This window comes from Acinonyx jubatus, chromosome A2 (genome assembly GCF_027475565.1).
Source record: "Acinonyx jubatus isolate Ajub_Pintada_27869175 chromosome A2, VMU_Ajub_asm_v1.0, whole genome shotgun sequence".
In the NCBI taxonomy this organism is placed as follows: Eukaryota; Metazoa; Chordata; class Mammalia; order Carnivora; family Felidae; genus Acinonyx; species Acinonyx jubatus.
In genome coordinates this window covers 126,544,680-126,649,127 of record NC_069383.1, presented here as the reverse complement: position 1 = coordinate 126,649,127, position 104,448 = coordinate 126,544,680, and the positions used below count along the sequence as shown (strand labels likewise).

Genomic DNA, 104,448 nt, shown 5'->3' with positions numbered 1-104,448 from the left:
CTCCCTGGAAAGAACTTACAAGACAAGGGCATACCACTGCCATCCCTTAAAATCCCGGAGACACAGCCTCCAGCACGCGGGCCTAGCTGGACAGAGGAGGCTTGCACAGTAAAATCGCTGCCTGCAGCGCCCCTGGAGAAAAGCAGAGTACCACCGAGTACAGCCTTGTGGCAAGACTTCCCAGAGGTGAATCCTTTCTGTTCGTTTTTCCCCAAGGGCTTAGGCATCCAGCTCCACATTCATCCTTTTCCTCTAGCTTATCTTTTCATGACTTTGGAGAGCAGTCTTCCTTATCTAGGAAACAAATGGCCTCCACGGAGAGCTCAAAACAGCGAAGTCATTTATCTGTCTGACATGTGTTTCCCTGTTTGTTTTCTCCAGCCTTGACACAAGAGTTGTGTCAACTGTGGATGGCTGTGCCCCAGTCACTTGAGAGGCATGAATCAATTTCCAGCTGCATTTATCACTTGCTGCCTTAAATCAAGTCTAATCAATGCTTCCTTCATTTGGTATGGATTGAAACTATATATAACACGCTCAGAAAACGGCCGGGAAAGGGAACAGATCACAAACAAAAACTCCGTCGGGGATTTAGATGGAATGATGTTAAGGAAACATTTGTAGAGTTTGATTCACTTTAATGGAGATGCCTGACCAAACAGATACAGAGATTTGTTTATGAAGTTTAACTTCAATGTACCTGACATGCAATGTCATTTCATGACGGATCAGTCTATACGAGGAGACTTTTGCATCTTCAAATATTTTATATACATTATGAAGATTAAGTATACATCTGAGTAAGGTTTTACCCCTCTATGGTCTTTAACTCCTATTTTTTTTTTTTTTTTGTCATCATTGACTACATGGGTCAATTTTTAGTTACAAGATGTAAAATAATAAAAATCTTTGTATTAAAATACATATCCAAGGGGCGCCTGGGTAGCCCAGTCAGTTAAGCTTCCCACTTCAGCTCAGGTCACGATCTCGTGATTTGTGGGTTCGAGCCCCGCATCAGGGTCTGTGCTGACAGCTCAGAGCCTGGAGCCTGGTTCAGATTCAGTGTCTCCCTCTCTCTTCGCCCCTCCCTCGCTCATGCTCTGTGTCTCTCTCTCAAAAATTAAACATTACAAAAATTTCAATAAAAAATAGATATCTAGGAGCCCCTCTGATATAAAAAGTTTTTTTATGAAGTCTCACAACAAAGAATACTTAACCCTCTCTCTCCTTCCCCCAGTTCTTCGTAATAGAATTTGATCCATACAACCAAAGTGGATTTTCCACTAGCAGGTGTGAAAACCGCCCCACAGCTGTTCAGCTAACTCAGAAAGTGGTAGGGAGCACCCCTGTCTCATTTGTAAATTAATCCTGTGCCAGTGAAAGATGATATCAGCATAGTTACTGGCACCTAAAACCCATCATGCCCACAGCAAGCCCTCGGATTATTCTTCAAGGATAATGGCAGAGGAGAGACAGAACATAGAAAAATAGGTCAATGATAATGCGAACCCAGAAGATGAGGCAGTGCCGTGATTCATTGACATAATTAATATTTCTATCTAATCTGCTGAACTCTGTAGACTTTTACCACTGGCATGCCTCTGAAGCGATTAGCAGAGCTGACTCATTTTCACAGTGCCGGCTCCCCCAGTGACCTGTTGTCAGGTAGCTGAACAGAGAGCCCTGTTCAGCTCTGGGAAGTCCGAGAATAATAACCAACCCTGATGTTGGTTTGATACTTTCCAGTTCATAAAAGTGTTTTGAACATACAGTCTCATCACCCTTTAAGATAAGCAAGAAAAAAGTTTTATCCCCATTTTCAAAAGGAAAAAGGAGGTTCAGAGGTTGGGGTACCCCCTTGGGGGCTGGTCAACACTTGAGCTCTAGCTCTGGAACTCACTTCTTTGTCTCATCAACCCCAAAGCCTTAGTTCTTCTGCTGACCCGTGACTGTCACTGAGGTCCCCTTCTGTTCTTTCCCCAACATATTTTTTTCTCCCATCACCCAGGGTTCTTGGGAAACTCCTATGGTTACAGGAGATCCCTAGAGTTGCTTGGCAGGTTGTCTAGTTTAAAAAAATGAAATAAAGGCAGCACCTTTGGACTTGTTTTGGGTTACAGACATGGTGTAGTGTTCTTAACTCATCTTAAACAAAGACAGGGTAATGTGATATAACAAAGCTTTAACCCTCTGTGAACAAAGAGAGGGCAGGTGAAAGAAACACTACAGATTTGGAGTCGACAATTAAGGCACCCACTCATGTGGTCTTTGATACTCATGAGAGTTGTTTAATGAGCTCCTCTGTTCTGAGGATTTCTAGGATGGATCATGTTTGCTCATTCTTTTGGGGGGGTAACAGGCTTTTCCACCCATGGCGAGTCTCACACAGAAGTAGATCCTGTGCAGATTCCTAAGTTAAGGGCAGAGTTGATAGAAGGAAGAACTTCCATGGCTTTAAACTTTTTGACAAGAGTGGATCTGCTCAACTTGACATTAGTAGAAGTAAATGAGGGGAGTAACAGATAATGCATCTTCAAACTGGCTTCAGGTAATGTGCCACTGAGAAGAAATGCGTTTTCAATGGTCATAGGCATTTTGAAGCTCTCCAGGGAGCCTGAAAAAAGTCTTGAACACATTCTGACAAAGCTGTTATAGTGTTCAGGAGTTAACATGCATGTCGAATGGCAAAGTCACCCCAACTATCCTGTTAATACAAACTGAAATTTATATTGGAAATACAAATACTCACAACCTATATAAACCCAGAGTAAAAGGGAGCATACCCTTTCTTGAAATAAAAATGCTGAGATTAATACATATCAGATTTCATTTCATTTCCTCCCTAGAGCAAATTGGTTTATTTCATTTATTCATTCATCCAGCCAATATTTATGGAGCGCTGAGAATACAGGCACTGATGATTCAGTGGTAACCAGACACGGCAGAGAACCTGCTCCCTGGGAGCTTACCCTCAAGTGGGAAAATTCACATTTAAAATATGAATGGAGACTTACGCTTCCAATCAAGATGGAGTAATAAAGACCAGATTTACTCTCCCACCCAACATAACCAAAAAAGAAAAACAGGATAATACACGTAACCATGGTTTTCAAGACACTGGACGGCAGGCAATGAAAGCCTGTGATCCTGAGGGACAGGAAACGAATACAGTGAGCCGCATCATCACCTGACCTGAGACACTGTCCAGGCTGCACAGGGAGGGACAATGTAGGCAGTCCCCAGGGGACCCTGGAGTTCAGGAGACAGAGCTGAGGGTGAGGGGACACTGAGGCAGCCAGCGTTTGCAGGACAGAGTACCAGAGAGGAGAGAGCCGCAGAGAAGCCCAGATACCTGGAGAGGGGCCCCTCTGATATTCATGCGAGTACCTACTGCTAAGAGTGTGGAATCGTGGGAAGGCAGCATCTGAAAGTATTAGAGGGAACCGTGCTCAGCACGCATACAGGGGCCTATTTCCACCCGCTAGACTGGAAAATTTGTAATTCACAGGGCAATGGGAAAATCTTTCCTTAGTACCAGGAAATAGTTTGTCCTAGGCTGAACACTGTTCCAGACCTGCCTAACAAATGACATGAGCAAGACCCACAAAGATCACACTATTTCCAAGTAACTTAACTGCATCCCCAAACAAAGCCACAGAACGTAAGAATACATACATATTCAGCCAGGTAAAATTTATAACGTTTGGCACTCACTCGAAGATTACAAGGCATGCAAAGATGACTCATAATGAGGACTTGTATCCAGAATTTATAAAGAACTCTCAAAGCTCAAAAATAAGAAAACAAGCAACCCAGCTTTAAAAAGAAAAAAAAAGGCAAGAGATTTGAAAAGACACTTCACCAAGGATTTGTGGATGACAAATAAGCATATGAAAAGACGCACAGCAATAGAAGCCTTAAAAAATGCAAGCTAAAAGCACAGGGAGATACCACCTCACACCTAATAAAACAGTAAAAATGTTAAAGCCAGATCATACCCGGTGATGACAAGAATGCAAAAGACCTGGAACTGGTGGAAACGTGAACTGGGACAGCCATGTTGGGACACAGTTTGGCAGTTTCTCGAACTGTTACACATCCACCTACCATACGGCTCAGCCATCCCACTACTGGATATTTACCTAAGAGAAATGCAAGCATATGTCCGCACAAAGACTAGCACACAAATGTTCGTAACAGCTTTATTTGGAACAGCCGAAAGCTGGAAACAACCCAAACGTCCATCAGTAGGTGAATGGAAAAATCTATCCAATGAACTACTACTCTGATATGGGGAAAAAACAAAAACCAAAAAAGCCCTCTCAATACAGGCTACATTGATGAATCTGAAAATAATTACAGTGAGTGAAATGAGCCTAATTTAAAAAAGAGTACATATTACATGATTCCATTTATATTAAATCCTAGGAGATGCATACTTAATGTACAGTATCTGAGCAAGTAGAGCATGCGACACTTGATCTCAGGGTTGCGAGTTCAAGCCCCACGTTGGTTATAGAGCTTACTTAAAAATAAAATCTTTAAGAAAAATATATTCATGGGCTCTACCTTCTAGAGATTCTGCCAGAACTGTTATTTCATCTTCAATATTAATTATACTTTGGTGAAAATACTTTAAAACGTTATTTTTAAGATTGTGACAAGGAAACCAACAGGTATCAACATAAGCTCCGTGGAAAAGTGTTGCATACACTAAGAAAAAGGACCAAGTGGAAGTGGATTCTTGTTCTGTAAAGGAAACCAAACCCGCCATAATTCTCAGCAGTGAGGAAAACCACGCGGAGTCAATCACTTGGTGTCTGCCAGTCGCCTCTGCCCTGCACGCTGCTGTGGCTTGCAGCCGCGGAGTCCTCAGGTCCGGACACTTGAACTCTCGAGTTCAGTTGCTCTCCAAGCTCCTCTATCAGCGGCCCAGAGCCTCCAGGAGCCCGGGGGGAGGCGGGTGGCTTTCTCGGACTACCACCACATCTCTCGACGGCTGAGTTTCTGCACACCCCGTCGTCAATTAGCAGGTCGCCGCGTTCCTTGAGAAAGGGACCCTGCCAGGAACGCACTGTCTCAGACTCACCACCTGAGAGCTCCCCTTGTTCGGAGTCCGAGCCTTCGGTCTCACGTGAGGTGGTGCTGTCTGACTCCTCCGTGTCCCCTGCCTCAGGAGGGCAGGCAGGTGTCTGCTGCCTGGAAACAGGACGGCCTGCTCTTGATGCAGTGTCTTCCTCCTGGACAAGAAGTGCTGCGGCCTCCAGTTCTTCCAGTTCTAATCCCAGCTGGGCCTTTGTCAGGGACACTTCCTTTAAGGTTTTTGCAAGAGTTGCCAACTTACTGGACCTTGAAAGCCATTTGAAGAAGAAATATTAGGACAATTCATTAATTGGCCTGAGAACGAAACAGCTTCTTTATATAGCTTAAAGAAGTAAGAAAATAAAGATGGGTCCATACTTCACGTGACACACCAAGATAAATCCCAAAACAGGTCAAAGAAATGTAAAAGAAAATGAAGTGGTGAGGTATTACAAGGAAATGCAGGAGATTCCCTTTATAACCCTAGGATAAGGAAGCCCTTTCTATCTATGACTTAAAATCCAGAAGCCACAAAAGACTGATAAATTCAATCTGAAAAAACCTATAGGACAAAAACCAAAACATCATAAACAAAGTCAATAGGCTAATACAAAATTGAGAAAAATACTAGCAACTCATGTCACAAAGCAAGACCTAATTCCCCTAACACGGTTCTTAAAAATGGACATAACAATTCATCAGAAAAATGGACAAAAGCCATAAGCAACAATTCTCACAAAAGGAGATATAAATGCCTCTTAAACGTATGAAAAGATGTTCAACTCCAGTCAAATAAGAGACCCAAACTAAAGTCACAGTGAGATACATTTCTCATTTATCACAATGGCAAACATCCAAACACTAGAGAGGCTTGGGGGAAAGACCCCTCCCCACACCACTGGCGACAAATTAAACAGGTACGGCCCCTGTGGAAAAGGTGGCGATAACTTCCCAACTTGAAAATGTACACACCCTTGGCCGAGCAATACCACATCTGGAAATTAAACGCACATGCTACAGGACAGAGGCCCAGGGTATTCACTGACATTGTTTTCAATACTCCAAAATGGTAAATAACCAAGTGCCCACGACCGCAGGACTGGTTAACTACCTTATGGAATATCCATGCAAAGGAAGAGTCTATGGCTGCGTATGGAACAAAGCGCTCTATGGGCTAACCCAGGTTACACTGTGTAACAGCAACAACAAACGGCACACCGTTATGTGGAGGCTACCTTTTATGTTAAACAAGGGGAAAGAAATAAAAACACCCTTCTGTTTGCTTGTATACTTATCAATAAACTCTGGAAAGCTGCAGAAAACATTAGCTTATGTGGGGGGGTCTGGTGGGGACTGGAAAGGTAGAGGAGGATGATAAGAGGGAGGCTTTTCACTGCAATTGTTTACTTTTAAACTCTGCAAGCATAACACCTATTCAAAAATTTTAAGTATACAAAAGAGAAGAAAGCAATACTATAGAGAGCAGCGTGACGTGCTTTTTACTTTTTTTTTAATGTTTATTAATTAATTTTTAGAAAGCGCACATAGGCGGGGAAGGGGCAGAAAGAAGGGGGACAGAGGATCTGAAGCAGGCTCTGTGCTGACAGTGGAGAGATATGGCACTCAAACTCATGAACTGTGAGATCATGACCTGAGCCCAAGTCGATGTGCAACTGACTGAGCCACCCAGGCACCCCCTTTATATTTTTATCAGAAAATCATGCCATGTTATTTCAGAGGATAATTTTCAATTTGTAACATTACATTATACCAAACTTTTTTTTATTAAACTTAGAGGCATTCATACTTTTCCTTTGTTTTGAAAGAAGCAAAAAAAGCATACCGCAGGTGTCCAAAACTCATGGCTTTACTCCTCCCTAGAGGAAAATCTGAAGTGACAACTGAAAAGGGCGGCAGTGAGCAAGTGAAAATGATCAGCACGCTGACCTTGGCTTCTACGTTTCTCTAACTCCGAAGCTGAAATGAGTGTACAAAACATTTAGTGGCTTTGAGACAAACTGGATGACGGTGAGTTCACAAGATAAATTCACTTGTAAAAGTGTAGACCATCCCACAATATCAAGAAAATGGGGCTTTGTTTCACTGGAGCAGAAGTGACTGGTGGGGCAATGGGAACTAGTGAACAAAGGTGGTGTTTTTCACCTAAGTGCCCAGGTATATCTGAGACCCTTTGATCTCAGAATATTTAGTGTAATAATGACTTTGTGCAGGGATGCTCTGTGCCCCGGCTGCCCTCCATGAGCGCAGTCAGGTCCCAGAAGCCCCACTGCAGTGTCCCAGGGTGGGTGCTGAGGTACTGCTAGGTGAATGGCCAAGGGCAACAGCCATCACTGAGGGCAACTTCCTCTTATGTGAGGAAACCCCTGAGTTTCAGTGCTGGGATTCCCAGAGCTTAGAAAAAGAACGGCGGGTAGGGTAAAGAAGAATATTAGGATGGGATCAGCTGAAGTCAGCTTATGATTCACCAATGGTCTACAAACTCTGGATGCACTCTCATCACTTTAAGACATCTCTAAAAGCACAGTTATGGAATCACATGGTCGCGATGTAATGTACATCCATGTCCAAGACAGTTGTAGATGACATCCACAAACCATATATGCTGAAACCCTGACTGCCAGTAGTAAAGAATTTGGTCTGAATTAGTGGACCAGTTTGCAATATCTTTGCCCCAAGGCCTTGTCAGCCTAGAAGCTAGTTCATGGCCATCTTTCTCACTGAAGTGGGCCCTCTCTGGGTAGTGATGTGCACCTGTGAGAGGTAAAGAGCAAGGAATCTAGGAAAGAAGACAATGCCTCTTACTAAATTATAATATTAGAAATAAAATTTGGGGGTGCCCGGGTGGCTCAGTCGGTGAGCATCCAACTTCAGCTCAGGTCATGACCTCACGGTTCATGAGTTCAACCCCGCACTGGGCTCCATGCTGACAGCCTGGAACGTGCTTGGGATTCTCTCTCCCTACCTCTCTCTGCTTCTATCTCACTCGCTCAATCAATGAATCAATCAATCAACTTTAAAAAAATAACAGGGGCACTTGGGTGGCTCAGTCGGTTGAGTGTCTGGCTCTTGATTTCAGCTGAGGTCAGGATCTCACAGCTCATGGGTTTGATCCCCAGAGTGCAGGGCTGGCTTTGGATCCTCTTTCCCCCTCTCTGCCCTTTTCCCGCTCACACATTCTCTCTCAAGGATAGACATTAAAAAAAAAAAAAAAAAAGATTTTAAAATCAAAGCTCTTCCTTCAGTGACCATACATTTCACACTCTGATTAGCCATGACAAATACCATCTACAGTATATGAAAGACAATGTTCCACACACATCCCGACACTCGTTCCAAGTGACAACTTCATGGGTCAGTTGCATTTTTGTCCACATTATTGATGACAAAACAGAAGCCTAGAGGGTTAAGAGACCTGCTGCAGTTTCCCCAGCTGAAAGGGGCAGTCAAGACTGGAAAACCATGCTGCAGAGCTCTAGTAGGCTTCCTCCTCCACTACCGGTCCTCCCACAAATTATCCAGGCTCTGAAAAGTCTCCCGTCCTATGACCACATTCTTCCCTTCTCCCCAGGTGGAGCTCAATTCAACATCTTCCAAATGAGCAAGTTCTGACAGGCATAGGCAAAGAAGGCTGCAAACAGTGATCTCTTTAGCTTAGCAGTCTTAAACGAAGTATACATCTAACTAAGCCTTAACTACAGAGGCTTAAAATTGAAGCAAAACATCTGAATTATTTGTGAGGATATGGTGAACTCTCAGGTTGAAACCATCTGGATCTTTGTTATTGTCCACTATCTGTGTCATGTGTAACAGAACAAATTTGGAATTTCAAAGTCCCTCACCCCTAATCCTGGCCCTTTTCAGACACAGTGTAACCCCACACACTGTGAGACTATAAAGGATCTACTCTAAGAGGCAGGAAAGTGGCCCAGATGAGCCATATGACCCCCAACAGGACTTGTGCCTGTTACCAGGTGATGTGAATTTTTACCCTTCAGTTTGTTTCTCACTTTAAGTACTGCATTCATTTAAAGTGACCCATTTATATAAAATATGTAAAAAATGAATCCTATGTTCATTTTTGCTTCTTCACAGTGCTGACCCATCTCTGTTTCTTATTAATCCCACTTTTACTACCTCAAGCTGGCTACTTTCCTAAATTAATACTAAAGTTCTGAGAGAAACCTTAAGTTTATAGAGGAAGCATTCTGAATTCTCCACTTAAAGAATGCGAGAATAAAAAGGAATTAAAAATTTCAAAACATCATTGACGGAGAATGTGACCCAACAGTCCAAAGAATTAAAGTTGGGTTTGTTTCTGTTAAATTATTTTATGCAGATAACTTAGCAATCACTGTTTACAATAAAAGAAACTATCTGTTTAAAGAAAAAAAATAAGGCCGAGAAAGAGTAGCCTTTTTGTTCTTTCAACCACGGGTAAAATTAGAGTTGGTTCTAAATCTGCCACTCTTATATTCTAGAACCTGACTCTGCAACGGCGCTTTCCATTTCAGAGAGCACCTCATTAATGTAGTTAGTGGTTTTTCACCGTCACAGTCAAAACAGACCAGCTAGTTCATGTCAGAAAGCGTTGCCGAGTGACATTATTAGTTAACCAGAATGCTTACAAAAACCAGGTACATTCTGATCCAAGCAATGAATATACTGAGTTACCAGTTGTACTTACGGTACACATTTTATATTGAAATGAAGAGCGCCTACTTATTAAGAATGTATTTATTAAGGAATGAAGAGATTCATTATTTAAGAGCCATGACAACTGGATAATGGTAATGCCATATTTTAACACAACTATACTCAAAATAGGTTTTCCTTAGACAGTTTTTGGAAATGTAATCCTACCACGTAGCTTTTTAAAAAGCTTTCATTCTGTTTGTATATGTGAAATAATCTCCTATTTGGAGGATTTTTTTTTTTTTAATTAAAAATGCTCTCTGACAAGTTGTAGCAAATACAACTACGATCAGTGACTAATAGTAACAGCTGGAAGTACACGCCTTGACCATCGCTAGGCTAATACACAACTTCCTCAATTATTTTATATTTTGGTGAATGAGTTAAAAGAAGGGGGGGAGGGATCCAAGGCTTTATGAAATAGCCAAAACAAAGTCCAAAAAGGGCTCTAAAGTGAAGGGAAAATGATGTATAAATAGAAAGCATACATCCTGTTTCTTGTTGTAGAGTTTTGTTTCCAACTATCAATCAGCTTTTCACCACTTCCTGCAATAGCTGATCTACTATAAATCTCGTAGTAACTGACTAGGTTTCATTTCCTCTGCCAAAAGCCACTAACCCGTCAGGCGTGACATACTGACACTAGAACCAGCAACTGATAACGTAAGACAGGACGCCAGTGAGGCAATGCAACAAACATTTCATACGGGATGACAGGACACAATGACTTGGCCTTTTAATTTCAAAGGACACATACACACCAGGCTCTGTGTGGGAACAAATAGTACATCAACTATCTTTTTAAAGGGTACACTGATAATAATGGCATATGATCATAGCTCCTCCCTATTGAAAAGTACCAGTTCCAAACTTCAAAATCCCCTGCCCGAAACACAGTGATGTAGCCTGATAAAAAAGATAGTACATTAGCTTTAAGTAGAAGTTGCTAATGACAGTCTTTTGTCTTGACTTGAAAAACACACACCAGTTGATGCACAGATGATCACACAATTATATGCCATCATACCATACTACTGAAAACCGCCTCCAGCTCCATCATTAACAGAAATGATCTCTTTAAATAAGAAGCTACTAATTTAATACAGAAAATACTACAAGTTATTTAACCCATATTGAGTTTGGGCCAGTGAAATCAGTTTTCACCCTATTTCTGACTTCACGTACCACCACTGTGGGCTTGGGCTATGCATATTAACATATGCACCCGAATAATTTCCTGAATTATAATAATGCCATAATAATGCCACCGAATAATTTCCTGAAAACTCCCTGCACTGGCTTCCTAGCGCTGCCATACAAAACTACCACAAACTGGTGGCTAAAACAACAGAGATTCCTTCTTTTACAGTTCTAGAGGCTACAAGTCCTCAATCTAGGTGTTGACAGAGCTGGTCCCTTCTGAGGCTGAGGGAGAACCGGTCCCATGCCTCGCTCTTCACTTCTCCTGTTGCTGGTAATCCTGGGCGTTCCTTGGCCTATAGACCCATCATTCCAAATTCGGTCTCTGTCATCACACAGCACTCTCTGCATGTGTCTGTTTCTTCACAAGCTGTCTTCCCTATGGCAGTGTCTCTGGCTCTTCTCCTCTCCTTACAAGGATATCAGTCATACTGGCTTAAGGGACCACCCTACTCCAGCATGACCTCATCTTAACAATCAATTACATATGCAGGAACCCAATTTCCAGATAAAGTCACATTCTCAGGTTCTGGGAATTCTGAGGGGACACTCTCCAACATACTGTGCTCCTTAGAGCTGAAACAGACAGTGGAGATGCTCATTAATGGAAGATAAATTAAAACCAAAAAAGGTCACTCAAGGTAAAGCAACATAAAAAGCCAAAATTTAATAGTAATTTTTAAAAAGTTAAGATTTCACCTTCAAACAAAATTACAAACTACACAAACAAGTTCATAAAATGTTTAATCATTTAATATGTAGGTTAAAACTATGACTATGTACCATTTCTCTAAATGAACAAAGAATGAACCAGATATTAACTGTATTTACATCTGTTCTAACAAAACTCTATTATGGCACTATATGATATTCATCACTTTAGGTCAGTCTTCTAGGGCGAATCAGAGAACAGATAACCATCGAAGCATCATCCATTTTCTCAAGGGTCTTTCAATCATGTGACACTCAAATGATTCCTTTGGTATTTAAAGATTTGTCACTAATGCCATTATTATTGTAGAGTTTTCTTCTGCAAGTAACTATTATTATTATTTTTTAATGTTTATTTATTTTTGAGAGAGAGACAGAGCAAAGTGGTGGCGGGGCAGAGAGAGAGGGAGACACAGAATCTGAAGCAGGCTCCAGGCTCTGAGCTGTCAGCACAGAGCCCAATGCGAGGCTCGAAGTCATGAACCACGAGATCGTGACCTGAACTGAAGTTGGGACGCTTACCTGACTGAGCCACCCAGGGTCCCCCTCCTGCACTTAACTAATCCCACACTTCAAAGCATCAGTGTCCGTGGTTGTGTGGCTCAAGCACAGCTCCTTTAATCACTTTCACTGCCTTTGTGAAGTCCTTGATCTTTCACACAATGTACAATTTATTTGTACCAAACACTACCAACAATCAGCAAGAGGTCAAATGACAAAAAGCCTGGCTGGATGGGTGGGGAGGAAGCTAGAAAGGAAATGATATGCTACAGTGGGACTAAATTTATTAAGTGATTTGGTCATTAGGGAATATTTCTGTGTTTTGACTATCATCACTTCTCTTTAACTCTGGAAGTCAGAAACTCAAATAATGAATATTCAGAAATAAGGACCCCCTGCATGACATACATACGCAGCTGCATACACACACAGACACACACACACACACACACACACACATTTTTAGACTTGAGGTAAAAAAAATAAATAAATAAATTGCTATAGTAATCCCACATACTGAAGACTATGCCTCAGGTAGGGTAAATGAAGGATGAAGGTTTATCCAAATCCAGAGATCTAGAAAGGCTATCATTCGCCTCATCACTGATATCCATCTAAGAAGTGGAAGGGTGAAGGTGATAAACAGATTAAGAAAGATACAAAGTTCATAAAGAACTGTACAAAAGAAGTGGACTCAACTCCTCCTTGAAACTATTTTGCACTTATTTACGTCAGACCGAATCAGATTAGCAGAGATAGAAATGTGAGTCCCATAAATTTACCACATTTCCCTCTACTCCCCCACATCTCAGCAGAAATGCTTTTGCTGAAATGTGCTCAACTGTAATCCTCCAAAACTGGGTGTTCAGGGTCAATTTCAAAACCAGCCCCATGAAACTCTTGGAACTGTCAAACTCAGAGGGCTCCCTTTCCCTGCTGGCTGTTAGGGAAGTCAAATCTGTGACCCGCCTGGTGTAATGGAATGTACCCAGAGCTCCTCCCGCCTTCCTTTTCATTCTGTTGCTTTTGTTTTCTTACCTTTAATTAATGCCATGTTGTTTTACACACACACACACACACACACACACACACACACACACACGCTTTAAATAATTTCTGGTAGAAGGCAAAGAAAAAAAATTAGTCATTGGAGTGAAATAAAATAGCTGGTTAAGTAAAAAATACACAAAAACAAAACAAACAACAACAAAAAACCCACTTTTGTTGGACAGAAAAGGATATGGGGAAATGAGGATTATGGGTTCCAGCCTGAGACAGATATATTTTCTTCTCAAAATGATTCCACGAAGCACGACATTTTGGGTATTTCAGACTTGAACCATTTTGACAATATTTCTACATTTCATCTATGCGAAAAGGGCAGATGATGCTGTTTAATAACAGAGGCACAGTATTTTGACCTCTTCTTAAATGTTCAGATGAAATGGCTGCTTGGATTCCATTAAACCAAGTGGAGGTCAATCAAAAAGATGGAGAAGGCATTACTATGAAGGTGGTGTCAGAAGAAAGGTGTTATAGGTGGAAATGTGTCCCCCACAAAGGTATGTTGAAGTCCTAAACCCCCAGAACCTGTCAATATGACCTCAGTTGGAAACAGGATCTTTCCAGATATAATCAAGTCAAGAGGGTGTCACACTGGGTTCAGGCAGGCCCTCAACCCAATGACTCCAAAGGGATTGCTGCCCTGATAATAATACCATGTGAAGATAAAGAGATGCAGAGAAGGCCATGTGACAACAGTGACAGAGACTGGAGCGACATATGTACAAGTCAGGGTATGTCAAGGCTTGTTCACTCCCACCAGAAGGAAGAAAGAGGCATGGAACAGATTTTCCCCTCAACCCTCCAGAAGGAACCAGCCCTGTGGAGGACACCTTGGTGTTGGACTTCTGGCCTTCAGAACTTTCAGAGACTAACTTTCTGTTGTTGTAAGTCATGCAGTCCGTGGTCATCTGTTACACTGGTCCTCGGGAACTAACAAAGAGGGGTATATAAAGATCAAGATTTTTAGAGCTGAACACAAATTAGAAAGAAGCTCATACAAGTTCCTGGTTTGACAGATGACAGAGTGGAACCACCAAAAATATCAACAGCAGCAGGGCACAGAAAAGTTGCCTTCACTGATAAAATACAGAGAATGGAACGGTCTGTTTCGATTCCTGTCTGAATCTCAACACCTTGGTTCTACAATTCTGTGCTATCATCATGATGTTTCCCTGTGTAAAAACCTGCAACAGCTTCCCCAAAATAGGATAATATCCAAACTCCCCACTGAGGACAAAGTCCCAGGGATCTGGCCCCTGGGTGCTGCCTGCCTGCCTCTCAACGAGGTCACCTGCCATACGTGTCCAAGTCACTGTGCGCCATTCACCACCCTCTCTCCATCCTGAGGACACACTAATGCTGCATTGTGCCTCAAGGCCCCTGCACTTGTGCACCCCCCCATCTGGAACATTCTTCCCCTAAGTCTTCCCATGCTGGGTCTTACTCATTCAATATCAGCTAAAATACCACCTCAGTCTTATAAAAGCAGTGCTTCCAGACCTATTTTATGTCCTGGAACACAAAGAAAGTGGTATTTGCCTGGCATGGTACTGGGCCTGCACCCTACTTGCCATCCTGAAGGTGAGGGGCCAATGTTCTCATTCCCCTGACACCCATTTGTGGTGCCATGGACCACCAGCCGGTATACCCTGCCCTTCGCCCTCCAACTTCTCATATGCAGACCTCCTATTAGGAACTTGGTGGAACAGGGCAGTTTTGAGGTCTACACAAGTGGAAGTTCTGGCTGAATTTTTCAAATATGTCCTTTTTGTCTCCACCTTCCCTCTTGAAAGCAGAATGAAAATGGCTGCTTCCAAATTTCCTGGCATCCTCTGAAAAAGAGGGTTAAGTGATTTAATGTGTTTATTTCTTTGAGCGCTTGCTCCAAATGCTAAAATTTTCCTTGGTTACAAAATATAAAGTTAGTGCGCTATGTTGCTTTCACAATACTAAGACGGGAAAATACTTACGTGCTGGTATGTTTACCACATGCACAGGCTGAAGCCTGCAGCTCTCCAGATTAGGACAGGCGTCAAAAACTTTGAAAATTCGAACTATTTATCCACTCACTGGTATGATACACAGTGGAACGTCTTCTGAAACACACATTGCATTGGCACGAAGCACATAATCCTGAGCCATTCTATGGTTTCTTAATGACAATCCTCTCCTACGAAACGAATGACAGTGGTACACTGCTCACTGGTTTGGCTTTTCCAGAATTACTAATTGTCTGACATATCACATAAACTTTGCCTCTCGCCACTCACTGTGAACCACGGTTAATACGCTCTCTAAGGGAAGTTTGGAACCTTTGCTTTCCTAGTGAGAAAACAGGAACGACATGACAGGACACAGTTCTGGGACAGACAGCTCCTCACAAGGGGCAGTGACAGTGCTAAGTGGCCACTTCCGGGGCTGGCCCGCCATACCTTCCTCTGCTCTTACACAAATCACTCCGTGCCGTGCCCACCCGTACAGTTCACTAGTATAACAAGGGCAGCTGGTTGACCTGTCTCCCTCTGTGGGGAAGCCGGACCTAGAGCCGCAGCATTCGGCGCCCTCCTAAATGGAGATCCACTACGTCTGTTCCTTGTTGCACCCGGAAGACCACCCTGGAAGGGAAGGCGTCCTGCTGGCACGTCTTAGAACTGGTCAGCAAAGGTGAAGAGGAGAGTGCTCTGAAAATATGCCACATATAATTTAGTCAGCACTTGGACTCCCTGGTCTCCCTACTTCGCACTCCCCACACAGCTACGTTACTACGCTACTGGCTGTGCACCTTCTTCAGATCTAACGCTCTCGTTGTGCCAGATTTTCTTTTTTTAAGTGCCCCAAAGAAACCTTTAAGATTGGTGTTGGGTTGGAACATTCACAAAAATAACGCTGAAGGAACGAAGCCACACACACACAACAGTACGGATTGTATTATTTCACTTGTACAATGTTCGAAAATGGGCAAAACCAAGAGATGGTGAGAGAAGTCAGGACAGTGGTTACAGGGTGGGGGCTGGGGAATGACAGTGCACTAAGGGGCTTCTGGGAAACCTCTCAGGCACAATTCCTGATTTGGGTGGCACTACACCACACCAGAATTCATTCTTAGTCTACTTATCATCTGTGCGCACTTCGACAAAAATTAGCTTAAAACAACCATCACAATAAGAAACACGAGTCCTGGAAAAGAAGTCACAGGCTTTGGACAATCTGCTCTGGAAAAGGGGATGGAGTGTTGGAGAGGAGGAATGTGTCCATTTGAGGGGACAGGATCATGGAGCTGGCTCCGGTTTCCTCTGGCAAACTGGGCAGGACCTCTAATACAACACTCCTCACTGCAAACTTCTTTTTAAAAGGCATGGCATGTTCTACCAAATACAAAGAGAATCTCAAAATGTGTCTAGAGAAAGACCCATTAGTCATCTCTTTCAATGTGTGTACTAGACACAGAAAGTTGTTCTGTGCAAAGTACACAGCTCACCGCCATGGAGGTTATTCCCCTGGTGTCGGTGAAAACCTGTCTGTGGGGGCATTTCAAATGATATTTTTAAAGGTATTTGCCCCCTAGTCCCCTGGACATTTGATCTACAGACCAACCCTAGTACTTTCTGAAATATAAAATAATAATTTCTATTAATTTTCCTTCTGGTACTGCTTCTAAGCCTCTAAAACGGCATCCTATCTATCAAAAACCTAAAGATGAGCCACCAAAAGTCTTTATACCAGTTGTATGAATATTTTACTTGAAGTGAGAGATTTTATCTAATTTGTGTATTACAGAATAAAGCTTACTTTCATACAATAGTTGCTTTTTTTTTAATGGGCATCAAAGATTTAGAAGACTACGTTCTGTATAAACAATCCCAATTAAAATTTATACAGCAACAAGAAAAAAACTTCCCACCTGGGGGGGGGGCGGAAAACAACAAGACCAAGTTTTGAGATGCTTCATTTATTATGATGATGATTAGGGAACTGAACAAGGACACATTTTTTTCGCTGAGGGGTTTTTGCCTCAATGCTGACATTTATTTTTTTGCCACATGAGGATGTTCACCAACACATTTCTCTGTGAAATAATAGAATTGGATATTATAATCAGACTTTTCTTATCTTTTTTTTTTTTTTAATATTTAGTTTTGTCAGAGAAAGAGAGAGAGTGCAGGTGTGCAAGTGGGGGAGGGGCAGAGAGAAGAGGACAGATGATCCAAAGCAGGCTCTGTGCTGACAGCAGCAAGGCTTATGCAGGGCTTGAACCCACGAACTGAGAGATCATGACTTGATCTGAAGTTGGATGCTCGACTGAGCCAGCCAGGTGCACCTATGGTCAGACTTTTCAAATCAATTCCGAAATTCAAGAGATTTCTTTTTTGTTTTTAATTTTTTAATGTTTATTTTTGAGAGAGAGACAAAGACAGTGTGAGCAGGGGAGGGGCAGAGAGAGGAGGAGACACAGAATCCGAAGCAGGCTCCAGGCTATGAGCTGTCAGCTCAGAGCCCCACATGGGGTTTGAATTCATGAGCCATGAGATCATGACCTGAGCTGAAGTCGGACACTTAACTGACTGAGCCACCCAGCTGCCCGTTTTTAATTTTTTTTTATATTCATTTATTTTGGAGAGAGAGAGCACAAGATGGGGAGGGGAAGAGAGCCGGGGAGACACAGAATCTGAAGCAGGCTCCAGGCTCCAAGTTGTCAGCACAGAGCCTGACGTGGGGCTCGAACTCTCGAACCATGAGATCATGACCTGAGACGGAGTCAGTTGCTTAATCCACTAAGCCGCCCAGGTGCCCCAAGGGAGTTCGTTTTCTAATAAACTCCACTCATGTGTAGATTAACACTCAAAGTAAATATTTCTTATACTGATGATAAAGTCTCTAGAGGAATCCACTCCTTCCCTTCCCTTTCCTTATTTAAGCTACCTCTTCACAAAAAAGAACTATTTAGCACTCTTCAGACTAACCCTAGGGCTTTACTTTATATTACCTGCTGTCCCCTCAGGAGTTATGCCACAGATTACATCACTCAATTCTACTCTCATCAGCCAGAGACTAACCATTTATGCCTCTGGCTAATCTGTTTCTAAATAAATTGTCAATTTCCTCCAATAAAATTTCTATAGAAAATCTCTAAATTCTACTACAGGTCAACAGTGCCTTATCTGAAACCCTTGGACCTGTAGGAATTTCCATTTGTTTGTTTTGCATTTCCGAAAGGTAATCCTGGATATGTACTACTATACCATCTATGACCGAACACCCCCAGCAACAACCTGTAATCAAATATACTAATATTTTTCTGCAGCAAAATGTACAACTAGTCTCTCCAAGTGGAATAAGGAAAGATTATAAATAGCCTCATGTCAGGTGAGTTCAGGTCAGTCAGGTTGTGCTGCCAATTACCCTGAAGATACTTGTGCTTTCAAAATTTTCTGGGTTTCAGAATTGCACACAAGGGGTTGAGCACTAGAACCAGAAGCTAGCAGACTGAGCTGCCACTTTTCAGCTCAAGTGCCCAGGTCCAAGATCAGCCTTTTGACAAATATTCACCGAGCACCTGCTATCTGCCAGGTTTAGTGTATATAATGGTGAAGACAAAACACAGTCTCCTATTTGCAGATCAGATCATCTCAGTCTGTGGAAGGCAAGAAACAAGCCATTAGAGCATGGTGAAGTTAGTTTATGAGAATGATTAACACAAGGTACCCAGCGAATGTCTAGCTCAGGGGCTTTGAGAGTCTTGGGCACAGAGGAGACAGTCTCCTCCTACAGAGAGTTCTATGCAAAAACCATTCTGTATTTTTAAATGGAGGCAAGGAATCCACCCAAATTCTAATTCTGCCCAGGTTGACTACTTCAATGCTTTTCTTGAAATTTCAACTATGAGGGGCGCCTGGGTGGCTCAGCCAATTGAGCATCTGACTGTTGATCTCAGCTCAGGTCATGATCTCATGGTTACTGAGTGTGAACCCGACATTGGGCTCTATGCTGAAAGTATGGAGTAGGCTTGGGATTCTGTCTCCCTCTCTCTCTGCCCCTCCCCCCCACTTGCTTTCTCTCTCCCAAAATAAACTTAAATAAAATTTTTAAGAAATTTTAAATATTAAATTCTTTGAGGAAACACATATATATTCTTTTGTCTCTTGTGTGCTAATCCCTATATCAATGTTTAGTCTATAATGTATAGTAGATTCTCATTATTTTCAGATTCCATATTTGTGAATTCTCCTACTTGCTAAATTTTATTTGTAACTTCAAAGTCAACACTCCTTAGCACTTCTATGGTCATTCAGGGACATGCACAGAGGGATGAAAATTTCAGTTACAAATCAACGCATTTCCAGACTTCTTGTTTTAGCTCTCATACTGTGAAAAACATGTCATTTTCGTGGTCTAGATAGTGCCACATTGGGCTTTTTGTTGATAATTTCGCTCTTTAAAATGGCACTCACACTTAGTGTCAAATTACTTTCTAGTATTCTTAAGTGCTTGAAGGTTATAATGTGTCTTATGAAAGAAAATAGTTGTGTTAGATAAGCTTTGTCCAGGCTTGAGTTCCCAAGCTTTTGCCATGAGGTTCACTGCTAATGAATCAACAATACATATTAATACGGTGCCTTTAAACATAAACACACATAAAACAAGGATACCTATTGAGTGACTGATGAAAACGTAACCAGGGGCTCATAGGAAACTAACTCTGTATTTCCCCTAGGAGCAATGATTGAATTTGCTAAGTCAGGGTTTGCAGAAACTTAATGGAACATAACTGCTATGAATAATAAGAACTGACCGTAATTTGGTCCTGGCCGTGACAACAAAGAGGAAGGACAGCCACTTTAGGGTGGAATGGTAAAGGGAAGGGATAATAGCAGAAAAGGTCTCCTACAAAAGGGGTGGTAATCTACAATGAAACATTTTTAAGGCCTATGAGAGCAGTCCAAGTGAGAAAAGTGGGAAGGGTTCGGTGACACGGGAACCAGAGGATCACAGAACAAGAACAACAGCACCGTTAGGTCCACAGCTACATCCCTGGACCACAGGACAGACTGACAACATTCCACAAGAACTAAATACGTATGACCCTGGAACAACACGACTTTCAACTGCACAGACCCACTGACATGCAGATTCTTATCAATACATATAGTACAGTGCTGTCAGGGTATTTTCTTTTACAGTTTTCTAAGTAACACGGCCTTTTTTTTTTTTTTCTAACTTACTTTATTGTAAGAATACAGTATGTAATACATGTAACACAAAATATGTGTCAGTTGCTTATATTATCAGTAAGGCTTCTGGCCAATAGTAGGCTGTTAATAGTTAAGTTCGGGCAGAGTCAAAAGTTATATGCAGATTTTTGACTACATAGAGACAGAGACAGGGACTGGGGAAGGGGAGAGGTTTGGCAGCCCTACCCCCCAGTGTTGTTCAAAGGTCAACTGTATCTTGGAACGGGCAGGAAAGAGAGGTGCACATAAGAACATCTACTTACAAGGGACCTTGACTATCAGACCCAAAAGCTGAAATGTCCATAGTTTTGAACGCTCCTTTTGCCTCTCATTAAATCTTCCAGGACACTAATTTTTTTAAAGGTACAGTGAGCCTTCAGAGTGAGTCAGGTGCTGTCAGCTTCTCTGTACCATAAAAAACGATTTGTAACTTTGACCCAGGTCCCTAGAGGGCCATTTTGATCCATGGCTTAGCACATACACACACCCCCTCCGGGGTATAACCACCTCTCAGAGGCAGGGAATCAATGTAAAAGTCTGCTAAGGCTTGGAGTATTCAATGACTGCCTTTAGAAGGCACACATTCTGACAGGTGTGATGTGGTATCTCATTGTGGTTTTGATGTGTATTTCCCTGATGCTGAGTAACGTTGAGCAGTTTTTCATGTGTCGGTTGGCCATCTGGATGTCTTCTTTGGAGAGGTGTCTATTCATGTCTTTTGCCCATTTCTTCACTGGGTTATTTGTTTTTTGGGTGTTGAGTTTGATAAGTTCTTTATAGGTTTTGGATACTAACCCTTTATCTGCTATGGCACTTGCAAATATCTTCTCCCATTCTGTCAGTTGCCTTTTAGTTTTGCTGATGGTTTCTTTCGCCGTGCAGAAGCTTTTTATTTGGAGGAGGTCCCAAAAGTTCATTTTTGCTTTTGTTTCCCTTGCCTCCGGAGATGTGTTGAGTAAGAAGTTGCTGCGGCCGAAGTCAAAGAGGTTTTTGCCTGCTTTCTCCTCGAGGATTTTGATGGCTTCCTGTCTTACATTTAGGACTTTCATCCATTTTCAGGTTATTTTTGTGTATAGTGTAAGAAAGGGGTCCAGGTTCATTTTTCTGCATGTCGCTGTCCAGTTTTCCCAGCACCATCTCTATTCTTTTCCATTGACCTGAGTGTCTGTTTTTGTGCCAGGACCATACTGTCTTGATGATTACAGCTTTGTAATACAGCTTGAAGTCTGGGATTGTGATGCCTCCTGCTTTGGTTTTCGTTTTCAAGATTGCTTTGGCTATGTGGGGTCTTTTCTGGTTCCACACGAATTGTAGGATTGTTTGTTCTAGCTCTGTGAAGAATGCTGGTGTTATTTTGACAGGGACTGCAAAGTAGCCCTATTCTAAAGGTCCTTTTGGCTCAAGAGTCACCAACTTGGCCTCTCTTGATCTGAGGCTCATTCTCAGAAACATTCTCTCTCCGTCTGCTCTTTTCATTTATTCACTCAGCACTCAAACTCCTAACGTACCCAAGCAATGGACAAAACAGACAAGAATCATTGTGCTCATGGAGCTTCTACTTTTTCATAGGAAAAGACAGACAATAAACACAGAGCAAGTAAAATATAGAATGCGCCAGATGGTATAAGTGCTGTGGAAAAAAAAAAAAAAAACAGCTAAAAAGGTGGCCCGGGAGGGCTAAGGGTGGGGAGTGTTCAATTTTCAGGAGTGCTTCAAGAAGGGCTCACTGACTGAAAGGTGATGAAAGGGACCAATATATTTGAATAGCCTGAACTGTGGAACCTAGCTTTATTCTTGATTTTTACCTCTCTCATTTCTTCCTGGCTGACCTCTCTAGTCTATTAAGCTTACTCACACCTACCCCCTCTCCTAGCATTGACAGCCACCCGGCTACTTGTAATCTCCAGATCATGTTGCCATGCCTCTGTTACTTCTTCTAGTACCTTTTATTCACCTGGTCCTGAGACCCACCCTACAGTGTCCCAAGTTCAGGGGAAACAGCAACAGGTTACCTTGTTCCTAAAAAGGAAGACCCAGAAGCTTAGCAAAAAAAGAACAATTGTGGCCAAGTCAGAATTCTATATTACTTCGTACTACAAATATAAACTAGATAGAACTATTTGAGGGCCCCAAAATGTATCATTCTACAACGAACTTATCTCATGTAAAAAACTGGAGACGATGCCATAGGAAGGCCTCATGCTCAGCCACCAGGACAGCAAGGAGTACAGATTTCAGCCTATCCAAGCCCCTGTTACGGGTGGCAGGGATGACATTGAGGGCACAATTCTCCTTTAAGAACCAAGCATGTCACTTTGTTGAAGTCTACACCATCTCAGATCAGAAGATATCTGAGAGATAACCGAGTCCAGGGTTGTCCGGTACAGCTTTACATAATGACAGAGAAGTTCTCTATGCTGTCCAGCAAGGTGGCCATTAGTTAGATGTGGCTACTGAGAACTTGAAATGTTACCAATGTGACTGAGGAACTGAATCTTAAATCTTATTTAAATGATTACATTAAAGAGCCTCATGTGGCTCTGCATACAAAATTGGACCACACCAATCTAATTTTCTTTGACAAAGATGAGGCCTAGACATAGCTAAGGCCACAGGACTAACCACAACCTTGAGTACTAATATTCCACACCGGCATCAGACTGGAGGGTTTTCCAACGGCTTTCATATGCATGAGCCTGTCGGATCCTCTCCTTGGCCACATGAGCTAAACAGGTCTGTACACCTGTCCATGCTTCATCGGTGCTCAGAAGCAAACATGTGCCTAATGGCAAAGGGTTAATCCCAAGGACGGCCAGAGCTGCTGATGTGCAGGCCCACTAGGTCCTGGCTCACAGTGCGGTAGTAATACCATGTGGGTAATTAGAGGTCATTTACTACATGAAACAAGATTCTTGAAGAGGGCACTTGCCAGGAAAACCACTGGAGAATCTTTCCTATGTCATGGGATCCAATCCTTGACAAAACATGTATGCAGATTAAGTCTCCCGGGGTAGTTTTATCTGGACGGGAACTGTAATGTGTTCCATATTTTAAGGTGGTAACCACAATTCTCAAAAATTAGGACTCAACTAGTCTGTTGGCCAGCTCCTTACAATAATCCCCTGTTCGCTTTATCATCAAGACAAAGAAGCAAAAAGTCTTCTATAATCAGAACTGAAGAGTTGCCAAAGTGTCCCAATCAGACCCAAATTACTACCTACAAAAATTACTGATGGCTAAAAATAAGAATGAAAAAGTGGCTCAAAGATATTATTTGACTAAATATAGGGCTACACAGTACAACTTAAACCACCAGTCAGATGGTTGTTAGAACCAAACCTGTTGGCTGAACAGCATTTCATGTTCCTACACGAACTGGTTGCAGAAGCCTAATTATGGTTTGATTCAAATGATGTTATCAAACGCTTCCCGCATGGGGTGAGAGGCAGAAATGCTCTCTCCTTTCATTCCTTGTCAGGGCATCTGTGCTGGTGGTTTTTCTTGGAGCCACCTCGTTCCACAGAGACAAATCCAGCCCCTGCGATGAGCGGTTTACAAAAAAGCAGGGGCTGCTGTCGGCGGGAGCACTGTAGCTGGGCTTTGATCCCAGCTGCGGTTCCCACCTGCTCAAAAAAGGCAGCCACAGCGCTACAGCTTTTCATTCCCCTGCTCAAAAACACAAGAAATCAGCAGAGATGAGCTGACAGGGAAAACATTACACAAATCGCTGACCCTGCTGCAGGCGGCGAAGGGCTGCCTCTGCTTGGCTTTGATTTTCCAGAGCTGGAGCCCGAGGGGAGAGACAGTTTGACTTTCTTCTTTCCTAGTGCTCCCGACAGCAAGGTGCATTCAGACGGAGCCCGGAGGAATACCAAGTGCAGAAGAAAGGCGAGTAAATAAATAAACAAAACAAGAACACAGGCTGAACAGTGGAGAGGGGAAACAGCAGCAGCCAAGAAGAAAGATCATATTCCTGGTTAAAAGCAAATCGGTGTTCCAGGTTTTCGTGAAGCCACACAGAGGCCCGAGCTCTAGCTGTGATCTCCGTCATGCTACTGTCCTGCTGAGGGAGGCAATGAAGTACGTACATGCCACAAACCTTACTTACCCATTCCTATTGTTTAGTGTGTGTCTGAAGAAGAAACCGACAGAGTAGCTCTCCACCTGCGGGAGAGGTGCTGGGAACAGCAATTCCTGACCAGCTTTTGCCCTGACAAGCACACAGACCACTCTCTCCTTTATAAGGAGCCTATTTGCTGCTTACTGGTCATCCACATTTTGCCTTAAAAACAGGGTTCAACATGAACCATACAGCCCACTGGTGTGTGCGTCATCAGTCTGTTTTCTCTGTTTTCTCCTAAGCGTTCGAGAGGCCTGCTGCAGCTTCTGAGATGGATTCCACTATAACGTGGTCACTGCTGTCACACAGGTGCCACAGTTATTGAGTGCCTGGGATTTGCTGGGCATTTCACTAGCCCCAGCGGTAAAGTGGTACACAAGCAAAGCATGGCTCCTGCTTGCATGGAGCTTGCAGTCTGGCAGGAAGAAAGTACAGGAACTTCTGATCCGGTATCAGACCCCTTGTCCACTCGGCCAAGGCCACCAATTGTGCTGCTCTCACCGGCCGTGCAGATGGAGTCTAGTGGAGGGGGCGGGGGTCTGTGCCACAGCAGACAGCGCCAGTCCCGCATAATGGAGACAGCTGGCCTCAGCTCTAGCCAATTGTTACCATGTGGGGATGTGGGCCCAGCAACTGCCAGGACTTCCGGTATTTCAAGAGCAGCTGTAAATCCAGACTTTTACATAAAATCTTTCAATTTTTAAGTGCTGACAACCAATTCAAAGTTTTTAAAAACTCACTGAGAGCCAAATGTGACCCAAGGGCCCCTGGCGTGCAACTTCCACATTCTGCAGACTTCGCTCCTTCTCCCCTATGCCCTAACATATCGTGTACACCCCTTAAGGACCTGCCACTAGTGTGACCAGTTTACCTCTGTTCCCATACCCAGCACACCCTAAGTTTGGGGATCTGCCTCAGTTGTGCCCTTGCCTAGAACTTCCCCTTCCTTTCTTTCTGTCCCTGGCCAGACTCCACCCATCGCAAGTTCCCAATTCAACACTCTACTTCCCAAGCCTCCTAGACCACACCGAGTCACCCTTCCTCGAATCCCAATCTTTCTTATGACTGTACCACTGGCGATGTGGAGGGGCTCCCACTCCACAGTGCTCTAATTCTGCCATCTGTGTATCTTCTCCCCAACCAGACTAAATGCTCAATTAGGGAAACCATGCTGAAACTTTGTCTACAGCGCGTGCAGTATTAATGGGGGGCAGTCTGGTGTCAGTCACTCTGGAAGATGACAGGGAACTAACTGACGGACCATAGCAAGGGGGCTAAAAGCTCAGGCTCTGAAGAACAAATAGACCTGTATTACCTTATCTCTTTGAGCCTCAATTTCCATATTTCTAACCGGGGCTCTCAAAATGGACACAGACCCCAAATTCACATAGTACCTGTGAAATCAGGAGAGATGATGAACGTAAAGTGCACAGTACAACACCTGCCATGCAGTGAGCTATTACTATTGCAGACTCAGTGCCTAACCCAGCCAGTGTTATTGTTAAGTAAGCACTGCATGACTGGCAATTTGTTATTCACGAACCGTTTATCGACTGCTTACTCTGTGTTAACATGCTCCAATCATACCGCATGTGTTTCCTCATCTAATTCGCCGCATTTTGTGAACAGCTGAAGCAGAGAGAATTTATATGAGTTGTCCAAGGCCATACAGGCAGAGCAGAGATGTGAAGTCAGCCAGCTGGCTCCCACACTCTTAACCATGATACTCTATGGTCTCTCCACATTCCTGATGGCAAGGGACACATTCTGACCTCAACCTTCTGCAGGAGGGTTTGGCTCCTGCAAACAGGAGGATTAAAAGCAGGATTTGGCTTTGTGGGCCGTGGCTTAAGACGACAGAATGATCAGGACCTGGCTTGGGCCAGACTATATCTCTGAAGACTCATGGAGTTTGCTGCTCTGTGTGACCAAGGTCTGTCGGTCTGTTCAATAAACTGAGAATGAAGAGAAAAGAAAAAATGCCCAAATCATAACATGATAGCTGGTATTAGGGAAGGCAAAACTTGTGACACAGGTTACACTAACAGAAAAGACAGTTTGCTCATCACAGAAAAAATAACTAGGGACGGAATCAGAACCATGTTTCTAGCCTCCAACATCCAGAGAAGACAGAAAAGAGGCATCTATATCCCGCTTCACTTCAAAAAGGTAAACAAGGAAAATGATGAAATCAAAGACAGTGAACTCAAAATCCATGAATGGCAGGCAGTTAAGAGGGGAAACGGTGGCCTTCAGGAGCCTCGCGCAGAGACAGGGCCCGGGTTTTAAGCTGGCATATGACAATTTCCTGTGTCTTCTTTATGGGCAGAATACAGAAAACAGGGTGGATGATTATAAAGCTGACTGGACGCACATTTGACTTTATAGGTGAGAGCAATTTAAAAACTGAAGGAAAGTATCTAGTGAAGACCACAAAGCTGTTAACGACAGACTTCCTCATTGCACATTTCATTCACTGTCTTAGATGAAATCAGAAAATGTTCATTCTAATTCCTTAAGGGTGGAAGCCTTATCTAACTTAACGCCTCTTCAATTCCCCAGGGCCTTGCCTTATGCTTGGCATACAGTAGGTACTTCAAAAATGATCACTGAAGGGATTTCAAGAGGAAGTTTACAAACTATGTTACAGCAGATGGCAGATTCCAGTTCCGAAAATATTATTAATACAGGTGGACAGAATAAACCCAATCCAAAAAGGTGCAAACGAATAGGGACAAATACAAAGTTTTTCAACCACTTATAGAGAAGCAGAATTACAGTTAAACACCAATGTCTGAGACTAAATTGTTAAGAGTTTTGGCTAATTGTAAACTCTAAGAATAGTGTGTTGAGGTTTCCCAATAATAAGCAGATGAGCTCCCAGACTAAATGAATACGGTAATGTTCACACACACACACGCAACCCTGAAAGGTAACAGCTCAAAAGCTCCTCTCTACTTCCTGGGCAAACCTGGAATGTTTTGTTTAGCTTGAAGGATACTTAAAAAGGATGCTGGGAAGTACTGTCAGAGGAAGTACTGACAAAGTAGTTTGCCTAAAAGAAGACCAGGAATGCTGAAGATTTGGGACGCACGAACCTGTAAGAATAACTTCAAGACAAAAAAAGTAGATCGGGAGCCCTGAAAAGGGATATAGTAGCGATCCTCTAGATAGCTGAAGGCATGCTAGAAGAGAGAACAGACTTATTCTATATGGGTTCAGAATTAAAACTAATGTGGGGCACCTGGGTGGCTCAGTTAAGTGTCCAACTCTTGATCTCAGCTCAGGTCTTGGTCTTGAGGGTCGTGAGTTTGACACTTAAGTAGCATGGAGCCTACTTATAAATCAATCAGTCAATCAATCAATCTCACATGAAGAAAATAGATTTCAGTCCAACTTAAGGGAGAACTTTTTTAACCAATCTAAGATGCTTCAGAGTAGAATAGGCTCTCTCACTCATGAGAGGGTTTCTAGGCACTGGAGCCATCTGTGACAAGGCTAAGCAATCACACAGTGACAACAGCACAGGGGGAACTGATCCCCAAATGAGAAGACTGTGCAGCATTTCAATTCTATAAGTGACTGAATTAAAGATGTTCATCGCCAAGAAAAGCCGTACAATGGAGATGACTTTGCTGGGGTGACGAGAGAAAGCTTCAAACAAAATGTAGTATCCCTGACAGAGAAAACGGAATACACAAAGGCAATGAAAAGCTGAAGTTTATGGCAAACTTGGGAAGTGGTGACAGTATCTGTCTGGCAGGAGAAGGACAGGGAGCTCAGTCAGCAGGAGTGAAGGATGAAGCATAAAAGATGAGGAGGAGGAGGATACAGAGCTCGGGCCATGAGCCCAGCTGAGGCACTCAGGCTTCTGTGCTGCTGGGAAGGGGAAATCACCGAGAACTTCTGTGGACAGCCATGATCAAAACGGGCATTTCAGAATGATCAGACTGGCATTATTGCAGGAAAAACAAGAGGGGAATGAGGCTCTGGTGGCAAGAAGAACAGACAGAACGCTCTGGCATCAGTGAGAAAACAAGAGCCTGAATTAAAAGACAAGCAGTAAGACCAAAAAGAGGAATTTAAATCAAAGACATCATCTAGGAAGAATTACAAGGACTTTGTGAATGATTCAGCGTGGGGTGGAGAGTCAAAAACAGATATACCTGAATCGGGGAACCCACATATGTCAACATACCCAACAGTTAAGACCAAAATAACCCCCAAAACATCTAAAGTCACAACTGGGTCCCAAACTACTATCCCATCACAGCTTTACATCCTATGCTCAGAGTACATTTTTCACATACAAAAAATAAAAGATTTTGTAATTATCTTTGAATGTGAAACCAGTCACCAAAAGCTTATAGAATCATGTCTATAAAAATTAATTCCTCCAAGGACAGAAAGAAGATATGCCAGGTAAACACTAACCAAAAGAAAGCTGGGATCTCCATATTAATATAGGACAAAATAAACAAAGGTAAAAAAGCATTATTAGTGATAAAGAAGACCACTATATAATAAACATTGCAATTTGCCAGGGAGATGTAACAATTTTAAACTAGCAAAAATGAATAAAATATGCCTCAAAATATGAAGTAAAAATTGACTGTCTACAGGAAGATAATGACACAAGCAACACAGTACGAGATTTTCACACAACTCTTCCAAGGCAAAAACTGATGTATGAAACAGACAAAACAAACCAACAAGGATAAAAAACTTTAAACAGCTCAACTGATGAGTTTCACCCAATGGACACAGAACTCAAGCTTTAAAATCTATGAAAGTGACTGCATACGAGACATAAAATTAATCTCAACAAATTTCAAACAATGGTAAAATTCTCTGACAAATACAAGGACATTAGAAATCAGGAACAAAGACAGCCTTATAAAAACGCCATTTACATGGAAAGGAGAAACATACTTCTCCACATTTCATGAGTAAAATCAGAAAATATCTGGAGTAGAATAATAATGAAAATTCAGTATGTTTCAAACCCTGTTAGTGCACACAAAGCAGACGCCTGTGGGAAAGTGTATAGGCTTAAATAAAGGCTCCAAAGCTAATGAATTAAGCATCTAGATAAGTGGGGGAAGAGGATGCCTAAGAAACCCCCCAAAAGAGAAGGAATTAAATGATACAGATAACAGCAAAATGTAGGGGCACCTGGGTCATTGGTCGCTTAAGCATCAGACTCTTGATTTTGGCACAGGTCATGATTCCAGGGTCATGGGATCAAGCCCTGCAGAGGGGTTTTTGCTGACCATGGAGCCTGCTTAAGACTCAGTGTCTCTCTCTCTCTCAAATAAAAAAAAAAAAGCAGAAAGTAATGACACAGAAGACAAACAAAACTAGAAGATCAAAAGAGCAAATATTGGTTCTTTGATAAACTAGTCAAATATACTCTCTTGAAAGATTAATTTTTTAAAAAAGAAGGAAACATGAATATTACAGTAAGATAGGACACAATAATACAATTATTACAGTAAAACAACGCATAGATGCTATAAAGAAAGCAGTTAAGAGAAAATAAGAATAACTTAATGTCCGATACTTTTGAAAATTTAGATGAAGTGGACAAATTTCAAGAAAAACACAACCTATCAAAAACCAACTCAAGAAGAAATAGAGAACCAGAACAGTTTTATAACAATTGGAAAATGTGACTGAATCGTTAGAAATCTCAAAAAGAAGAAAGATGGTTTTGGTGAATTTTACTGAAGAATCAAGGAAGAGATTACAATTCATAGAAATTACCTCAGAGAACAAAAAAGGACAGTACAAGACTGGAAAATTATGAGCCAAATTCCTTTCTCCTTCTTCCTCCCTATTCCCTCCTTCTCTCTCCATTTCTGTTTCTTGGTGTGTATAATACACAAACACAGTCAAGCAAATCAAATCCAGAATCACATTTTAAAAATTCATCACAATCAAGATGGGTTTATCCCAGGAATGCAAGGCCTGGCTTAAGTTAGAAATTTTATAAATGCCATTCATTATATCAACATATTAAAAAAGAAAAACCTTAAGATCATCTCAAAAGATGAGGGAAAATACGCAATGAAATTCAAGGACCATTTGAGATCAAAAACTCTTCGCAAACTAAGAATAATGTGAACTTTTCTTAACTTGATAAAGGCGATCTACAAAAGCCCGCAGCAAACATCAAAAGCATTTTCTTAAAGATGAAGAACAAGATAGAGAAATACCTGACCACCATTACCTATTGGGCATTGTGCTAGAGGGTGTAAACAGTACAGTAAGATGAAGAATAAACAAAAAGAAAGAATATAAAAATTGGAAAAGAAGAAACCAAATTATCACTAGTTGCATTGCTATTGCCTATACAGAAAACTGGAGAGAACCCATACTAACAGTTAATAGTAGAGTTTAGTGAGGTAGCTGGATACAGAAATTGATATAAAAATGTGAAATTAACATTTCTAGATGCTTAAACAGTTGGAAAGTGATTTTTTAAAAAAACTATCATTTACAACAGCAACACACAAAATCTATAGCAGTCAATTCCAACCAAAGATGTACAAAGTTTTTAAGGATACTATGATAAAATTTTATTGAACGACATTAAAGACAACTTAAATACAGAGTCATACCATGTTATGGAAGGGGACTAAATGTTTTAGTCTCCCCAAATGGATTTATAGATTCAAAGCAATTCCAATCAAAATGTTTTTCATGGAACTTGACAAGCTGATTCTAAGATATAAAGCCACAGTAATTAAGAATGTATGGTATGCGCACATGACAGACAAGCAAAGCAGTGGAACTGAAAAGACAACCCCGAAACAGATCCAAGTATAGATGTAAACTTGATGTATGGCAGGGTGAGCGCTGCAGGATGCATGAGGCAAGGATGGACTATTTAATAAATGAAGCTGGGGTAAGGTGATCCATATGAGAAAAAATGAAACTGGATCCCCTCTCTCATGAAATGCACCAAATCAGTTCCAGGTGGACTAAAGACTTAGATGCTAGATGCAAAAGAATAAAAATTTCAGGAGATACTATATGAGAATATCTTTATGACATCCACATCATACAAAGTTTCTTAAATGAGAAACAAAAAGCATGCCTATAAGGGAACATATTGATAAATTCTACAACATTAAAATTAAAAACTTCTGCTTATGAAGACACTACAAGGAACCTAAAAAGATAAACTACAAACTGGGAGAAAATGTTTGCAACATGTTTAACTAATAAAGGACTAATATCCAGAATACCAGAAGGATCCTAAAAGTCAAAAAGAGAAAGAGAGCACTAATGAGCAATAGGCAATACCACAGGCAGACGTCTCAAAGAAGAGCGAACACGAAAGGCCCATAAACACATGAAAAGATGCTCAGCCTCATAACCTATCAAAAAAATGAAAATGGAAACGACAAAAGGAACTCTTTCAACACCCTCACCAATTGTCAAATCTTAAAATCTAAACAAGTGCTGGCATTACGGTTGAACTAGGGAAATTCTCGTACTTTGCCGGTGGGCGAAGCATTTGAAATAAATTGGTACCACCACTGTGGAAGACAGTTGGACATCACCCAGTAAAGTCTCACCCACAGCCATCCCCTAAATCCTAGCACTTCCCTTCCCAGGCACAGAGCTTGCTAGAGAAGCTGTACATAAGCACACCATGAAGCACGCACAAAGATGTTCAGAGCAGTGTTTGCCTAATAACCCAAACTGGAAAGAAACTATTCACCAACAAACAATCTAGAGAACAGACAAGCAAACTGCAATGTATCACACAATGACAAAGTACACCATAGGAAAAAAAATAACAAACTACACCACTGTACATCATCACGGATAAATGAAAAAGGAAAAAAGAAAAAAACATTACATCCAAAGAGGCAAGTGATAGAAAAGCACACACAGTATGAGAAGTGAGCAAAACTAAAAGTAAACTGGGGTATATCCATAGATGGTAAAACCTTAAGGGAAAGCAAGGTAATGATTAACACAAAAGTCAGGGTTGTGGTAGAGGGGGAAACATGATTGGGGCTGGTTCCACAGGAAGCCTCTGGGAAACTGGTCATCTTTTTTTTTTTTTTTTTAAGTTTATCTTATTTATTTTTTTAGTTGTCTCTACACCCAACGTGGGACTCGAACTCACGACCCTAAGATCAAGAGTCATTTGCTCCTCTGACTGAGCCAGCCAGGTGCTCCTGGTTATCTATTTCTTCAGGTTGATGGTGGGTACAGGCATATTCAATTTATTATTATTCTTTAAAATGTACACATATATTTTATGTATTCTATTATTTTGTATTTCATGAAAAAATACTTTAAGAAATATCTCTACAAACAAAAATGGTACACAAAAGGTAGCCTTCCATAAATACCTGAGTCCAACAGTTCCTTTAAATAATAAAGGGAACAATAACAAAGAAAGACAACTATCCCTTACCCAGAATTATAAACTAAAGTACAGATCACCCACAGAGAGGCAGGGCTCTGTACAGAGAAGAATTTCTCTAAGAAAAGCCAACAGCCTGAGAATTACTTTATGCTAATTAGGGCTCTTCACCTGCTCAGCTGCACAAGCCATAAACCTAGGCATCAGGTGTCACGCTCCCTATTGCCTTCCCCCACCCTCCCCAAATCCACCTTAGTTCCTAATGCTACTGCCCTGGTCAGGCTACACTCATGCCTCCCAAGGACCTTTCAAACTGGCCTAATAAGCAATTCACACTACTGTCCCTGCCACAGATCTTCTCCCACCAGATGCCCCAAAGCCTTCCCTGGCTTCCCGTTGCTCTAAGGGTAAAAGTTAAACTTCTGAACACAACTTAGAAGGTACTGTAATATCTGGGCCGTGGTTAAATCACCAGCCTCATCATGGCCCCTCAGCACCCACCTCCTCCACATGCACACATTTGTCTGTTTCAGCCACACTGAACACCCTATCTTGTTTCAGTTTCTTGAACACACACAAAAGTCCCTCCTGCCACAGGACTTCTGCACATGGTGGACCTACTACACCTTCCTGAAGTCCACCTGTCTTAACTCCTACTTGTACTTGAGTACTCAAAGCACACCTTTCCCTGACACAGCTCTCCCCACCCCTCATCCCCCCAAGTAGACTAGGTCAGCGATCATGTGCTTTCTCAGCAACAACAAACTTCTTCTGTAGCCCTTTCCAAGGTTTTGACTCCACTTTCTGTGTAACTGGTTATTTGATTAACAATTCTCTTCCCTTAGACCTTAAGTTCCTGGAGGGTGGGGGCCATGTCTGGTTCTCGCTTACCATCCTAGGCTCAGAATCTTGGCATGGAATGTCACATAGAGTAGAACCTTGTAACAATCTGTTGAATGAAAGGATGGATGGACGGATGGATGGATGGGTGGGTGGATGGATGGATGGGTGGATGGATGGATGGATGGGTGGATGGATGGATGGATGGAAGAACAGATATTCAAGCCTAAAGCAGTCACAACCCCCACTCCCAAACACCACAGTAGGGTAACAAGACCCCAACAGATATGAAACAAAACAGACGTATGGTATCACCTCTCACTCCCAGGCCTCAAAGGGAGAGCCCATCTCAGACTGGTAGGTGATCCTTGAAAAAGTAGGATCCGTGGAAAAATGTTACACAGTCCTACAAAGAAGATGGGAACATGCTTATAGCTCTTGTTTAAAATCAAAACCAAAATGTTCTCTTACAAACCTGGAGCAAGACTGGATTTTTCTGATAAAAAGGTAAGATAAACCCAGTATTTACTTTCTGAACATTTTAGATTTGCAATTTTACCTGAAATCATGGATTATAATAAAGCCTCTGAAACCTAAGTATGTGTAGTGCTGCTGTGTTGAGAATACAAGCATTGCAACTTCTTGAGTTTTTAAAGCTTGCTTTTTATAATTAATCCAGTATTTAATAGAGTGGAGAGCCTTTGCCAATCATTTTATTCACAAAGCTTTAGCCTACACCGCTCATAAGTGAAACCCTTTTAACTGCTGTGTCCATTTAAAACAAGAATATAGGACATATGCTGACAACTGTAATTTTTAACATCAAGTTCAAAATGAAGGCAATTTCTCCCAATAAGAACTAAACCCTTGTTTTCCTGAAGTATTAGGGGGCTCTAAGGACAGCAATAACATCTAACTTGGCTGGTAAGCTTACTTGGAATAGCACAAAGGTACCTAATACTACATGTGCCAAGGTGTTTTATTCTTTGCTCAAAAAACTAACTCTGGGTTCTAGTAAGGCATCAAAAAATAACATTCCCCCAAAACAACTCTGGGTATGTAGGTGACCTGAGGTTGCAGGGCAAGAATGAGTCTGGAGAAAGCAAGATGGTCAGAACAGACATCACTTTTCACTCTTGTCATTTAAAGCACACCACATTATAAATCTGTGAGGTAATATATCCACCACAACACTAACAAAAATTTAACTAAACGAAAGGCAAAAGTACTATAATAGACTATTTTCTATTGCTTGATGTGTTCTTGTAAGACTAAGAACATGCACACAGTTGACCCCTAATGGTGGTCTCTTTTCTGCTATGTGGTTTCCTAAAATTAATAAAACAGTGACTCAAATGCAAGTTAATATTTGAGAGAGCTCAAACAAGCATTGATTATCTAATTATTCCATTTATTTCATTCCACTCAGGGCATAAGGGATTCCATTTTTCATGCCTTTATATGTAGTTGAGCCTTGAGTGTAGACCACCACACTTTTAACTTTATTTACTTATGTAATATCCTGTTATACTTGATGAAAGTAAGATGTATATCTGGGGGAAAAACAAAATACATGCTCACCAAAAAGTATGAAATAGAAAAGGTGCCCATGAATCCACAAACCAAAGATGATTTTTTATGAACATGAATGAGCTTCCTTCCAGGATTTTTGCCCTGTGAATATGTGTTTAATGTGATTGCAACACTTCAGCATATACAGCTTCCTATACACTGTTTTTGCCATTTAGCTTTCCAGTTATGATTTTTCATGGCAGTACAGTACCCTTAACCCTCCCAGACAGTGGGCTCCTTGCTGCAGAAATTTTGACCTTGATCTTATCTATAGCACAGAGTTCAATGCCAGCCATAGCAGGTGCTCAATAAATTTCAGGTTCAATTACACTGTAAACTCATTTAAAACAAATGAGCCACAGAAAACAGAAATATGTATCATTATAAATAATCATATTTAACAATTAAATAATTTATAATTATAAAGAATAAGGTATTAATAATTAATAAAGACATAAATATTTCAGATAGATGTGGTGTAATCTACAAAACTTTTCACAGGTTATCTCCCGACGGGAAACAGGATTAAATCGAATGGCTATACCTGATATCCCTCAATCACACCACAGATCGCTCAGTATGTCTCCTGGGCATGTGCATAATTTGGGGATGACAGTCTGGGGAACATCCTGGAAGTGATGGCTGGAATCTCTTCTTCCTTCCCAACCACCGTACACACACTCTGTCTCCAGACTTGGGGAGGGACAGCAGGTGGGTACAGATCCTAAGATGGTCAGTTCTTGAGCCTGACTCCTTGGGAAAGGTACATGGCATTCCCAACACCACACTCTGAGCCAATTCTGCACAACAATAAATAGATGGCATGCAGGAGATCTAAACATCCATCTACCTGATAATCCAAACACCCATACACTATTCTCTGGCTCTCTCTTATATACCTCCAACTCATTCTGACTTCCTCATACGTAAGTAAACAAGCAGGAAGTTATAGGTTTCCTTTGTCATTTATCCCAATACATACCACCTCTATAAAAGCAGGCATCCTTGTTTTATGCTAGGATATAAAGAGCAGGACACATACTACAGGTCCTACAAGAGGTAGGTTCAGTATCATGTAAAAAGAAGGTAAAGCTGCTTCTTTTCATTGAAGCTTTTAACTGAATTAGAAAAGATATTTTCAGTTCAATGAGCATTTACTGAGCGTCATTAATAAGCAACATGCATTTGACTAAGGTGCTGGGATACCAAGTTGAGCAACACCTTTGACCCTGAGAACATTCACAGTCCAGGTTTCTCTGGACCCATTCTCCTTGAGTCAGTAATTAACAATAAATCACAAAATCATTCCTCACAGAATCCTACATGTCTTCAACTTAGTTCAAGCAACTGGAAGAGACCAACTTGAGTCCCTGAACCTGAACTCCAATGGCTTAGGCAAGACGACCATCCCCCGTCATCACTCAGAATAAACATATGTGATTCTCTTTGGAAATGAAGATGGTCGTTGCTCCAAACTTCTGATCAAGTATCCTATCACTAAAAATATGTTTGGTATTCACAAAACATGACATTTTGCTAGAAATCCATTAATGACCTTGATTTGTTTCTTTTAAAATAAACAGAAGGGGTGCCTGGGTGGCTCAGTCAGTTAAGTGTCCGACTTTGGCCCAGGTCATGATCTCACCATTTGTGAGTTTGAGTCTGGTGTTGGGCTCTGTGCTGGCAGCTCAGAGCATGGAGCCTACTTCGGATTCTGTGTCTTCCTCTCTCTCTCAAGAATAAATAAACATTTAAAAGTAAACAGATATGCCTATTCTAGTCTTCCTCCACTCCAAAAAGACTGTTCAATGTGCTCCATGGGGTAAATACACTTCCCTTTGGAGGCCATTGCTATAAAAAATTTGGAGAATAAATGTATAAATCAAAATCACAATTTACAACATTATAAAACTGTCCAGGCAAAGGAAGTAAGACAAACATAAAATAGAAAACATGATCTACTTTAGGAAAGTACCGCTTAATCATTTTAAGTTTAAGAAAAGCACAGAGCCTCTACAAGGAAAAGACAATACAAACGTATAACAGCTAACATTTTCTTTAGTTTAAACCTTTCAAAAAGCCGCACTAAGTGAAAACATTTAAAAATGAATCAGAAATTTGTTGATATCCACCCACTGAAAATACAATCTGTCAAATTATTTCAATGTTCCGCTAATATCTATATTTTTTAGATAAAAACTACTTTCCAGAAAGCTGTTTAAATTGAGAATAGTAAGCGAATCATCACTGATAAAATTATGTAAGATAAATAACATGTATCACTCAAAATGTGGAACTCTACTTCAAGCAGGCCCATTCCCCACATCGTTCCCCACCCCAGTCCCGACAATATGCTCTGTAGCTCTATTTATTATTTTCCCAGCTTGTATTTATTCAGAAAAGTAGACAGAGCAGGAAATGGGACAAGTCAAATGATCACAATCAATCTCATCACCTTCACAACATGCTGTGAATGTAATTAATCCTCTATTTATTTAGGGGACTTCACACCCCTTACATTAAGGCAGCAACTCCCTGCTGCCTTGGGTTGAGATAATTATGTTATAACAAGGATTGGGTTTCAATCATAATAGGCAGAAGAAAAAGAAAATTGTACTTGAAGTTGACAGTTTTTTTAAAAAGGTTTCGTGTGACTCCATTCAAAGGACGCTCTTGACAAAGCTCTCCTTAAACAGAGCACTTTCCAAGTGCGATAACCACACGTACGCCACATTAATCAACGTAAGCCTCTTCTTGGAATGAGATGTGAAGACAATCCGAGCACTGTGACAATTCTACATCAAGTAGAGAATACTGGTTTACAAAACCGGACTAAATCAAGCCCACCCCGAACTCACTTGATCCTGTGAGCATCCTCGGAGAATCCTCCAAAGACCTCTGATGGGTGAACAAGCCTCAGAACAAGGAGGTGAGGGAAAATGCCAATTTGTTCACACAGTCGCTAATTACACACTATAAAAAGCCCTGACTCCAGCAAGCCAAAACCAAGGATTTGAGAAGTCTGGCCAAGTACCCAAGACCAAAAACAAGAACAGACACAAACCTAACACAGCCACCCAGTCACAGCTCTAAAATGGGCCTGATGTACACAAGCCCCCATGTACCATAAACATGGGGGCATTTTCCAGTTCGGAAGCCACCTATTTCACCTCTGGGACTTCTCATCCACTTTTTACAAGAACTCACAGGCACACTTTCACCTCTAATCTCTACCTTAAGAAAGTTAACATGAAAATATAAAGTCTTGCCCACTATATCTTTGCAAACTTCTAATGTTTATTCATAGATCATAATAATGATGCCTGCAGCACATGTAGAAGTAAAAATAATAAACGACTTATGTAATTCCAAATATCTAAAAATTATCAAAATATGTTAATACTACTGTTTTCAAGGTCTGGAATCTTGATGGTTGGAGTATTTGTATATATCAGCTATCTTAGTATCTCAGTAACACTTTACTACCTTTCAATAGCATTTAAGCTCTTGAAGAATCAAAATGTGCAAGAAACTGAACATTACTGATTCTTGACTTCCAGTTCTTAGTAAAAGCAAAACAAAACATGGTATTCTGGGATAGGAAAAACCATTGGGTAAAAATTAGGAAAAACCTAAATAAACTATGGACTACAGTTTATAATAATGTATCAATAATGGTTCATTATTGATATAAGATGTTAATCATAGGAGAATAGAGCATAGGTTATCTGGGAACTCTATATCATGTTCACAAACTTTCTAGAAATATAAAACTGTACCAAAACAAAAAGTTTACCTTTAAGAAAAAGTAGGGTAAAAATTACAAATAAGGAGGGGCACCTGGCTGGCTCAGTCCGTTAATTAAGCATCCAACTTCAGCTCAGGTCATGATCTCGCGGTTTGTGAGCTTGAGCCCCGTGTCGGGCTCTGTGATGACAGCTAAGAGCCTGTAGCCTGCTTCGGATTCTGTGTCTCCCACTCTCTCTGCCTCCACCCCCACCCCCCACTCACTCTCTGTCTCTCTCTCCTTCAAAAAGAAATAAACATTAAAAAAAAATTTACAAGCAAGAAAAACATAATAAGCAAAACAACTACAATAAAAAAAAGCCACAAAAGTTTAACATTCAGGTACAGAATTCTTTTGCTAGTTTTCTCAATACACATAGTTGCAGAGAGCATTGGTATCTATACAAAGAGTTATTTTAGTCTGAAATATGTAGGAACATTCATAATCCTATGATTTATTGGCACATTTCTTGTAAGAGAAGTCTAATGAAGAGCTACAGTCCCCAGTGGGCACTGCTGAACTACTGGTGATAAGGTAAAGAACCATTAAGTAAATCCTTTCCATATGAAACCCCACAGAAGGCATACAAGTGAATGAATATTGGCATGCACTAATCTTTTCTTATAGAGATAAAACCCACTCCCATCCAGGATGAATTTGTGGATTTAATTAAAAATAAACACTAAAACCAAAGAGCAACTTGACATGCCAGAATAAGCACCTTACCAAGAATGATTTCAATTCAAGAGAGGTTTAACTTGCTTGAAATTATGCACAATTGTTTCTTGAAATTTCTATATGCTAATCATTAGCAGCTCACGTAACACTTAACATTTTACCATTTATCACAGAAGTAACTTCCCATACAAAAGTAAAACCACCTACAGTGTCTGATTATTATGTGGTATGCCTGAATTTAACAGACCCCTGAAATCACCTTCAGCACTGTACCTTTATTATGACTATCGGTGACATGGGTGACGGTAAAGTGTTAGGGTTCTTCCTCAGCTATGGCTCAGAACTGCATCATGGAATTACAGCAGTGTCTCTTAAGGTGTCTGCATGCCCCACATGCATCCCTCTCCAAAATGCCACTAGTGACAAAGTGGGCCCCAGTGTCATGCATGTACCGCCTTACGGAGCATCCCTACCCCATGCCCACTGTGACCAAGGCAATTAGACCAGGAAGACACTGACTCGTGGTTGGGCCCACCATTCCTCCTCCCTTGGAATTACAAGCAAGGGACTCGCAGTTTACTGAAACTAGGTACACATGAACTCAGCTGCGGAAACAGCCATTCTCGCCCATGTGCATCAAAAGAGAAGGGTGGCAGCGACCTCCATGAGGAAGCAACATGGGAGACCACATGTCACCAGAGAGTAAGCTGACTGCTGTTACTTCTTCATCACTTGAGCTCATGAAGTCCAGCTGTACTCCCTGCACCTGGGTTCCAGAAGATAACCTAGAGCCTCCTAACAAAGTTGCTATGTTTACTACAAAAGTCTGAGTGGGTTTCTCTTGTGTAACCAAATGGGAGAAATAAGGATTTCAAATGTGGTTCTATTACCAAAACACCACGACCCCAAGCTAACTGTGAACTCTCTTATTCAGTAATAAAGAGATACTACGAGGACAGATAAAACTGATCTAAATGCGAAAAAGCCTTACATCCGTTCTCACCCTTCCAACACACCATAGCTACAACCAGGAAATCTGTTCATCATGTTACTTACATGTTTTACTCATCTACTCCTCTGCATGATGTTATTTTCCCAGCTGGGAACGGATCCATTCCTGATTATTATTATATTCATATGTGTAATAGTACTATGCAACTAGATACCGTTTTTTATGTTTTGCTATTTAGATCCCTTCTTTGTCCAAACTCCCTTCCATATATATTTTCCAGCTGTGATCCAAATGTTCCTGACTACTTCCTCATAGATATTCCTTAGAGACCTCAAATCGACATGTTCCCTCCCTCTCTCTTCCTTTCCAACCTACACCCTCTCCCCACTATTATTTAATTTCAGCAAATACACTTCAAATGGCCCAGTTAACTGGCCAAGTCAAAGTCTGGATCTTCTCTTTGATGCTTCCGCTTCTCCCTCTCCCCTCACATCCCATCATTACTAAGTCCTGGCTCATCCCCTTCTCAAATATGACCACCAGTCTCCTTCCCTGCTCACTCCCCTGGCTTAGTCCACACCTTTTGCCAGCATCACCCACATCCTGATGAGGACTTCAGTCTTAAGTCTGAGCTCTGCCCCACTCAGTTCATTCCCTGGAAGGGGACCTGATGGCTCTTCCCAGAATCTGAATCTCATCACATCACTCACCCAGACACTGTATGGCTTAACCTCTTCAGTCACCCCGTACTCTCCCAGGACAAAGTCCAAGCATCTTCAAGTGGCCAAGGCTCCACATGAACTCCTTGGCCTCATTTCTTCCCTCTCATGCCTATACTGTGATCCATCCATACTGAGCTTTTGAGCTCTCTAAAAGAATCATTTTCTTCTGTCCCTACTGTCTGAAATACTTTTTGCCCCAGCTTCCCCGGCTGCATCTGACCAACTCTTACTCGTCTTTCAGCTCTCAGCTTCAACTGTTCCTTCCAGAAGCTGTTTCCTCTATTCCAAGGCTAAACATGTGGCTTCCTAAGTGCTTCCACAGCATCCATGCTTCCCCACTACAGCTGCTAACAGGCTACAGCACTGTGTTCCCCTTACATCTGTACTCCCCACTACAAGATCAGCTTTAAGATGGTGTGCCTCTCGTTCACCACAGTATCCCCATCGCCCACCTCAGGACCTAGCATATAGTAAGGCTCAACAATTAGTGGCTGCAAAAATAAGTAATTCCACTCTTAAACTCAATGTTAACGTTCTACCTTGGCATTTGAGTTACCCCCATGCCCATGACTTTTGACAGGTGAACCAAGAACAAGAGAGAGCCAAAAGGAAGAGATCTGTGCTATTTTCAGGAGCATAACCTATCCCCTACCAAAGCACATACACAGAGGAAGCAGGTGAAACAGTATAAAGCAATGATGAGGTCCTAAGTTTTCTAGAATTTTAAGATTTCAGGGCTGAAATGGCTTATGTTCATTTACAACTGAGGAAACTGAGGTCCAGGATTTATCAAATAAGATACAATGATTCAGTGGTAGAACAGTTTCCCCTCTAAAAACTTTCCATATTAGTGTCCAAAGGGCCACAAAGTAAGATCTGGTGGGCAAAGTATGCTAAAAAGAAGTGAAAAAAATAAATGCACCAAGTGTATAAAGCAGAGTAAACTATCAGTTCGATGCAAAGTGGTTCATTTCCTCAAAGACGTTTTTGTTCTTTTCTCCATAACCAACTACCTTAAAAAAACTATATTAGAAAAAGTATGATTTAAGACCTTCATGACTAGCTCAAACTGAGACTGAAAGACACCCAAGATTTTAGATTTTCAGTTTCTTAAAAAGAAGCAACCAAAATTTCTCCACGTAGCAACAACAAAATAATACCCTACTTGACCCCCTGTGTTTCAAAATACCCCACGCATTAAAACCATGCACTATCACATTTTCTTCAGTGGGCGCATACTCCTTTTACAATGAGAAACAAATTGTTTAAAAAACATACTATGCTATGGATATTATGTGGTAAAGGAAAATTACTCATAGGGTACTATTATAAAGAGAAAACAAGTTACAAAATGACATGTGCACTATTACTTCCAATGGTTTAAAAATGCACTGGAAAATAGAGGAAATACTAAAATACTAACATTGGCTGCATTAGATAAACTGACGAAAGTGACTTGCTCAAGCATTGCCGCCAATGAAAAGAAAGAACTGGCACATACACTACAGCTCATGCTTCTCTAGCCACGTTTATATAAAAGGGTGTAAACTCTCAGAAGGTCAGAACAATCCCTGCTACTGCTAAGGAAGCCCACAAGGAAAGAAATCAAGGAAGGGCAAAATCCACTGAATGTAGCTGGAAATGTCAATTAAAATAAGTAAGAGCCAATGCATAGTTTTTAGAGTGCTATGCTCATGTAACTGGCTGTACTGAGTACCATTCAATTCAACAAAAACCTACTGTGCTCCCAAGGACTTTGACAGGCCCAGAGAGATGCTCATTCACATGGACTTTAAAATTGTAGAAGGGGAAAGAGATAAGCACTACAATTACTACAAAATGAGGCAGGCGTGAAATATGCCTACATGATCTTAAACCAAAAGCTATGGGAACATCTAGGAGGAAGATGAGTGAGTCATTAACTCCTCTTCCAATAGAAAAAGCTCTCTAAATGGAGAACTTGTGTCTTCTGGCATTTTCCCCCCACATGCCACGGGTAAAGACAAACTGGTTATCTAGGAGGCATGGCTGGGAAAACATGAAATCCAGATCCAGAAACTCTGACACTATCACACACCTATCTCAGAGATGCTACATGACTTCAAGCAAATCACTTCCTCATGCTGCCACCCAGGGAGCATTTGCTGCAGTGACCACCATTCTCGAAACTTCCAATGACACTTACGGTGAAGGATGGCAGGGGGTGTTCCTTTTCAGAAAAATAATTTGCAGACTTTAACCCAGAATAAGAATATAGGACCTTCAGTTTTGAAAATCTGCAAATATGCTCTACAAGACACAGGCATCACAAGGAAAAAGAACTACACAGTATAAAGCAAGATGCAGGATAACTGTTATCCTAACTTCATTAATTGAATATAAGAATGACTTCGCAACCCAATTCCAACAAGTTTTTGCCAAAGTGAATGTCAGACTATAAAAATGAAATGCTGTTCTTTGTGTTCATTAGAATTTACCACTTGTCTGATATTGTAAATAAAATTTCAGTCTTTATAATCAAAATCATCGAATAGAAATTAAAGAAAATACAGAACTATTTTAAAACATAAAAATAGGGTGCAAGATCTCACTGATAAACCCTATGGAAAAGAAATAAACCAGAAGATGAATGGTGAGGAAGAAATTAGTTATGGAAATCATGAACATTCACTATAGTATAAATGATTTAGAGCCAAGACAGTTCAGGGTAAAGATGACCATGGAACCTCAATTATGTTACGCTTGAAAAATTAAGGATTAAATCAGAAAACTGAATAAAAATCAGGTAAATGAACAAATGTATTATTTCAAGAGAAAGAAAAAAATAACCAGATTCAACTAGAGTTAAAATATAACACACAAAGTGAAACCAATACAGCCTGTTTAGGGAAAGGAAAGTTATGGTCAAATTGGTCAAGTCCAAAAAATTTTTCTAGGGTGCCTGGGTGGCTCAGTTGGTTCAACATCAGACTTCGGCTCAGGTCACAATCTCACGATCCGTGAGTTCGAGCACTGCATTGGGCTCTGTGCTGACCACCCAGAGCCTGGAGTCTGCTTCAGATTCTGTGTCTCCCTCTGTCTTTGCCCCTCCCCCATTCACACTCTATCTCTCAAATAATAAATAAATAATAATTAAAAAATTCTTTTCCAAAGTAATCTGAAGAGGGGCACCTGGGTGGCTCAGTCAATTAGCATCAGACTCTTGATTTTGGCTCAGTTCATGATCTCAAGGTTCATGGGTTCAAGCCCCACGTCGGGCTCCGTGCTGTCAGTTCAGGGCCTGCTTGAGATTCTCTGTCTACTTGGCTGTCTCTCCCCGCCTCTCTCAAAATAAATAAACATTAAAAAAAAAAAAAAAAGTAATTTGAAGACTCCTGCTGGTATCCCTCTCCTGTCTCATTTCCCAATCCATTATCTCTTTGAAAAAATTAGTATTATCATAACAATTATTAGGAAGATACGAATTTCATTTCATTTCCTGCAACTTAAAACCAAGGGAAAAAGGATTTTTTTAAGCGCAAGGAGGTGTGGTAATCCCCACATGCACACAGGGGCACACGCCCTTCTACTTTAATGGAACACAATCTTTTCTCTAGTTAATGAGGAATGCCATAGAGAAAGGAGGCACTCCTGGAAATGGGATCCTCACAACAAACCTCAGTGCTCACTGCATGTTTATAAAATCCTCACCCTGAAGGGAACAAGAAAAATCTAAACCCACACAAATAGACTATTTCAATTTAATTTTATTATGAAAACAACAGGAAATGGCAGCAGGGTACCTGACAAGCTCAATTAGCAGGAGGATCAAACGGGAGTGATGACACGCCATGATGACCTCAGGGGTCAAAGATGCAATTCTCCATCTGGAGCCACTGAGATTTCCACCACAGACCCCACACCACCTGCTGTATGGTATTAGGCGTTATGCTGAGCAGACCGTCAGCTTTTCCCGACCACAGGTATGGCCACAAGGTTTTCTCATCTCACTCGGCATTAGGGCTGCTTCCCCGTGAACAGAGGCCAAAAGTGAATTCTATATAATGGCTCACTCAAAACAGGCATTAAAGGCATGCTAAAGCACTCATTTACCATCACAGCAACAGTACAACTATCGTGGCTGTTTTTCTTCTAAGTCACGAGTGATACTGTGCCACCATTCCCCATAACCCGTAAGAAGCGTTCTCATCAACAGCTCTGTTTGTATGCTCTCAGTTAATCGTCTCCTGCTACTGAAATGGTTAATTTGCATATGTCTGTTGAACCTCTTCACAAGAGAAAAGTTCAGTTTTTAAGTTTATTTTTATTTAAGACAGAGACAGGAAGCAAGCAGGGGAGGGGCAGTGAGAGACAGGAAACAGAGGATCCAAAGTGGGCTCTGCACTGACAGCAGTGAGCCAGATGCAGGGCTCAAACTCATGAACCGTGACATCATGACCTGAGCCGAAGTCAAGAGTTGGATGCCTAACCAAATGAGCCACCCAGGCACCCTAAAAGCTCACCTCCTTTTAAACTTAATAAACTTATTAAACTCCCTCTCTGAGGGAGGAAATGGTAAACGCTTTTTTAAAATCTTACATACCAGGTGCAAGGAGCCTATTTGTGACAGTTCAGACCCGTAGATACCTGTGTTACCAAGAATCATCACATGAAGCATTGAAGGTTGTACTTTTTATACTCTGTGTAACAGATTCTGTAAGCCAGTGGTTTGCCAATGAGTGCACAACTCTCACCAGGATGACGGCTGATTAGGCTGGTGCCTTAATGGAGTTTGCACAAGGTACCCCCACATGCATACACACACACTCACAGCCCACTGTGAGTACACCAAAGACACAAGTCTGGACACCCACGTATGAAATCTTGAGATTTCATATTGGACAGTCAATAGCATAGCCACAACCAATCAGAACTGTCTGTTCTCACATCTACTTTCTAGGCTATAACCATGTTTTCCAGTAAAATTTTTACCATCTGTACCTTTCCCAAAGCCAATTCGCCAAGCTTCCCATGTTGATCTAGTCACTTTTTAAAGCATTTGGTATCTAGATGGGGTATTCTTTTTCATTACAACTTGTCTCACAGGCTATTTCATTTTCTTCCTCCTGGGTCAGGAGGTATTCCAGAAATGGGGGCATGTAAAATTCGTAAGTAACCCAAAACTTACTTGGCTTTCTGAATCCACACACAGTAGTCTGAGATGTAGAGATCATTCAGAATGTAAGCTGGGTCATTTTCCTGAAAAATTTTGTGAACATCCAGTAGACATTTTAAAACTGCACTTTTACCTAAAGGAAATTTTTAAAAAATCAAGTCATTCATAAGAAAAAAACATGTGATTATCTTAAACTGAAAAAATCAGATACTGCAAGGTAACATACATATATCAGTTAAGAAACTTAACCATGTTTCTAGAACATTTTTAACACTCCTTTATTGCATAAAATCTTATCAGTACTATAAAGCCCAAAGCTCTTTATTTCCTTCATTAAGAATTATGAGTAGGAGCACCTGGGGGGGGCTCAGCTCAGTTGGTCGAGCATCCAACTTGGGCTCAGGTCATGATCTTACGGTTTGTGAGTTCAAGCTCCACATGGGGCTCTGTGCAGACAGTGTAGATCCTGCTTGGGATTCTCTCTCTCCCTCTCTCCTGAAAAGTAGGTGCTCTTTCAGGGTGCATGCTACAAACTGAGAAAGAGGGATTAAGAGCCCCACATCAGGCTCTGTGCTGACAGCTCAGAGCCTGGAGCCTGCTTAGGATTCTGTTTCTCCCTCTCTCTGCCCATCCTCCTCTCAATCTCTGTCTCTCCCCCCGCCCTCTCTCTCTCTGTCTTTTTCTCTCAAAAATAAACAAACATTAAAAAAAAGAATTATGAGTAATTCTTATGCTCTATTTCTATAGCAGATTAACTGTGGTTACCATAAAAACACTATGAAATACAACTAAGTACAAGGAAAGTTCTCCAAACTAAATGAATATTTAAATGCACCATAGTTTTAATTATAAAATGTTCTTCTAATTCAAGCTTTCAAAACACCATGAAAAATTATATTCTGGTTTTTAAGCCTCTTTATTTCTTATGTCAACATTTTTTGTCAAGGAGTTATCTGGTATTAGCTTAAAATTTTTTCACCTTAAAGAACTGAGGAAAATTGAGGCTGAAAACTAAAATATCACAGCACTCATTCAAAAATAAGCTGACAAAATCTGTTGGAAAAAAGCCATCAAGTACTAAAGTCTTGTTCAATCTAATTACTTCCTCCTGGTTAGTGAATGAACCTAATTTTAACGCCACCAAAAGCTTACCAAAGGAACCTTTGACAACTCAACAAGTCCCTAGGTGTCCCAACTTCATGACATTCCCTGAAATGTATAAACTATGAGGCAAATTACTAAATGTATAGTAGCCCCACCTCCTTTGATCAGTAAAATACAGCATTTTCAGTTTAACAGTTCCATTCGTATCTTTACAGTCCTGAAACATAAAAATACTGTCTATTGATTTCCTGAAGATATTGGATATGCTTAAATCGACATTTCCCAGTTGACTTTTAGACAGGATAAAAGAATCATGAGCTAGATAATGACATCTCAAGGTGCCAAAATTGCTGCCACTAAAATTTTAACACAATTAACACTAGAAAATACACTTCAAAAGAGCAGGAACTTCTGTTTTATTTAGGGATCAGTCCCCAATACCTAGAACAGAACCTTGGAGCAGCAGACTGTCAATTTCAGTATCTTAAGAATGAATGAATATATGAATGAATGAATGAATGAATGAATGAATGAATGAATGAATGACACAGTTCTCACCTGCCTTACACCCTTGCAATTCCTCTCATCCGCAGCACCACACACCAGCCCTGAGGATTCTTCCTGGATATGCCCTTGTAGCTGCCCTTTCCCCACAACTCCCTGGGCAATTATCCTCACCTGTACTCTCAACACCTCATGCCTGGATTATAATATCTTTCTCCTCCTCCCTTGCATTCCAGACTGTCCTTCTAGACTTCTGACACACTTTTTTTATGCACTGTTTTCCTCAAGTCCCCTCTCTGTACATGCTTTCAAAGTCCTGTGCTCAACTGGCTCCCACACCTGCTATGCCTTTTCTAATCCACTCCAATGAATAACATCTCAGCCTGCCTTCACGGCCTAGCATTAAGACTTCACCCTTCAGGGAGCCTCGGCTCACTTCCTAGTCTTCAGAGCTCTTTACTGAACCCTGCAAAGGAATGTGGAAAAGAAAGAGATGATTCTCCCCACAGTCCCCCTGCTCATTTCACAGAAGCAGAACCTGAGGCTCAAGGTTGATAAGGTATTTACAGGATCCAAATTCTGAACTCATCAGCTTGCAGCGAGCCACCGTGCTACACTACCCATACGTTCGTCGCCCACTCCATCTACAGCACACTTTTATTACTCAGGAGTTAAATAGTACGTTCAAAGCAGGAGCCGTCACTTATTCAAAAATTTTAACTATGTGGCTTCCTCACGTGCAGATGGGAAGAATGCCAATAAAAACCCCAATGCTCAACTGGGTAAGAGAAACAAATACTTTGAAGGCCTAAAACTATATTTGGCTAAGTCACGGCCAGAACTGTGATATATCAGAGTGGCCCAGATTAACTATATCAAATGACTCATGTGAATCCCCCCACGGCAGGCCTATTTTCATTACATGCCTATGTAATGCTGTATGCACAGTTTGATGACAGGAGGCACGAAATACAATCAAAACTCACAGAAGTGATCAAACCAAGTTAGCCACATTAACCCAAGAAGAAAAAAAAATCAAGAGAGAACTAACTAAAGTGTAAAGAATGTGTTTTAATGTTTATGTGAGAGAGAGAGAGAGAGAACGAACACGAGGGGGGAAGGGCAGAGAGAGAATCTTAAGCAGGCTCCACTCTAAGTACAGAGCTCCATGCAGGGCTTGATCCCACAAACCAGGAGATCGTGACCTAAGCTGAAATCAAGAGTCAGAGGCTAAAATGACTGAGGCACCCAGGCGCCCCTAAAGTCTAAGGATTTCTCGAACAGTTTTAATTGCCACAGAGAAGAAAATGTCAGGGTAGGCATATGCCAATTTCTTACTTTCTTTCTCTCTCTTTTATGGGGGGCAGGGGTCCAGGGAGAAGGAGTTTACTTTTATAACTACCAACTGAAAGTTTTAAAAAGTTAACCATGTATCTTTACCAAAAACAGACACACACACACCCCGAAATCAGAAACGAAAAAGTATTTACTTTAAACTTACAAAAGCCCTTCTACAGTGTGACACCCCAGAATACTGTCAAGCCGATTAATAGAAAGTGCAGGATTTGGTGGGGGGCGGGAGGTGGAGACAGCGCCTGGGTAGCTCAGTAGGTTAAGAGACCAACTCTTGATTTTGGCTCAAGTCATGATCTCATGGTTTGTGAGTTGGAGCCCCGCATCAGGCTCTGTGCTGACAGTGCAGAGCCTTCTTGAGATTCTCTCTCTACCCCCCGCTCTGTTTCTTCCCTCCTTGTGTTCTCTCTCTCTGAAAATAAGTAAACTTAAAAAAAAAAAAAAAATGCAGGATTTGGAGCAAGACCTCACAGTAAATAATTCAGCGAGTGAAGAAAAATGGGAAAAATGGGAGATGCACTGAAGAATGGTGTGAAATGGAGCAGAAAGGAGACGTAAAATGGGGTAGATTCAGGGAACAACAAGAAAAGATCATTAGACTGGAGCAGATGGGAAATGGGGAGAGTAGGCAGGCGAGTTGGGAAGAAGAGTGTAACCAGGGATGGGGAGACAGGTGTCCTAAGGATGAGGTGCACAGGCCTAAACACAGCTGTGCAAGGATAAGAGGCCTGACTCCAAGGATTTTTACTAAGAAGGGTATGGAAGTAAGGTCATGTGTTTAATGAAAATCCATAGCAACCACTCCCCTAATGAAATTCTATAGCTTCCGTTAGCAAACATGCCTAAAGTAAGGTTGCCCCCCTGCTAAGGGCCATGGGCAAATTCACATCTTCATTATCACAGAAGAATAATAATACAAGAAATGTCAAAAATAATCTTTTTTTTTTAAAGAGAAGTTACATTGTACTGGCATGTTTTAATCCCTACTTTCTTTAAAAAAAACAAAGGCAAATACACATAGAAAAAAACCCTTAAACATATATACACTTGAATAATATTACAGTTTGTCTCTACATTCACTAAACATATCTAAGTGCCTGTGTGTGCCCACCACTGTTTGACATGTGGGATTACAGTTGTTGCTGCTGCTTTAAACTTTCCCGTTTTCAAGCTTCTCCACAATAAACATTTATTTAACAAAAAGTTAGACACACTTGGCCACACAGCCAACCCTTGAAATAGTGGCAAGAATGCTAAAAAGTTTTAATTCATATTTAAATTTTCTTTAAGTTGTAGTTTTGAACCACAGAGAGGCAACATTTAGATCAGGTAATTTTAGAAAATCACATGCAAGGCAGTTTTGAAAAGAAAAGTTGTGCGTTCCCCAAAAGCCGTGTTGTCACTGTAGGTCTCATTCAAAGTATTTTCACGGTAAGCTGTGTGACAAAAAAAGGTAAAAGAGAACTCGGCTACTGGCAGTTGACAATCTAGAACAATAAGTACATTTAAATTATCCTCTCCCCAACAATGTGTATTGTTACCCCAAGGTCATACTTGATCTCTTTTGTTCCCACTAAACCACCACAGACTACAGCCACACAGCCAAGAGATTCAGGAAGCTTGCAGGTTTTTTCTGTCTCTGTTGTATTGACTGCTCTTTCTCTCAGGTTGTCAACCACTTATCTAATAGCTATCAGCAAAGAAAAAAACTGGCCTTGCTCCAAGCTGTGACAGGACCAGTGGCCAGAAGCCTTCGGGGACTCAAAGTACCTGGCTCCTGAGGGGCTTCACCCAGTTGTGGGCTCATCACAGAGCATACAGGTATAAAAAAACTTCTCAGGCCTCAGTCTGAGGACATTTTTTCTGCTGAACGGGACTGGAGAAAATTGACCATTTTCAGCTAGTTCACTGCCTGGTCCAAAGCAGGAAAAAAAAAGAAGGTGCTTTGCACAGTAACCACAGTTAACTACTGTCACTACAGCAATGCCCCAACAGGCCTCTCCAAGATGTTGTATCTCCAGAGAGTTAGGGATTCTCCAGATAGACGTGGTCTTTCCTTAAACCAACAGTAACCATGGAAGAAAGGCTTCTGGGACCAAGATCTCTTGTTCATTTGTGAAGGCAGTTTAAAATCAGTATCCTGGTATTATAAATGACAAGGGCCATGAACGTTTTACCTCAGGAAAAATGCACAATAGCAACAAAGAGAAACATAAAGAAAACAGGGATGCCAGTCAACAAGCAGGTGGGCAGTGAACAGTATTTAACACATTCTCTGGCTACTCATTCTCCAGCTTTCCTTTAAACAGTAGGTAAACTAAGAGCAGTGTTTTCCTGTTCTGACATATGTGGCATTTCAGGTTTATAGATCTTAAAAGAGAAACAAGACTAAGCTACTCTAAACTAGAAGACACTGGCTACTTGAAATCTCCCTATTAATAGATCAGGTTTGGCAATAATGTCTTACTGACAGACCAGCTCATGGTTGTAAGCACTTAAAAGACAGGGCTCCCATCACTAAGAGATTATCAGAATAGTGGATTTTTTTTTTTTCTGGCTAAAAGTCAGCAAAAGAAAAAACTATCAATTGCTAACTCTATATAGTAAGACCTAAATTTCTTTTCAACTACTGATACATTATAGCTGTTGTTTTCTGAGTATCTAGTTCTACCCTTTAGAGTTTTGAGCTACACAAGACAAGAGGCCAATCAGAGTAAAGGAAAAAGAGGTGGTTACTGGGAATACTTGAAGGGAAACACTGCTTGGTATTTATTTATAAAATCATCTCAAAATAAAAGCCAACATTGCTATCATCTTAAAATGCACAACTTAGTAGATATCAGTTAGATTGCTGGGATTTTGATGAGACTACATTATCAGGAGGGATAACTTATGAATTACTTCTAACATTAATTTTCATAGATTATTAACCATAAAAAGGGATGATAGAGTAATTGTGTCAAATTAATCAAAATTAAGAGAATCAAAGTGTGGTAATTTGCTTCAATACCAGGCCCTGTTAGGAAGTAGCTTAAAGTCAAGTCCCCAACAATTAACACAAACATACATTAAATTCAGCTTTAAGAAAGCTTTTCAATCCATTTTATCGGGTTTTTTTTTTTTTATTCTCAAATTCCGCATATAGCTATTTAGGCTCTTGCATTTGGGAGTTGTAATAAGAAACACGTATGAAGCAATAAGAGTTACTATTTTGAGCACAATTTATAATCCTGTGCCAGTTTTTTAAACATTGTTAGTTCTTAGAATTACATGTATTGTTATTATAGCCACAAACAAAATTAACACAAAGCAAACAAACACTTTGTAGATACTGCTTTTGCCTAGGGAAAACAACCCCAAGTGCGACCCCAATTCACCGTCAAGTCTCAAATCAGGCAGTACCTCTTCTAGGAATAGGATTCCAACACTCCCTCAGGTTGGTGCCAGATGGCTGGCACATCTAATATGGGAGTTAGTAGCTACCTACCTGCTCTACACCGAGTACTTTCCACACATTACATCATTTAACCCTTCCAATTAGGTACTTCCTTCCTCACTTCATAAAGAAAAGTGAGGCTCAAGGACATGGAGCTGGCCAAGATGACAGTTAGGAAGCAACTGTAGGATTTGAAAGTAAGTCAGGAGTTGAAAATAAGTACTTCTGCCTCCCAGCCACCATATGCAATAAATACCGTGTCAGTATTTATCACCTGGTGTGGTGAACTCCTGGACAGCAAAAGAAACATGGCACCTCCTCACCTTTCTTCCCTGGGCTAGCACAGTGTCTGACAAACTGTAGGAGTCTGTTCAATAAGGCTAGTTGTTAATGTGGTCTGGAGTACATAAAGCCCAAGTTTAGAAACATGTGGCCAAACTGCTCAGTTAGTGTCTAGTTGTCAAACCTGTATGTGATCTATGGATTTATGTTATTAAGTCACAACACATGTGAGATATACAGTTTATCTGTGCCTTCCCTTATTATGTCTATTCCCTGACAAGAAAGAATGCAGCTGTGCCAACTTCCTCGTATCACTGTACCATCAAAAGTTCAAGTAGTAGATTTAACCCAAGGCTGCCTTTTGCCTTTTCTGCTCTAACAATTCCTACAAGGTTTGCTGGTTTGAAAGGACAGCCTTGACATTAACTCCATTTTCCTTCAAGTCACCTGTCAAAGTAGTGATTGCTTCAGTCTAGAAATACATAGCAGGATGTCATCAAAATTGCATAATGGAGGCATGACTAATTTCTAATTTCTTCTGAAATTAAGAACTGGGCATCCAAATTTAAGATAGAACATTAAAAAAAAAACCTTTCTACAAAGGTAGAAAAGGTTAAAAAGCTGAAGATTCATGGGAAAAAGCTCTGGAAACAGTTGCTTTTAAATCTAAACCTTTAAAAAAAATAAGAATCTAAAATTTTGTAATTCTGTGGGCAAAACGTCAACTGTTGCACCTTATGAGTACAGCTTGTATCTCAATGCCTGGTAGTTCGATTTCAAATAAATTCTTGTTGTTGACTATTCACACTATGAGACTTTATTTTTCCAATAGATACTACCTAATAGTCACAGTTCTGACTCATTCTATGGATTTAATTTAGTTTAGAACTGGGAAAGCTAAAACTGTGCATAAAGTCAAAAAGAACATATAGGACGAAAGACAAGTGGATTCCACAAATGGCTGATAGGAAGAAAAAACAAACCCAGCCTGAAAAGCCTTCTGAGTCCTTTCTGGGGATATGACCTAGGGAGGAGTACCTCAAGAGAGGAATTCCCAAACCTCAGGAAGACAGCAATGTGCTACAGTGACAGCATGCTTACTGCTAAATGAGGTGCACGCTGGTAGAACTGAGTTACACTTCTTTACATTTTAATCAAGTATAACAAATATAATTTAGTAAAAATGGTTAGGTATCTGTATCTACATGTAAGTTTAATGTACATTAAAAGGTTACATAGAGTTTTGATAATGAAATTTAGATCTTAGAATTCTGGTCCCACGCTATAAAAGGCTAAAGAAAGATCACTAAAAAGCTACACAAAGGGGCACCTAGGTGGCTTAGTCGGTTAAGTGTCCCACTCTTGGTTTCAGCTGAGGTCAAGATCTCTCTCATGCACTGGCAGCTTGGAGCCTGCTTGGGATCCTCTCTATAGCTCTCTGCCCCTCCCCCAATTGCGCTGTCTCTGTCCCTCTCAAATAGAAATAAACTTAAAAAAAAAAAAAAGCTACACATAAATAATCTTTGTGCAGTCCTAGCTAATTTCCCTCTGATGTAAAAATGATGTAACAATTTCACCTGTTCCGTGTGGAACAGTTATGCAGTCCCGGTCTGCTTGCTCCTGGTGTCATTTCTTAGCTGCTTGGTACTTAATCTGAATCTGTTTCCACATGTGTCAACAGAGGGGGACATTCTTGAGAACTGCTAAGGGAAGGAAATGAGACAATGACCGTGTGAATACTTTACAGATGACAAGGGAAGGAAGACAACAGGTCATTCAGGATCATTAGGCCTGTGCGTTTGCTTCTTCCTTATCAAGCCCTCCCCTCACTTCTACTCAAAAGCACCCACCCCATGGGGGTCACAGGGAGGTGTGGTACTAGAATCCTGTGACCCATCCCCTTCATCCTAACGAGGCTCTGGCTCTCAAGAGTAACACAAAGTAAATGGAAAGAAAGGTAAGGGATCTGCCTTGTTTTTTTGTTTTTGTTTTTTAAGGTTTCTGGGCATAGATAGCTATTTAGGTAATGAAGATTATCTCCACATCCTTCTCCAATCTACTCCTGGAACCCACGGGGATGAGACTCAGCTTCAAGCTGGGACTGAAAGAGCAGAGATCTGGCACAAGCCCTCAACACAGCTGGAAACTGGCAGATGCAGGAGGGTGTGAGAAAAACAGCCTGGCACTTGGAATGCCTGGGAGTCCAAATGAAAAACCTGGGACCCACACAGGCTGACTTGGGCAATGAGACATGCTATGGCTCTTAGAGTATTATTGACAACCTCTACTTCATTGTTAATACTTAGACTTTTGAAAAATTTTATCTTAAAGATCACTGCTTTCTAATTCTTTTTTTCAAGTCCCCAAATTGGCAATGCTACCTTTCCACATGGCAACAACAGGCTACAAATGGAGCATGTATGTCCCAGGCTCACACAGGCCTCATTACTCCACACTGTCTTAAGTCCCGCCATTGTCATTCACTTACCCGTCTGGACAAGTAGGCATCTCAATTCGCTTCTCCTAGTGTTGAGGGCCTTACTCTCATGGGAACAAGCAAGATCAGCTACTTCTCACCCTCTGGGGAGGACAAGAAAAAGCTGAAATGATTCCCTTCAACACTGGCCACTGTTTAGGATGGAAGACAGCCAAAGACTTCCGCTCACTCAGAAAGGCTCTCCTCCAACTGTGTATGTATGTATATCTAGAGCAAGGGTAGGCACATTTTTTCTGTAAAGAGCCGAAGAGTAAATATTTTGGCTCAGCAGGTCACATAATATGTTTCAACTGCTCAACTCTGCCATTATATCCCAAAAGTAGCCATAAACAATATAAAGTGAATGAGCATGAATGTATTCCAATAAAGCTTTATTTATGAGCACTAAAATCTGAATTCCATATAATTTACGTGTGTCATAAAACACTATTTTGATTTTGTGTTCAACATCTAAAGATTTAAAAAGCATTTTCGGCCCCTAGGTCATATACAGTACGGATTTGGATTTGGCCTATGAGTTCATTTAAGGTATCTTCCTAATGGATTTTCTCTTTTGTAACTTGTAAATCCTTGTATTTTGTATCTTACCTTTGTCTTATCATTCCTATTACATAATAAACTCCTTAAAAGCTAAGGCCAAGTGATATATATTCCTATAACTCTTAGCTGATTCTGTTATGATGCCTTGCACAGAGAAGGGGTTTGATTTATTTAGGTTGCATAAATGTCTCCTGCTTGTTATTTTTCAGTATTAATTCCTATTTAAAGAACTCTAAATTGCAAGAATACAAATCTTCCATGTTTTCCAGACAACATGTGAAGTACTTTTCAACTAACCTCATCTAGGCCTGTTGCTATTACTGTGCAATAGGACCTTGATTCATTAGGATCAAATAAAATGTTTCTTCTTTGTTCTCCCAAATTTGTCTTTAAATATATACAATTTTCTGCCTTTGTCCTCTTAAAGAAATTAAAGTTACCTCCTTAAAAATTCAGATCAATATCTACCTTATGACCCAGCAATAGCACTGCTAAGAATTTACCCAAGGGATACAGGAGTGCTGATGCATAGGGGCACTTGTACCCCAATGTTTACAGCAGCACTTTCAACAATAGCCAAATTATGGAAAGAGCCTAAATGTCCATCAACTGATGAATGGGTAAAGAAGTTGTGGTTTATATATACAATGGAATACTACTTGGCAATGAGAAAGAATGAAATACGGCCTTCTGTAGCAACGTGGATGGAACTGGAGAGTGTTATGCTAAGTGAAATAAGTCATACAGAGAAAGACAGATGCCATATGTTTTCACTCTTATGTGGATCCTGAGAAACTTAACAGAAGATCATGGGGGAGGGGAAGGGGAAAAAGAGTTAGAGAGGGAGGGAGCCAAACCATAAGAGACTCTTAAAAACTGAGAATAAACTGAGGGTTGATGGCAGGGTGGAAGGGAGGAGAAAGTGGGTGATGGCATTGAGGAGGGCACCTGTTGGGAGGAGAACTGGGTGTTGTATGGAAACCAATTTGACAATAAAGTCATATTAAAAAAAAAAAAATTCAGATCAATAAAAAAATCTCAAAACTGACTTATTTTATTATATTTTACTTTAGAGACAGAGAGAGACCACGAGTGGGGGAGAGGCATAGTGAGGGAGAGAGAGAATCTCACCCAGTCTCCACGCTCAGCACGAAGCCCGACATAGGGCTTGATCCCATAACCCTGGTATCATGACCTGAACCAAAATCAGTACACTCAACCAAATGAGCCACCCAGGCATCCCTCAAAATTGACTTCAGATTTATTTTAAAAAGGCACTAATTACAGAAAAAAATTTTAAGCCATAATATCAAACCATATAACTAACCTAGTTTTTGACACTGTTGAGCTCTAAAGCTGCAGAAATAAACAAAACTTACCTTAAATAGTATAGGAAATATAATGCAAATTTCAATTGACTAGATATGAGTAAGAGATAGCTGATTCTGAGCTATACTTACCAGCAAACATTACTATATAAATCAAATTTCCAAAGAACCCTGACACAAAGATTTCAAGTGATTTTTTTTGTAGCAGAATCACTATAAACTCTTAATCATCTATGGCAATTAAAAGGCAAGTTATCTTTGTAAACCATACAGGAAATACTGCCCTCTACAGAGTATTTTATAAGAACAAAGAATGTTTTATATAAATGTAACCCATAAATTACCATGAGAGCAACTTTTTAAAATTCTAGTGATACCAATACTTAATGAATGACAGGATTATTAGAGGAAAAAGGAATCCGATGGAGATGACTGGAATTTTATTTTCTTCACCTTAATGTTTATGCACACATACAATATCCTTCTATACAGGAGCGTGTGTATAAACCCACAAATACTCCAAGGACAAACAGTAAGGAGAAACAGAAAGAATGTGCCAATTTAAGAGACTGGGAACACAGATTTCGGCTCTGAGGAAGAGCGGAAAAGGAATCTGCTTTGCCACATGGCAGGACAAGCCAAGGAGAGAAAGGGGACAAGGACTGGCTGAGTTGTGACCGCACAGCAGAGCCCTGTCCTCCCTCTCACACACTCGGGGTGCAGGGCCTGTGCCTAGGGCTCTGAGGCCCTCCTTCTTTGCCATGGAAGTGGTCAGCACAAACAGGCACAGATGGTACTTCAATATTTTATTCGAGTTCCATGCTATTTAAATTTCTTTGGGGCGCCTGGGTGGCGCAGTCGGTTAAGCGTCCGACTTCAGCCAGGTCACGATCTCGCGGTCCGTGAGTTCGAGCCCCACGTCGGGCTCTGGGCTGATGGCTCAGAGCCTGGAGCCTGTTTCCGATTCTGTGTCTCCCTCTCTCTCTGCCTCTCCCCCGTTCATGCTCTGTCTCTCTCTGTCCCAAAAATAAACAAACACTGAAAAAAAAAATTTTATTTTCCTTAAAGCACTAGGACTGTTCCACTCTTAGAAACATTTTAACTGCAGCGGGGAACTGCTAGAAAATGAAAAGTTCAACAACAACTCAAGAGAGAAAGAAAACAGAAAGTTAAGTTCCTCCTGGGTAGGGGGCAGGGAATTAGGTGATAACCACGAAGAACTAGAGAAATCCATTCTGGTGAGCCAGTTAACTCATCCAGGAAAGGGAACTATTTCGCAGGCTGTGGGCCAAATCTCAGATATCAACTCGGAATTGTCACTGAGGAAACGCTATTCTATACACTTGATGCTGTTCACTCACAGCATTTAGAACACTCCCCTCCATCCCCCTATGTCTAAGTACCACTCACCCTTCAAGTCCCAATTCAAATCTCATGCCTTAAGTGAATCTTTCTCTGATTCCAGTGAAACGTCACCTCTCCTTTTTTGAACTATTTCGTCTGTGCCTCACATAACATACTTACAACCATCTACTATGTATTGTGGTTGTGATGGACTTCTTAGCTCCCTGATGAGTGCATACACTCCCCAAATACAGTACACGGTTCTAATTCATCTTTCTGCAGCTCTTTATATTTACAGGTTACTCTACTCTACACATAATAAATTGCATTTTAGTGGGTACCGACAAAGTAACTGTTGAATGAATAAATTAATAGATGAACTCATCAACCAATTAACAAGTACTTTAAAATGACAGGAAAATGGAGTAAGAACTGAGAATCAGAAGTCAAATAATGTAGAGGCTCCCTTCTTTGGGAGGTTACATGTCTTAAATGACAACTTAAAGGCAAGTCTGTTTCCCCAGCTTTATTATTTTCACCGAATGTATTTCTCCTCTGAACTACTTATTATGAATGCAATTTTTTAAAAACCTGATAGTTGTATAATTCCGCGCCCGCCCCCATGAGAATCTTAAGCTCCCTGAGTTTGTGACTTGCATGTCCCCTGTTCACAAGCATACCTCCAGACTCAGCTGAGCACCCTGACACAGCGAAGGCTCAACAAATAGTTGAATAACTTGCAAACTAGTTTTACATCAGGTATTTAAGGAGTGACATTAGAAGGTCTAACAATTCTTTAAAATGTCCCTAACACAGGTGCCTGAGTGGTTCAGTTGGTTGAGTGTCCAACTCTCGATTTTGGCTCAGGCCATGATCCCAGGGTCGTGGGATCGAGCCACCTGTCAGACTCTGTGCTGAGCAGGGAGTCTGCTTAAAATTCGTTCTCTCTCTCCCCCTGCCCCTCTCTCCCACTCACACTCTCTTGCTCTCCCTTGCAAAATAAAAAAGTAATAAAATAAAATTTTCATAATACAGAACTCATAAAAATTAAATACAGATAAATATCAACATGGGAAAATCCTTGTGATTTCACCTTTTAGTTTTCAAGTTGGGGGTAACTGTTACAACTCAATAAAAAGAAGACTTTGGGCTAAAGAGAATTCAAATGCTAAAAACTCATTTATCTTCAAGGTTGCATCAGAACTTGGATTCACACAATATACTTGTCATACCCCAATTTCTTGGACAATTGCTTTCCTTAAAGAAAAAGAACAGTCCCAAGCCCCGTGCTATGGTTCTTCTTATCTTTCACATAGAATGTACTATTATATCTATTTACAGAAGGGCTATGTAAGGCAGTCATTTCTGAAAAAATGATGATTAAGTCCGACAATGACTCATACATAGGCCTATTAATTATATGAAGTAAAATCAGCTTTTGGATGGCAACAATAACTAATCTCCTGAAGGCTGTTTCTTGGGTTATAGCCTGACATGTGGCTACGAGTCCTCAGAAGTCAAACATTTATAGAAAGGTAGGTTTCTGATAGTCTTAAAAACAAAACAGAACCAGGGCACCTGGCTGGCTCAGTTGGTAGAGCATGTGACTGTTGATCTCAGGGCTGTGAGTTCAAACCCCACGCTGGGTGGAAATATTACTTAAAAATAAAAATCTTTTGGGGCATCTGGGTGGCTCAGTCAGTTAAGCATCCAACTCTTTTTTTTTTTCAACGTTTACTTATTTTTGGGACAGAGAGAGACAGAGCATGAACGGGGGAGGGGCAGAGAGAGAGGGAGACACAGAATCGGAAACAGGCTCCAGGCTCTGAGCCATCAGCCCAGAGCCTGACGCGGGGCTCGAACTCACAGACCGCGAGATCATGACCTGGCTGAAGTCGGACGCTTAACCAACTGTGCCACCCAGGTGCCCTGAGCATCCAACTCTTGATTTGGGCTCAGGTCATGATCTCACTGTCCTGAGAGAGCCCCGTGTTGGGCTCCACCCTGAGCATGGAGCCGGCTTAAGGTACTCTCTCCCTCTCTCTCTGTCCCTCCCCTGCTTGCATATGTGCACTCTTTCAAAAAAAAAAAAATTTTTTTTTAAATAAAGTCTTTAAAAAACAAAAAAACCCACAGAACCAAAAAAGATTATTTCACACATATGTTTTCATTAGCCAAAAAAAATATGTATACAACTGTCTGATCAAGAATTACAATGTTTTCCATAAAATGGTGAATAAATTTAAGCACAGTGGTTAAGAACCCACACTTAAAAAACAAAAACAAAAATCTTTTATAAAGGAAAATCACATGCAAATGGAGACTACAGGATAGTGAACTACATCACTCAACTTTAAGCAGCTACCAACTGAGGGCCAACCTTGTTTCACCTGCACCTGGCCCACTTTCCCCCAACCCCTTGTGGATTATTCTGAAGCAAATCCCAGGCTTCATACCATTTCATTTATAACTATTTCAACACATCAAAAGCCATAGACTTTGAGGCAGATAGACCTGGTGTCAAGTCTAGGCTCTACCAACTAATAGTTGTGTGACCCTGGGCAAGTCACTGAGCTTCTCTGAGCTTGTCTGCTATCTGCAAAATGGACGAAATGAGATAAGGTACCTGAGGAATGAAGCCTAGCACTGGCCCACAGAAAATAGTTAATATGGCAGCTGCGGTTTTTTATTACTATACGAGCATAGAAAGGCAAGACTCTTTCTGACTCATTTCCAATGAGCCCCACAAAGGACAAAACAAATAGCAAGTATTCCCATATTTTAAAAAGAGATACTAACCTCTCTATGCTAAAGTTACAGAGGGACGAACAAAAAACTGGTGATTTATGACCCCCCTCAGCCCAACAGTGACCTCCAGGAGTTTAAGGAAAACAAGTCCAGAAAATCTCTTTGGATAAAACTACAGTGTTATGGGGTTTCAACCACCCTCCATGGGGGAGGGGAGGAACTACCTTCTGGTCACCATAAACCAAGAGAAAGGGAATTTTAAGAGAGTCCCCTAGAGAGTGTAACCTATCACCCCTAGAAATTGTGGGGTACAAAGACTGGTGACTGACTCATACCTGATAAAAGCCCACCAGTGAGAAGCAGGAAGGAGCAGCCTGTGGTGGCTGTGTGGAAGCTTGCTCTGGAACAGCAAAGAGGACCCCCACCCCTTTCACCCCCAGTGCTGGCTTCCCAACCTGAGGCAGGCTGGGGATGGGGAAGGGAAGATTTACTTTTTTAATCAAGTTCAAAGAGGACGTTTCAGGTACTTAAAAGAGATTCTTGTAATTTAAAGTGACATAAAAATTTAAAGAATACCTATTATATAAGATAGGTGTGTATGTGATATGATATTTATAGGTTATATATTCCATCCAGAAACAATAAAAGAACAGACAGAATGAGTTCAAAGGGGGAACTGAGAGAAAAAACTAAGCTGTTTCCCATGATGTTCAGCATCTTCCATATAATAGTTACATTGTATGTTCAAAAGCCCAGCAAGAGCAGAGAAGATGATGAGCGCCATCAAAGAGATTAATGAAATGTAGATATTAGCACAACTAATAAATAGTAACAAGTATATAATCAACTTAAACCATACCACTTCTAAACAGAATAAAATTTCAAGGCATATTAGAAAAGCTGTTCTCTTTTCATCTCTTTTTTCATTTAATTCTGGTGAGTAACAGCAGCCAAGCAATGCTTCCATCAAGGATTCGACCTACTTAATCCTAAAGAATGAAACAGGGAGGAGGAAGTAAAAGTTGCTTAAAACAGGACAGAAACAAAAAGGGGGGATGATCATGTGGCCCAAAGGGTACTGATCCAGGGAAAGAAACTCCATGTGCAAGGTCCTGCGTTAAGCACTAAAACAATACTTAAAAGGACAACATAGGTTTTCTGCCCTTAAAGGAATTTGGATTAGACATACAGCAACAGCAAGAGATCAGCGTACACAGTCTTTCAGAGGTGGGGAAGGGGTGAGAGAAGGAACACAAACTTGAAAATAGCCAAAGGCCCAGTAAAGAATCCCTTGGAAGGCTACTATGAAGTCACTCAAGGCAAATTCATGATTCAGATCTCACACAAACAAAATAAAAATTCAGATTGTAGTCATTCCATTATAATGAAATTTTCTGTAGATTCTGAAGCCTTGCTACATTGGTTTTGAAAGCTCATTCCAGTTAAGATCAATATTTCTTTGGGGGAGAGTTATTTGGAGAGTTATTCATTACTTTCAAACTATGCAGGCACTCAACAGACCTTTCTAATAAAAAGTGTGATTGCATTTTGAATTATAAGTAGACACAAATTCATTTTTGGAAAACATTCAATGCCACAGAAGAGCTATCCCCATTGAAATCATGGGGTATCCAAACACACAAGACTCTTCAATGGCAATAATGGCATCCCTGTGCCATCCACCTGGATAAACACAGGTTACAACCCTCATCCGGAGCTTGTGTTCCCCATAGCTTATGGTGGGAATTCTAGACAACCCAGCTCTGTCTCAGAACTAACTAACTAACCACAACCCAAATCAGCCACAGAACATGTTGTGTACAGTTTATAGAGGCTTCCCACTCATTTTCAGCAGACAGACCTCAAGTGTGTTACCTAAGGTTTCTGTTGCTATCAAGACACAGCTGATAAGACTATTTCTTGTCAGATGGATAAAGATGTAAAGTTAAGTCTAAATTTCACTTCTCACCTACTAAAACTATTAGAGTAATCGATTACCACGTAAGTCGACACAATCGAATTTATTTCTGGTTATGCAATCACAGAACTGATTACTTTACAAATAAAAATTCAGAGAACTAGATTACTCCCCAGAATAAAGAGTAGCAACTATGTGCCTGAGTGCATGCCCACACACACGCATAGGGTTTTTTGCCAGTTTTCCATCTGGAAACCATGATGTAACAGGATAATCGCAAATTTACTCTCATTGTTTAAATCTATGAATAACGCACAGATCATCTAATACAAACAAGTAATTAATTGTGACATGTAACTCAAGTTCAAGTCACTTATAGTAGGTTGATCTTTCAAGGTAATTTTTTACAATTCAAGAAACCTCTTAAAAGTCAAGAAGAGGGGTGCCTGGGTGGCTCAGCTGGTTAAGCATCTGACTTTGGCTCAAGTCGTGTTCTCACCGTTTGTGAGTCTGAGCCCCACGTTGGGCTCTGTGCTGACAGCTCAGAGCCTGGGGCCTGCTTTGGATTCTGTGTCTCCCTCTCTTTCTACCCCTCCCCGCTCTCACCCTGTCTCTGTCTCTCAAAAAGAAATCAATAAACATCTAAAAAAAAAAAGGGGGCAAGAAGAAATAACATAAGAAAAAACAAAGCAGTTTCTTTTCTACCTATGAGTTAAGAAAGACTGATTTTTTTCAAAGGTAGTAGCTCTGCAATTTTACAAGCAACAATCCTTCGAAATAAAATACAGATGGCCTAAACCAACTGGATTAATAAAAAGGTACCTTTCATTTAACCATAATTCATTTTGATAATTATTGTCTACCTTAAAAAAATCTACTTCAAAACTGATTTTCTGCTTCCAGGATAGAAGGTGATATGTCACACAGAAGTCAAAGAAAAACCTAGGAATACCTACCTCTAGGAGCGACAAACGTTGGAGATGGGATTCTTCCTTTCAAGCCAATGACGTCAAGTGGGTGTAAAGGGAAGAGCTTCCTTACTTTCTCCTTCTTACCCTCAAGTCTGAAAACCTACACCTAGAAGTATTTTACCTAAGGACCAAGGAACAACGAGACTCCCCAGGGAAGAAGAGAAGAAATGACCATAAAGGATGGAAAGTGACTTTTAAATAAATGTGCCAGAACTAATCCATACAAACGGATGCTGCCACCTTCAAATTCATTACTTTGGAAATTATATACTTAATCCAACGATACTGTTATAGTCACTTCGGAATTTGTTTCAGAGCTCAACATTTTCCACATCCTTAAAACCAGGAAATGTTTGTCTCTTCAGGTTAGATTTGCAATAGTCAAAGGTCCTCAGAGTAGCTGCGCTGTTGTTTGGAAAGTCTTTCTTGACCTCCCAAGTCCAGGTTCTGTGCCCCCTCCCCGTGATCACTACATCCCCCAGCAGAGCACTTCTCACTCTATAATGGAATTGTTTACTTGTCATCTGTCGCCCTGGCAAAACTGTAAACTGCACAGAAACAGGGAACAGATCTTATTATTATTATACCCACAATCCTAGCATAGTGCCTAGAAAACTGCAGGCTTCCAAGAAATACTAAATGATGCACTCTACTTTAATACGAACTGGTCTGGAATCCTGTGCACCTTCTCCACTGCCCCTCCCAGCAGCTCTCAGAAAAGAGTGTATCTACAGAGACGAACCATTGCTTTTTATACTTGGCAGGGAGAAGTGATTGGATTTGATGATCTTCATTACTGATTTATGCATAGAGAAGCAAAAAATCATGACTACATCCTCACAGACTAAAAACATAACTTTTTCCCTCTCAAATCTGCAAGCACAGGAGTATCTTACCTAGTTGCAAGATCTTTATAGTGTCTCTGTAAGCTTTCATCACCAGCTTGAAGTGGCGATAAAGTGGGTAGCATAAAACTCTTCTTCCAAAAGACACCAGGATTTCATGAACATTAGTCCAAGTCTGTGAAGTATAGTTTAAATAAGTAATCATTTCCATATTACATAAATAAAAGGACACAACGAAATATGAAACTACTCTCAATTAAAAACTATAAGTTCGGATCATCACAAAGCCATGCAAGAGAGAAATATAAAACCGTGAAATGAGATTCTTTTTGTACACCTTACAATAAAATATTTAATTGCAGTCCTTGTAATTTCTCATACTTCATCAAGATATCACAAATGCTCCTTAAAAATCACATATGCAGCAGGAAAGTTTCAAAAAGTCCTTTAAGAATTACAAATATGAATCTAAAACACATGGTACTAACAAAATACAGATGCACATAAAAGACACTGTTAAATGATATATGTTTCATGTTTTTGTCCTTTAGGACCACTCAAGATGGTGTAGATGAAAGATGGAGAACTCTTTAGCGAAGTGTGTTCACAGTCTCCCTCTTCTTCTACTTTTTCTTTTTCTTCTTTTTTAGTGTTTAGGGCATGAGAAAAACATGGTATTTATTTCAGTAATTTGCTTTCACTTATCAAAGAGAAAAGTGCTTTCTTGAAAAAAGTACTTTATCTTGAATAGTATCAAACTGAAACCATCAGCAATTCAAAACTTACTGAAAACACTAGACGAAGGCAATTTTGTACAAAATTGTTTTTTAATTGGATTTTGATTAAAACTGTATGAAAAATGTAACCCATATATAAAATTTAAAATATAAAAGTAAAACTAAGGGAGCAGAAAAATTTCCATGTATATTAATCCTTAACAAATGAGAGATCTGATTAAGAATATTGAGTATCTCACAAAGAACAGTTTATACCTAAAAAGAACTATAAACTTTTTAAAAATTCTACCAAAAACTAATAAAAATTTCACATAGCTCTCAATAGCTCTGGCAATTCTAAGTTATCTCAAAATCAATAAAAATTTCAAAATGAAATCACATATAGGTGAATTTATTCATGTAGATTTTAATAAAAGAACTATGAAACTCTTCAGTTACTGACTACTTTGTTTTCAACATCAGTAATCGATGCCATTATTACCAAATCCAGTTTCTCCCTTATATGCTGATCACGGCAATAAGGAGAACTCAAATGAAGTCTAGGGAGCAGTGCTCCTCCATCTTTAACATGGATACGAATCCCTGGAGATCTTGCTACAGGTTCTGCTTCAGTGGGTCTGGACTGAGATTCTCTAACAAGCTCCCAGCTGAGATGCTGGTCAAGCCATTAGTTCATGGAACATTCTCTGGAGTAGCAAAACTCTCTAACAAAGCTGAATGTTTCAGTTCCTGTTCCCATCTTATCTATTATTTAAACAAAGTGATGCCATGAAGGGCGTCTGGGTGGCTCAGTCAGTTGAGTGTTTGGCTCAGCTCATGATCTTTTGGTTTGTGAGATTGAGCCCCGTGTCGTTGTCAGGATCTGAGCTGACAGAATGGATCCTCCTTGGGATGTTCCCTCTCTTCTCTCTGCCCGTCCCCACCACCCCACCCCATGCACCCATGCTTTTTCTGTCTCAAAACAAATAAACTGTAAAAAAAGTGATGCCATGAAACAACCTTGATTTTATAACTTACAATGTACTGTATCTAGGATTTTTTTTCTAATGTTTATTTTTGAGAGAGAGCAGGAAACAAGAGAGAAAGAAAGGGAGACAAAGAATCTCAAGTGGGCTCCACACTGTCAGGACAAAGCCCAACTTGGGGCTAGAACCCACAAACGGCGAGATCAAGACCTGAGCCAATGTTCAACTGACTGAGCCACTCAGGAGGCCTAAACTGGAAAAGCAAAAAACTAATTGACTTAATTGATGATGCAACTGTTAGTTGTGTAAAATGACACTTTTTTTTTTTTTTACATGCTAGCTTTTATTATTTTACATGCTAGCTTTTGTTCTTTTTTTTTTAAGTAGTATGTACACCCAGTGTGAGGCTCAAATTCATGACCCCAAGTTCAAGAGTCACATGCTCTACCAACTGAGCCAGACAGACACCCCTAAAAACTTTTTTAAATGTTTCTTTATTTTGAGAAAGAAAGCGTGTGTGTGAGTGAGGAGGAGCACACTGACAGCGCAGAGCCCGACGTGGGGCTCGATCTCATGAATTTTGAGATCATGACCTCAACCGAAATCAAGAGTCGGACACTCAACGGACTGAGCCATCAGGCCATCAGGTGCCCTTCTACTTTTAACTGCTGTTTTTACATTCAACAATTTGTTCAGAGCCAGTAAATTTTAAAATGGCATCCTCTGATATTTTTGATAAGATCTACAAAACGATTTACTGGGAAGTATTTATAAAAACAATGATTACTATACTAGAAGAGTTATCAGATCTGACCATACTACTTGTAGGACCTTGGACAAGTTATTTAAACTCTATGATCTAAGCTTCATCGTCTGTAACATAGTAGTAATACTTATCTCACAGACTGACTGGAATGAACAGGAGAGGTAATACATATAAAAGGCTTATTAGCACAGCTTTTGATGGTCAGGAAATGGCCCCTAGTAGAATTATCACCTAGGTTTGTTTCCCAACTTTGAGCTCTGAGCCCCAATACTCACCAACTTACAAACGCTGTTCAACTTCTCCCAAATGCTACAATACCCTATCTAGCTTCATTAGAAGAGTTACAAACGCAATCAGAATTTTATTTAAAAAGATGGGGGGAAAAAACTTGTATAATCAAGTTTCCACTTTAAAAAAGTTAAAGAATTGCTTGAATTACCCACAACAAACTAATGGAGACAGAAAAAAGAACTTTCTAAACAAACAAAATGGCAAGAACTGCAAATGAAAATCATACCTCAAACCAGCACAGTGTGGGACTCAGTTTTCTAATGTTCCATGCAGACTCAACCTTCATTTGTTTTGGAGAAAAGAGCAGTGTCATTTTCGAGGTAAAGTCATTCAAAAATAAAGTAAATATATCCATTCACTCAACCAGTGTCTCAGTAGTACTGCCATACATAAGAACTAAGAAGCGTCTGTGGCTGAGGAAAAATAATTGCTTTGCAGAAGCTATCAAAGGCAAGTTTCTGCCTACTTTCCTTGGGATTTCACAAAGTAAAGCTTTTCCACTGATAAGAGTACCAGAACATAAGAGCAAACAAGCAGGGGCTTTGAAACTAAAACTTAAAGCAAAGTGATGTTTGCTCAATTACTGTCCTTCTCAACTAACTTACCCAAACATTCTGTAAGTAATCTGCCAAAGGACTCAAAGATAATGCTGAAGGGCTGACTGTGGCACTTAAAAAGATGCTCGAAATATGGCCTTTCAGAGAAGGCTTGTGAGAGTAAGTGCATTCTAGAGAAGGTCTTGAAGTTGCAAGACTTCGCGGCATCAAACGTGCAAATAAAAGAATCAAAAATGGTCAATTTTATCAGGCATGACTGAACAGACTCACTCATTTCCTTAAGCAATAATGTGAAGTACTTTTTTCGTAAAAGAAAATATTTTCTCCAAGTAGTGTCCTTAAACGATGAACGGAAACAAAAACCATTTCCAGCTATAGTGTGCCCGTGATATACTCGTTAATATTCATTTGGGAGTCAAATGCAAATCCCAAGAGTCACCTTTGAAATTTTCAGAATCCTAACAACAGAAAATTTGGCACATATCAAATTCTAATCCTAATACTATGCTAATGCTGTGATGGTGAGAAAAGCAGATTAAATAATATACATCGTGACCCAATTTAAATACACATACACACGTACACAATGAAAGACTGGATGAAGAGATGTATCTCCTTATAACAGTAGCTATTTCTAATGGCTGAGATTATGGGAAATTTTAATTATTTTTTTCATACCTATATTTTCCTTTTATACTGATGGGAATTATCTGCATAATTTTAAAAAAAGGAGAGCATATGCTCAGCTTGAAAACAACTCTTGAGCAAGTACAATTATAAACAGCTGCAGGGGCACATGGACTGGAAAGACTTTTTTGGTTCTTCAGCCTTTTTAAAATGTATGATCACTGAAATAGGTGAGAAAGACGTTAAACTCTTCATTTATAAAATCAAATATGGATCAAGAAGAGATACAAAAAATGTTTATATTATTAAAACAAGACAATTTAAGAAATAATGTTCTTTACAAAAGGTTTTACTTTTACAAGATTTCTTTAAATAGCAAAAAAGATAGGATTCAGGTTTTTCAAAATGTAATTTACATGTAATTTTTTCAGAAGCATACATACTATATAAATTGAGGGACACCTGCAGAAAAATGCTCAGATTCCCTTTTTTGTAAAATAGATATACCTCACATCTGCTCATGGACAGCTTGGCCAGAGAATGTAAACGGGTATGGTAAAGTTCACCTCTTGCCAATGTCAAGTGTCACATGGAAACAGCCCTCTTTGAACAAGTCGTCTCCTAAAGAGATGAGAGTTCAGGATATCCTTTCTCTACCCTCAGCTTTATTGCCCCACTCCACCATGTGATAGACACTGATGTGCAGAGAGAGAAGGAAAAAAGAACAAGCCAGCAATATGTGCTCACATCGGTACCCACCACTAACACGCACGTGCAGCTCTGCCAGGAGCATCCCCCAAATAAATCATCCCAACAGGGCTTACTCTCCACAGGAGTGATGCCTTAGAGTTGATTTAGTCTGCTCACGTATGCCAACATGCACAGACACGTGTGCACTTACGTTCTTCTCTCCTTCAGTGACACGAGTTTCATAGCAATATGCCAGAAGGATATCAATCAAACTGTAGTACACTTGGCGAAGAGCTCTCTTGTCCAGTAGGTAAGATTTATTGACAAATTTTCGCAGCTGATATTTCTCTTCTTCAGAAAAAGACACTAGGAAAAAAATGCATTTAAAAATGAAACACTCCATTCAGTTTTGCAAAAAAAAAAAAAAAAAAACCCAGTGCGGAGGATTTGTCAAAATTAGAACTTCGATTATAGAAACTGAAATAAGAGTAATTTAACTCTGAATATAGAAGGAACTTTTAAACTAGGCTTCACAGTTTTATTAAGGGCTGTGCATCTGCTCAAACCCTAGTAGAGCTAAATAAAGGAGAAATGTCTAAACAGTATTTATTCCTTACTTCCGGGATGCCCCCTCTTTTTGCTACACTGTCCTGTATTCAAGGCAGCTAAATGCCAGAGCTATTGACTTAAAAATTCAGATAACACAGTTTGAGAACAGAAAACATAATGGCTAAATAAAGCACTCTGTAAATATTCATTATCCATTTTGAAAGTTCTATACAAAAGAATAAGAATATTCCCATATAATAGGCAATGTTAAGGGCAAAGTATCTATTAATATCTTCTAGACACAAAGTATTACCTACATAACACACAAATGGGACCACATCACACATATTTGACTTGTGGGAAGAAGATGGTTCTTTTCAACAGTGTGTCTTTTCTTCTCTGGCTTTCACCCTGTCTACATCTTCAACAACAGCCTCCCCCACATTAAAAATCTAGTATATATCATTTCATATTTTTCTCTATAATCATGTAATGCTATACAGACACATAAACATATACAAAGGAATTTAGATGATCCTCCCTCCCCCACCCATAGAATTCGATCCTTTTTTTCCACCTAGCCTACCTCACTGAATAACTCTGGCAAATCTCTCCAAGTCAACTGGCACTTAGCTAATTTTTGTAAAGGCGCAGAATATTCCATGGTGTGGTATGCTCTATCCAACCACTCCCCCTACTGATGGGCATCCACTATGCTTCCAGTTTTCTGCCACTGCTAGTAAGACTGCATAAATGTCCTTACCACACATCCTTGGATACTGGGAGGTTTTATTTCTATAAAAGAGATTCCCGAGACTAAATTCACTGGGTTAAAAAGTGCATCTGTTTTTTAAGAATACTTTACTTAAAGGCTACAACTCTCCTTTTTAATGGCCCTGGATACAAGTTCTCCTTCTACACCCATCCCTCCCACCCAGCGATAAATATCATAGCTTTTCCTACTCATTTCCATTTCAACAGATAGGAAGTGACTGTAGTATGAAGAATTCTAAGAGGAGACCCAGTGAATGTGGGCAGAATCTGTGACTTGCTTCTATCCAAAAGAATATGGCAATGGTGATCGGACAGTCACTGTCATGATTATGTCGCTTTAAAGAACAGACTGGAGCCAGAGACTCACCGCTGGTTTTGAAGAAATAAGATGCCATGTTATTAGAAGGCTGTTTGGCAGGAGAGTGTGGGGGGCTGTGAGATGTGAGAGTAGCCTCCAGCTGACAGCCAGTAAGGGCACTGGGACCTTAGCTCTACAGATGCAAGAACAGAATTCTGCCAACCATCAAATGAGCCTGGAAAAGAACCCTGAGGTCCAGAAAAGAACATAGCTACCAACACATATGAAAAAAGAAAAGAGAAGATGGCCATATTTATGTACACCCTGATAAGACCCTGAGCAGAGAACCCAGCTAGCAAACTCGAGTCCTGAGCCATGGAAAATGAGTCAAATTAGAACTGTTTCTAATTTGTGGTAATTGGTTACACAGCAAAAGAAACCTAATACAATGATATACCACTGTTACTGCGGTTAGTATTTTTCTAACTGCTAAACTTTAAGCATTATTTTATAGGTTTGCTGGCAACCTCTGAACGAACCATTCAATGTGTTTTGCCCACTTTTTTCTATTGGATGGCTTGTCTTATCAAATTTTTAAGAACTTGCTGTTATAGATATGAACCCTAGTCATATCTCCAAATCGACTGTATCTCTACTGACTTTGTTTATGGGATCCTTTGCCATTGATTTATCTATTTTTTTGCATGTAGCCAAATACATCCATCTTTAAAAAAAAAAAAAAAAAGATTCTGGATTGACAGTCTCCAATAAGTTTCCCCAACTCCTGAAAATGTACATGAAACCTCTCATCTTTTCTTTAAGATTTACAGTTTCCTTTCTAAAATCTTAAGTTTTTAATCCATCTGGAAGTAATTTTTTCATGTTAAAGGATTCTGGTTAATTCCAGGTAAACAGTTAATTGCACCAGCACAGTTTGGTCAGTAATCCATCTTTTCCCCACTGTACCGAACTATTAGCTTTGTCAAATAGATCTGCTGTTTTCTTACTAACAATTATTTCCAAGCATTTTCAGCTTTAGTGACTTGTAAATACAATATTCTCCCCCCCCCCCCCATTTCCAGTAATTTTTGATAGGACAGAGAAAAGCTATTTCTTTTCACAAATCACCTTACCCAGTATTTGGCTGCCTTGACTAAAAAAAAAAAGCGAAGTACTTAATAAATGCTAATAGTTAAAAAAAAAAAAAAAAAAAACCTTTATGTCTACATTGCTAAGGTAAGCAAGTATATAAGGCTGAAGTTCTTTCTAACTTTCCTCTGATGTTTACAATATAGACAAGCTATCGTCAAGGATCTATTTTCTCACATTAAAACATGAGCATTTTCTGGGGCTCCTGGGTGACTCAGTAGGTTAAGCATCCAATTTCAGCTCAGGTGATGGTCTTGTAGGCAGTAAGTTCAAGCCCCGCATTAGGCTCTGTGCTGAGAGCTCAGAGCCTGGAATCTGCTTTGGATTCTGTCTCCCTCTCTCTCTGCCCCTCCCCAGTTCACACTCCCTTCTGTCTCTCAAATATGAATAGATGTTAAAAAAAAAAATTTTTTTTAAACAATATGAGCATTATCGGTTATTATCATATATACGAAGTAAAATGCATCTTACCTTAGAGCAAGATTTACAGAAAGAGTAACAACTAACAACATAAGTGTACTCAGTTCCTAGCTAGTGTAAGTAAAACATGGCCTGCTACTTACCTTAGAGCGATTTCTCTTTTTTTTAAATATATGAAATTTATTGTCAAATTGGTTTCCATACAACACCCAGTGCTCATCCCAAAAGATGCCCTCTTCGATACCCATCACCACCCCCCCCACCCCCCATCAGCCCTCAGTTTGTTCTCAGACTTTAGAGCGATTTCTAAAGAAACTTAAGCATCTAGATATTTTAAGCTACCTCTAAAAAAAAGGTTATCAACCTTTTACCTTGCAAAGTAATCTTTAACTCTCGTTCCATGCCCTATCAGACCATTAGTTTCAAATTCACTTAAAAAGTTAGGCCCAATAAAGAGGAGCATTTTGCTTCCAGTTCCAGTGGTTCATACTAATGTAGTTCAAAACAAAGCAAAACAAAACAAAACTTTAAAAGGCTCTTTCTCCAGGTTTTAGAATTGCCTGTTACATTTAGGTAAGGACAGGCTAAACTGCTAACCAAGAGACCCCAAAATACAGTGGCTTCTCTGCAACAGAAGTTTGTCTCCCACACTACTATTCTGAGTGAATGATCCAGGACTGGTGAGGCATCAGCATCTCCATCATATGACTTCCAACTATGCATCTAAGAAAGCTGTTCCAGGTTTTTACCATTTCCTAACCAATGGGCAAGCAGCCTAAGACGGCAAGCTCCTTCAAGACCGGGGCCAGGGCACACACCACTTCCATCATTTCCCATCACCCAGGACTTAGGCACAGGACCACGCTGAGGGCGAAGAAGGAGAGCAAAGGGAGTCAACGGGGAAGTCACTAGCTGCATGCTCACGTGTCTAGCTCCAACTCAGGAAGCCCCTGAGGGGAGGAAGACTAAAACAGACACCAGGTGGCTGTGATGCTTTTAGGAGCCCAAAAATTAAGTTGCTTTTTAGTATTCCCAAATCACTCTCTTACTAGCCAGTTACCCCATCCCTTCTATCTGCTCAACAAAAACTGCCCTTTGCGGGGCACCTGGGTGGCTCAGTTGGTTGAGCGTCCCACTTTGACTCAGGTCACAACCTCGCAGTCCGTGAGTTCGAGCCCCGCGTCGAGCTCTGGGCTGATGGCTCAGAGCCTGGAGCCTGCTTTCGATTCTGTGTCTCCCTCTCTCTCTGCCCCTCCCCCGTTCATGCTCTGTCTCTCTCTGTCTCAAAAATAAATAAACGTTAAAAAAAAAAAAAAAAACTGCCCTTTTGCTCATCACAACTGGACAAGGCCAGAAGAGAGAGATTTCCTCACATGCTGAGCCCTTTTCACATAGTTTCCCAAACCCACTTCTGTCCTCTCTTAGGAGCCTTAACTTTAACATCGCTTCTTTTTGTTTAAAGGCTTCCTTCCAGCCATTTTACACTCTATCCTCTGGGGGAAAAAAATCTTAAGCGCAGTTATTGGAAATTACTAGAAGCAATACCCCTCTACTCATTAAAATTTACTTAGTGCAAAAAACCAGATCTTAAAATATATTTATGTAATCATTTTTTAATGATGTTAGAAATTCTTTGTTTAAAAAGTATGAGAAGAAACAGGAAATGTATTTGCACAAGTGCTGCTTACATAAATGACAATGATGGGAATGCATTTGCTTTAATTTGCTGGCAGCAACATAAAGATATGTGTATACTTTTAAACTTAATGCAGGTAGGTGTCAGGTGAAGCATTCTTTAAAGACTGGGATTTGGAAATAGAATTAATAAGACAGATAAACTGGGTGCAGAATGTCTCATTGAAGGGCTAATGTGAGGATCCCTTAATTTAAATAGAAGCTCTCAGTTCAATTAAAGCAATGTGATTTAAGGAAAATGTAAGAAAGCACATATTCACTGCATGAAGAACGTATACCTAACAAAGTATTTTAGTCCCCTAGTAATTCATAAGAAGGTTTGAGACAGTATTCTCATAGCTATAGTTTTGAGATGTTCATTACTTCAGCTAATAGCAAAGTGCCAGGTGTTCATGATGATATTATCTCACTTGAGAAAAGCCTTTATCCTAGTTGACTAATAAGGACTTCTGCTTCCAGATAATTCTAAATCATAAGGTAAGCATTCCCAGAACCATTTAATAATACATTTACTCATCTAAATGTTTATACCTTCATTCTCAAGTAATCACACCTGTATATACACTTAATCCTTTGTAAAGACTGACCTAGGAACTATAGGTTCTGATGTTCCATTACCCACAAGTAAGGGCCTCTGCATAACATAAGTCACTTTCCAAGACCGTGTATGTAAGAAAAGCCTACTTGAATGTACTCAAGAATTCTTGGATGCCAGGTGCCCCTAACCTTTCCTTAAAACACACCACCACCTTTTTCTGAGCGTTTTCAAGTCCATTTTGGCTTAAATAGCTCATTAATAATACACAAATGCCTTTAAATTCTGAAATTCAAGCAAAGGAACCAGAGATGATAAATAACAATATTAACAAAGTAGGAAATCACTAGAGAAACCAAAAGTCTTAGCTCCCCAAGGCCTTTTTGATTAGAGCTGTAAATCACATCACCCAAAGGGGAACTTGGGGAGGTTTGCACACAATCAGGTCTAACTAAGCTGTGGCAATGGAAATGACTACAGATGCGGTGCCAACAATACTTGGATGATTGCCACCATGAGTAACATTTGTCAAGCATTTGTATGACTAAGCTACACTACAAAGCAGCCTTGCTATACAGTTCACAACATTTCGGTTAATTATACTTCTATAAATAATCTACAGTCAAACAAAGGCAGCGGAAAGCTCAATTCATTTGGGGAAGACACTGGTGCACTAGCATGATGCAAATGGCCCGGGACCACCTCCCAATGTTAAAAAAAAACCCCAATCGGTACATGTGAAGACTGCAAAGGGGCTCCCATCAAAATGGAAAGTGACCTTCTTAACTTCACTTTGAACATTCTCTAGTTGTGTTACTTTGAAATCGTCCCTTCTCTCTAAATCCCCCTCCCAAATATCTGTCTTCTGTGGGGCAACAATTAAATAATCCCTGATCCAGCTCCTCTCGGAGGAATACAAATCTGTCTATTATTGTATACTTTCTGGAAACAGATCAAGGGAACCAGAAGAAAATGTGCTGCATTCAAACCTTTAGCCTAAATGGGTAGTCCCGCAGCGCTACAACTTTCAAAGCTGACACTGACAGTTAGCTCTACAAACACTGGAGAACTCACTGGTGCCAAACAGGATGTCCCCGCTAGGAAGTTCATTGACTAAAAATGTTATGTGGTGTCACACCATGCAACCATGTGCCAAGATTCTTGGGCTGAGATTAACCACGGAGAGACAACATGGGAAATGTGGTAAGTCCATCCTCATGAAACCAGAGCTCAGCAGGAGCATAGCATTTAACACTTCCATTTACAAGCCTTTGGGGAGGAAGACTGGGATCATTAATAAAAGTCTCCGTGTTGTAACTCAGGCCTACAATGAAAATCATAGGAATCATAAAATCAAAGGAATCATAACTGAGGCAAAAACAGGGAGCAAAGTTCACCACCTAAGTCTTATCTGGAATTCTAAACAATCTAGCTTACTATTTTATGATGAGACTGAATCAAAGGTAGAGCCCTCACCCACACTGCTGTATCTGCCTGGCAACACCCACTGCAGTGACACAGAAAGGAAGGAAGCCAGGGAGGCAAAGAACAAAGAGGAAGTGGAAGGGAAAATACAGCACGAGCATGCTCCTTGAGTAGGCTAAGGACTTGAAAGTTTATTTCTTGGTTTATTTCTTTTTGCCCATATTATCATCTGGGTGAACACACTTCAAAACATTTTCACAATTCTGGGGACCTCCAATACTTGACCAAGAAAAAAAGAAAGAAAGACAGGGGCACCTGGGTGGCTCGGTCAGTTAAACGTCTGACTCTTGGTATCGGCTCAAGTCATTATCTCATGGTTTGTGGGATGGAGCCCCCATCAGGGTCTCTATTGATAGCACAGGGCCCGCTTGGGATTCTCTCTCCCTCTGGCTCGCTCTCTGCCCCTCCCCCATTCACATGCACGTGCTCTCTCTCTCTCTCAACAATAAAAAAATAAACTTTTTTTTAAAAAAAGAAAGAAAGAAAGATCTCATTAACAAAAAACTTCCCCCTAAAGCTTCATAAATGTACAAAAATTTTAATTTCACAGAGAGGCCATTCAATTTCTGGCACTCCCACCATTGATGTTAGTCTACAATAATAATCTCTAACATTTACAACATGCTAGGGATTTCAAGTACATCATCTCATTCAGTCATCAAGACAACTCTATGTGGTAGGTATAAGATTTCCACAGCAACCCTGCCAAGTTGCAAGATCACACAACCAGCCTGTGATGGAGCAAGGTGTTAAAGCCCGAACCCCATCTTCAGCTTATATCCATCCTTAACCCTACACTTGGCACATTACGAAAAGTGCTTTCTGTACAACAACACAGAGCTCAAGTTCTTCTACCTTAGATCACAAGTCCTTGCTATTTTTAAAGGTGATTTTTAAAATGAATCACCATACTAGCTTAGCAGGCTACAATTGTTCTCTAAGCACCAGTCGGGATACATGTCACAGGTGGAATGAAGATGAAGGGACAGGAAAGGCAGTAGTTAAAGGGAAGAACTAGTCTAATCTTCTGTTACAATTACACACAGAGAACTAACTCAAAGGCTGGCTCTCACAGAAAACAGGACCTAGAGCAAGCTACAAAGGATCCAAGTGAAGCAAGTTCGAATTTAAATCAAAGAAAGGCAATGCCTTTTCTTGATTTTTAGGGCAACTAGCTCACCCTTGTGGACAGAAAACTTAACTACACAACCACCAATTTCCACCTGCACCACCTTATCAAAACACTGCACCAAATTTGGGGAAACTGATTGAGACCAGCAGATAGCCTTGATGATTTCAGAGTGAGCAGACATTTTAAGCAGACCTAGGTGGCATATACAATTACCTATCTCAACTGTCTTAGCAATCCTCTACCTGAAAATGTGTCAATATAATGTGGGAGGTCTCTGAAAGATTCTTAAACTCAAATCAAATATAAAACCAAGGATTTGTTGAAAAGAATGTAACAAGAGCCATTATTTATAAATGAGTTTCTCTACTGCAGTAGTCAATTATAAAAGATTAAAGCAGCAATTTTTCCATCTGGTAGAAATCACCTAAACTCTAACAAAACCGAACTACAAAAATACTTTGTACAGTATTTATCTCTTCCATAAATATTTACCAAGAACTTAGTATACAACAGGCACTCTGCTAGACAACAGAAATATAGCAAACAGACGACCGCGTTACTATGCAGAGAATCAAAGTACTGTTAGGCAATAGACTTGCAGCTATTTCAGACTGAGTGGCCAAAGAAGGTACTGCAAAAAAACTGTAAACAACCCAAACATCCCATCAGTAATAAATAGCCCAAATATCCATTGATCATGATAAAAATATACAACAGAATGCCAGGCAGCTATTAAAAGCTCAGGAAGAACCCTACATGCCCGACATGGAAGAGGTACAACATGTGCTACACACTGGAGAAAGTCAAGAAAGAACAGAGTGCGTGTGAGTCTGATTATAAATTTCTTACAGCTAATATTCAGATGTTGGTATATGCACTGAAAAAACCCTAAAACTGTTAAGAGTGATTACTGTTTTTAATACAGAAATAAAAGCCAAATCAGTATACCGCAAAACATGGGCCTTCTACTCTTGATCTATCTGAAACTGTTATAATTCTAACATACAGATGTAATATCATGAAAAACTTGGAGAGGACATATCCAATTCAATCAACAGACAAAGGGAATGAAAACTAGGTCTTTTCCCACCATTGCTAATACTCAAATGCCCTTACTACAGTGGAATGTTCAGATCTTTTAAGCAGATTATTCAACTATTACAGATGTCCTGTGTGTTCATGTCCCTAAATTTACTTAAAAAATAAAAATTTTTTAAAGGATCCCAATGATTCAACTATACTTCAAAAGACTGTTCCAAGACCAGTCTAATCATCGAGTAGCATTTTCCAGTCTGGGGTGAAGACTCCATTTCCAAAATTAGCAAACCAAAAGAATATCTTCCCTCCATGAGAGAATTACAACTGTGTGCTTAGTAACAGGGAAGACGGGAAACAGATGAGCCTAATTTTAAGTTGCTTACCTAATGCAGCATGATTTTCTTGCTCCTGACTCTTTCCCAAAGAGGCCATCATTTTTGAATATATGTCAGTCCACCAAGGATTATACTTCAAAATCTGTTCAACAGCCTCATCTTCAAAAAAGTCAGCTCTGGAAAGAAAACAGTCAACGAGCTTGTTACATAGAATTGAGCTGAGTTTCATTTTTCTTTTAATTTTATCTTAACTCCTTACGTTTGGTATTAGAAACAGAGATTGTTAATTCAAAGTACAGATCAAGGAAATGAGCACTGTGTTCACTTTCTGAGTGGTCACTAATCACCATAAAACGAAAGCTGGGGTCAGACTAAAGGGATATGTGACATTTCTGCTCTCCTCAGAAACAAAGTGGAGAAAGCACCAGTCCTTCCCTTGAAGGCCCACCCCCGTACTGCACTGGCATGGGATGAGGCAAATCTGAACACAAAATGGACTGAAGCACTGAACTTGGGCTAGGTTTTTAAGTACCACCTGTTCTGGTAAGGTTACAATAAAGGAAATAATCTTTTAATTCTACCAAAGGAAAAAAAAAATAATCAACAGGAAATACGAGATACTGCACACCCACCCACCCCCACACACACACCACTTATTAGCATGCACCCTCATACTTTCTACCAAGATGCAATTTCTCTTACTTAGCTCTGCTAGTCCTAATAGTCCCTTGGCTTAAAACTATTGGAAAAGAACAAAGCAACGTTTGTAAAGGAGAGAAAATTAATTTGCGTGTACTTCACTTTCTGGGTTTTAACTTGCAAAATAACCGCTACCTTCAAAATAGGTTCCTGGAGGACATTTATTCAGAAATTCTACCACCTTGCATTCAAGGCTGAAAACTGGTATTCGTGGGAACAGAACAACAAAAAAGTAGAACTCATGGTGAAAAATTCATTTATATGTCAGTTAATTAGAAACTCAAGGAATTGGTTGTTTTCACAGGTTGATTTTCTAGCTGATAGTTTTATGACCTGAAATATTTTTTCTCTCAACTGAGATAATGAAATCTTTCTAAAATTAGAAACTCAGATAACTGAGTTATTAACTGAGTTAATTTCTGATTAGAAAATCAGATAACTTACTGAATTCTTCATACATGCCAAGCACTGCACTAAATACTTTTCACCCATCACTTTCTTAAATCTTCACACCATCCCCATAGGGAGGGGGTACTACTAATACTCCCATTTTACATGGGTGGAAACTGAGGGTCAGAAAAGTTGTATATCATGGCCAAGGTCAAAGAACCAGGAAGAAGTGTGGCCAGGATCTGGACCCAATTAAGTCTTACTCCAGAATCCAAGCCATTAACCAATATAAACATTCCATTTTTATGCTTGAGGAAATAAAAGTACATATGGGACAAAACCGAATAGCAATGATCTTGAAATAGTAATTCTCAATTATCAATTTTTGTCAGGTACATGACAGATATTTCAAAAAGATTAAGTACTACAAGTAAACAGCTAAAATGCTTTAATAAAAGTCAACAGGAAGTAGTGACTCTACCCTGTGGCAACAGTAGTACTGACTCCATTTTGGGCACTGGGGTTACACGGCTGACAAGAACATGCAGTCAGGGTCCTTACGGAACTTACAGTGTCATAGGAGGGCCCAGCAGTCACAATATAAGTGCTATGTAACTACTATGACCTAACAGTACGAGCATCTATGGCAAAGTCAAACTGGGATGACAGGGAAGGTCCCTGAAGGGAAGACTATCTAAGCCAATAGCTGAACGACAATAAACAGTTAACTAGACTAAGACAGATAGGAGAGAGTATTCTGGCTACAAGAATAGGTAGCAAAGGCCAGGAAACAAGAAGGCACGTTTAAGGGGGCAAAGGGGAGTTGAGGATAGCTGAAAACAATACGCTGTAGTGACAACAACACTGTAAGCCATGTCCAAAAAATCTAGTGGATTTTTGTCACTAAAAACGACTAGACACTTAAAACCTTTTACATATGGGTCTCATATCAGTGTGCTTTGGCCCACTGCTCTCACTGGTCTGGAACATGGTCTAGGAGCAAGCCCCAGAGCACAGAAATCATGGAGGCCTGGAAGGGCGTAGTAGCAACGGACGTGGAGCAAAGTGGATCTGAGCTACAGTCAGAGGCTAGAATCCTTAGGATGTAGACATAAAGGGGGCCAGGAGTCAAGGTCTATATCCAGCATTCCAGCTGAGACAGTTCAGTGGACAACAGTGCCCTCTGACGAGACAGGAACACAGGGACACTAAACAGAATAGCTGGAGACTTCCGCTTAGAACAGGCTGAGTTTGAGACATCCTTGCAGGACATACAGAGACTGGCGCAATAGGCAGTTAGCCACACAGATCTGATGCTCAGGAGAGACACATGGAATCGTGAGCATTTAGACAGTGACGGAGGCCAAGGGAGAACACACAATCACCCAGAGAGAACTTGGGAGAATGAGAAAAAAGGACTCCACATACTGGAGGGCTGATGACACAAGTCAAGAGTTGAAGAGCCCATCTAAAATGATTCTGGGTCTCCCTAGAAGAAGTGATGGGAAAAAAAAAACAAAACAAGACCTTGTAAAATCTACCACTTCCACGCCCTCCCTCTAAAAATTTCAAAATGTTTAAATGACTCTTTTGAGTAAAATCTCACTAATATAGTCCCAATAGTTGAAAATGTGATGGCTTATCCTTTACACTGTCCATGGTTCAAGAGTTTTGTGAACAAGATCTGAAGTTGACCAATGTTCTACTTTCCAAAATGAATTTATTTTCAAGTTTCTAAATGTCATTCACTCAATGAGCATTTACCGTGTGCCCCATGAAAATGCAGCATCAGGGAGATGAGGATCAGTAAGACACTCCTGACCCTTCAGGGCTCCACAATGAAATGGGAATGGATACAAAGAGAGAATATTGTAACATCAAGATGATCTGTCACTTGAAAGCCCCGAGGAGGGCTTCCTCTGCCAGTCTGAGAGGGGGTGTGCCAAGGGGTGACAGTGGAGCCCAGTCTTAAAAGATAAAAGTTATCCAAGCTAGGTGGAGCAAGGGAGAAAACAGCTGTCACAGGAGCATCATGAATACAAAGTGTGCAAGAAGTGGCGTGGTACAGGCAGAGAAATAACTAAAATTCATTACTGCTGCAGCGTATAGGGTAGACAGGGACAGGCAAAAGAGAAGCTCCAGACGTAAGCACAGTCCAGGTCACAGAGAACTTTCTACACCGTGCTAAGGAGGTAGAAGTTTATATACTTTAATTGATGGAGAACCCAGTGAAGATTTAAAGCAGATGTTCACTTTCAGTACTTAAGACATGATACTGGTGGTTTTATGGTTGATGGATTTGCAGGAGTCCAGGCTGGAGGTGGATACACCAAATACGAAGTCATGAGACTGCTGCACTAAGCCAGACATATAGGAGGACCAGAAAGAGATTGAGTGAAGGAAACAGCAAAGAGATAAATGGTACCACTTCTGGATGGATTAGAAGTGTGGAGAAAGAAAGGAGTCGAAGATAAATCCCGGGTTTCTACCCTGAGTGACTGGAGTGAAAAATGGTACACTCCACCGAACAGAAAATGCAGGAAGACTTTCCAGGTAAAAATGATGAGTTCAATTTTGGACACTCAGCAGAGGAGGTCAGCAAATACCCAGTCGCTCTCCAAACCCTTAACAACGTGACTTTTCTCCAGAGCACTTATCACAATCCAAATCTTGTCTCCTTCCCCACTAGAAAGTAAGCCCCATGAATGCAGTGACCTTGTGGTATTCACACAAATCCTCAGTATGTGTGACTCTGCCTGGCATGCAGTTCATTCAAACTGGGATTTGTTGAACAAATTAGTGCATATGTGAAAGAAGAAATCGATGAGATTTTCCTCTAATGCTTTTTCCTAAGCTTGCCGTTTTGAATAAAGAGCCATGCTGGAAGCAAGTGATCTTCTTCCCAGCCTCATCATTAGTACTCAGAGCCTTGACATTCCTCAATTAATCCAAAAGCCAGATGAGTGTATCAAACTCTTAAACAAATTTACAGCACTGAAAAGTTACAATTTAAAATGGCACCCCAAATGCTAGGGATCATTTTTGTACCTCTTCTCATCTCACAGATATTTAGAATGCTAACTCAATTCTTCTATTTTCTCCCAAAGAAGGACATAGGCAGATTTATGAATTGGTTCAGGTAAAAGATATGCTGACAATTAAAAAAAACAATATGCCTAGGGAAGGAAAGAAAAACCACTCTCGGCAAGAGAAATATGAAAACTTGGCGATGATAGGCAAAACAGGAAGGCCTATTAAAGAATGTTTCCAGATACCTTCAACAAACTGTAGTGTAAAAATAATGCCCAAAAGGAGTTACAAACAGCAAAAAATAGACAATCAAAAACAATGCATGTTTATGGATCATCTGTTATATGCCCAGTATTCTGCTGGGCTGCAAAACACACAGCAAGGAATAACATCACAGAATGGCCTCTAGATTTTACAACACAAGACCTAAAAAATAATTATTATCCTAAGTCATTTATATGTGCCTTTGAAAGGTATGAATTCTTCTATATACTGAATTTACCTCACTGTGTTCTGCCTTAGGATAGAATTAAAATTAGTTTTCCTTAAGCCTGTAAAATATCAGACACCGTGACGAGACATCACGACCAGTAAGAAGTCACACAACTTGAAAGTCTCATATACTTCACAATGACATATATTATGTATTACACATGTACACTACATTCACGTACATAAATGTCTAACATGACACACGCAATGTATTGTCTGCATGGTAGGTAAAAATTGAAGCAAACTCCACTGTGTTAACCATTAAGAACAATTTAAAAAGCACTGAGCTAAAAAAAAATTTTTTTAATTGAAAATTTAAAAGAATTTTACTTGGACTTCTCTAGTATTAACACATCTGGGTGAGTCAGTCAGCCAATATAAATAATGGGTAAGAAGTAACACAAAAACTACAATTAGCCAAAGTCTTACTGTTACTGGAGAAGTCACAAAGAACCTTTACTGCACAGCTCCCACTCTCCGACCTGCCCATGACTAAATTTAAACCACTCGTGTAAGAACTCTTCTTTAAATAATGGAAAGAATAGCTCATGCATACTATTAAAGAAAATGAGCTTCTGGATAAAGAAACACAGAAGATGGAGAAAAATAAGGGCTGCATATAATATCACACTGCTAACTATAAATTCCAATTTCCTAATTCTCTCAGGCCATGTCGTTATTCTTCCAGTTTTAGAAGAGAAGAGATAGGCAGTTCTTCTAATTAAGCTCCCTCCCACTTGAAATTTTACTCTTGTAAAGCTCATTCTGTTTTCATGCTGGCCCGAGAAATTTGCTGACAATGAAATTTCCCACTTTAAATATTCAGCATGATTTTAAATAGGTTTCTTCAAATTACTCTTCAGTGGACCTTTAAAGCCACAATTGGAGAGATAAAGGTAATTAGAAATGGCAATATAAATGGAGCTGAATCTCTCAGATGTCCTCCAAAATATAACATACCCTGCTCTTACCCAGTTCCCCCTAGGATGTTGAACAGTTCTGACCATTTATCACTACACATCACTCAATGCATTTGCACATCACAAGATATATTTCTGCCATTCCAATTAGTCTCCCACTGTGTCACAGGAGATAGAATGTTAATCACAAGAGTAACAGCAGTTAAACTGAAATAGTGTACATGAAAAGGAAATACAAAATGACAAATGGAAAGACTCTTTTCAAGTCCTGACGGAGCCACTTAGTAGTGGTATGACCTTGGGCAAGTCCCTTAACCTTCTTTACCCAACTGTTGTGAAAACGGATTTAAATAATCACTTGAGAGCACTTGATAAGCTGAAAGCACTATACAAATATAAGGGAATATGATGATTACAGCTGCATGTATAATGGTTTAGAAATTGTTGGCCCAGAGCTTGGGAAGAATAATAATTGAGGCCTACATCAACCTAGGACTCACATCCTAAGAGAGCCAGAAGCCAGGTGACAATCCCTTACTTGGAAGAAGTACTGCTTTTGTGGCCAATGAGAGACATCACAATGCTCAAGTGATTATTTACCTATGCATCAACTAGATAAGTTTGTTAGGCAAATACAAGCCTGCAAGTGACACATTATGGCAAAAGACACAATCAAGGCAGATGGGAAATACAACAAAACTTAAAATTAGATTTTATTTATACCCTACCGCAATGAACAATTATTTGTTAATTAGACTCAGATCTTCAATTACAGGTGCTCGGAAATGAAGTGTTGGTAAAACCCTGGATCAGCCAAGAAATGTAGTAAATGTAGATTCAAATTCTTAAAAAAAAACTGAAACATCTTTTTATTTACATAGACCATTAATTACAACAAAAAGTCTACTGAGAAGAACTATAAATATTCTCACGAATGCAGTGTTCTACTTTTAAGCTGGCAAAGAAAAACTTAAAGAAGTACATTAAGAGTTCTCCGATGCTGGAATGATATCTTAGAAAGATCACAGAGGCTTAACACTTTGTAGGTTAATTCAAAAGTCAGTTAAGGTTCTGAGCCATCACTAATTTCGAGAATCCCAAAACCACAGGCCTAGCATAGTTAAAAAGGCACTCCAAAAATTTTCAAATCAACGTCAGGTCAATTAAACGCTCAAAAAACTCAATACTCACAGATAATGATCAGGATCAAACTTGGCCAGCTCAGCATCCAGGCGTTTCTGCCTTCGTTCAGGTGCAGGAGTGAAATCTGGATCCTTAATATCAATAACATCACTCAATTCATCCTAAGAACACCCAGAAAAGAAAGAATAATTGCTATCTCCTATTTTGTCATTGAAAAATCTAATTTTGCATGAAAGGCCAAAACAAAGGAACAATCTGATCAGCAGGCCATAATACTACCTGTGACATGTAGATTCAAATCCAGCAAATGTTTGTTAAACACCTACTGCTTCCCTGTTAGAAGTTTTCACATAAGTTATCTCATTTAATTCGTACAACAAAGTGATCAATATATATCAGACATAAACGTTCATCATAATTTTTTTAATGTATATTTAATCTTGAGAGAGAGACAGAGACAGAGCACGAGCGGAGGAGAGGCAGAGAGAGAGAGACACAGAATCCAAAGGAGGCTCCAGGCTCCGAACTGTCAGCACAGAGCCCGATGTGGGGCTCAAACGCACGAACCATGAGATCACAACCTGAGCCGAAGTCGGACACTTAACTGACTGAGCCACTCAGGCACCCCTGAACATTCATCATTAAAAAAACAAAAAACAAAAAGCAAAAAACAGAATAACTCCCTGCAAGCAACAGGAACATTCAATTCTCCATCTCTTCCCCATTTACTCCTAGAGATTTTAAAGTTATTAACAGCATGTTTAAATACATTTCTAAATTTTTCTTTTAATGTTTATTTATTTTTGAGACAGAGGGAGACAGAGCGTGAGTGGGAGAGGGGCAGAGAGAGACGGAGACACAGAATCTAAAACAAGCTCCAGGCTCTGAGCTGTCAGCACAGAGCCCAAAGCGGGGCTCGAACCCATGAACCATGAGATCATGACCTGAGCTGAAGTCACACCCTTAACTGTCTGAGCCACCCAGGCGCCCCTAAATACATTTCTAGACTGGAAGATGGAGATGCTCCTGCCATGTTAGCAAACAGAACCTTAGGTAACTTTTGTGTGCCCATAAATCTCTGCTCGACCAGAAATCCACTAGACCCAGTCAGCCCATCTCCAGAAGCCAGGCCAACCCTGGGTGCTATGCTTACTTCCTGGTTCCCTCTTACCCCAAACAAGGTTGACTGTGTGGCCTTAGCCAATCAGACATTTCCTATCTTTCTTCCTTGTTATTCTTTATCCCATTAAAATTTTCTGCCTTTCGCCCATTTTTCCAAGTCTCCCAGTGAAGACTGTTCACTTCCTAAAGTGTTAAATAAAGTCTGTTTGTATCACTGAAAACTGTCTACTTTAATCACTTTTGAACATCTACATGCAGACTTTCCTTTTGTTTCTTCCTAAGGACTAACTCAGCTGGTCTCAAATAAGGATTTCCAAATAAAACTTACATATAAAACTGTGTGTGTTCTACTTTATGAGCATATTTAAGAATTTTTAAGGGCAATTTTGATGTATATGACTTTCTATCTGCAAACTTAAAAATCTAATCCTAACTGATATTCAATTTTACCGTAAAAGTCTTCACTGATGTATACACACACAGATACAGAGCATGTTTCTTAGGTCAAATCCTACAGAAAATAGGTATAGTAGGAAAACTGTCTAGGAAACCATATAATCTTTTTTTATTATTATTAGAATTATGAAGCCAAAAAACCTCATACAATGCAAAATATCCCTATAGCGACATCTTTTTTTCAACCTCCTCATTCCAATTACTGACCACAAATGAGAAGTATAGAAACTGAAAGAACCTTAACTAAAAAGAAATCCAGGGAAATTACTCGAGAGAGTCATGGAGGGAAACTGAAAACAGATTGGCAAAAGGAATGACAGGTTAGTGCCTAATAATCGAGCTTAAAGTCGAGAGCCGTGAGGCAACCTCACCACAAAGAAATGAGCTACAATAAGCTGAAGGAGCCAAGGAGACACTAAGATAAACACTCCTCACACAATCCAAATTTTTGCATTGAAAAAAAAAATTCTCTCATTCCTATCACAATCCACTTAGCTCAAGTAATATCAACAACATTTAACCTAAGCACATTCTAATACAATGAAAGGGCCCAGAAAACTTTTTGGATGTCACGTCCAGAATACGTTAATACTTCTAACTACAAACATTCCAGGCAAAAACCAGATTCTTGGCTGTCCCCAAATAAAATTTTGCATTCCAAAAGTTCCTTTACAGTTCACTTTTGGGAGATTAAGAATATATTTCCCTATAGAAATACTATTAAAACCAGTATTTATGTGCTCATGGTAACCCACAAGTTTATTCCACTTATAATAAACTTTAAATAGAGTACTCTCCATTTAAAGGGCGTACAACCCTGTGGCAATGTCTCCATGAAAAAATGCTTTCAGAGTTCCACTGCAACCCACCACAAACATCTCTTCCCCAAGCAGGACAGTCTGGACTCTTCCTCTCTTCCTCACCTGCCTGAAATGAAGTCCTCCAGGCACATAGCCAGAAAAGGTGCTGACCGTAGGCCTTGGGAGGAGAGGTCGAGTTGTACCGGGCCCACTGGACTCATGTCAGCCAGATGGCTACCATGAGAGCCGTTTCCTGCCCATGGACCCCAAGTCCTTCTTCCCAGCACCCTTAAGTCACACATTTGCTTCCCTACTAGCCCCAAGGAGTTCCTTGCACATACATACATGTACTCATTCACTCACTCACTCACTCACTTCTGAAAGCAGCCCAATGAAGCAGAAAAAAATGTGAATCTGTAGTCAGACAAACTGAAATTAAAACCCAGCTCCAGGGGCGCCTGGGTGGCTCAGTCGGTTAAGCGTCCAATTTCAGCTGAGGTCATGTCTTGCAGTTCTTCAGTTTGAGCCCTGTGTCGGGGTCAGACCCCGGAGTCTGCTTCAGATTCTGCGTCTCCCTCTTTCTCTGCCCCTCCTCCACTCACGCTCTGTCTCTCTCTCTCAAAACTAAAAATAAACATTAAAAAATTAAAAAAAAATAAACACCTCAGCTCCAGTCTAACTGTGCATCCTCCCTGAATCTTAGCCTCCCTTCTGTGAATGAGTCTAGTGACACCTCCACCGTGAGGCTGGGGACTAGTTTCCCCTTGCTGCTATAACAAATTACTACAAACTTAGCGCCTTAACACAACACAAATATATTCTCTTATAGGTGTGGAGCTCCCAAGTCCAGAGTCAGTCTCATTGGGCTAAAATGAAGGGAAGGCAAAGCTGGTTCCTTCTCAAGGTTCTAAGGGAGAATTGGTTGCTTTGCCTCTTTCATCTTGGAGGGTAGCTTCCTCATTTCTTGGCAGGTGTATTAAAAAAATGTCCCATGACAATGCCCTTCCTCCCTCGGCTTCCATCATCATGTGGCCTTCTCTCTTTTCACTTTGACTCTCTTACCTCCTTCTTATAAAGGCCCTGTGATTAGATAGGACTCACCTGGATAATGCCGGATAATCTCCCCATCGTAAGATCCTTAACTTAATTGTACGTGCAAAGTCCCTTCTGCCACATAATGCAGTATGTTCACATGTTCCAGGGACTGGCACACACAGACATGCCAGGGAATGGGGAGGGAAGGAGCATCATTCTGTCTACCACAGGCTGTTTTGAGGATTAAATGAAATAATACGAGTAAAGCATCAAGTACAAGGCTTAATACATTCAATAATTAGATTCCTTCCTCTGTGTCTCCCTATTCCATGCTATTCCCTGCACTCACTGTCCAACTTCCTACTGGGAATACCTGTCCTCCTTCCCCTTCCACGTCCTCACTTGCCAGTAGCAATAAAAAGAGAAAAATAGGGATTAAAATGTGCTGCTTCATTACTTCACCTGAACCAGATACAAGGTCACAAATGGGGTAGAATCTGGGAATTTCTGTAGGTAACTACATTTCAGAGGATAAACAGACTAAGGGAACCACAGGCATTTCAAAATACTAATTGCACTGAGAATAAACCCAGACTTTCCCCACAGCTCTGCACAATCTAACCCCTGTCCTGTACTTCACGCCTACCTCCTACCTTCCTCTTCTGGCTCAAATCCCCCAAGCCACATACCAGGCTTCCTTCCCTTTCTAAAACCCTGAGACTTTGCATTTACAATACACTTCTCACCATTCAAGACTCAGTGCAAATGTCGCTCCTCAAAGAGACCTCTGGGCATCCTCACCAAAGGAGTACCCCACAGTCTCCCACATTACCCCATCCGTTCCTTCACTTGTCACTATCTGAAATTCTCTAGTTTATTTGTTGTTTACAGGATTACAGACTAGCTTCCCACTAGAAGATTCCATGAGGACAGGAGTCTGGTCAATATTTTTCCTCACTGTATCCCTGGCACTGTTCCTGGCCTTCAGTATTAAATCATTCATTCAGCAAATACTGTATGAGGGGCTGCCTGGGGTGCTAGAGATCCAGAAATAAATATACACACCAGGTCTCTGCTCTCATGAGAGTAAGAATTAGACAGTAAGAATGCAGCTGTCCTTCATCTCTCCCTCCTCTCCCCTCTTGCTTCCAGACTCAGGGCCTCCACATGTAGCTATGCAGTCTGTACCCCCAAAGAACACGAACATCCCCAGCAGTACAAGCCCCACCAGGCTCGTCCTACACACGGTCATACACAGTGGCCCTGTTCAAACCGGACTCTCAAGAGGAACCAAAAGGAACTACAAAGCCAAGTTAGCGTGGGGGAAGAGAAATCCATCTAGGGCATCAACCAACCAAAGGTAGAAAGATAAGAAGATGGGAAATGTTCGGCCATACCAGAACAGCGGTGATTCTGCTACGGCCACTGTCAGTTGAACCATTTAAAGTGGGTATTGCCAAGAAAAGGTCATGCAGGATGAAAATCAGGCTTAGGTTAAATTTTGGCATCGCTATGGCAGAGACCCTCCAGGGAGAAAATGAACTGTGTGCACATCTGGCCAATAGGCCTCCTGGAGACAACAGCCTCGGGTCCCTGGTGCAGCTGCGGGAAGGAAAAGGGCCGGCCAGCCAGCGTCCTGTGGCTGCTGGCAGCGGTGGTGCCGGGAGCTTGCTGGGTTGGCGCCCAGAGACTCTGGGATGGTTGCTCCTGACAGCCCCCACCGCCTGATGCCGGTTGTGAGGCCCTGACTTTGAGCAGCCGGGGCAGTTTTCCAAAGGCGCCCTGGCGGCTGGCAGCGGTTTTAGAAAGGAAAGAAAAAAGGGATGGGGAGGGGAGAGATACGTTAAAAAGAATGTTTCAGCAAATACCACTTCTTTTTTCTTCTCATTATCAGTATGAAATATGGAAGTTTCTAAGCATATGCCGTGTACATGGTCGGAGGGGAAAAAAACATCGACTATAAATCCCCCCCCCATGAAGGATTAAATTATTCGATTAAGAGCAGATACCTGGGTCTTGGAATTACGAATGATGTTTCCTTTCTTTGTTATATTTTTATAATGAATATATATCGCTTTTATCATCAAAGAAAATAAACCTATTTTTCACTTAAGGGGGGAAAAAAGAGACTGTGGAAAAACTAGTAAAATACGAGCCATCAACAAAACTTCCTGGATATTTTCCATCCAAAGGCAGAATGAGAGAAAGTCTAAACTTGTGAGAAAACATTCTTTGAGAAAATGCTGACGTTTCTTAAGTCCATCACTTGAAAACAGAAGAGATGTTCTCAAAGGTATTTAGGCAGTAATCATTCCAGCTTCTTCTCATTGCTTCACTAGCAGAAAGACACCCACACCACTAACCTTAGTCAAATGATCGCTCAGTTTTTAAGCACAGGGTAGTGGTGTCATACACAGAGCAGTCATGAATGCAGAACAACTCTGCAAGGAACACCAATTATGTGAGATTTGGGGGCCACTATCGCACAAAACACACCTACGTTAATACCCCAGAGAGGGTGTCCTTTGGTTCACAGAGGATTTTTGAAAGTTTTCATTCCTTAATGGTCATGAAGAATACCACAAACTTCTAGTTTTATTCATTAGAACATATAATCTTGAGGGGAGGGTGGAGGAGAGGAGAAAATGGGTGATGGGCGTTGAGGAGAGCACTTGTTGGGATGAGCAATGGGTGTCGTACATAAGCGATGAGTCACGGGAATCTACCCCCAAAACCAAGAGCACACTTTACGCAGTGTATGTTAGCCAATTTGACAATAAATTATATTAAAAAAAAAAATCATTCAATAAAAAAATATATGTATATCATTTTGAAAAACCAGTACCTACATCTACTGGTTTGTCCACTGGTAAAAGGTGCACAAGTAACAGCAACGATGCCAGGATGGAACAGATACACACGAGAGCCCCGCACAGTGCCTAGCACAGGGACATAGTCAGTAGCTGTTGGCTGTTGATGCACAGACAGTGGTAGTCCAGTACCTGTTACTCAAGTCCCCCTAGAGAGGAGTGAACTTCAGCATTCAGACCTTTTAAAGAATTTAGAGAAGTTAACTGGTACACACCCATTACATATTTTATTTAACCCCCGCTAAATCTGGGGCAGCACCCTGTATTCAAATGCATTACTATTTCTCTGGCAAAATCTGTCAATATGCACACTAAGCGGGATTTAAGAAACTAACTAATAAAAGACTCACATCGGTGGGGTCCTGGGTGGCTCAGTGGGTTAAGGGGCCGACTTGACTTTGGCTCAGCTCATGATCTCACGACTCGTGGGTTCAAGCCCCCACATCAGACTCTGCGCTTACGGTGCAGACTCTGCTTCCAATCCTCTGTCTCCCTCTTTCTGCCCCTCCTGTTCCCCCTCTCCACTCAAAAATAAATGTTAAAAAAAATAATAAAGACATCAATTCAGATCAGGTTTTGTCACAAAACTAAACACACAAAAATGTTTACTTTGAGAACTTTCTGTTACTCCGTTACTACAGACATGGGTTATAAGCCTGCACCACTAGTTACCAGTTACATCACCCTCAGGGCTTGTTCACATCCATGGCTCTCTTTTTTTCCTCTGTCGAAGAAAATATGCATTCAAACAGCTTAGAACAGCAATGCTCATTCAGTTAAAATTTGAACATTTTAATGATTTTAGATCATCAAGCTAAAGGCTCGAGAATCATGAACATCAAATTCAGTGTTTCATTTCTGAGGGGAAACAGAATGATGTAATCAGGGGCTCTAACTATGCTGACATTTATTTTTAAAGCTGGGTGATAGGTGCCCAGAGATTTGGTGCCTTAGTTAAGACATTCAGAAAGACACAGAGAATATTTCATAACATTTTTTAAAATAAATCTAAATTACTTATTGAACATTTCCAACAGATACAAGAACTTGGGACCTAAAGGACTTGGCCTAGGCTTACGTTATGGCATTCCAGCATCTTCTCAGCAACCTGGCAGAAATCCCTTGAAAGGCTCTCCCCTCAACGGCAGCAGCAAGAAACCAAGTTCCCTCGCCTCAGAAATGATGATCCATCTGAATGTACAATCTGTACTTGGCCTGCTTGACTTGTATTAGCATTCATTTAGAGCTGCACACAGGTAAACCCCAAGTGACGGACCACAAAGTAGCTCTCAGCTAAACAGGTGAGGTCCATTCACTGTAGTTAGCGCTGTAGACAAAATGGACTCTAACTACCTCAGAGATGACCAGAAAATGTGATTGGGGAGAGAGACTATGGAGAGACCGTAATTCAGGGAAAAAAGCATATAAGGGTTTTGAAGGGAGTATCTAATCAGCATTATTTGCTCAAGTAAATCCCAATTTTGTTCTCTTCAAAGAGTCTGGAGAGCATTTTATATTTTTCATAGGCAGAAGTCTTTCTAGCATCCTATTCTTTTTCAAAGAGTTTTAATAATGCAGCATCTCCTAAGTTTTCTAAATGCTATTACAATGTAGATGAGTAAATTTATCCCTATTTGATAAAGAGGAGACAAGACTTGTTTATGATCAAATAACTGGCCTATCACCCCAAATCTAAGCAGCAGAAGTGGGACTAAAACATAGGTAAACCCTTCTTTAGTAAATTCAAATATGTCTTACTATAATAAACTACAGCCTAAAGAGATTTCATGTCCTCTGCCCAGGTAGGGATTGAAAAAAAAAAAAAAAAGTTGTCTGTTATGATTTCTTTCATTTAAAATTCAAACAAAACAAAATGAAACAAAACTCCAAGCTAATGGTTCAGAAATACTTTCCATCATATAACATTCTAGGGAGGCATTTTCTATAAAACAACACAGGTACAAAATAGTTCAAAATCTCTCCTCTCCATTTCATTCTCCCCCCATAAACTAAAATAAAGCGGAATTTCCTATGTTTTTTGAGGAAGAGAGACTGATGTCATTCCTTTTTAGCCTAAGTGACAAACGATTGGGTTCTAACAAGAGATTACATTCAACCCCCACCAAGAGTAAACAGACACAAGTGCCCACTGTACACCAAGAACTAAACAATTCGATCAAAAGACACAAATTCCTTCTCACCGGGAACATTCTCTCTCATTTATATTTATAAAACATCACGTAATCATTTTCATCTTTCAGAAGTGTAACACAAAGATTTGCAGTTAAGTATGAGGAAAGAGGAGTTCCGTTTTGTGTTTTGGAAACTTCATGTCTAGAATACTGAATGAAGTGGAGAAAAAAGAAAGTAACAGGACATCTGACATCTGTAAGCACAGTGTGACTGGGCAGAACCACCAATGCAACGGAAAGGAACAAACGTGTGTAATCACTACAGAGAAGCAGCTGTGACTTGTGCTCCGAATACATCACCTCCTATCATCTTCATTAAAGATCTCCAAGTAGGAGCAGAACTGAAATTAAAATATCAAAATGGTAAAACCCTATACAACAAGGTCTTTTAGAAAGAAACCGTACCTGTAACCGCTGAAACACTCCGGATCGTAAATTTCCAAATCCATAGTGGTACTGTGGATTCAGAGCACTTTCTGATACCTCTTCATAGGGGACCTGTTCAATTTCCCAGTCAAACTCTTCATCCTCAGCTTCTACTCCTCCCTCAGAAACTTCAGAAGCACCTGAATGTGTTAAATATTAATTTATTCAAGTACTGGGTTTCCTAGGTACAACTTGGAGGGGAAAAGGTATAAAAAATGCCTGCCCACATGCACTGAAAGGTATGTAAAAGAATATACATAACCTCATTATTTGTAAAATTTTAACGTCTAACTTTGAGAGACAGAGGGAGAGGACACGGGAACAAGCGGGGGAGGAGCAGAGAGGGAGGAGACACAGAATCTGAAGCAAGCTCCATGCTCCCAGTTGTCAGCACAGAGCCCAACGTGGGGCTCCAACCCACGAATCGTGAGATCATGACCTGAGCCATCATCAGATGTTTAACCAAATGAGCCACTTAGGTGCCCCAACCCCACTATTTTTCATAGCTTCCCCCCCAAAAAAGGAACCAATCCGAAGGCCCTCAAGAGTCAGATGTATAAATAGTAAATGCAATGAAAGCAAACAAACCTCAGCTATAGATGGAAAAACCTCACAAAAATATTAAGTGAAAGAAGCCATACAAAAAAGAACACATACTGCCTGAGTTATATACACAATTCAAAAACAGGCAAAACTGAAGGTAGCAGTAACACCGCAGAGGAGGGAGGAAGAAGGGACCAGGAGGAGGCACAGGGTAGGATTCCAGGGTATTGGAAACATTCCATTTCTTGACCTAGGCGGTATTCATTTTATGTAACTCATTGAATTTATAAACTTTTGATCAAAGCTCAAGAGGCCATTACTTTGCAAAAGACAGAGATGATGTTTTAACTGGTCCAAAAATGTGACTGACACACTGAGTCAGTAATGTGTTTTTTGTCTTTAAATTATATGTCACCAGGGCACCTGGGTGACTCAGTTGGTAAAGCGTCCAACTTCCGCTAAGGTCATGATAGATCTTGCAGTTCACAAGTCTGAACTTTGTGTTGGGCTCTGGCTGACAACTTGAAGCCTGGAGCTTGCTTCGAATTCTGTGTCTCCCTCTCTCTCTCTGCCCGTCCCCCACTCATGTTCTCTCTCTCTCTCAAAGATAAATAAATGTTTAATAAATAAATAATAAATGAAATAATATGTCACCAAATGAGCTAGTTTTATTTTCATGTGATGTCCTTATCTTGTCACCTGAAGCATTTTCTCCCATTTCCTATTTGCTATATCCCTCTTCCCCCAGAAACACAAAGCACTCCAAATTTTCTGTTTATCTTTATTTCTTCTTAACTACAATAAACATACCTATTTCTTCCACAAGTGGTTTGGCAGTCCTGGATTTTCTTGGTGCCAGAAGAGCAGTTAACATGTTCAGTCCCTCAAAATGCTGGCCAGGAGTTTCTTTTGGCAATCGAATGGTAAAAATTCCTTAAAGATAAATTTGTTTTATACTTAGCTCTATTAAAAAAAATCAAAGACTTCACACAAATACATCCAAGAAATATGTATTCCTATTTCATAGGGCTCCAAAATTATGCCCTTGTTATATAGTGAATAAAAATCAGGATAGAAAAAGGTTTGGGCCCCTGGGTGGCTCAGTAGGTTAAGTGTCTGACTTCAGCTCAGGTCATGATCTCGCGGTTCGTGAGTTCAAGCCCCACATTGGGCTCTGTGCTGACAGTTCAGAACCTGGAGCCTACTTCAGGTTCTGTGTCTCCCTCTCTCTCTGCCCCTCCTCTGCTCCCGCTCTGTTTCTCACTCAAAAGTAAAATAAATATTAAAAAAAAAAAAAACCTTGGGAAAAAAAAGAAAAAGGCTCAAATAGGGTTTTTCAGAATCACTGATTCAGCTGTCACCTGTATAAGAAATTAATCTGCTAAAGCTGCAGAATGCTTTAGTCTTACACAGTATCCCCTTAACCTACTGGTAATATTAAAAGTCCAAGCCAAAACCTCTAAAACTCAATGACCTGAGAAGGCAGTAGCTTAGAATTAGCCCATAGCTACTTATAAGATTTATTTCTGAACTAGGAAAGAAAAATCAAGATATCTAATCCAATGAATAGCAGCAATTTCAAAAATTCACAAAATCTTAAAGCAATTATAGCTTAAAAAGCTATCTGAGATCTCAAGAGACATATCCCCAAAGTCTAAGACAGACTCAAATTCTACCTATGCACTTCTTTCCTTTCCCTGACTAGGTTTATCACTTCATCGAGGTTACCCCATAGACTTCTTACATTATTTACTACTGTGAATTTAAAATATTTTTTACCTTTTTCATTGCACTTAAACATATTTCAATACAGTTGACCCTTGGACAAAATGGAGCTTAGGGATGTGAACCCCCACCCAGTCAAAAATCTGTTTAACTTTTGACTCCCCCAAAAGCTAACTATGAATAGTCTACTGTTGATTAGAAGCCGTATCAATAACATAAACTGTTGATTAACACATATTCTGTATATTGTATGCATTAAATGCTGTGCCCTTACACTAAAGAGAAAAGAAAATGTTGTTAAAAAAAATCGTACGGAAAATACATTTACAACACAATACCGTATCAAAAAAAAATCCGCATATAAGTGGATCTGCACAGTTCAAACCCACGCTGTATGAAAGTCAAGTATATATCAAAAACAACTCAATCCAAACCCACAGGTGCAGCTTCCTAAATCCCTGGGTACTTTTGAAATTTAATAAATTTGTTTCAGTATGCAACTTCCCTGCAATTAAAAGCATACTTACTACCTAGAAAGGCAGTTTCATATTTCATTATCACATTAATTACATTATATTATGGGTTATAACTTTGTCATTTAACTTTCATACCATCCTTCCTCTCTTACCCTAGTTTACTGAGGTCAAGAAATATTCACTTAATAAATTACACAAGACTATACAAGGTATTCTTATTTCAGATTCACTGATAAAGAAAAATCCAGAGGCATCTACAAAAGGAAAATAAATGGTTTCGACAATAGCTAAACTGAAGGGCTTATCAATCATGGGAAGAAAATGCAGTCGGCCTTTAATTGCCACCTTTGAACAGTTTCTCACTTACCTGTTATTAAGTTTTAACTTTAAAAAGTATACAAGAAAAATTTGATTTGCAGCTTCCAAAATCATCCACATCTTTTCTCATATAATCTAACTTTTTTAAAAAGTTTATTTATTATTGGGCAGGGGAGGGGCAGAGAGAGAGGGAGAAAAAGAGAATGCCAAGCATGCTCTGCTCTGTTAGCACAGAGTCCGGCGTGAGGCTCAAACTCTCCAACCGTGAGATCATGTTCTGAGCTGAAATCAAGAGTCAGTCGCTTAACCAACTGAGCCCCCCAGGCACCCCCCACATAATCTAACTTTTAAACTCTTATTCAAAGTAGAAGAAGTAGAAAATAAAACACCTAGGAAACAGAAACAGGGTATTTAAGTAACTTTAAAGAGTACTGTGAAGTACTTTACAGGACTGAGGAAATTGTAATTGTCAAGAAATCCATGAACAATAGGCACGGGGCCTTAAGAAACAATGAAGTGTGCATTTGCAATACATCTAAAGGTCCCCATAGTATCTTGAAAGATTATGATGTACTTATTCTAACATGAAGAATCCAAAGAAAAAAAGTAACAAAATTCCAAAGGCAATACCTTTATCCGCATCATAGGATCCCTGTTCACTTCCGTTTTCTACAACTCTTCCAGGAAGGGTTAATCTGCAGATTTAATAGGTTACATCAAGTCCTTAAATTACAGAGTATAAGTGACCATCAATGATAGTACATTTACCACTGAAACCTATCAACCATTTTAAAAGGCAATTCTTCAGCATTTCTTTAACATCTTGCAAACTAAATAACTTACATTTCTTCCCTAGCTAAGATAAAAGAAATCACAGCTGCCTCATCTTTCTGTCTGAATACTCCCTAGTCACCAATAAAAGCGATGCTTAAAAAAAAAAACCACAATAAATATTAGTCATCAGTATTTCTACAGTACTTTCGTCTTCCTAATGAGTAAGGGAGTTATTAATATACCTGGTGCCTGATACAGCAGGGGCTCCAAAAAGGTATACTAAATGGCCCCCCTCCCTCTCAAAAGCATTTTTAAAATGGAAAACAATAAAGAAACAACAAAACCAATTGTTTATTTGGGGCAAATTAATACTTTAAAAAAAAAAAGCAAAAAACAAAAGTTTTTCTCAACTCTCATTATTACTATACAGGGATTTTCCCCCTTTCACTGTAAAGGAAATGAACTGATTTCCCTGTTTCCAGTTTTACTCTGGTTCAGTCGCGTCTTCCACAGAGGTCCCAAAAGAATTTTTCTAAAATAGAAATCAGGGGCGCCTGGGTGGCTCAGTGGGTTTAAGTGCCCAACTTCGGCTCAGGTCATGATCTCAGTGTTTGTGGGTTCAAGCTCCGCATCAGATTCTGTGTTGACAGCTCAAAGCCCGGAGCCTGCTACGGATTCGGATTCTGTGTCTCCCTCTCTCTGCCACTCCCCAACTTGGGCGCTCTCTCTCTCTCTCTCTCTCTCAAAAATAAATAAACACTGAAACAGACTTTAAAAAATTAAATAGAAATCAGAGTGTCACTTTTCTAGTGAAAAAGTTTTCATGGCTGCCTGACATCAACTCAATAATTTACACTCATGAGTACCACATATGAGACCAGCTCCATTCCATTCCAAACTTAAAATGTGAGGCTCCTTTCCTCCCACATCTCCTATTCATATGCTTCCTATTCTAACATTATAATAACAACAACAACAACAATAACAAAACTTGGCAGGTCCCAAAGGCCCGGGCTTCACAACCTAGTTAACTGATCTTAAGGCTTCCTGGAGCTACAATGCAGTTTCCAAACCAAAATCCTTTCTAAGTCCAACATAAGAAGTCCGTTTATGGATAAACGAGCTTGTTTTAATGGTTACAAACACTAACTTCACTTTCAGAATCTGAACTGAGTTCCAGCTCTGCCATTCGCCATCTCTCCAACTTTTTTCGTAGAAGTTAATCAACTTCGAAGCTCATACACTTCATCTGTAAAAAGTGAGAAATAACAGATCTCCCCCAGAGTTACTGCAAGAAGAGGTTATTACTGTGAAGTAGGTAAGCATTCCAAAAATGTAAGCTATTAATACCAATGTTCTTCTCCTGAATTCTTTGTAAGTATAGAGTTAAATTCTTACTGCATAAGAGTGAAATCCTGTTTGTTCACAGATCTGCCACCCCTGATAGACTCTCAGTTTCCCAAGCAGAGGAGCGAGGAGGTTTTATTCACCTCTGCTGTACTGTAGCCAACTGTATTTTCAAAGATGGCCCATCTCACATCACTCCTCCCAACTGTGGGGTCTATGTCCCCTCCCCCTAAAACTGAGTGAGCTTGCAAATGTCCATGGGTAAATGAATGAATAAGTTGCAGTGTGTGTGTACGTGTATACACATATACATATGTATATACATATATATAAAACACACACACATATATGTATATATATTTGCTCAGCCATAGAAGAATGGAATATTACGCAGCCATAGAAAAGAATGAAATCTTGCCATGTCCAACAACATGGATGCATCTAGAGTATAATGCTAAGCAAAGTCAGAGAAAGACAAATCCCATATTCCACTCATATGTGTAATTTAACAAACAAAACAAAGGGAAAACAAAAAAGAGACAAACCAAAAAACAGACTCTTAACCAAAGAGAACAAACTGACGGTTACGGGGGCGGGGGGGGGGGGGCTGAATTAAATAGGTGAAAGGGGGGGGGAGCTGAATTAAATAGGTGAAAGGGATTAACATCACATTTATCATGATGAGCACTAAGTAACATGCAAAACTGCTCAATCACTATATTGTATACCTGAAACTAATATAACAATGTATATTAAATATACTGCAATTAAAATAAAAATTAATTAACTAGGTTTTTGTTGTTGTTGTTTAAACTGAGTGGCCTTGGGGCCAATAAAATGGAACAGAAATGACAGTGTGATTTCTGAGGTTAGGTCATAAATGATATGAACCTGCCTTGTCCCCTGGAATACTTGACTTTTGAAACTTTCAGCTCCACCCCCCCGCCCCCCACAAAGGAATCAAACTAGACCATGCAAACACACCACACAGGGAGTCCTGAGAGTACACAAAGAGAGAGGCTGTGCCCCAGCCACTCCACCAGTCCCCACCTGCTTTGGCCCTCACTGTTCCAGGTCCAGCCAATATGTGACTACAACTGAATTAAAGATCTCAAGTCAGAACAGCTCGGCCAGGCTCTTACCAAATTCCTGAGGTACAACCAGGGCAAGAGAGTTAGATAACTGTTGTTTTAAAACACTATTTGATTGGTTATGCAACAACAGATAACTAGAACAATAGGCCCTTATAATAAATATCTACTGTTTACTGAACATATGGGCACAGCAATAAAAACTATGCATCCATTATATCAATCCTCACATCAGCTCTGGACGATCACTAATATTAGTCCCATTGTAAAGATTAGGAAACTGAGACAGCATAATTTGCTGTAAGTGCCAGAACTGTTAAGCATGCTGAGACCCAGGTGTGCCCAACTCCCCAGTCCCTGCTACTCAAGGAATGGATGAACTGGTGTAAAGAATACTCTTTAAAGTATTTCACAAATAACCTCTTATTTGGGCTTCACCAAGACTCCCAAACTTAGGCAAAATGGTTTTTACCTTGAAACTCCTGTTATTGTATTTAATTTTACATTCCTATCACATTTAACATCTTTTCTCTGAGCCTCTGATACCTCATCTGTGACATGAGTTAACAACAGAAACTATGTTGTAGGACTGTCCTAAAATCAAATGAGATAATCCACATAAAGTATTAACCTGAAGTGAAAATTCACTAAATGCTTGCTACCACCATCACCATCTACTTCCCATTCTTCATGTCCTGCCTTAAATATCACTTCTTCAAAGTCTTTCCCGGGGCCACTTTACATTTCAACAGGATCCCCTTTATTTTCTTTCCGTGCACTTCCCTTCAGAGTACTTATCACAATTTGGAATCACACCTTTACTTGTTCGTTATTGCTGTTCTCTCCCCATTAGAATGTAAACTATATGAGACACCACTACACCTCCAATACCTAAAACCCAGCCTGGTATAAATAAATCAAAGGAACAAATGAATAAAGAAATAGGAAAGTGCAGTATATGCAAGTTAAGTCAGGGCTTAATGGGAATCTGAGCAAAACGGTTTCCCACCAGTGAAGGAACCAGCAAGAGCAAGGTTTATTAGGAAAGTACTTGGGCAGAAAAGGTAGGCTACAGCTACACTTGAATTAGAAAGATTAGGAGAATGGATTTTATGTAGCAGGAAAGGGAAAGGGGTTGACAATGTTTTAGGAAGAAAAATCCGCAGTGTCTTCTGTAAAAAGAAGCTAATATCAATCAATGCCTATTTCCAAGGAGCTCTCGCTGCCCAGGTCAAATGGGATAATACACACAAATACACATAATACGCCTGTATGCGTTAAAGTCAGCCCACGGAGCTGTTGCTACTTTTGTTATGGTTCTGTAAGGAAAAAATGCAAACAGGTTGTGATGAAGGGCCCTCACTGCGAACGCACGACAACCGCAACTAAAGGGCAAAATCAGACAAGTTAGGAGGAGGTAGGAGAACGAGGTTAATTTGGTGTCAAGGGGGCAAAGAAAGGAGAGAATATCAGGAAGTAGGGAGCGGCCCGCCAAGCGTCGACACAACTCTTAAGCAGAAGGTCGACTGATAAAAGTCAAAAGGACTGGTCAGTTGGGAAGTCAGCGCGCACCGTCCTGGAGCAGGGGATAGGGTAGGAGGACCAACGCAGGGCGATAACAACAGTAAAAAGGTACGAGAACTAGGGCGATAGGACAGAAACTGCAGACGTTACAAGATCCCAAACGCCAGGTCTTATAATGGCTCGAAATCTTTTTTACGGTGGGGATTTAACAAAGTTTAAGAACGGAATGAGCTTGTACAACACGTGGAATGCACTTCTGACGAGGTCATTTCCTCAGCACTGAAAGAAGCCGCGGAAATCTCGGGAAAAGGCAATCATTAAATCCCTCGCTCTTTCTTCTTTCCTCGGTAAACAGTTATCTCAAGAGTAACTGAGAGATGAAAGATCAATCAACGAATCAATCCCCTATATACATTCTCTCCAGGGCCGGACACAGAGAACTCGCCTGAGAAAGTACGGCTTGGCGTAGAACTTAAAGTCGACCCCCTCGAAGTAGACGTCAAACTCGGAGACCCGGGCGTAGGGCACGCGGATGGCGACGGTAAGGAAGTCGGGGTCCTGGCTGAGGTCGAACGCGGGGGTCAGCATGGCCGCGCCGGACTCAGGTGTCCCAGCCACTTACACTCACGGTCGCCGCAGTCCCACCACTCAAACTACCCAGTAAGTACCCACGCGGGAGACTGGCTCTCGTAGCCAAGGCGCTTCCGGCTCGAGACGGAAGTGTTTGCGCGTGAGGCAGGAAGTCCCGCCCCACGCCGATCTCCATGGAGACTGGACGCTGTTAGTGGAGAAAGGGCGCGGAGCGTGGGGATTTGACCGCAGAAATGGAACTAAGGTCAAAACTTGGAAAAACCGGGACTACAATCCTCCTTAGACCCACCAACCCTGTTTCGAAATCCTAAGAGATTAATTTTAACCTCACTGGCCTTGGAGGTAGACAGACCTGCGTTCGAATCCCTTCTCGGCCACCTCTCAGCTTAAGACCTTAGGGAAGTTACAAAACGTTCCCATGCTTCGGATAACTTTTCGATAAAATGGCACTAACACTAACCCCGCAGAGATGTGATGATAACATGATATTATGTAAGTAAGGCTCTAACAAGGTACCTGGCAAGTTGTCAACGCTTCTTGTATGGAAGCAGTCACCGCAGAAACCACAGCAGCGTCGTTACTGTGGTTTCCTTAGTTCTCACCTGCCTTGTCCGCAATTCCCCCTTTCTCCAGCCCCCCTCCGTGTTTCACTGCCCATTTCTCTTCCCCTTCCTTTCCCTCTCCCTCTCTTTATCTGTTACTTTCTTTTCCCTTCCGATTTCCTTGAGTAGTTTTCTCGTATACAGATCGTCCATCTCCCTAACCTCGTTTAATCTCTACTATGAGTTTCAAAGAACACGAGTCAAGAGAGGTTAAGCACTGTATCTTATAATCATGCATCTTACAATTACCAGA

At 40.5% G+C, this 104,448-nt stretch overlaps 1 protein-coding gene and 1 non-coding gene across 3 annotated transcripts; one reads left to right on the top strand and one right to left on the bottom strand.

Moving 5' to 3' along the window:
• Positions 1–4,186: 4,186 nt before the first annotated feature.
• On the bottom strand, positions 4,187–103,728 carry SHQ1 (SHQ1, H/ACA ribonucleoprotein assembly factor). Of its 2 annotated transcripts, none has more exons than XM_015066050.3 (11): positions 103,448–103,728; positions 98,897–98,961; positions 96,558–96,680; positions 95,184–95,344; positions 86,352–86,464; positions 79,678–79,805; positions 70,431–70,585; positions 68,572–68,625; positions 65,638–65,761; positions 46,729–46,849; positions 4,187–5,349 (listed from the first exon to the last, which is right to left on the bottom strand). In XM_015066050.3, the coding sequence occupies exons 1-11, from the start codon at positions 103,588–103,590 to the stop codon at positions 4,806–4,808; spliced, it is 1,731 nt and encodes a 576-aa protein (XP_014921536.2). In that variant the 5' UTR covers positions 103,591–103,728; the 3' UTR covers positions 4,187–4,805. The 2 variants fall into 2 exon arrangements, with proteins under 2 accessions (XP_014921536.2, XP_053075031.1); XM_053219056.1 differs by lacking the exon at positions 103,448–103,728 and adding an exon at positions 100,191–100,962.
• Positions 60,681–60,753, top strand: TRNAN-GUU (transfer RNA asparagine (anticodon GUU)). The gene has a single exon. It is a non-coding gene; the product is annotated as a tRNA-Asn (tRNA).
• Positions 103,729–104,448: the final 720 nt, after the last annotated feature.

Bases quoted from the DNA above. Each gene is read 5' to 3' on its own strand.
- SHQ1 (XM_015066050.3), bottom strand. From the start codon at position 103,590: ATGCTGACCCCCGCGTTCGACCTCAGCCAGGACCCCGACTTCCTTACC. The intron at 96,681-98,896 runs GTATTGCCTTTG...TTTATCTTTAAG, and splicing joins ATCCTATGATGCGGATAAAG to GAATTTTTACCATTCGATTG. The intron at 70,586-79,677 runs GTAAGCAACTTA...TTTTTTTCCTAG, and splicing joins AGAAAATCATGCTGCATTAG to TGTCTTTTTCTGAAGAAGAG.